Source organism: Tauraco erythrolophus, chromosome 28 (genome assembly GCF_009769465.1).
Source record: "Tauraco erythrolophus isolate bTauEry1 chromosome 28, bTauEry1.pri, whole genome shotgun sequence".
Lineage (NCBI taxonomy): Eukaryota > Metazoa > Chordata > Aves > Musophagiformes > Musophagidae > Tauraco > Tauraco erythrolophus.
In genome coordinates this window covers 4,450,100-4,565,511 of record NC_141492.1, presented here as the reverse complement: position 1 = coordinate 4,565,511, position 115,412 = coordinate 4,450,100, and the positions used below count along the sequence as shown (strand labels likewise).

Here is a 115,412-nt window from a genome sequence, read left to right as displayed (position 1 = left end):
CAACAGAAGCACGAAATCCTAAATTCGTTTGCAAATTCGATTTGACTCTGAACTACTTTTCAGGACCAAGATCTGAGTCCTTCTGGGAAGAAAACATGCACAAGGGCCAGTACTCAAGATGGGTTTTATGTTTTCAGACGTATCCCACTATTTGGGCTCTGCATTTTAAGAAATATTTTATGCAAGCGTGACATAAAAAATCCCAAGTAGATCATACCGAATCTGGAAAGCTGCACTACTTGCTCCCAAGCCCACAGTGGGAGAGTGCACTTAGTACTGTGCTTAAAGGGTGGTATTATTACTATTTCGGTGGAATAAACCAACAAAGCCAGAAAAATAGTAGAGAGACGAGGTCCCAGTGTACTAGGGGCTGTGTAATCCCATCGTGTGCTAACAACCGTCCCTAAACGTTCACTGCCTAAACAACAACAAAAGCCACACACAATGGACCAAACAAGTAGGCGAGGTCAGAGAAGAGTCAGGGAGATGGGATAACCAAAAAGGGGACGTAAACAATCCTCAAACAATGAGGAACAATGAACAGGACTTGCTACTTGCCTAACTTATCGGATTGCAATTTCCTGCAAGCTTTACAGAGAGGCGAGTTAGGGGAAATCTGTGATGTTCATCAGCGCACTGAGGAGGCAGCCGCTTCGTGCGAGGAGCTCTAGAGCTCTTCGGGATGCTGCAGGATGCAGATAGCAAATCTTTGCAGGCTTGGGAACGCACCTCAGCTTTCATACGACTTCCTACCGGGATGATTGATACCGGTCAGTTGTGCTTCTTGTAGCACAGATCTGAAATTCCTACCTTAAAGTCAAAGCACACTAAAAAGTCTTAGTTTGGAGAGTGGAGTCCAGCTACGACATCCTTCCTACAATAAAAAGGATTAGCAAAAAGTCAGTTGCTGACAAGACCTTTATCCTTTACTCCGCGAGCCAAGAGCCATCTATCCACTCCAGCTCTTGCGGTGGCGAAAGAGGAGGAGACTGGAGGGAGCGAGTGCATGAATATTCATCACATCAAACTCATTTTACTCTCCTCTCTGGAACAACAGCTTTGATTTGCTGGAATCCAAAGGAGCAATCATGGAGCATGAGCAAGGAAACGATCTTGCCTCTGAACACAGTATCGTTCACCGAACAAACCCATTTTGCTTCACGCTGGACCAGTAAAATATGCACAGACAGCTCCAGCAGCTCATCTGGGAGACGGTGACTCCGGAGTTTACCGTAACTTCGTTAGACTCCATCTCCTGCAGGATCCTTTTCATGGGAATTTTCCTCAGCGTTTTTTTCAGACCAATTTTAAATATTCCTTTTCCCAGCCCAAGGACTTACCTATATACGTTTGCTTTCGCTACATCCACCCAGCACAGGTGCCTCTTCAAACAACAACCTTTACCTGAACAAACATTCCTTTTTTTTTCCCTTTTTCTCAGTTAACTTCTACAGGCACTGTTAATAACCAGGGTGTAAGTTCAAAGTAGATGGAGGACTAAATCTGAGCGGGTGGATATTTCTGTGCTGGAATAAACGTGTTTGCGTGTGCGCTTCATTTCAACAGGTAATTGTGAACAGCCACCCCTGAAAAACTCCCTGTACTAGTTCCTTTGTCTGTTTACAGGTATAGAGTAAAAGGATCCAGTGATTACACAATATTCCAGGGGAGAAAAAATCATAGAATCATAGAATCGTTAGGGCTGGAAGGGACCTTCAAAGGCCATCTAGTCCAACCCCCCAAAAAAAAGACAAAACAGAACAAAACTTAACAGTAACAGAAGCATTGATAATGTCCAAGTTTTTCTTAGTGTGGAAAGAAAAGGATTTTTAGAAGAAACACACAAGCTGGAAGCAAAATAAAATCCACACAAAGCATGAGGAATCAAGCAGGAGACTTTACAAAAAACAAAGCGGGGGGAGGAGAGGTGAGAACGCAGCAACAAACCCCGTTCGCGTTGCGGTTCGTAAAAAGGGATTTGTGAAAAAAGCAGGTTTGGCCCAAGCTGGGCTGCCACACCGCGGGGCACACCGTGGGGCACACCACGGGGCACACCACGGGGCACACCGTGGCAGCCACGCATTGTGCTGGATGGCCTTGCTTCCCGCTCCTCGCGCCGCCTTAGGAACAGAGGAAGAGGAGAGGCAGCAGTTGGATGTCAGAGACTGGAAAAAAAAATAAAAAAAGCACAAAAGGAAGCCTTGAACATCTGAAAGTGCCTTTGTGAGGCTGTCCCTATCTTATTTGAGATCTGGATTTGCCGTGTACTTGTTGCTTAACAATTTGTTACAGAAGGAACAGCCTTGCAGACAAACTTGGGAAGAGCTGCATCTACTCCTCGGCGGTTCAGAACATGCCTTCAAGACAAAAGCCTTTCATCACTCAATAGTGAGAAAGTGTTTACTCTGCTCCTTCCCCCTTCCGGTTCTGATGGAGGCAGGGCTGGAGGGCTTCTGGAATTTTCCTCGTTTTTTTGAGTGAAGTCCTTGCCCAGCCGCAGAGCTTTGCGGAGGTTTCGGTGGCCGGAGCGTCCTTCGGCAGGGGCCGATCACTCCAGCTCGGAGCGGGGTCGAGTTAAATTTATCCTCTGCAAAAACGTAAAACGAAAACGACGTTCCCATCACGCAGCATTTCCACTGCACGTCCCACGGGCTGCAGTGATCTGCAAGTCAGCTGCAAGGGGGTCTGAAAACGTTTACGTGATCGGGGCCTCTAACATGAATATATTGGTGGAAAGGTGACTTTACCGGAACAGAAATCCCATTTCCATATGGAAACAGCTGTAGCAGTGAAAGGCATCTTTATATTCATGTAACCGCATCCCTCGCACGAATGGTGGGGGCAGCTGGAATTCGACAGACGTGTTGATCCAGAAGGGCGATCCATTTTGGGCAGCACCCTCAAAGGCTGCGGTAACATCACTGGTACCTGATTTTCACAAAGGGACTGCCAGGGAACACATAATGGGATTGAGGATTTGCCTCCAAGCCGCTGCTCTCAAGCCAGATTGCTTTCAATCCTCTCCGGTCACTGCAGGATGGAGTTCAGCGCGGCATATGTGACCGTAGCTCGGGGAAAATCACCCCAAAACCGTACGGACGTAGCAGGCTTGAGGAAACGTTAAAGCAAGGGTTGAGGGAGCGGTTCCAGCCAGAGAGCAGGCAGGGAAGGCAAACAAGCCCAGAACTTCTCCTTCTGCTGCTGCACCTATCGCAGGACCCCGGTCCTGTGCTCATCCTTGCCCCGAGCACGCTGACCACATCCTCAGCCGGCCGTTTCTCAGCAAGGACTGCTCGATTTTTTAACCAGTAAACCGATGCAGCGAGGAGACATCCGAACACAGGGCTGGATACTCCAGAGGCCTCCAAAGCTGAGGGGCTGAGAGGTATTTAAGGGCGATACTTCAAGAATCGGTTCAGATGAGGCACAAAGAACATCCCAAAGAACAATCGTCCCCTGTCTCTGCCTCCTGGATTCTCCACAACATCACGTGTAATCCGAGATGCGTTTCAAGCTAATGAATCATTTTTACCAAATCTGTACTGATGATTAAAAACATCAAAGCTGGAATTAAAGGCTTACCAAGCACGAGTCCATATTTCAGCATGTTTGCAACTACTGCTCAAGTACAAACGGGGAGAATTACACCAGGCCAGATTATAACATTTCAGTGATTGAATTAAATAAGAAAAAACCTTTTTCTACGCAACCGCCTGCCGTCTTCCTCCTCTGCTTTTACAACATGGAAGGGGGGATAGCTCGGTGCTAGCGAGGCTCGCTCTCCATCCCAGTTCAGCATCCTTCCTAACATCCACCCACGCTTTCCCACTCTCTGGGCAGGTGGTGCTTGGTAATTTTTTCATACAGGAGAAACTCAAGGGGGTTGGCAGGAATTTCTAAGCGGGGCAAACTTCCAGCAGCCTGGAACTACAGCAAACACAAGCTCGAAAGGTAGGACCCCGCGGGGCATGGCTGGGGTACAAAAGAGGAGGGAGGAAAAGCAGCAGCGTGCGTGTGTGCTCGCATGCATCGAGTGCGGAGTGCCACAGCTTTTCCATGGATAAACAAAGGTCCTGGGATTGCAAAAGAGCCAGCCAGGCACCTTCTGAGCACTCGAGCCTGCAAGAAATTTTTCATGGCGAGAGCAGCAGAACTAACAGAAAGCTGAAGAGTAACTTTATTTAGAACATAGGGTATGAATATTAAGGACTTTCTTTAAGAAGCTTTGAAAGGCAGCATTATAGATATTTCAATAATGCAAATCATTTAATGCCTTTAGTTTCATGCCTAAGTAAAAAACACATTCAGATTCTGATTTTTAAACTACAATTAAGACACTTAAAATCAAAACAAAAGTCAAACTCCCTCAGATAAGTCACTGGTAGCCATGGTTACTGTAATATTTCAGATCCTGAAGCTTTATATCACATGCCCAAACGATGAAAATGAGTTTTCAGCACCTCACGCTAACAAATGTTACGTTAGGGCAAAAAGGCTGAACCCTTTCCCGTGGATTTGCTGTTTCACAGACTCTTGCTTGGACTTTCCAACAACGCTCCGTGGCCTTTGCACCCCCCGACGAAAAGGCACCGAGAGGTTTCCTTGAAGTTTGGGTGCCAGAAAAGATTAGATGCAGCCAGGCAATGAGACTTAAAAATACCTGCCCTGTTAACCTACTTACATTCCCAGCAGCAAAACTGTCACCAGCACCCCATCAGGAACAACATTCACCATCCTCTCCAGATTAGCAACGACAATAAGCACTTAATGATCAGCAACTAATTAAATATTAACACACTGAACGAAAGGGATGTTTTCCAGAGAAACATAATCATCCTTAGGAAAGGTATGCGAGCAAAATAATTCCATCAATTTCTTTGTTCCCTTTTCCACCTCCTTCCCTTAATTCTTCCTGTTTCTCTCCTCTGCCTCCACTCATTTTCCACTCCTGCCACCCTCTCTTTCATCAAAGGCAATAAATACATGGAGAAAGCCTGAGACTAGTACCTCTGTATGGAAGCAAATGGCAATTTGGAGCGCTCAAATAGATTATAAATCAGTCTGAGTTTTAGAAGGAGTAATACTTTGTGGGAAAAAAAATGGTCTTCTGTAAAATGCCTGAGGTTGAATAGTGAAGTTTGAAAAGTCTCACCTTTTGTCTTTGACGCTTTGAGTCTCAAAATTTAAGGAAAGTTAATGTTTAGCCAAGGGAGAACAAGTAACATTCACTATTTAAAAAAAAAAAAGAACAAAGCCCAACGAACCAAGCTTTTCTTATTTGTATTACAGGGCCCCAAAAGGCTTATCCCACTCACAAAGAGGGGACTGAGGTCTCAAGAGACAGAGTGCCCGACGCTGGGACGGGCCTGGGCACCACTGGGCTCCCATGCTCTCCTCTGCGGACAACCCACGCCTGATTCAGCCTTGAATTTAGTGAAAACAGCAATTAAAGATACATCTTTAATGCCAGCAGGTACCTTAATGCTTCATTTTTAAGTGCTTTCTGAATCAGGTCCTACCAATCCCCTTATTTGCTTATCTGCCTCCTGCTTCTCCCAGCCTGGAACCAGGGAAACCCTGTAACGCAAAGGTAAGGCAGCAAGTTGAAGCAAGAGGCTTTTCAATTATTATTTTTTTTTTAATATTATTTTTTTTCTCCCTGAGAAGTCCCAGACACATTTCCAAATCTATGTTTTTCTTTTTTTCTGAGCTGGACTCACACGAGGCCCAGCAGACACACACATGAGTCTATTCTGCTCCCAGGCTTCAACCAGTAGGTTGTTTGCCAGCCAGGGGAGGTGGGATTTTGGTTTCTGCTAAAAGCACTAATAAAACTGGATGCCTGTCAAAAGCTGGCTGGCCTGGTAAAACGGAGCACTGGAGCACGGAACAAAAAAGTGGAGGGCGAAATACCTGAACACATCAAACCCTGTGCCACCTCATGGAGTTTCAACACGAGGGACTGGTCAGTATGTGCTGTACTCGGGACAAATTGGAGGGGGGAAGAACAAGGTTCTTAAAACCATCTCTGTCACAGAGCCAGAGTCATCTTTATGCTGGTGCAGGGACAAACGGGAAAAGCAGTTTGGTCCTCTTTGTTCTGCAACCAAAACAGCCAACACAACTCCCAGGTAAGGGCTCCGTGAGCCCAAATTTGCACACCAGTAGCACTGGGATCTTGGAGAGGCACAAAATGTCAGGCTGAGAAGATCGTTTATCAGGATCTACCATTTCTGTGCTCTCTACCCATGTCCAGAGCTACCACAAAGGATCTTGTCCTGGGATTTTCCAGGGGCACCCTCAGTCCTGCCCCAAACCTCCTCCGGCAACAGAGCACGAGGAGCTGGCACAGGCGACACACATCATCCACCACTAACAACACCTTGCCCTTCCACAAACTCAGGGTGTATTTTTACTATGACTGAGAACGGGAAGATAACTACCCGACCCCCCAAACTTTACCGCGATCATATTCTTGTCAGCCCCAAACCTAATCCTGCTGAGCCAGGAACGAACTGAGCAAATATAAAAATCACTCTGAGCACATCAATTACTCTGGCAGCCTCAGGCAGAGTCACGGCAGAGAAAAACTCGGTTGGTCCCGAGCTCAGCCAGCCACACGGGGACCCCCAGAAGGACGGTGGATTTTACACCACGTAAAATTTGCCGGTGTATCCGTAGTACACGGCTAAGTACAGGCTCCTTATACACTCGATACTCCTGCTGACAGCACTGCCTTAAACAGTCCCACGTTTCCCCCACCACACGCCTCTGCCAACCCTGGCTCTAGAAGAAGGAAAGCTACAGCGCTGCTGGATCAAAAAAAAAAAAAAAAAAAAAAAAAATTAAAAAAAAATGGCAAAAAAGCAGAACCATCCTTTGAGGACGCACCACGGCGGTCCTTTCAGCAGCCAGCAGCCGCGGCGGGTGTTTTCTACGCCCGCCATCCCCTGCACACCTCTCCCAGCAGCACCCGTGGCAGAGCTGCTGTGCAAAGGCCGAGAGGCACCTAGTGGTGTCGGGAAGCACGGCAGAGCCACCAAAGCCACCCCAAAAGTGACACCCAGCCCAGCCCCAAGCACTGCTTCCTCGCTGGCCTTCTGGATACCACCCCACTCTTCCTTCCACCCGTGCTCTTCCATCCGACCTGCTCCAGCATCACGTTTTCACTTTTGGAAACGGAGCAAAGCGGAGCCCGAAGATCCATCGGGACCTGTCTCAGCTTCCTGGCTCGGCACAGGTCAGCGACGGCTGGGTCACGTTCTCGCTGGGGGACGGCCCGTTTCAGCTCTGCTGGCAGCTCCTAGCAGAGCAGAAAGTTCCCCCCTCCACTAAGGGAACCCACCCACCACTCTGCGACCTTCTCCCACACAACCATACCGGGCTCTTCGCTCCTCACCTTGGGAAAACTTAGAAAAACTTCAAAAATCAGACTACGACGTACTTGGAGCAGAGCTCGCCTCAGCCTGTCTCTGCGGCATCCGATTGCGTCCTCTGGGCAGTGTTGCAATAAAAACGACAGGACTAGTTACACGCAGAGTAGGTACTACAGCGTGCAGTGACCTGCAGCACGCCTCTCCTCCTCTCCCTGTACCTCCACCCTCTGGATTATTGCCTCTGAGCAGCTAGGGACCTCATGAAAAAGCCACATAAAATGATGAAACAGCAGACAACAGAAGAAAAACCCACCATCCCTTTAATGCAAACTGAAGAAATCACGTTTTCCAGCAGATGCGAGCAGCTGCCCTGGCACTTGGCATCGTAACACCAATTCCAATTCGGTTCCAGGACCAAATCCTCTTGCCCCCACGGCTGCTTGTAGCTCGTTTCCCTCGTTACCTAAATCCTCTGCACTTACCTTCTGGCAGGCTTGTGCCCATCCTAAACATCATCATGTTTCCCAGCTCCTTGGGCAGCTCAGCTCCTGCGTCACCTGGACGGAAGAACCCAAGACCACCAGAAGTGCAGCAACAGCTTTTCTTAAAGGTCACTGATTTCTGTGCAAGTTCAGCATTTCTCTTCCATATTAACGAGAAACTGGAAAAGACGCCTTAGCCATTGTCCCGTGATGGAAGGCTCTTCCTTACAAAGCAGTTAATGCTAAGCCAGACTTGGAGGTAAATCAGGAACCTTCAAAGAACCACTGAAGTTTACTTTTGGTCTAAATAAAACCTCCAGCTCAGAAGTCTCCCAATGTTGAAAAAGAAAGCAGCAGTTATTTTTACAGTGATTCAATTAGAGTGTAAACATTTACACCACGTCTACCAGATCTAACAACTAAATCTGTTTTAAAGTTGCCATGTGGCAGAGTATAGAACATAGAAACCACACAAAACTAAACTTCCAACGGTTTCAAAAGGAAAAAAAACCCAACAAAGTCTAATGGAAGACTGAAGCTACGTAAGCTACAGGATCACGGAAGCGAGACAGACTCACAGGCCTTATCGTTATCTTGCCCCGATGCGGTTTTACTCCATCCTCGTGTACATTTGCTCTCTCTCTCCCACCACTTTCTTAAGAAGGAATGAGGTTAGGGGAGTTCAGGTGGACCTTCTCTTGATGTGAACCCAGACGTGTGTACTTTTAGATAAGGCCGACCTGCAGGGCTCCCTTGCCCATTCATTCGGGCTGTGATAGCGGGACCGCTCGCAGCAAACACGCCAGCGCGTAACAATGTTAGGGAGGTTTTTGGGAAGTTTATACAACCTGGCTGCCCTCCTTTCTTCAAGGGATTATTCCCAATTTGAGAGACCCACAGGTCTCCTCAACAGCTTGTCTGGACACCCCGATTAATTCCTGCTTAAAGGCTGCACGGTAACATCCTCTCCAGCATCTGAACAGATGTTTTTCCTGGATCTTTGTCCCCCTGCTTTGCACAACCCAACCTCACCAACACTGCAGCAGAGTTCACGCGTCTCATTGCCTAAAGCACAGAGACCTTCTCCTACCGGGGGCACCGGTGGATTTCATCGTTCCCTCTGTACTTAACTGCTCACCAAGCTCAAAGCACATCTTCAGGGGCACCACGGTACACACAGTGAATTATGTGGCCTGAAAACGTTCCTCCACAGGATACGGAGGCTGGGAGTAAAACACGAAACCCATTTGTAACTCATGAAATCCTATCCGTAGAGGAAGGGAGGGAGAAAAAAAAAAAAAAAGCAAGTTTATTCCAAAATAGATTTGGGCCGTTTGCTGTTCAACACACAGCGATGGCCTTATCTCATGCCATCAGTGTGCCCAAAGCTTTTGCCCACACCACCTGGCACAGCACGTCCCTTATGGAAGGAAAGCGCAGGATCCCCAGCAGACGAGTTGTTTTCCTTGCTTTGGGGAAGCCAGCATACTTACAGGGAACAAGCATCGGCCACGCGGTAGCAATTCCAAAGATGGAAATTCTGTCCGTGCTGTTTGAGTAACAGCGCACCACCGAAATGGCATGTGTGTAACAGCCAGAGAGGACTTTGTCCTTTTGCCTTAGGGAGTAAACACTCAGTAAGTGCAAAAAAGTCACAAGTGGAAGCACCTAACAAGGAATCACTGCTGATAGGGAATGCCCTTGAAATTCCCCTCTCGCTCCATAGGGACAATGTGGCATGTCCAACGTCCCCCATCAGGTTCCTCCCCTGTATTCTCCAACAAACCCATCCTTTAAAACAGAAGACTAAAGACCAACAAGAAGCATTATCCAAATTTAACCGGGCTTTACTTTAAAATTAACAAAGAAAACAAACACACAGCCATAGGGAACGCAACAGAGCTACAGCTCGGGGAACAGAACTGCTGCAGCTCCAGTCTGGGTGATTTATCACAGCCCTGAAACAAATTACTTCCACATCTCACTGCTCCGCACCCAGCGCCGAGAAACTCCGGAGCCAGCGGCCCTACGGACCGACGCTCGTGTGAAAGAAGTGCTGCTGTTCCTGTTTTGGGCAGGAAGAAAAAGGAGGTGCAGAGAGATAAAATGAAACGCCCCGGGCCATGCAGCACGTAGTTTACACAGGCGGTCATTAGTAAAAAAATGAAATCTCTATACAAGGTGAGAATTCAGACAGGCTTCTCCAGCGCCGAACAATGATGGGAAGAGCTTCCCTCTCCGCGGCGCGACAGCAGGGTAGTTATTTCAGGAGTGAAGCTGAGGATAAACGATGCTTTGAAGCGAGGTGACAGGTTGACAGTAAAACATCCGAGAGACAGACAGCACAACTTTCCCAACACTGCCCAACACGGCGACTTTTGGACGATGACGGACGGAAAAACCCCGGGAACAGAAACTCCAGGTACCACCTACAACAATCCCCCCTCCAGAACACCCCCCAGGTACCCCCTTCGAAGGCCAAGTGACCCCGCAGGGACCAAAACCAGCGACCAGCGAGGGGTTTGCAGCCTGAAGGGCCAGCAGAAAGGACGGCGGGGCGACAGAATGGGCCTGAAAACACCAAAACCGTGGTGTTTCTGTAAAACTACGGACCTGGTGTAACCACGGACCCCCAGAGCCGATGCTCAACCCGAGCAGGGTCCATGTCTGAGTCACGACATCCTGGTTTAGAGCCCCCCTCCCACCTCAGCCTTCCTCCCCACCAACTCCGCCACGGAAAGTATTATTATTAATTATTAGTTCTATTTCAGAGCACCCCCAGCTGCCGGGCCCTGCTCGCAACACCCCCCCGAGGCACCGGGCCGAGCTCTCCGCCCTGCCCGCACCCCCGGGGAGCGCCATAACGAAAATAAAGGAAAATTAAATGGATGCAGGGGCTCCCGGCAGCGCCGGCGGAAGGCGGCGAAGCGCCGCGGCCGCCCGCGGGCCCCCCCCGGCCCCCGCCCCGCCGCCGCGGCCCGGCCGGGCCCCCCGCGCCGCGCCCCGCCCCGCTCCGCCCGCCCGCCGCCCCCGGCCCGGGCCGCCCCCGCGCCCCGCTCACCCGCTCGGCCGCTCCGCGCCGAACTCGGCCCCGCCGGACTCCGCCATCTTCGCTGCGCCGCCGGGCCCCGGGCTGGGAGGCGGCGGGAGCCGCCGCGTTAAAGGCGCAGGAGCCCGGCGGGGCCCCGCGGCGGGGACCGGGGAGCCGCTCCGCTCCCGCCGGGCCTGGCGCCGCCCCGCAGCCGCCACCGGCGCCGGTCACCGCCCCGCGGGTGAGGGGGCGCGGGGGGGTCCGGCAGTCCCGGGGGGTCCGTCGCCTCTCCGCAGCTGAGGGGGGGGTCTGTCCCCGACACGTGGGTGATGGGTCCCGGGGGTCCATCGCCACCCCCCAGGCCACCGTGGGTCCCCTCGTGCCCGCACCCTCCGGCCAACATCATCCCGTGGCCGCTGCCCACGCGCTGAACGCTTTCCCGTGGGATTTCACGGGTGACATTCAATATCTCCTGCAGGGACCACCATGTGGGTGACCGGCCCTGCCGCCCATCACCGTGGCACGTGGTCTCCCGGGTGGTCACGGACCTAATGCTCCGTGCCAGAGCAGCGGTACCCTCCAGCGGGTGCGGTGTCATCGTCGGGCATCGCACTGCTCCAGCTGCGCCTTCTCGGTGCCAAAGATGCCTTCGTGTCCCACCACACATGGTCGGCATCAGAGTCGCTCCCGGCTCTCCCGAAAGCGACCGGCGGAGCCAAGGCCGAGCACCGTGGGGGCCGTGTGATTTTTTAAAGCCGGCACGCATCTGGAGAGAGCGGACGGTCCAGAGGGCATTCCAGTCATCAGTGGAAATCAGGGAATTATTCATAGCGGTGGCTCTGCCAACGACCGGGGGTAAACTTCTTTGATTTCCCATGCCTCGGTGTCCACATCTGTACAAGGGAGAGGGGGAATTCGTACATGAGGATAAACACACTTGGAAAACCGTGAAAATACTCTTTCAAGTCAGCCTGATGAAAACTTCATGTTCTGGAGCCCTCCACTTCAAGGGGAGCAGTCTGTTTCGGAGGAGAAGCTGTGTATTTTTCTTATTTAAACCTTCTAGATCTGCTGGAGCATTAAAAATATTTGGCATTTCCACAGCACATTTCATTCCCAGCTCCAAATGCGTTTTACAGACTTTTCATTAATTAAGCCTCGTAAAACCTTTGGGAGAAAGGGAAGCAGTGCTTATTAATTTGCTATTTGTGTTGCTGCAGCGCGCCGAGACCCCAGCCAGGACCTCGGGGCCCTGTTATTTTAGACCCGACCTACACAGAAGAGGAGATGTCAGCACGCCGAGGCACGGGAGCCGTGGGAGAGGCAGCGGATGGAAGTGAATGCTGTAAGTCATCGGCAGAGCCGGCGACGCTCCGTTCCCGGCGTTTCACCACCGTGCCCTTTCTGCCGGGCAGTGCCCGCAAGACGGAGCGGCGCGGGCGAGCGTGGCTCCCACCCCAGCTTTCCCTCTGCCTCTCTCTTTTGCATTTTGCTGGTGTTTGGGGGCTCCTGCCCCTCCTTACCAGCCCCTCGTGCTTTTCCTGCTTCCTCAGACTCCGGCTCTGCTTCGTTTGATACCTTCCATCTTCTCCTGGGGCCACTTTCTGTGCCTTTAGCTTCGCAGCACACCCCGCTCTTTAAAAGGTTTAAAATAAACGCTTTCCCTTTATTATTTTTAGGTCCATATAGATATTTTAAGTGCATCTATTTCGGTTCAATAAATGCACAGCAATAAAGCAGCCCTGCTGACAGCCACCCCGGCCGGGCTGCCCGCTCGCTGCGGACCTCTCGCTCCCAGGTGGGTCAGCAGATGGGGGCTGTGAACGTTACACCTCTGCTTCCCCTGCAGGAAAAACCAGGCTGCGCCGCATGCTGTAAATGCCTTTCACGTGTTCCCCAGATCCCAGTTAAATTGAACCCCAGAAGGTCTCTCAAAGCATGAAAAATGCATTTATGAGACGCTGGAAGGAAGATGTATTCCATAACTACTCTGGTGACCAGGCGCGCTGACTTGTGTCATGTGGAGAAGGAACCAAAAGGGGGTATTTCTTGTTATTTCATACCGCTGATGGGATTTTATCTCTCACAGCAAATCCAGGAACTTTTTAGTTACCATTATTGTTTGATTTTATGGGCCATTTGATATTTATTTTTATTTCTATTCATTATTTGTTGAGTGCACTTAGCCCCTTCCCCAAGGAGCCTGCCTTATATCTTAGGTGATTTTTACGACCAGCATCTGAGCGACTCGCACAACTTTAATATATTTATCCGGCACACACAGTCTGTCGCGGCAGTCCTGGTATTCCTACTGTGGAGAGCGGCGGTCCGCCCGGAAAAACACAAGTCTAACTTACTGGGTTAAAAAAAAAAGAGAATAAACTCCAAACTATTTACATTCTTCTTTCTTATCTTCATTTGAAGCCATCAGGATGTATTTGAGTCATATTTTCACTTTTTTTTTTTTTTCTCCTCACTACAAAACTTGAGGTCCAGCAATGTACCTTTCACTGCAAGCCAAGCTCTCGCTTATCCCACGACTCCCACAGCTGGGGCTTTAAAATCTGCGTCCAGCACTGGGAGACTAATGACAAAATCATGAGCTGGCAGCGCTGCCTTTTCCTCCGACCTTTCCGTTTCATCCTGCGAGCGCTCAGGAACAGGAATTCCTCGCGGCTCGCAGCGCCATCGGTCCACGCGGTTTGTGTTGGGTGGAGGAGGCGGACAGCTGGCCGCAATGAGCTTTTTTTTTTTTCTTTTCCCCAATTCTTGCTGGTTTTTCCCCAGCACAACAAAGCCTCTCCGTTCTTTTATTTGCTGTTGTTATGGAGGAGTCTGCGAGTGAGCTCCCTCTTGCTCCCTGCCTGCCCGCAGCGTCGGTGACGAACGCTGCTCCGTCTCCTGCTTGTCGTTGAGGGTGCTGTGGGCTTTTTTGGTGCCTGTGCTTCCAGCTGGTTTGATTCCCTCTCAATTCCTGCTCTCTGCTAATCCCTGTGTAATCCCAGCAAGCGTGTGAGCCCGGGGAGGGGTCCAGCGTGCGGGCTGGAGCGTGTCCGCGTGCGCTGGCAGAGCCGGGGCTCTCCGTGTAAAAATGGGCCGTGGCATCACTTGAGCTGATCCTTCTTCCCTGTTACTCTGTCCCATCAGGATGCCCTGCCTGCATCTCCCCACCGTCGTGTTCAGGCTTAGAGATGTTTTAGCTCCTTGAGACGTTATCGGTCTCTTCTGGGAGGCCGGGAAAGGTGAGACGCTCCGTCCTTCCCCCCGTGAGCTCTGCCCGTTGCCACCGCAGATCACTCCGTGGCTGAGACCAGCCCCGGGGGACGTGGGGCTCGCAGCGATGCGGTGGCACCCGAGCTACCGGGCAGGATGAGGCCCGTAGGTTCCCACCCATCCCTGCAGGTCCCCGATCTGCTCCCGCAGAGCCAAGCCGACACAACAGCCGCTGCCGAGGCTCTGGCACGACACACCAGCCGAGCAGCGTCCCGTCCCTGCCGGGATGGAGACAGGCTGGCTCTTTGGGTTTGGCAGCGTTACCCACGCTGTGGAGCAGCGATGCCACCTCGTCCCACCCAGATAACACACGCGTGTGCGTACGCCTGTGCTGGTAGGCGTTGCCGTGCCCTGCGCCGCAGAGCGAGCGGGAGGAGCAGGCGTGAGCGGGAAGCAGATAGTGGAGCCGTGTGGGGTCTGGCTTGGGGGAAGGCTGGACACCTTCTTTTACAAGTCTTGGGCTCCTTCCACTCCCACGCGCGGTGAGGCAAGCTGACGCATGCGGCACCCGCGGGAGCCGGCTCCGACGCCGGCTGGAGGCGTTGGCCATTCCCAGCACTGTCCGGCACCGGTGCGAGGCCACGATCCAGCAAATCCCCTCTGCACGTGCTGCAGTGGTAAACACACGTGTCGTCCCCGTGAAATCAGGGAGATGGCTCCAGCGCCTGAAGGTGAGCAGGTGCTGCGCCGTGCCGCCGCGCCGGCACTTAAGGGAGCCCGATTCCCATCCGCCCGGCCAAACCGCAACCATACATCCCTGCTTTCCCTGACCAGCTTGGCTGCGCTCCTCACCTGGCAAAAGAACACACGGCAGCGAAAATAAACACGGAGGGAAGCGAAGCCCCTCGCGGCCCGGCGAGCGAGGTCTGCGTTCCAAGAAGTAATGAAGCCCAGGGAATGGAAAATGCATGTCACTTGGCGGCGGGCTGGATGCGCGCAGGCGCTCCGCGCTGGCTGCCGAGAGGGCGCTTCGCCTCCAAACGGCATCGCCACGGCACAGCAGCTGCGCCAGGTCCAGCCAGCGGCACCGCGCTGAACTCTGACATTTGAAGAGGGAGAATAATTTGGCTTCGTTAGCCTCCCCTTCCCCCCCCTGCCCCGAGCGGTCCCTCGAGCCAGGCTGGAATGTGCGTGGTAGGGACAGAACCAATCCCATTAGCACGAGGAGATTGTTTTTCGTTTGGTTTTGTTGTTGTTGAATCACCCGTGGCTCCGCTTCTTTGGGGTAGGTCATAGGAAGGAAGACGGGGAGAGAAAACCCATGGATGTGTTTTCCCAGGTGACCGTCCACGGCACAGCGCTCCCCTGCCAGCCCGCCTGCCCGATTTCGGCAGCGCCATGAGGTTTCCATCTTTGAAGGCCACGTGAGCTTTGCTGCCCGCTCCAGGACAGTGCCCAGCACGGTTTGAAGGAGCATTTGTAAGGGCAAGGGCTCAGCTCCCACTTGTGGGGCCAGGATGGTGGTGGGACCAGCAGTGCTGCCGGAGCTCGCTTTGAACCCCTGTCCAACTCCCCTCCCTGCATCCTCATCCTCGCTCCATCTCAGGATGGAGACTCTGTTGGGGTTAAGGCTGAATTTGCAGCTCTGTGTTGGTCAGGACAGCACCGGATTGCAGCCATGTGCTGGCAAGAGCCAGGCCAGGGGCAGCGAGCGGCGGCTGGAGCAGCCAGAGGATATCCTTCCCCCAGCTGAGATAGGAGCCCGGGCTCTTGTTCCATCATCTTCAAAAGCCCAGCTCTGGCATGGCCCAAACCCACTGTTTCACCCTCATTGTGCTTCCTCATGGAAGACCCTCGTTCCTCCAACACGAGAGAAGAAGAAGGAACATCCCTCCAGCTGCTTTGCATCCAGCAGCATCTCCCCGGGATGTGAGTGGGAAGGAGCAGAGGGCAGCGACGGGCGCAGACCCGGGTGAACCGACACCGTGTCCACTCCGGCTCGGTCACAAACCATGAAAATGGGGGTTGGTGAGGCAGGCACCTCTCGGGGTCCTTCCCACCCTGCTGTCCCCATCCTGGGCTTTGCCCTGGGTGCATCCCTGAAGTGTGGATCCCAACGCTCTTCCCGAGCAGTGACCTCCTGGCGGGACATGGCACAGGACGGCGGGACGAGGAGCCGCGAGTGCTCCTCGAGTCATCCCCGAGCACGGGAGAACGGCGCTGTCGGGAGCAGACGGGAAGAGGGGAGGGAAATCCGTGCACAAATGCATTCGCCGCGTGGCCCGGCTCTCAGCTGGAGCGTGCGAGCGGCGGTGGAGCCGGGCCAGCTCCCAGCAGCTGAGATTTGCAGGGAGGGGGAGCGAGGAGGGGGCATTTTCCAGAGGTGAGAACAGCAGCCCAGCACAGCCGTGGAGAGAGCAGCCGGACGGGGCCGCGAACCCAACCGCCGCCAGCGAGACCCCCGCAACCCTCGGCACCCACCGCTGGCACGGAGACCAAGCAAGGAGACGGCGCGGGGGTGTGCGGTGGAGGCGTGGGGGGCAGCTCGCTGGCCTCCCCCTGCTTTTTGAGGCCACTTCTCGCCGCAGCGTGGCTAACAGTCCCCACCTACCGGTCTGCGGTTTCTTGCCGACCCGTGGCTGGACGCGCGGGAGGCGACCGTGGGCACGCGGATGCAACCCGCCGCGGGCTCGCGGTCCCCCAGGGCCTCCCCGCCAGCCGTGGGATGGAGGGTGCCATTCTGCCGCGGGCTGACTTGCCCGTTGCTCTTCTCGTCGCCGGTGGGGCCACACACCGTGAATTTCGTTTCTCCCGTGAAAAAAAAATAAAAGAGGGAGCGAGAAGGAAAAGGCGTCGGATGGAAAACACCCCGGCTGCCTGCTGGGGGGAGTGGAACCAGCTAATTTCATGCGTCTCCTTTTCGTTAGAGTGGGGTCCCTCCTCACCTGCTCCTGGGCACGGTTTCCTGCACCCCGAGCCAGCAACAAGGAATCTGACTCCAGTTTAAAGGCGAGGAGCTTGTCCACGCTTCGTAGCCCGGCTCCCATCCCAGGAGGGGACCAGCTCGGAGCCGCTGCCCGCGGTGGGCAGGGTGTACCAGCTGTCTGCAACGATCTTGTGCCCCGCCACCTCCCTCTGCACCAGCCCGTGGCAGGGGGATGCAGAGGACCCGCTGTGGGGGTCTCACCCCTGGGCAGCACCATCCTGGTGTTTCCCTCTTTGCACCCAACCACTGCTCCGTCACCACAGGGTGTCCAGGGGCGAGCGACTGCCAGCACCCTCGCTCAGCGCCAAGGCCCTGGGCTCCGTATGGAAAAAGCTGGAGAAAGACACTCCAACACACCATCCGGGGGCACTCGGCTTCGCCCTGGCCAGGGGGCTCTTGCCTCTGGGTCGTCTGCTTGTACCTACCCCAAAGGCTGCTCAACACTGGAGTCCCATCTCTCAGCCCTTCTCTCTCATCCTGCCCACCCTGAGACCCCTCTGCCCACCCCAAGACCCCTCTGCTCACCCCGAGACCCCTCTGCCCACCCCAAGACCCCTTTGCCCACCCCAGGATCCCTCTGCCCACCCCGGGACCCCTCTGCCCACCCCGGGACCCCGAGACATCCAGCTGTGGGCTGAGGACATGGTGCAAGCCCCCAAATCCCATTGCACCCCTAATTTAGGGACAGGCAGGGGCCATGCTCCAGCAGCGGACTGGGCTCCACATCCCCTTTGGAGATCCTTCTTTGGCTGCGACTCGCATCGAGCACCCCAGCACCCACCCACAGCCCTCTCTGGGGTCGGGCAGCACCTCCTCGTCCCGGGCTCCGCATCCCGGAGAAAACAAGCAGCCGAGGCCAGCACCAGCCCCAGCTCCTCGGGGGCCCCGTGCCGCTGCTGGCTCCGAGGACGGGACCCCGCTGAGCCTCTGAAGTGCTAAAAAACGAGCCTGCAGGCCTCCGCGTGAGCTTTTGTGTCGTGCTTGGCATGGGGAGAGCTCCACTGTGGCGTGGACGTGGGCGCCGCGCCAGGAAAAACACACGCCGCGGGGGAAAGGTGGGCGCGCGCACGTGCGAGCGTGTCCCGGCCCTCGAGCCCGGGCGGCCGCGGCGCGTCCCGCTGACGTGTTGCTTGTGTGCACCACCCGATTCCTGCTTTCCCTCCTCGGAACGGGCACCCGGGCGCTGGCGGGTGATTTTCGGTGGGAAAAGCCCTCGTTTCCCCAGCCCTTCCTTTCCCCAATCCTCCCCACCGCCGTGTCTCAGCCTCCTCCTCCTCCTCCTCCTTGGTGCCCATGTTGGGGTGCACAGCCCCTCGCCCACCCTGCACCCTCCCAGCACCCATCGAGCCCACCCACCCCGCGGGTGACGGGCACCCCATGAAGCCACGGACTCATCCGGATCTGGTACAAACCTTTTATTTCCCCTCCGCCCGCGCTGCCCAGCCAGCCTGGCGCTGGGTTTGCCCTTCGGAGGCGAAGCTGGGGGGGCTCCACGGCCGCCCTCTCCCCGAGCACGTGGCCTGGCATGGTCACACCCCGGGGACCGGGAGAGTCGCCGTGACCGGAGATGATCCGACACCGCAGACTCCACCGAGCTTTACACCGCGCCGAGCGGCCAAAAAGCGACAACAAAAAGTGTACCCCAAAACGGACACGGGACCCCCCCCCCAGCACCCTCCCACCCCAAACCCAGCTCCCCAACCCCAGATATGTTGCGCAGGTGAAAGTAATACGGAGCAGCACAAAACCGGCGGGGATGGGGTCGAGACCCCCTGCCCACCACGGCATGGCCCCCCAAGACCGCTCGGCGCTGGGGAGCGGCCGGCACACGGGGGGAGCCTAAAAACCCACGGGTGGGGAGCGGAGGGAAATAAGTTAATCTGTACAGACGTGTTAGGTGGATGTGGGGATGGCAGGGACCGCCGCCGCGGAGCCGTCCCTCCCGAACGCACGGGGGTCCCCACGGGGCGCCGGGGGCCGGGGAACCACATGCCGGTGCAAATCAAACCACGAAACGACGCACGAAGTCAAGTGATGGAGAACGGTGGGGAGATGGGGAGCGGCCCCGGCTCGCACCGAGCCCGGCTGCGGGAGCAGAGCCCTGCGGGGCGAGGCGGGGGACGGGACCCCTCCACGCCGAGGGGCTGTGCCAGGGTGAGCCGAAGGGATCCCTGCTTGGCCGGGAGACCCCAGGGCTGGCCCCGTGCTTCCAGGGCAGCGCTGCGAGCGTGGGGACCTGGAGACCGGCTGCTGCTGGGTCCTGCCATCAGCTACAGCCCCGCAGCCCGAGCCGCTCCCGGTGTCGGGCAGGGATGCCAAGCCCAGGACAGAGGCGTCCCGGCAGCTCCCACCTCCTGCCCAAGCTCGGACACGAGCCGGGAATCGCTGCCTCGTCCCCTGCTCGGTCCCATGGGCAACCCGTTGGCACCGGGGCCAGGTCGCCCCAAAGGCATCACGGAGCAGGGAGGGGAAGGAGCCATCCCGGGGCCCCTCCGCAGCTCCGGGAAGGGGCCGGCTGGGTCCTCGCGTGGGCACGGAGGCGGCGAGATCCGCTTCTCTCTCCGGCTGCCAACGCCAAATCCATTCGCCACGTTTCGGCTCCCCAAGGCAATCGGCTCCGGCCGGCGGAAGGGAGTTCCCAGGGCCGGAGACGGCGCCTTGGAGGCTCAGCCCAAGGTGGGAGGCCAGGGATGTGCCGAGCCAAAGCCCCGAACGCTGCAGACACTCTCCATCCCCCACCGCAGCCGGCTCCCTCCTGCCCAGCGCTGGACCCATGCCCGGAGGGCCGCGGGGCCCCGGGGGCTCCGGTCGGGAGACGAACCGCCCCGCTACGAGGACGGGCTCCCCCCGGCCTCCCGGCTCTGGCAGCTCCTCTCTTGGCTCTCGAGCGCTGGAAACCAGGATCCCAACAAACAGCACGTCTACGGAGGAGGCAAAGCCGCTGCCCGGCCGTACCCTCAGCCCCCACCGTGCCAGAGCCAGAGGTGCCCCTCCGGGAGTTGGGGACACGGAGCAGCCAGAAGGGCAGCGGAGCAGGGTCGGGGATGATGCCGCAGGGCTGGCAGGGGGAAGGCGACAGGGAGGTGGCGTGGAGGTGACGGGAAGGGGTGGGAACGCTACAGGATGGTCTTGTCCAGGTCGACTTTGAGGGGCAGCGGCCCCGCGTCCTCGCCGCCATGCGCAGGGCACAGGGTGACGGCGATGACGGGCGGCAGCGGGAAGGCGCCAGGGCCATCCAGGTCCTCCAGGTACTCCTTGTCCCCATTGATGCTCAGAGGCTGGAAGAGAGGCAGAGGGGACTGTGCAGCCCCGGAGCAGGGGATGGGACCCCCTTGTCCCCAGTTTGGGAACACTGCGGGGCTGGTGGGGACGTACCGCTCCGCACGGACATGCTGGCGAGCCCGGCACAGTTACCGGGGACCACAAACACCGTACGGCCACATCTCAGCTCCACAAGGCTCACCCAGCTGTGATGGGCAGAGCCAGGGACCCCCCGCAGGACCCCCCCCGGGCTGTGCCAAGCCCCGTACCTGGGTCTTGACATGCTGCTCCGGGGCAGTCACCAAACTGGCACAGCTCAGCCACAGCATCACCATGATGGAGAGGAAGAGGCAGGCAGCCAGGATCCAGCGAGGAAGGCCCGAGCGCCTGTAACACCCCACCACCCCCCGCCAAAGAAAAAGGACGAGTTTATAGCAGGGCACGGGGTGGGAATTGGGGTGGGGGGAGCACCTGCTCCAGCACGACCAGTGGGTCCCAGCACCCCACACAGCCCTGCTGCACCTACTTGGACATGCAGCCGAGGAAGTCGTGCTCCGGCTGCGGGGGGTCCGGGTGCTGCGCCTTGGCTTTGCCCCGTGGCTCCTTCATGGGGGGCTTCCCCCCCTTCGCCCGGGGGCCTGGGGGGGGCAGAGGCGACGCTGAGCCCAGGCACCCAGTGTGGGCACACCTGCCCCCGCTCTCCATCCCCTTGCCAGCACGACTGGGTGTGGGGGTGCCAGCTGGTCCCCTCTCCCCCCAGGGACCCTCTGCCCGTTGCGGGGGTGCAGGGGGTCCCGGTAGCTTCTTGGAGCGGCTCCCAAATCCAGACTCACCCCCTGCTGCGTGGGTGCGGGAAGCTAATCAGACCCGAGAAGCGGGTAATTTGTTCAGCTCTGGAGAAATCGGATGAGAGCCAGGAGGGCTCAGAGGCTCCCAGTCCCCCCCCCCGCCAGCAGCACAGACCCCCCCAAACCTCGCACCTGTGTGGGACGGGGGGACACGGGCGCTGGACCCCGGTCCCGGCTGCGCCGGCTGCGTCTCCGGCACCTCAGGTACTGGATACTCCATCTCGGGCTGGGACTGGTGGGTCGGCAGGGAAAGGGGGAGAAAGAGGTGAGTGGGGGGGTCCCCACCCCTCTCGGCACCCACCAGAGAGGGGACATGGGACACCCCCACCTGAAACACCACGACTTTGCCATCATCTGCCTGCAGGTAGAAGGTCCAGGTGGAGGAGATGAAGCTCTGGGCAGAGCTGACGATGTCGTTGCAGAAGGTGGAGACCAAATCGAACATGGAGAACGACGACGGCTCCTTCAGCTCCGGGATCTGCAAAGGAGCGGGGACATCATGTCACCGCCGGCCCCTCGTCACAACGTCCCGACTCTGACAATGTGGCCAGATTGAGCTGGGTGCTCAGGTCTGGGGCTCAGCCTACATCCCCCACAAAAGGAGATATGTGGGACCTGTGGTCTGGCACCGGGAGGGTCACCGAGCCCAGGGCTGCGGTCCCCAGGACCACCACCCAGGGCCACCACCCAGCCCCAGGACCATCACCCATCTCCAGGACCATCTCCCAGCTCTGGGAACACCACCCAGCCCCGGGACCACCATCCAGCTCCAGGACCATCACCCAGCCCCAGGATCATGACCCCACTCCAGGACCATCACCCAGCTTCAGGACCACCACCCAGCTCCAAGACCATCACCCAGTCCTGGGACCACCACCCAGCCCCGGGGCCACCACCCGGCCCCTCGGCCGCCCCACGCTCCCACCAGCTCTTTAAACAATAGGAGCAGAGCGGCCGAGATGCCGAGGGCGTTTCTCTCCTGGCAGCCTCTCCGTGCCCTGGATTCTTGGCCGTCGCGGCAGTTTGTTATTTTTAAAGCATCCCTGCTGGAATCCGCTTGGCTGCTCCCTGCCACTGGCTTCGAACATTTTCCGACAGCCCCTTGCACGGTCAAACCAGCAAACAGGAAATAAATAGGTCAGATTCTGTATCTAATTATTATGCTAAATCTGCTTTGCCTGCTTGTCTGGGAACCCGAAGGAAAAATGCTTTGGGTGGGTGAAGGGGGTGATGGGCGTCCCCGTCAGCCGGTCACCCCCCGATGCTCATCCCTGACCTCGGAGCGGGGCTGGGAAATGGGATCAGACACTGGGAAGGTCTTAAAAACAAGCTGCAAAGTGGATTTTTCGAAGGAGACGCAGCTTTCTCCAGCACAAATCCATCTTTGTCCGCACGCGTGCGAAGCCAAAAGCCTCTACCCCGGGCCAAAGTCTAATTTAATTAATTGGGCAAAAGCTGAATTAATTAAATGTGGGATGAAAAAGCGTTGCTAATTGCTGGGAAGGATAACAGATCAAAACCGGGGGAATCTGCGACAGCCACCGCTCACAACCTCTCGCCCCGGGAATTCGGCGTAATCGCCCTGCCTGGCCCGAACCCCCGGCAGCCCGGGTCGAGCCCGGGTAATCCGCTTTTTATTCCTCGGGCAAAGCAGGGCCACGGGCCGGCGGTGGGCTCGGACCCCCCCAGCACGCCCAGAGCGCCCGTCCGCAGCGGCACGTGTCATGGGACATGAAATAAAGGCAGCCGCATCCTGGTTTTGCCAGAACACCGGGAGCACGCCTGGTCCCAGGCCACCCCGGGAAAGCACCGAGGGAAGCTGGGTGCCGGTGCCAGGGCTCACCCAGCTGCGAGGCTGCTGGTGGGGGCGGCTGGGAGGTGGCAGGGGGAGGGATGGGTCTGGGTGCCTGTGCTGGGGAGGGAGGGAAGGAGGGCTGGAGGGATGGATGGGAGAGATGGAGGGGTGGATCATGGCAGGATGGATGATGGATGGATGATGGAGGGATGAGTGATGGAGGGATGGACAGGTGGATGATGGAGGGATGGATGATAGAGAGATGGAGGGATGATGGAGGAATGGATGATGGCGGGATGGATGATGGAGGAATGATGGAGGAATGGATGATGGCGGGATGGGTGATGGAAGGATGGGTGTGCTGCACGTGTGGGGTGTTACAGCCTCCATCCCCCGGCAGAGGAGGGACTGGGCTGAGCTCCCGCAGGTGGATGGGATCCTTCCTAAAGCGAGCCCCAGGGCCAAGCCACCATGTCCCCGCGTCCCCCCATGGGGTCCCGGGCAGGGGACGGCCGGTGGGCTCGGCAGGGTGGCAGTGGTGTCCATCACAGCAGCGTTGTTGGCTCTGCCCGGCGGCAGCATGCTCTGGTCCCTGCCATGCCTGGGGTGGCCGGGACACCCAATGTCCCCATGCCGGGGGTCAGGCGAGAGCCCAGGTGGCCGGAGAAGCCACCCCAAGAGCAGCCCCGTGGGGTGACAGCACAGGGACGGAGCAGCCAGGATACCCCGGGGGGCACATCCAGCCCCTGCCACCTCCTGCCCACAGACCCTTTGGGGAAGGAGCCAGATGCAGGGACGGGACAGAGCTGTGGTGGGTGGCACCAGGGACAGGTTGGGCAGGTTAAGTGGGGGAATGGGGGGGTCCCCACCTCCTGGCCCCTCACCTTCTCCATCCTGCTCTCCACCTCGGGCAGCTGCTTGCGGCACCCCGTCACGCAGCCAAACTGCTCCTCCGCGTTGCTGTAGGCTTCGGCGCATGCTGCGAGGCAGGAGGGGGTCAGGGTTAGGGGGTGCTCAATCCCCCTGCGCCCCCAAGACCCCCACGACCCCTCCTGATTTACACCCGGAGGCTGTAAATCTGCACCCCGCTTGGTTTGCAGCAGGGTCCGGATGCGGCCGCGGGGCACCACATGGGGCTGAGCGGAGGCAGGATGCTCAGGAGGGCACAAGGCGTCACGGTGGTGTCAGTGGAACGTCGGGGACCCCAGCCCCAGTGTTTGGGGCGCGGGGGCTGCGCAGGCACCAGCAACTCACCTGCTTCACACTCGGCTCTGGTTGTGTTCAGCTCGGCGCTCGCATCCACGAAGTGACAGATGGAGAACAGCCGGCAGCCCCGGTAACAGGCGTTGAGAACAGCATCCTGCGGGGAGGAGGAGGAGAGCGTGGAGCTGGCACCAAGCTCAGCCTGGTGCCTGCACCGGACCCCCACCGCCACCCCCCCGCACCCGCCTGCTGGGGCACTGGGCACCCACCGCCACCCCCCACAGCCAGGGCTGGCACCCTGAACCCAGGGCAACGGCATCCCCGGAGGAGGGAATGTTGCCTGCACCCCCCAGTTGGCACCCGAAGGTCAGGTTTGCATGTGGCCACGTGCCCATGGAGGCCGTGGCAGGGTCCCCCATCTCTGTCGGGGCGCTTGGCACCAGCTGGGCCATGACACAGGCTGGCAGGAGGTGGGGACTGCTGGGGTGGGTGTGTGTATGGGAGGTGCCTGCACTGGGGGAGCTGGGAACACACCGGGGGGGACGCATGCGGGGGTCGCTGCGTGCATCTGCACCCACAGGCTCGGGGAAGCGGGTGCCCCCACCCATGGGGGTCTGTGCTCCAGGGGGGAGCGCGGGCAGGGCTGGGTGCTGGTGGGGAGGCGGCTCGAGCCCAGATGGGAAAACAATTCCATCCCTCCCGGGCAGCAAGGGCCACGCGGGCTCCTGCCAAGGCGCTGGCCTAGATACGGCCCTGCGGCTGCGGGGGCTCGGGGACGGTACTGGGTGCCACCGTGCTGCTCCCCTCCATGGTTGCCAGCATGGCCATGGCAGCTCCGATCCGGGGCTTTCCATGATGCTCTGGGTCCAGTAACCAGCACTCGGCTCCATCTCAGTCCCCGTGGCAGTGGCTCGGCACTGGCCCACCCTGCCACCGCGGCGTCACCCACTCGCCCCGTCCATCCCTTGCCCCGCTGGCCCTGTGCCACCGGGAACGGCTCTGCCACGCTGCCAGGGATGGGATGTGGGTGGGCAACTGTGGGGGCAGGGCCTCACCAACGGCACCCCCAAACCGCGGCGGCTGCCACCACCGAGGGCACCCCGAACCCTGTGCGGGTGGGACCCGGGGGACACCCCAAAGCTGGGATGGGCAAAACTGCTGCGGGCACCCCAAAGCGGGGTGGACGCCTTCACTGGGGGCACCCCAAAGCCGCGGGGAACGAGACCACCAAGGCCTACCCGTGGTGCCCCCTATGGTGCTCCCAGTGGCCCCCCCAGTGCTCCCTGCTGGGGTGGCTGGTGCACTGCTGCTTCCGGTGCCACCGATGCTACCGATGCTCCCAGTGCCTCCAATGCCCCCGGTGTCCCTGGTCCCCCCGGTGCCCTCCCCACCCCCGATACTCCTGGTCCTCCCGATGCTACTGATGCTCCCCGCGCTCCCGGTACTCCTGGTCCCCCGCGGTGCCCGCCGGTGCCCCCCGGTGCCCGGACTCACGGCGGCGGCCCGGCGCGGCAGACTGCGGCCGCACTGCCCGCGGCAACCGGCGGTGCCTCCCAGTTGCGGCGAGAAGGGGTCGGTGGCGGCGGCGACGGCGGCGGCGGAGGCGGCGGCCAGGGCCAGGCCGAGGGCGAGCAGGGCCCGGGGGCGGCGGGCCGCCATGGCGGGCGCGGGGCGCGGAGCGGCGCGGAGCGGAGCGCACCCACCGCCGCCGCCGCCGCCGCTGCCGGCCCCGCCGTGACGCGCCGTGCGGCGGGCGGGGGCGGCGGGGGGAGACGGGGGCGGGGGGAGTCGCCGCAGCCTGCCGCAGCTCCGCCGGCACCGGCACCGGCACCGGCACCGGCACCGGCACCGGCGGGCAGCGCGGATCGGGGATGCTGCGAGTGGGGAGTGCGGGAGGATGGGGGGTGCATGGGCACCGGGGGATGCAGGAGTACCACGGGATGCGGGAGGAGAAGGGGGTGCCCAGGCACTGGGGGATGCGAGGGGGACCAGGAGATGCACAGGGACAGGAGGTGTAGGGGGACACTGGGGGATGCAGGGGGATCGGGGGAGGTAGGGGGGCTGGGGGGCACAGGGGGATGGAGGGCACAGGGGATGCAGGGGGACTGGGGAGCACAGAGGGACCGGGGGGCACAGGGGGCTGGGGGGCACAGGGGTCTGGGGGGCACAAGGGATGCAGGGGGACTGGGGAGCACAGAGGGACCGGGGGGCACAGGGGGCTGGGGGGCACAGGGGATAGAATCATAGAATCATAGAATGGTTAGGGCTGGAAGGGACCTTCAAAGGTCATCTAGTCCAACCCCCCTGCAAGGAACAGGGATATCTCCAACTAGATCAGGTTGCTCAGGGCCTTGTCCAACCTGGCCTTGAACGTCTCCAGGGATGGAGCATCCACCACCTCTCTGGGCAACCTGTTCCAGTGTTCTACCACTCTCATAGTAAAAAATTTTTTCCTAATATCCAACCTGAACCTACCTCCCTCTATTTTAAAACCATTACCCCTTGTCCTATCATAACTGGCCCTCCTGAACAGCCTCTCCCCATCTTTCCTGTAGGCCCCCTTGAGGTACTGGAAGACCGCTATAAGGTCACCCCGGAGCCTCCTCTTCTCCAGGCTGAACAGCCCCAACTCTTTCAGCCTGTCCTCATAGGAAAGGTGCTCCAGCCCTCTTATCATCTTCGTGGCCCTCCTCTGGACCCTCTCCAACTGGTCCATGTCCTTCTTATGTTGGGGGCTCCAGAACTGGACGCAGTACTCCAAGTGAGGTCTCACAAGGGCAGAGTAGAGGGGGAGAATCACCTCCCTCGACCTGCTGGCCACACTCCTCTTGATGCAGCCCAGGACGCGGTTGGCCTTCTGGGCCGCAAGAGCACATTGCCGGCTCATATTGAGCTTCTCGTCCACCAGTACTCCCAAGTCCTTCTCCTCAGGGCTGCTCTCGATCCAATCACCACCCAGTCTGTATTTATGCCTGGGATTGCCATGACCCAGATGTAGGACCTTGCATTTGGCCTGGTTAAACTTCATGAGGTTGGTACGGGCCCACCTCTCCAGCCTGTCAAGGTCCCTCTGGATGGCATCCCTCCCTTCCAGCGTGTCAACGGCACCACACAGCTTGGTGTCATCGGCGAGCTTGCTGAGGGTGCACTCCATGCCACTGTCCACGTCACCGACAAAGATGTTGAAGAGGGTCGGGCCCAACACGGACCCCTGAGGGACGCCACTCGTGACCGGTCTCCACTTGGACATTGAGCCGTTGACCACTACTCTCTGAGTGCGGCCATTGAGCCAATTCCTTATCCACCGAGTGGTCCATCCATCAAACCCATGACTCTCTAATTTAGAGAGAAGAATGTCGTGCGGGACAGTGTCAAAAGCTTTGCACAAGTCCAGGTAGATGACATCCATTGGTCGACCCTTGTCCACCGATGCTGTCACCCCATCGTAAAAGGCCACCAAGTTGGTCAGGCACGATCTGCCTTTGGTGAAGCCATGTTGGCTGTCACCCACCACCTCCTTGCTTTCCAGGTGCCTTAGCATGGTTCCCAGGATGCGGGGGACCACGGGATGCTCAGGGATTGAAGGGGCGCAGCAGGCCTGGGGGATGCAGAGGGATGGAGGGAGCCACGGGAGCGGGGGCCACACTGACACCAGGAGCACAGAGGGACTGGGGAGAGCAGGGGGACAGGGGACACATGGGGACTGGGGTGGGGGACACGCTGGCACCAGTGGCACACAGAGACGGGGAGCAGAGGGATGGGCCTGCCCTGGTGCTGGGAGCACCAGCGAGCGCCGAAGCTGCGCTGCCCACCCCGCAGGGACTGTCCCCCCAGGAGGGGACGAGCCCTTTGTCCCCAGCCAGTGCTAGATCCAGAGGTGCCACCCTCTCTGTGTCCCTTGGGGCCTCCTTTCATGGATCTCACCCGCACCCTCGCTCCGCACCACGAGGCTCCTTCCCAGCTGGGGCGCTGGGCTCTCCCTGACACCCCAGATTTACAGCTTTGATTTCCCAGGGTTTAAAAGACATAAAAGGCTCAGGTTTGGCCCCGCACTCACTGCCCTGCCCATTAGCCTTATTTATGGCAGCACCCCAAAGCAGGCCCGGGGGAAAGAGAAGGAGAAGGAGAAGGAGGAGGAGGAGGAGGAGGAGGAGGAGGAGGAGGAGGAGGAGGGCTGGGGGCTTCGCTAACCTCCAGCCCTAATGGGGAACACATGGCAGAACCCCAGCATAGGGAAGCAGGAGGGGGTCTCCTGGTCCCAGCTCAGGGTTGAGGGGTGCTCCACACCCTGGGGCAGGGGGAGAGGAGTGGGGGTGGCCGGATCCCCTCAGGGCTGGCCGTGGGAGCACAGCCCAGTGCCCCCCCGGGAGCAGGGAGTGGGGCCTCTGCTCGCCCCGCTGCGCTCCGCCAGCTTATTCATCTTGTTAATCAAACCAGGGCCGGGAGAAAATGCGCTCCGGCCGGGCTGGTGGGGCTGCCAGGTCGGCTCCGCTCCCCCCCTTCCCCCTCCTGGAGCCCATCCAGCCCCTCAGCCTCGTGTCCGGCACCAGTGACTGATGGCCAAGTAAATGGGATAGATTGGGGGCCACCACCATAAATCACGGCGCCGCGCCGCAGGTGAGGTTTCCATCGGTTGGGAGGGACAGAGCCGGAGCCCCCATCCCTAGAAGAACCAAAACCCACCAGATCGAGTGCCGGGAGCGCCGTGCTGAGCGGCCGGTGGGCAACGCTCCCACCGCACCTGCCCACGCTCCGCCTGGGGCCAGCCCGTGCTCCATCGCTCACCTTTTCATAGAAAAAAACCCTTTCCCAGGCAATAATATGCGAGTTGGCAAATATTTACTGCCCTCCCTCCGCTTCCCACCCCTCTCCAGAAACACTCGACGCCTTTTGTGTTTATCCCCACTGACCTACTGGAGCCTTTTGTGAAGCCGCAGGATCCCCACGGCACCCCCATGGGCAGGGGACCCACCACCCCACACCCCAGCCCCACAGAGCCCGTCCCTCCTGCTCAAGGACCCTCTCGACATCAACGGCATTTCCCCCCCCCGACTTCTAGAGATCGGCAAACTCCGTCGCGGGACTTTTTGTGCTTCCCAAAGCAAACAGAGGCGGGAAGGTGCGGCTGCCCGCAGCGAGGATGCTCTTGAGCGAAGGGCTTGTGCTGGGGGGGGTGGCAGGGAAGGGGTTAAGCGGGTTATAAATTACCCATGGATGTGGAAATGTGATGGAGAGGAATAGAAAGAAAACTCTGACTGCTGGATTCTTTGCATTTCTAGCCTCTTTATTTTTCCCCCAGGTCACTTTAAAAGGATGCAGGCAGTGAGAGGCAGCCCCGCTGCGCCTCTCCTCCCGCTTTTTCTGGGGTTTGGGTTTTTTTTTTGGTTGTTTTTTACACCCCGGCCCTTGAGCCAGATGCTGTCTCTGTCCAAGGACTTTATGGCGCGAGCTCTGGCTGGGAAATCAAGTAATTAGCTTAATTCAGGGTAGATGTGCCGGGCCCTCCCCGGTGACACAGGGAGGGCTGGGAGGAAGGTGATGGCTGGTGGGAAGCCGGACCAAGGATGCTCAGCCTGGATTTGGGACATCATCAGGGCCATCCTGGGATCCTGGACCCGTCCGGTGGGATCACGTCCTGCCTGGGCAGAGCGGGGAGCTGGCAGCTGTACGTTTGGGAGCTGGGCCCCATGGCCAGATCCTGCACCACAACAGGGCACAGAGGCCCTGGGAACGGAGCCACGCTGGGGGGGCAGCTGGACCGCGCCAGCCCCGGGGGACCCCCACGCTGACGCCGACAGCCCGGTGCGGGGTCAGAGGGGGCTGCTGGGCCGAATCCTGCCTTCTGGCTGCCCGCGGGAGCCCGGCCGGTGCCCGTGAGCGCAGCAGCTCGTGGGCAGGAGGGAGCAGCCCTTTAAAGGTCACTGTCAAAGGGCAGCGCTGACCACGTCCGCGTCCCGACCGACGCTGACTCAGAAAGCGGGAGAGCAGCTCTGTCATCTCCGGCTGCTCCCGGACCCTGCCACCGCCTCGGTGCTGCACGGGTTTGGGGACCGCGGACACGGCGGGGCTTGGGCAGGGCTGGCTCTGTCTCCCCACCTTGTCCCCATCCCACAGCGTCGGGTCTGGATGCTGCTGTGAGTCGGGGAGGGCCAATGTCCCCGAGCCACCTGGGGTGACACCCCGGGGATGTCCCAGGTGACACCGGTGGGGACCAACGCTCCCCTCTCCTCCTGACGCCACCGTCCCCCCACCTTCCCCTGACCCCCCAGCAGAGCCTCGAGCCACCACAGCCGGCCACGTCCCCTCTGCCAGCGCCAGGACAGGTGTCACCTGCCCCTGGGAGCCCACCCATCCCTGCTTCCCAAAACAGCCGCACCAAATCCTGCTTCATCGCTGGCTCTGGGTGGAAGACAAGTGGTTTGGCGGGGGGAAGGAGGCAGATGGGGCGGGCAGCCGTGGGGATGGTGCAGGTGGGCAGCTGGGGTGGCTGCTGGTCCCAGCTCTGGATCCAGGGGGGAGATTTCTCCTTCACCCCTCCCTCCCAGCATCCACAGCTGGCTCCCACCCCAGGGGGGCTTGCCGGGGCTGGGGGGGGGGGGAGATGCAGGCGGTGGGTTGGGGCGCGGGTGGCCGCCAGCCCCCAGGGCGGCTGTGATTCACTCAGCCAGACCGCGGACGCTGGGGCTGAAATTTCTCAGGCTGGGTGGCTCCCGGAGCCTGACATTTTTGGGAAATTTCAACAAAAACAGTTCAGAAGCTTCCAAAAAACAGGACTATGGGAAAAGGCATTGCTTTGTCTCCCTCCTGCTCTCGGTTTTTATTATTTTCTTTAATCTGTGCTGTCCTTTCAGCTGGCGCCCAACGCCTCTGAGCCCTGTGCTGGCTCCCACACAGTGTGTTTCCCCCCATCCTCACACAGCTCTGGGGTCTCACCCCCCCTGCTATGGGGCAGGGGCTGAGGCTGTCCCTCACACCAATCCACAGTGTCATCCCTTTGGGATGGGGCACCCTGGGCCACCCAGGTGTCCCCTGCCACCCCAGCTCTGTCCACTCACACTCCATCCCCTGCAGGGAGCCATGTCCCTGTCCTCGCAGCCGAGTGACACAGGGCACAGAGCTGGGACAGGGAGCAGAGGGACAGGGAAGGTCCACGGAACATGGGGGCTGGAAACGGGCCCCCCCAGCTCTGAGCCCCCAGAGTCACCCACAAACCCCAGCCATGGCAGCGGTCCCACAGCCTCGGGGCTCCCAGCCCCGTCCCAACCTCAGGGTCAGGGTCATCGGGTCCCTCTGTGTCCCCTGTGCTCGGGGGGAACATGACCCAGGCACCCTCTGGCATGGGGTGCTCTCGGGGCACCCCACTGCGCCCCACCCCATGCCCCAGGGCTCTGGCACACCTAAAGGACGCGCCGGTGGTGACAGCCCACGCTCGGGGACGGTGGCCTTGCCGTGACCAGGACCTGTTGTCCTAGGGCTCTGCCACCCACCCGGGGGTCTGCAAAGCTCTTGGTGCCCCCGAGTCCTGGGTGGGGGGACAGGAGGAGGCACCGGGACGGGGACGTGACGCCCAAGCTCATGGCTTTGCGACGGTGCCGGTGGCACAACCGGACACGCCACCACCACCAGGCTGGCTGGGACCCCCCAGGGACAGACAGAGTCCCAACCTGAGTGGGGGCTTGAAGCCACTTGGGGCATTTTTCTCACCTTTTGGTTTTTTTTTTGCGGAAAAAAACAGCGATGACGGCTTCGATAGAAATCATCAGGATTTTCAGGAAGATATTCCCGTTTTCACCCCCAAAAAAATGTAATAACGGGATTTGGGTCTCCTACGGACACTTTTGATGGGGAGAGGGGGAGCCCTTGTCGGGGGGGGTGCGGCCCGGCTGCCCGTGGAGCACCGGGAGCGGCCCCGGGGGCACGGGAGGGTCCGTGGAGGCCGCGCATGAGTCACCCGTGGGAAGGCGGCCCCGGGGCGGCTCTTACTCACCTACCGCGGGGCTCGGGGGGAGCGGGACACCGGCCCCGGGGCCGACGGGCGGGAGGGCAGCATCCCGCGGCAGCACCGGGCACCGCCGGGCGGGCACCGCGTGTCGGGGGTCGGGACCGGGACCGGGAGCGGAGCGAGGCGGCGGGGCCCCGGGGCCGGTGTCTTTCTGCCCCCCCGGGGGCGGGCCCGGGCCGGGCGGGGCGGGGCCAGGGCGGCATTTAGGGCTTTGGTTACCGGGGGTTGCTCAGACTTGCTCGGGACTTCCCCGGACGTGCCGGTGCGCTCCGCCGCCCCGGGCACCGACGGGCACCGGAGCCGGCCATGCCGCCGTTGCCGCTGCTCCCTCCCGTGCTCCTGCTCTGCCTGCGCCTCCTCCGTGCCGAGCCCCTCGCCTGTGAGTACCGGGAGCACCGGGCGGCTCCCGCAAGGTGGGCGCGGGGGGCGATGCGGGGGGTCCCGTCGGGGCCGGGGCGGACGCTGCGCGGAGCCCCCCGGGGCTCCCCCCGTTCGGTGCGGGCCGGGCGGTGCCGGTCCGTGTGGTGAGTGTCCCGTTCCGCCCCCCCCCCCCCCGCCCCCCCGCCTCCAGCCCGAGATGCGGAACGGCCCCGGGAGCGGCGGGGGCATCGCCGGGCGCACCTCGGGGCTGCGCGTCGCAGGGTAGCAGGGACCCCCCCGCCGAGGGCAACCGGGACCCCCCGTCGTCCCCCCCGGCAGGCAGCTGGGGCCCCCCCTCCCTCCCCAGCCCCGCAGCCCGGCCGGGACCCCCCCCTCCCTGTAGAGAACAATAGAGGAAACTTTTTTTGTTCCCCCCATCCCGGGGAGCGGCAGGGACCCCCCTCCACCCTGGGAGCAGCGAGTGTCCCCTCTCCCCATGGAGAAGAGGGACCCCCCTCCTCGAGAAGGGTCGGTCCTCCCCCTTGCCGCCCCCCATCCCCGCCGTGCGGACCCCCCTCCCGCAGAACAATGCGGCTCCATTCCCCACCCAGGACAATGGAAACCCCCGTCCTCCGTCCGGAGAACAATAGCGAACCCCTTCCCCACTCGACCCCCTCCCACCCCCGGGAGTCATGACCCCCTTTCCCCCCCCCTAGAGCTTCTGAGACCCCTCTCCTCCTGCTGAGAACAACGGGGGGACCCCCCCTTCCCCCTGGAGAGATGTGCTCCCCCCCCCCCCCATCCCAGAGAACAATGAATCCCCTTTTCCCCACCCAGAACAAAAGGGAGCTCCCTTCCCCATGGAGAACCATGAATCCCCCCCAAAAAAAAACCACAATACCCCTGGGGGGCTCCGCAGTGATGCCCATTTGGGGGTCCCACCCGGTGGTGGCAGGTCTGGGAGGTGCCACCTGTGGGCTGAGCTGTGGGCGGCCTCAGCCCCACGGGGATTGGGTCCCCCCTCGCCGTGGTGATGAGGGGGGGGGACACGAGAGGGCTCCCCCCTCTCCATAGATCCCTAAACCCAAATTATGGTCTGTCCCACCCGTTGCCTCGTTGCTTCCCCTCGAGCCTGAGCGAAGGGGAGGCGAGATCCCGTTCCCCGCAGCAGGAAGTTTGGCTTCCTCCCTATGATGGGAATTTCTCAAGGCGATGGATGTTCGCTCCGACGCGCAAACGGGTCCCGCCAAGAAAAAACCACTGCTCCCACGTCCCCGGCACCGGCGATGCCATGGGGTCCTGGCCACCCCAGGTCTCGTAACCGCCGGATCCATACGTGTCGTTAATGGGGAAGTCTCAAACAGTGATAATTAGGGCAGGAATTGCAGAAGCAATGGAGAAGGGAGGGGAAAAATGTTCCAAAAATCCCTTTAGGAGCCGTTAACGAGAACCTCTGAACCAAGGCAGGTTTTGGCGGGGTGCGCTGCCCACCCCGGTGCCCTTCCTGGGGGGCAGAGGGGTTAATCCCACTGGGAACAATGTGGGGCCGCGGACGGACCCCGGTTGGGGCTGACCCCGCACCTTCCACCTCCCCCCGGTACAGGGACACCCGGTGCTGTTCGCAGCCGGTTTCACACCCCCGGGACCCCCACTCTCCCCCCACTCCATCGGGGTCTGACACAGGCGACCGGGGCGAGCGTTCGCCCCGCGGCCCCTCGACGTGCGGCGCTGGGGAACGGCGAAGCCAAATCTCCTTTTAGAGCGAATGTTTCCCCTCGGTTCAGCTCGGTCGCGCTCGCTGGAATGCCGGGGCTTTTTATAAATCCCTCCTCGAGCCGAGGGATGGGCACGAGAAATGCCAGTTGGGGAAGAGAAAGGGAAAAAGATAGCGGAAAGGAGGGATAAAGTGTTTTTCGGGAGCCGTGTCTGCCTGCAAACCTCGTTGCTTGAGCTTTAGAAGAGCTCTAAATAAATGAATTTATAAAAAAATATATATATTTCTTGCAGGATTCAGGGCTGCCCAAATTTCCTTTTGTTCTTCAGGGCGATTATTTCTATTTCTCTTTAAACCCACCCCACACACCCTCCCCCTGCACATCTTAATAAATCTTTTTTTAACTGCGTCAACTCCGACACTTATCGGAGGTTGGTTTTTTTTTTTTTCCTTTTCTTTCTCAACCCCTTAAAACACCGATATAAAACTAAAATGAAATCTGGCCCTTCGGAAGAAAAGCATAAACGTTCCCGACACCTTGGAAATGTGGTTTTACTTTATAGCATTACTTAGCACCTGATCAGCATTTTTTTTTATTTTTTTTAATAGGAAAGTCATAAAAAACCCCCCGAGCAGGTATTTTCGTTGTGACTCGCACATTCCACAGGCTGCCTGCGGCTCTCCGGCCCTTTCCTCTCTCCGATCTGAAAACTTCACACTTTTCCCTTTTAAAACACATGTTCGGTGCCGTGTCTGTGTGGAAGGGGAGGGGGGGGGGGAATTTGCAGGGAAAATAAATAAATAATATTAAAAATTGGCCCCTCCAAAGGGTCCTGCTTGGAGGACGGGAAACGTGTCTGTTTTACGGCGCTCGTGTGCATTTCTGGGGCTGTTTAGATTAAGATTTAGGAGAATTAGGGCCCGGAGCGCCGGGTCGGTTATCGGTGGCGCTGGAGCAGCCCCGGCTCCGTGCTCGGCTGGTGGAGGAGCTGGGTGGGCTCCTTGGCAGAACCCCCCTTGGAGGACGGGGTGAATTGGGGGCTGAACCTCCCCCACCTCCCCGGGGAAGGGTTGGATTTGGGGTGGGTGGGATGGATCCGTCATCCCCTCCGGATGCTCGGGGTACCCTGGGGTACCTGGCACCACTGTGTCCCGGATGCTTTGACACCCGGATGTTTTTACACCCACCTCAACAGCATCCCTTGAGTGATGGCGGGATCTGCCAATTAAGGTATCGCCAGGGTAACGAGGATTTTGGAGGATTAATTGTGCCGGGCGCTGAAAGCCGATAGGAGCTGGGGAGGTCGGAGGGGAGAGGAGGTCGCGGTGCTTTCCGGGAGGTAATTTGGGATATTAGCCTGGCGCGTGCGGATGGAGCCGATAAGGCTGACGGACACGGAAAACCCCGGAGCGGGGCTGGGGGAGCCTTTTCTTTGAAGCCTCGTGGCAGATGGGGGTCTTGAAATAAAGCAGGGTGGGGGGCTGCCCCATCACAGAGGGTCTCCCTGGCACAGGGGGGCCTTGGGGCGTCCCGGCGCAGGGACCACGTGCCCAGGTGCGAGCGGTGGGTTTTGGCAGAGCCGGGGGCACGTGGTTGGGATTAGGCGGGTGGTCAGTGCCGGTCTCAGCCGGAAGCACTGCCCGGCCCTCGGTGTTTGGGGGGGGTACGTCTGGCCAGCGTCGTTGAAAAAAGGAGGGGGGGGGGGGAATACCCCAAAAATACCCCAAAAACTTTCCATAGTTGCTTTGAAAATCCTTTTGTTGTGAAAAACTTACAAAGCCACAACCCACCCCCCACCCAATCCTGGAAAAACCCCCAGTGTCGCCGCGATCCCCCTGGCCTTGTGCCCCAGAGTTCCCCAAAGGCTGCCGGCGCTTCCCGCCCCGAACCCCCCCGGTTCCGCCCAGGAGCCCCCGAGATCGTGGGGAGAACCCGGCCGAGCCCGGAGCCTCCTGCGCTCCTGCCTCTGCTTTGGAGGAGGGCGAGCGCTGCTGCGCTGGGATAAACACGTACTTACATATATATAGTGTGTGTGTATACATTATATACAGTACGTTGGGTATATATGTTATATATAGTTATATACAAATACATACTAGATAGATAAAATAGATGGAAAATATATTTCAATAGAGAAAATTAGATATAAATTATATAAAATATATTGAAATAGATAGAAAATGTATTGAAATAGATATAAAATGTATTGAAATAGATACAAATTAGATAGAAAATCAATTTTAATTGATAGAAAATCAATTTTAATTGATAGAAAATCAATTTAAATAGCTATCAAATATATCTAAATCGATTTAAATAGCTATCAAATATATCTAAATAGATATAAATTAGATAGAAAACCTATTTAAATAGATATATATTAAAAAATTACATATAATTCTTTTTTTTTTACCCCCCCCTTCTGTTTCTCCGGCTGCAGACCCCGCAGTGATTTCCCCCCAAGACCCCACCCTGCTGATCGGCTCCTCGCTGGTCGCCACGTGCACGGTCAGCCCCGACTTTCACCTGAAAGCCGAGGACCTGTACTGGACCCTGAACGGCCGGCGCCTGCCCGCCGCCTCCTACGCCGCCCTCGGCCCCACCACGCTCAGCGTGGCCCTCGCCCACCTCAACGGCTCCAAGCAGCAGTCGGGGACAACTTGGTGTGTCACAGCAGAGACGGCGGCATCTTGGCCGGCTCCTGCCTTTACGTTGGACGTACGTCGGCGGCGCGGTCGCACGTGCCGGGTCTCATCCTGCCCCGGCGCTTGCTTCACCATTCCGGGGTGGGGAGGAAAGAGCCGCGGCTCCCGCGGGAGCCGTGGGAGGGTTTGGGGATCCCCGCGGGGATTAACGCCCCGCTTCTTGCCAAAACACGCCGCGGGCTCGCGACGGTTGCGCGCGGTCGCTCGTTTTTAACCTCCTCTCCGCGGTTCGTGCCGTGACCCGCCGGCTCGGGCTCGGAGGAGCGCGCAGCGGAGAGGCTGTTTTGGCAAAGCCTCGGTAAAAATTACACTTGTCCGAATCAATAATCGTTAAGATTTTTATCTCGGGCTATTTTAAGGACGATGCTACATCCCAGGAATACAGAGGCTTAACTGGGAACACAGCTTGGGTTTGGTTTTTTGGGTCGCTGTTGCTGAAAGAAAACAGCTCTGGGGCCGGGAGCGGGCAGGAGCCGGGAGCGGGCAGGAGCCTAAACCCCTCCAACAAACACACCTGCTGGAACCCAGTGACCACGGTGGCATTGCCCACCGGGACCGTGTGCTGCATTTTGCTGCTGTGCTGTTTCATCCTCCTCCACCCATTTTTATTTTTTTTTTTTTTCCCTCTCCCAGTACCCCCAGAAAAACCAGTCAACATCACTTGCTGGTCCAAAAACATGAAGGATCTCACCTGCAAATGGGCGCCGGGGACGGAAGGGGAGACGTTCCTGCACACCAACTACACCCTCAAGTACAAGCTCAGGTGGGGTCACCCCCCCTTAATTCCTATTATTCTTAAAAAAACCCCAAAAAAACCCACCAACCCCCCCTTAATTCCTATTATTCTTAAAAAAACCCCGCCGATGCGGGATTTAAAGGCTTGCGGGGTGGCGGGGAACATCCCAGCTGGCCCCTGTCTGGGGATGGTCCCTGGTGTGATGAGTTCCGTCGGGTCTCAGCCACCGGCTGTACCCGGTGGGAGGAGGAGGGCGAGGAGAAGCCGCGCGGCCCCGGTTGAGCCGGGAGCTGCCGGATGAGCTGCGAGCAGCCGGTAACCCAACACCCCGGCGGCACGATGCCGGCGGCGTTGAGCGGCGGATGAACGAGCTGTGGTCCCCGCCGCGAGCGGCTGTTTTCTCCCGGGATGTGCGAGCGTCCCCGGCTCGACCGCGGCACCCGGTGGTGCCGGTACCGGCACTCAGCGCCCGTCCGCAGGTGGTACGGCCGAGACAACACGTGCCAGGAGTACCACACGGCCGGGCCCTACTCCTGCCACATCCCCAAGGACTTGGCCCTCTTCACGCCCTACGAGATCTGGGTGGAGGCGTCCAACCGGCTCGGGGTGGCCGTCTCCGACGTCGTCATGTTGGACATCCTCGACGTGGGTGAGCGACGGCGGCGTGATGTCACCACCATGCCGGTGACCTCACGGGGTGGGGGAGGAGCAGGTTCACGCAGTGGGATGTTGAGGGGGGAGCAGCAGGAAATGGGCGATATGTGAGCAGAATTGCTCCTAATCGAATTAGGCTGTTTTCTCCGAGGTTTTTTGTGGGATTTTTGGTGGGATTTTTTTTTTTTTTTTTTTGCATCTGCGGCTCCTTAACCCCCGCAGTGCTGCCTGTGCCAGCCCTGCCAGCCCCTGCCCTGTCCCCGCAGTCACCACCGACCCGCCGCCGGACGTGCACGTCAGCCGGGTGGGGGACCTGGAGGACCAGCTGAGCGTGCGCTGGAGCTCCCCCCCAGCCCTCAAGGATTTCCTCTTCCAAGCCAAGTACCAGATCCAGTACCGGGTGGAGGACAGCTCGGAGTGGAAGGTGGGTCGGCATCACCCAGCGGCGGCAGGGGACAGCGTCGGATGCCCAACTAGGATGCCCAACCGCGCCGGCGCTGCCATCTCCTCCCTCCCCAGGTAGTGGACGACGTGGGCAACCAGACGTCCTGCCGCCTGGCCGGCCTTCGTCCTGGCACCGTCTACTTCGTCCAGGTGCGCTGTAATCCCTTCGGCATCTACGGCTCCAAAAAAGCCGGCATCTGGAGCGACTGGAGCAACCCCACTGCCGCCTCCACCCCGCGCAGCGGTGAGCACCGCGGGCGCCAAGCCGGCATCGCGTGGCGGGCAGGGAGGGGACGCCAGCGGCGCTGCGCTCCCCCTCCCCTGCGCACAGGGGACGTGCAAAGGGGGGGCCGTTCCCTGCTCCGTGCCCAGCACCTGGATTTCTTGCAAAGGAGCCAATTTGGAGCTCGGCTTTCCCAGCAGGAAGCCAAAAAGCCGCTCGTTTCCCCCCCTCGCCCACCGTTATTTACGGTGCGATGGGGGGTTTGGGCCACGTCGACGCTGACCCCCCCCCACCTTGTCCCCGCAGAGCGAGCGGCGGGGGGCTGCGACCCCAAAGGGGGGGAGCAAAACACGACGCTGCGGCGGGAGCTGAAGCAGTTTTTCGGGTGGGTGAAGAAACACGCCTACGGCTGCTCCAACCTCGGCATCAAGCTCTACGACCAGTGGCGCGTGTGGCTGCAGAAATCGCACAAAACACGCAACCAGGTAGGTAAGGAGCCTTTCACACTTCTTTTCCCCGGCCGGGTGGGGATGGGGGGTGATGCCCCCCCACCCCCAGGACGCTGAGGTTTGGGGGGGGGACACATGTGGGGCGACGCTGACCCTGGGGCACGTGGCCGGCGGCGACGCGGGGCTCTGCTCATCTCCGCAGGTTCTTCCCGGCGATAAGTTGTAGCCCCCGGGGAAGCGAGCGCCGGCAGGATGACACGGGGCGCCCGGCGCCCACCCGGGACCACCCGCGCCCACCCCGGCCCCGCCGAGGGGGAGCAGGAAGGCGGTGGGGGCGAAGCGTGGCCCCGCAACCCCGGGGGACGGGACGGGGTGAGGCAGGGGGGGCAGGTTGGGCCAGCCCCAGGAGCCCCTCGCGTGCCGCCGGCCCCATGGGACCGCAGCCCCCCGCCACGCCGCTCGCACCCCACAGCAGCGAGGGGACCCCCCAGCCTCGCCCGGCTGGGGGGGCTGTGGAGGTTTTGCTCCTTACCCATCAGCCAGAGCAGCCGCTGGGATGAAAGGGGCGGCGGGGGCTTCCCGGGTGTCCCCCCGCCCTCGGCGCAGCCCCCCGCGGGAAGCGGTTTGGGCTAAGACCTGGGGGACACACGTGCGAGCGCACGGGGGGGGGGTCCATCCCCGGGGAGCCATGCGGGCTGGTTTGAGGCTGCTGGGGTTTGCCCAGTGCCTGCTCCAATTTTGATTCAAACCAGCCTTATTTTGGTTCCATTTCAGTCAATTAGGAACAGATTTAAGCTTAATGCCAATAAATCTCTGAAACCCCACCGGGGTCTGCGTCAGCGGAGCGGCAGCAGCGTGCGGGGATGGGGATGCAGCGGGCAGCCAAACGGGACCCGTGTCCCTCGTCACCCCGTCCCAGGGGGACGGAGCCGTCGCAGAGGGGGTGGCACTGGGCGGCGGGCACGAGTCGTCTAGACCACACAACTGTGACCAGCTCCATGGGGACAGGTTTATTTGGGATGACCATAAAAAGGGCACTTGTTGGGGGCTGGAGCCGTCGCGTGGTTGGGGGCACGGCTGATCTCCCAAAGATTTGGGTTTTGGGGGGGCTGCTGCCCGCAGGGCTCCAGCTGGCAGCAAAGGCAGTGCCCATCCCAATGTGGGGGCCAAAGCAAGGCAGCCCCTTGGCACCATGGGTTGAGGTTTTCTTTGGGCAAAGCCCCGGCGCGGCCGGCAGAGCTGGGGAGGGGAACCAGCCCTGAGCCAGATGCCTCTGCTGAGGGATGCTCAGGATTTGGGGGGACCCCACTGCTCCCAGGGGGGGTTCTTCACCCCTTCTATCCCACACCCAAGAAAAGGGAAGGTGCCCACCTTGCTGACGCGGTGTGAGTGCCCAGGGGGCCGCACTGGGAGTGAGTTGGGGCCGGGGGGGGGACGAACAGGGCCCCCGCTCCACCGGCCGGCCCCTCCAGCCGTTCCCACGGGGACACTCATCACTCGACTTCTTCCGAATCGTACTTGAGGTCCTGGAGAATTTCGCTGATTGCCTCAATGGTTTTAATTAGCCTACGAGAGCGGATGGAAACTATAAATAAAGCCCATATGGAGCGTATTATCTGGGCCGCCTCGCCTTCCCCGTGCTGTTTATGAAACACTCAGCCCGGGGAGGCCGAGGGGACCGCGGCCGTGCGGCATCGCCAAACCCTCCCCGGGGCTGCGGCCGAAAGCGCGTTTGAAGGCACCATCTGGGCCCCCCTGGGCTGGAGGGAGGGGAAACGGGGCGGGGGGGGGGATGCTGCCATCCCAAAACAGGGGGAGAATGGAGACGGCAGTGGGGCCACCACCTACTTGTGCTTGAGCTCCCGCACCTCCTGCTGATGGGCGTCCACGGTGGGCTGGTCCTGTGCCTGCTGCCGCGCCAGCTGGAGCTGCGCTGTCTGCGGTGGGGACACGGCAGGAGCTGGGACCCCCCCTCAAAAAGCAGCCCTAGCCTCGCTCCGGGCAGCGGCAGGACCCCTCCCCACCAGCCCAGCACTCACCAGCTGCAACTTCTCCTGCTCCCGCTCCTGGAGGCGGGTGAGGTGCTGGGCCAGGTCGGGGCGGGCGAGCTCGTCCCGCAGGCGCCCGGCGATGCGCAGCACCTCCCGGGAGATGCCGCTGAAGGCCACCGTGATCTCGTGCACCAGCTGCCGGTAACGCGGGAAGTCATAGTGGGGTGCGCTGCTCAGGTACGCCCGGTGGCCCCTGGGGACAGGTTGGGGGGGGGAGAAGCCACCGTCACCGCACCGGAGGGCACTGGGATGGCAACACCCCGTGGTCTCCATCCCGGCGCTGAGCTCCCTTTGCCGTCCCACTGCAGGCAGCACTGGGAGGGTTTTCCTGCCCAGGTCTGGCAGCTCAGTCCTCATGATCAGGCAGTTCCACCCCCGGCAAGGGACAGGCTTGGCAGATGGGGAGGTTTTGGGTTATTTTTTTCCATTTCACTCACAAGCCTGCATCCCGGGAAGTCCCTCAACTCCTGTTGGATGCTAAAATAGGATACAGGTGTCCGGCGTGGGCGTGCCCTGCCAGCTGGAGCTCACCGGCTGCCCTGACAGCCGCTGCTCTGCCCGGGCAGCCTCTTCCCATCAGGATGCAAAAAAAAGCAGGATGGGGGATTTGATTCCTGCCGGGGATCCCTCGCCCTAAGAGGTGCCACATGCCTGTCCCCATGGGTACTTGTCCTCATGGGTGCCCGTCCCCATAGGTGCCCGTCCCCATGAGTGCCCGTCCCCACGGGTGCCCGTCCCCGCGGTGCCGTGGCGGTGCCGGTACTCACTCCTCGAACAGCCGGTACGCCTCGGCCCGCTCGCCCTGCAGCTCCTGGAGCCGCCGCAGCAGCGCCTTCACGGCCTCGCCCGTCTGCCCGAGAGAAGGGGACGGTGGCTGTGGGACCACGATGCCACCGACGGTGCCACCGGCATGGTGCCCACTGCCTCGCGGCGCGGCTCTGCTCCCGCTACCGGGCTCGGGGCACCCCTCGGGGGGTCTCACCCCGGTGCCAGGGCCTGGGGGAACTCAGGCTGAGTCCGGCCAGGGCGCTCGGGCTCAGTCGGGCACCGGGACCGCCCCAGGCACGTGCGCACGGACCGGCAACCGGGACCCCTCACACCCGACCCCCCCCCCCCCCGCGCCATGTGGGCACAAAGCAGACGGGCACCAGGACCGCCTCCCCCCCCCCCCCCCCCCCCCGCCCCGGTCCCGCGTGCACCGACCGCACCGGCCCCGGGAACCCCCCGGTCACACGCGCACAAAACGGACGGGCCCCGGTCCGGCGTGCACGAACCGGCCCCGGGACCCCCCCAACCCGCGCCCCGGGGTTCCCTCCCCGCGCCCGGTACCCGGTGCCACTCACCATGGCCCGGCCCCGGCCGCTCGGCGCAGGCCCGGCGGGCCGCGGGGGCGGAGCGCGGCGGCCGAGCGCGGATCCGCCGCCACCTTCAGGCACCGCCCGGTACCGCCGCCGCCTCCGCTCGCCCCCCCTCGCCCCCCCCTGCCCCCGGTTCCCGGTCACCCACCAGCAGCCCCACGCTGCTGCAGAGCACACCCCCTTCCCCACGGGTCTTTTATTGAAAAGCACGGCGATTTTTGGGGAAAAAAAAAAACAGGAAACAGGACCAGCTTGAGCGCTGCGATGCTTTATTGGGAGGGGGCAGGCGGGGGGGCAGGCCGGGGGGCTGCTGCCCACTCTACTTGACCTTCTTCTTGGGGCGCAGGTTGTTGGTGTGCCCGCACTTCTTCTTGCGGCAGTTGACAGCGCGGGGGTGCAGGCGGGCATAGCACCTGGGGAGGGGGAAAATTCCGTCAGCAAAGCGCCGTTTTCCTGGGGAAGGGGGCTGGGAGGAGGGTGTCCCCCCCCACCCTCACGGGGGCCATACTTGCGGCAGATCATCTTGTCGCAGTTGTACTTCTGGGCGAGCTGGCGGAGGGAGGGCTCGATGATGCCCCCCCGCAGGCGCAGCACCAGGTGCAGGGTGGACTCTGGAACGAGAGACGAGCGTGATGGAGGGGCCGGGGGCTGCGGGGAGCCGCCGGTTCCCCCCCCCAACCCAAGCCGCCAAGCCCGGGGTCCAGCCAGCCGCCGCGGCACCTTTCTGGATGTTGTAGTCTGCGAGGGTGCGGCCGTCCTCCAGCTGCTTGCCCGCGAAAATCAGCCGCTGCTGGTCGGGAGGGATCCCTGCGAGAGACAACAATCGCGATGGAGGGCAGCGATCGCGACAGGGGGGTCCCCCCGCGGCGCCGGGGCAGGCCCCGTCCCGCCGGTACCTTCCTTGTCCTGGATCTTGGCCTTGACATTCTCGATCGTGTCGTTGGGCTCGACCTCGAGGGTGATGGTTTTGCCCGTCAGCGTCTTCACGAAGATCTGCATCTCGGCACCGTCCGCGCCTGCGGGGAGCGGCGGCCGCGTCACCCCCGCCCGGGCCCTCGGGCCGCCATGTCCCCGTCCCCACCGTCCCCCCCGCCGCCCGCCCCGAGCCGGGACGCGGCCCCGTAACCCCCCGCTCCCGGGCCCGACCCCCCCGCCCCGGGATCGGGATCCGGCCCCGCTCCCGTTCCCGCTCCCGGCCGCACCGCGCGCACCCGCCGCCTCGCTGCTGAGAAAGGGGGTGGCCGGAACCGGAACCCGCCCGCGGCCGCGTCACAACCGGCGCGTGATCGCCCCGCCCCTTTCTCCGCCGGGACCCGGTGCGCGCGCGCCGGCGGCAGCCGCCCGCTCCGCCACGGCGGGACGGGCCCCGGGAACGGCCCCCGCGGCCCCGGGAACGGCCCCGCACCGGCCCCGCGGCCCCGGGAACGGCCCCGCACCGGCTCCGCGGCCCCGGGAACGGCCCCGCACCCGCCCCGCGGCCCCGGGAACGGCCCCGCACCCGCCCCGCGGCCCCGGGAACGGCCCCGCACGCTGCCCCCCGCCCCTCGCAGGCAGCAGCGGGCTCTGCAGAGCCCAGGCCGATCCCGCGAGCACCGGGAGGAGCCGAGGAGGGAACGGGCAGCCCCGCGGGACGGGCTGAGGCGGTGGGAACCGAAGGGAATCCCACCCCAGGCCGTTCCCGCAGGAGGGAACGCAGCCGCTGCGGGGAGGCGGCCGCCACGGGCCCGTTCCCGGCACGGACAGCCCCGCGAGAAGCCGGAGCGCCGGCGGGCACTCGCAGCCTCAAAACCAACGTTTCCTATGAAAAAAAAAACCCCGTGTCCAAACGAGCAATTCCGCACCAAGGCCGGCGCCGAAGGGGGTTCCGCTGCTCCTCCGCCTGCGCAAAGGAGACGGGACACGAGGCGTTTCAGAGCCGTGTTTTACTGATTTACCCCGCGGCAAGTCGGGGGGTTTACACCACAGGGGCAGCTTCTAGGTAGAAGGGCCCCCTTCTTCTCGCAGCCTTCGCTTCCCTCTTCCCAAAAAAAAAACAAAAGAAACACACGAAGATAAATACAAGGCGGAAAGTTCTCCAGGGACCCGCGCGCCTAGTCCAGGTCGTTGGCCATGTCTTCATCTGTGAGACTCTGTCCGTTCACGGCCGGGGAATCGCACTGGCCTTGGGATAAATCCTCGAAATCGTGGCTGGTGGTGGGAGAGATGACGTCAGGGCTGGTGTCGCAGGACTCCGTGCTCTGCTCAGAGGTAGCGATGGTGGTTGTGGTGCTTTTCGGGACAGGGTCGAAGTCGTCGTCGTCTTCCAGGATGGGAGACTCGTGGATGTCTGGAAGGGGAGACGCAAATTTTAGTTTTGCTGCTGTGGGCACACGAGGTGAGGCGCTGCTGGGGCGACAGCGGGTGTGAGAGGGACCCCAGTAGGACAATTTGCTCCTCTCTAATTATAAATTTCGCCTGCTTCTACCAATAATCAACAGAAATCCGATGCCACTTCAGTTAGCAGCCACTTGTATTTTCTTGGAATCGTATTTGATATAACCCAGAAGCTCTCCAGGCTCTCAGCACTGCGGCCATGTGCTGACACGTGCCTGGGCATTTCTCAGCTCCTCCTGACTCCCGAGATCATAGAATCACGGAATGGTTTGGGTTGGAAGGGACCTCAGAGATCATCCAGTTCCAACTCCCCTGCCATGGGCAGGGACACCTTCCACTACACCAGGTTGCCCAAAGCCTCATCCAACCTGGCCTTGAACACTTCCAGGGATGGGGCAGCCGCAATATGCGAGATCCACCTCACACATTCTTGGGAAAAGGGCCTTTTTGCATGGGAAGAAAAGCGACGGAAAATCCATGCATCGGAAGGAATCACTCACTGCTGAAAGCCTCCGGGTACTGCTTCGCCAGCTTCCCTTTCAGCGTCCTGGGGGAGGAGAGAGCCAGCTGAGTTCACGGGGAAGCTGACGGATCCGGAGCGGAGCGGTCCAGCCAGCCCCTTCCACTCTCCGGCGTGTTACAGACAACACAAACGAATCCCGGGGGGTCCCTCAGGCCGAGGGGCTCCCTCCCAGCCCCCCCAGCGCTCCTGTCACCCCCTCTCGGCACATCAGATCTTTCTCCCAGTGCCGTGTTCCATAACCCAGGGAGCACAGACATCCTGGCTGGAGCAGAATCAAGGAATCCCAAAGCTCTGGCCTCTGCAGCTGCCCCCACGTGTCACGTAGCAGCACATTTTCTCCTCTCCAACTATTTTTACTTCCGAGACCATCCCAAACCCTACCTGTGTCCCACTTTACCACCCCCACAGCCCACCCAGACCCTGACGAGCCACCCTGCGCTCTCCGCGCTGTCCCACTCCCCACCAGCAGCGACGTTCCCATCCCCGTTGCCCACCGGATCCTCCGGAAGATGCTGTCCAGATCCTTCTTCATTTCCACCAGCGTCTTGGTGTGGTGGAGGAACCGCTCGTTCATCTGCTGCATGCGGACGCTGGAGAGGTTGTTGAAGTTGAGGAGCATCTCGTTGGTCTTCTCAAATCGATCCAGCCTGCTCAGGAGAAGCAGACGGAGCTCAGCAAACATCCCGGGAGGCTCCCGGTGCCGGTACCGGGGTCCCCACGGGCTGCTTCCCTCGGGACTCACATGTTTTTCTGGGCCAGGATGATGGCGTTGACGTCCTCGGCGTTGACCATGCCCAGCACCCTCCCGCAAAACACCTGCGAGGCCGTGGGCTCCATGGCGGCCTGCGGGACCGCGGGGGGCGGCTCAGCCGGGGGGCGGGAGCCTCCCGGGCCCCCCGGACCGGTAACGGAGACACCCCGCCCCGCCACGTCCCCTCCACCCTGCCGGTACCGGAGCCACCCCCACTCCCCGCCGCCGTTCCCGGCCCCGGAGCGGCCCGACAGGTACCCGGCGCCGGGAAGGAGACCCCTCTGCCGCCTCCCGGCCCCGGTACCGGGCTCCCTCCGGCCCCTCCCGGTGGCCCCCGCCGCACCTGAAGGAGCCCGTCCCGCCGCTTCACATGACGGGAGCGGGAGCGGCACCGACGGCCGCACCTCGCTTCCGGGTACGGGGTCACGCCCAGCGCGACCCCGCGGCGTCAGCGCGTCCGTGCGTCACGGCACCGAGTCGGAAGTAGCGGTGGCCGGCGGAGGGTTCCCCCCCTCGCCAGGCATCACGGAGCCACCCCAGTGCCAGCACCGAGGCCCCCACACCGTACCCCGGGCACACGCGCCGTGGCCCAGCGGCGGGCACCACCCGGCCCGGCCCCGCGGAGCGGGTGCTGCGCAGCGGCCCCTTTAAGGCAGCGCCGAGCCGCGTCCGGCGCCTCGCTGATGAGCGTCCTCACCACCCAATGGCGTCAGCGCGGTGGGCGGTACCGGCCCAATAGGAGCGGCGGGGCGGGGCCGACGGCCACGGGCTCGCGGGCCAGGTGGGAGCGGCGGGGGGCGCGCGCGGCGGCGGCCGTTGCTGGGGGCGGGCGGGGAGTCCCGGCGCGTGACGGTGACGTGGGGCCCCGCGGGCGGGGGGAGGGCGTGCGTGGGGGGGGGGAGGGGGCGGGACACGGACGTACCTCCCGGTACCGGGCCGGGGCCGCGTCTCCGCTCCGTGGGGCCCGTTCCCTCCCCGGCGCTGCCGGGATCTCCTGTGCCCGCGCCGCGCATCCCCCGAGGGCTCCCGCCGCTCGCCCGGGGGGGCGGCCGCGCCCCCGCCCGGTAAGCGCGGGCCCGATCCCCCTCCTCGCCCCCCCCCCGCTCCAGGTTGCTCCGCCGCGATGGCCTCCAGCGGGGAGGAACGGAGGAGCGGCTCCCCGGGCCGGGCAGGCACCGGCACGGAGCCCTCTCCGACGGCCGACGCCGCTCAGCTGGACACAGCGGAGGATTTCGAGGTCCTGGAAGAAGAGGAGGAGGAGGAGGAAGACTTGAGCGAGATGCCCCCGCTGGAGGACGTGGGCAGGCCGCCTGCCCCGCCACCGGACGACGCGCAGCGCTCGGAGCAGGGCGGGGGGGAAGGGTCTGAAGCCCCCCAGGAGTGGCTCGATGTTTTGGGTAAGAGCCCGGGCAGGAGGGCACGGGGCTTGGGGGGGTCTCGTGGGCTTCTCCACCGCTCCCCACGCCATGGAGGCTGTCCGGGAGTCAGAACGGAGCGGTGGGAGTGAGTACTTTCCCGCCTGGAGGTGGGCTGATGGACCTTTGGCTTCTCCGTGCCCAGGGAACGGCTTGCTGAAGAAGAAGACGCTGGTGCCAGGCCAGGGGGTGGACACCCGTCCTCGCAAGGGCCAGGATGTGACCGTCCGCCTGAAGGCCACGCTGGAGGACGGCAGCGTGGTGGAGGAGAACCCTGCTCTCACCTTCACGCTGGGGGACTGCGATGTCTTGCAGGTCAGGGCTGGGAGGAAGCTTGCCCGGATTTGTCACTGCCTTGTTTTAGCACTGGGGAGCAGGACCTCACCTCGGGGCGGGGGGCAAGGGCGGTTTGGGGTCAGTGACACCCTCATTTGTGGGTCAGAAGCGGCCACTCTGCCCTTGTGCTTCTTCACCACGACGTTGTTCCCTGCAGGCTCTGGACCTGTGCGTGCAGCTCCTGGAGATGGGAGAGACGGCTCTGATTGTGTCAGACGCAAAGTACTGCTACGGCGCTCAGGGCAGGTGAGCGGGGAGGGCGTGGGATGGGGCAGAGTTGCCTCAAACAGGGCTGTGAAACTGTCCCCTGTGCTCCCAGTGAGAGCCCAACCCACAGCACTGGTGTCCCTGCCACGCGCAGGGGATGGCAGCATGTCCTGCCTGCATGGGGAATGATCTGCATCGCGCCCTGTCCTGCGGAGCCTCCGTGGCTCTGATTTTTGGGCTGCAGCGCTAAATCTACGTGGCCAAGTGGTTGGTAGGACTGGCAGAGGTGGTAACCGTGTCGTGGCTTTGTGCCCCTCTTTACGCAGGAGCCCTGACATCCCACCCAACGCGGCCCTCACCCTGGAGGTGGAGCTGCTGGCGGCTCAGGATGCACCGGACCTGGAGCTGCTCAGCGGGAAGCAGAAGATAGAGCTGGCCAACCGCAAGCGGGAGCGTGGCAACTTCTTCTACCAGCAGGCAGATTATGTGCTGGCCATCAATTCCTACGACATCGCCCTCAAGGTCATCAGCTCCAGCTCGAAAGGTACCTGCCCCTGCCCTGAGGGAGGGCTGCCTGGGCTCCCTTCCCCCTGTAACCCGGCTCTGGGGTCTTTGCAGTTGACTTCAGCCCAGACGAGGAGGCCGAGCTGCTGGATGTGAAGGTGAAATGTCTCAACAACCTGGCAGCCTCTCAGCTTAAATTGGACCATTACGAGGCGGCCCTTAAGTCCTGTAACCTCGTCCTGGAGCACCAGCCAGGGAACATCAAAGCTCTCTTCCGAAAGGGCAAGGTGAGGCCAGGCACGCGGCAGGCGCTGCCGTCCCTTCTCCACAGTGCAGACGGGTCCAGCCATGGCAGATGGAGGGCAGGGATGAGGGGCAGACCTCAGGCGTCCTGCTCAGTCCGTATCTCGCCTTCCAGGTCCTGGCTCAGCAGGGCGAATACAGAGAGGCCATCCCCATCCTAAAGGCAGCGTTGAAGCTGGAGCCCTCAAACAAGGTAGGCTGCTGTTGCATGCCACCGGCGATCCTGCTGAACTGGGTGTCTGCAGGACGCTCTCCTTTGAGCCGTGTCCCTGCAAACCTCGGTGTCCCTCCATGGAAGGCTGAAGCTCCCCGTAGCTGTTCCTAGCTCCCTCCATGAAGAGAGGCTGGAAAGAGCCTCCAGGACCTGAGCAGCCATGGGGTGATGTGCCCCGTGGTCCAATGTCTGAGCTTGTCTGGGCTGGCGAGTCCCTTATCTCTGTGTTGCGAGACTCCCTCTTTGCCCTTTGGTCCTTGCGGGGGCAGGACTCTCTGCCAACCCATCCCTGCTTCAGTGATCCTGCGGGTATGGTCCTGGCTTCCCCGGGTGGCTCCAGTGGCTCGTGCCACGGCTGTGGGAAGTGGAGCAGAGCGGAGTCCCTGCAGACTCGCTCAGCAGCCTCGAGCGTGATTCACTGGGTGGCGGGAGCAGCCCAGACCTTGGTCCAGCACCCAGGCCAGGGCGAGCTCTGGGTCAGGAATTTCCTGTCGGTTAATGATCAGCTGCAGGACTGGAGCCTCGGGAGAAATGAAAAGCCAGCACCAGGAAATGGTCCCAGCAAGATTGAGCCTGGGCGAGCTGGGGGAGAAGCAGGGAGGTGCTGCCTGTGCGAGGCCGAGGCGGGGGGCTTAGTTCTGCAGGTGGGCTTTAGTCCTCAACTGGATCTGTTGTTTTACCTGCCTCTTTTCTGGGAATTTCACCAGACTGTCATGACTAGTGTCGTGATCCGGTGCCTGAAGGTCATGGGTAGGATGGAGCTCAGTGGCCCCACAGCACCCGCAGAGCTCGTGGTCTGAGAGCTCCCGTGGGAAGGGATGAGCAGGATCTCTAACCCTTCGCTTTCCAGCAAGGTTAGGGTGGGCAGCTGCGATGAGTGAGCAGCACAGGTGATGCAGGCAGCACCGGGAGCAGCTCCCCCTGCGCGTCTCCGGCACGTCGCTGTTGGCAGGGCGGCTGCTCGCCAGCCCGTTCGGATGAGGCTTTTAATGGGAGAGGGGTGAGAAATCAAAACGCCCGGCAGTGACGTTACCAGTTAAACCACAAGTACAGCAAATTATTGACCTCTCCGGCTGGACTCCTGGGGAAGTGGCAGTGCTGCTGCAGACGGCAGCGTTAAACACGCATCGGTGAGTCACGGGCTACGGCTACCGGTGGTGAAAACAGACTCAAGAAATGCTCGGCTCCACCTGCCTCGGATGAGGAAACCTGGTTCTCTGGAGCTGTCAGCACCTTTCAGCTGTTACAGACCATCAGCCGCTGGGTTCTCTTCTCCTGATCCCTTGGAAACTCACGTTCTGGGAGCAGGAGGAGATGCCAATGTTTGTCCTACACCGCAGTGGCAGCCCCGGTGAGCTCGGGGGGTGCCCGGAGGCGCTTTGCTGCTTCGCACCCTCCAGAGGTCCGAAGTCTCACGTTCGAGGCAGCATCGCTGAGCGTGGCGTGGTCTGATGAAAGCCTGGCTGGCCTCCAGGCAAGCTGACACGGGCTGGAGCCGGTGTGGGTCGCCGGTGGCGGTACTGGTGTTCCGGGGAGGCGTTGGAGCCGCCTGGAGCATGGCGTCCCCAGCAGAGGGCACAGTGCAGCCGTGGCACCGGGACGGCTGCGCCACGGCGGCCACCGCGACGGCCTTCCTGCCACTGCGGGCTCCAGGAATGGCTGGTGGTGCCATGCTCGGCTCGACAGTGCTTCTCACTGCTTTTTGGGAGCCCATGAGCTCCGTGGAGGACACGGAGCGTTCTCCTGCAGCGCTCCCTCCAGCCCCAGCCGTCGCCGCCGCTTGGCACAGCCAGGCAGGCACCAACATGCTCCTGGTCTTGCTGCAATCCCACTTCAGACCAGGCTGAGTTTAAGCTCGCTTTCCCAGCCTGCTTCCAGACAGAAAAGTGGGAGAGGTCAGGCACGTCTGTCCCCGAGGCAGGAACTTTTCCACCTCGATTAAAGAATAAAATAATTTTCCTGATGTCTGGCATCAACCCTGGGCTCTGCTCCCCGCTGCCAGGCTCGGGTGGTCAAAAAGGACAGAGGAGCACTCAGACCCGTGAGGCACCGAGCCGGGGTGTCCGATGCCAGCCTGGTGCAGCCCCTCGGTGCAGGGGAGTGGGGGTCAGGCCATCAGCCCCCACCGGGCTGCTGGTAGGCTGTTCCACAAAACACTTGGACGGCCCTGGGGTGATCAGATGTGGTGGTGGTGGCACCGCGGTCCCCGTCCCCTCCCCTGCACTGCAGGGACGGTGCGGAGCTGATAACTGCAGCGCCTCGCTCTCCTCCCCAGACCATCCACGCTGAGCTCTCCAAGCTGGTGAAGAAGCACGCGGACCAGAAGAACGTGGAGACAGAGATGTACAGGAAGATGCTCGGGAATCCCAGCGCCGCCAGCGCCCCGGGGAAGTGCAAAGACAAGCTGCCCTGGGTAAGGGCTGATGCTGACCTAGCAGGGTGGGGGTGGCAGAGCGGGTGGGGGTCACCCCTGGGGTGGGGACCACTGGGCTGGGCACAGGGCTTGCGTTAGTGTCCCCCAAGTCCCTGGGGGTTGACACTGTCCTGTGTCAGGGCAGCAAGCCCCCCGGGAGCTGGGGGCCTGTGCTCCGGCGGCCTTGCCAGGAACGCGCCGAGAGCTGCGGCTGCGCTCCTGGCTCTGTCTGCCAGGGCCCAGCGATGCCAGCTGGAGGGTCCGGACTTTGCTCCCAGCTGCCACGCACAGGAGGCTGCTGGCTGCACTGGTGGAAAGCGCTGTCAGCTGGGCTGCCGGCGGCACACGCTGTCCCCGTGGACGTGCCGGCCACGCGCTGGGCAGAGCCGACGCAGCACTTGCCTTTTTGGGCTGCGTTATCTCGGATGCGCGTCGGGAGCTCGGTGCTGCCCCGCGGCCCCGTGCCAGCACAGGCAGGGCTGCACGTCCCCGCTGCCAGCGGGGTGCTCGCGGCACGCCATGCATATCCCGTCACCTTCTCCTCCTTAGTCCATCCCCTGGAAGTGGCTCTTCGGTGCAACAGCCATCGCGCTCGGCGGCGTGGCCTTGTCCGTGGTCATCGCAGCAAGGAACTAAGGATGGCAGCGGGGTTGCCCTGCGGCACAGGACGTGTGCCGGGATGTGCGTCTCTCCTGCCAAGGGGCTTCTCCGGGGCTCTGCTGACCCCTCCCCATGGACTCGCAGTTGCAGAAACATGGATGCTTCCTCTGCTAGAGGTGCCAGATCTCCCTCCTGCTGTCCCTCCCTGTATCCCTCCTGGCGTAGGTGGGGCTCAGCCCCTAGCCCCAAACATGTCGGGGAGAGCGGTAGCTCTTGCACACCAGTATGCCACGGCTGTCCCAGCCCGGTGAGCCCCAGCGGGCACCGTGGTCCTGCCAACATGGCAGGGGGGAGGCGCGCTGAAGGAAGCCATGTGGGTATGAACGGGCACGGACGTTTCTGCAGCTGGGCCCAGCTGTGGGAAGTGGTTTGGATGCATCCAGAAGCATGTGCAGCGAGATTCCCCGCATCCTGGGGGGCTGCTGGCGGCTCAGCCCTCCTGCAGGCACCCTCTTCCCTCCTCGGCACTTCTCCAGAGCGTGCAGTGTCCAAAGGAAGCCAAAGAAACCTGCGGCAGGGGGGGAGCGCTGGAGACCTCCCCTCTGGCCTCTCTCTCTTGTAGGTCCAAGCTCTCGGGGGTCCCTCTTTGCCCTGCAGCTCTCTCCAGCCTGGGGCCATCCCCAGGGCCCGCTGCTGCCCCAGTCTCAGCTCTGCTCGCTGGGGGGTCGTAGCACTGACCTCCCACCCCAAACTGACTGTGAACTTCCCAAATAAAGGACAATTCTGTCACGCCTGGGCCTCTTCACTGCCAGTGGGGCACAAGGGGCGGGGGGGACACGCTCCTCTCTGCTGTCCCCCATCTCTTGCCACTCGTGTGGCTGCACCAGGAGGTGGGAGCGGCTGTTTCATTTGGGGAAAAAGCATGTGAGGGGAATTTTTCTGGATGCTCTACAGCCCTGAGCCATAGGAGGAGGGGAGCAACCTCTGTGGTGTGGGGATGCTCCATGGCCAGGTTTGTGGGGCTGCTTGGCTCAGCAGAGGCCTGACGAGGACGGAGCCATGCCATGGGGTGGCCCCCAGGCCCTGCTGGGGGGCCGGGGGGGGAAACTGGGCACCTACTGGCCCTGCCTCGGTGAGGGGGGGTCCCCAGGAGGAGGCCCGCAGGCCCTGCCCGGGGCGGGGACACCCAGGCCCCCCGGCCGTGCCCGGGGGGTTATACCCGGAGGACGGGGACACCCGCCCGCCGCCCACCTGCCCCTCAGTTCGGAAGGCTGCACCAAACCACCCTCCCCACCATGCCCCGCGGCCGTCGTTTGCATATCCCCGCCTCCTCTCCCCATCTCCCAATCCGATTTTGCGGCCGGCGGGGCCTGGCCAATGAGAACGCGCGCTGCCCACCTCCTCGCCCCAGCAACAGGCGCTCCGGGTGGGCGGGGCTGGCGGCTCATGAATTATGCATAAGGGGGCGTGGCCCCGGCGGGAGGCCCCGGCGGCTCAGGCGCGGAGGAGGAGACGGTCCCAAGATGGCGGCGCTGCAGGCGGAGCGCGGGTACGGGCTGTCCTGCGGCCGCCTCGGCCGCGGCACCCGCGTCTCCGTCTTCCACGTCAAGCTCACGGAGAGCGCCCTGCGCGCCTTCGAGAGCTACCAGGCCTGTAAGGTAGGGGCGGCGGGCACGGGGCGGCGGGCACGGCCCCGCGGCGGGCGGGCGGCCGCCACGAGGCCCTGGCCGGAGCCCCGCGGGCGGCACTGGCGGGGTTGGCACCGGCGTCGGTGCCGGGGGGATGGCTCCCTCACAGGATGGGGCGGGGGGTGCTGGGCCTGCCGCTGCCGGGTGCGGTGGGAGAGGGCGGACCCCGGCGGATGACCGGGGAAAGGCGAGGGGGGGTGTCGCTCGGTATGAGGCCCTCCCCGGTGAGAGACTGAGGAGACGCGGGGGGGTCCCGGCCCCTCCCATGTGAGTGACTGAAGGAGGCGGTGGGGTCTCACCGTGCCCTTTCGGTAACGCCCCGGGGGGTACCCCGGTCCTCCCTCCCCGCTGCTGTTCGAGGGGCCTCGGTGGGCCCCCTCGGTGGGTGACCGCTGATCCTCCGGTAAGTGCCGGAGGGGGACCGGGGGGTGTCGGTGTGCCCCCCCGATAACTGTTGGGAGGGCCCTAATGTGCCCCTCCCCGCCCCGGTGGGTGCCTCGAGGATCCGGGAGCCGAGGTCTGGGTGCCGCTGCCCGGTAGATACCGGCGAGGGGGGGTGGGCTCTCGGTGCCCCTCCGGGTGGATGGCTGGAAGCCGCCCCCAGTCCCCGGTAGGTGGCTGGGGGCGGGGGGGAAGGTGTGCGAGGGACGTCGGTGCCCGCCTCCCGGTGTGCGTGACGTGGGTTTCCAGAGCCCGGGGCGGGGGGGAGTCGGTCTCACCTCGGGGACGTGTCCGGGGCGGGGGGAGGCGGGGTGGGTCCACCCCCGGTGCTGCCATCCCGGAGTGGGGAGGGTCCCTTCCTTGCTGCCACCCTCCCTGGGGCGCCCGGTGCGTCGTCCCCCCCCACCCCTCCCCTGCCCGGTGCTCCGCTCCCTGGGGGGAGGCGGGTTCAGGCTGGGGCTGTATTTTGAAATTTCCAGATTGTCTTTTCCGAGATATTTCCTTGAAACGCATCCAGAGAGCTTATTAGTCACGTAAATAAAGAATAATGACAATACTCGGCATCTGTCGTTAGGATGGACCGGGGAGGGATAAAAGGCTGTCCTTTTTATTGTAATTTTATTTTTTTCTCTTTCCGCCTCTGATCCCGCGAAGAGCGTATCTGTCTCCTCACCTTGCCGGGGAGCTGGGGGAAGCTGGGAACCTAACCCGTTTGTCATTAGGAGCGTCCTGCCTGCCAGCTTCTGTAGGATAAACCATATGTTGTCACAACACTATTTTTAATTTAGGGTGTTGGTTACATCACATCACTGAATTGGGCAATCTCTGTGTGAGGACGAAGGTAATTACTGTACCAGGGTTTATCAACTTATATTTTAATGAGTGTTTATCAGCATTATGAGAAGTCAGTAGCAATAAGTGCCTTGGATAGTCTGAGTTATTAGCTTTTCTCTGAAAAAAGAAAAGAAAAATACTTTCCTATATATTAGGAAAGCCTTTTCTTTTGGGGGAGGGAGAGTAGGAAGACTACAGGCAGCTGTGTTAAATATTTTGGGCAGCTATTCCGAGTCCGTGTCACACATGAATAGTGGTGTTTATTTTCTAAATGAAGTCTGGTCTCTAGATTGTTTGGTGGCCAACGGCCACTAATGAACTTTGCTTCCTTCACCGCCACCCAAAAGAGAAATAGTCAAAGGCTACTGGTGATTAAATGGGCAGGAAAGGATAAGGGGCAGAAGAGCTCGCTTGTTTGTACAGTGAATAACGCAACAATTAGTGGGCTATTAAACACATATGCTCATTCTGCGTTTGTTCTATAAACAGTTTCTCCAGCTTGTTGAACGTCTCTGCTTCCTCTGAAACGCTCGGCTGTGGTGATGCCAAGAAGTGACTTTATAACACACCTTCGGAGCGTGTGTTTGTCCAGTCTGGGCTCTGATTTAATTTTGGTCGGCAGTAGGTAAATGGAAAAAAAAAAAAAAAAAAAAAAAAAAAAAAAAAAATTGGCGAAGGCTTCTTCTGCTCGGTTTGGTTTTACATGTGGTGGAACTGACGACAGCGTTGTGTAACGTGTATCATGGCCTGGAATCCAACACTGCTGTTTGTGTTACCTGCAGTCCAACATGCGTGCGGTCTGACCTGTTTTATGCACCGGGATAGCACGTCGGCGCGATTTCTGCGACAAGTCTCTGTCTCTTTGCCAGAACAGGCAGGGTAATGTCTTCGGTTGCTTGCTTGAGTTTGTTCTTGGTCTAATAATAATGTATTGGGATTACATAATCCAAAAATGATCACCCAGCCGGGCGAGCTGCCATTTGTTTTTAGTGTCCCTTGTGCCAGAGCAGTTGCGTTCTTGGTGTGGAGCTGTACCATGTGTGGATCAGGCAGCAGGACTATGGAGGAGCCATGCTTGTCTTCTTGAGTCTCTCCTGCTCGAAGAAAACAGCCGTGGGTCCACACATTGGTGCTCTGTGTTTCTGTGTCATGCTCAGAGGATGCGGAGCTGCTGCTGAAGAGGCCCAGATCGCAGGGCTGCTGGCTCCCTGTGGTCCTGAAAAGGATTTGTTTCTCCAGTAGCAGGGGGGTACGCTCACCTGAAAGAAATAAGAGTCTTAAAAATAACATCGGCTTCACGGGGGACACGCTGAGATGTCGCCCGTCTGCTCCTTGTGAAACTTGCTGCCCCTGAAACTGCTTCCACACAGTTGTGAAACCGTCAGCGCTGCCTGCCCAGCTCCGCAGCTGAAGGCTGAGCGGCGGAAAATGTGTCCTGAGTCAATTTATCTGCTGATGAAATGGAGCTGGTCTGGTGTGTTAGCCTAAAACAGCTCTCGGCTCTCCAAGGAGTCTCACTCTATATGAGCTTGCAGTTTTCTGCGTTCCCTTTGGGGGTGTGTACAGGCTCTGCTCAGGCCCTCCCAACCCCAGAAAAAAGCGGGACATCGCTTTCCTCATCTCTTCTGGTCTGCCTCCAGCTTTCTTGCTGCCCGTGTTGAGGTACAAGGGAACTCCTCATGCCCCTGCCTTGTTTTCCTCTCTCATTCTTTATCCTGGACCGTGTCCTCCACGCTCAATGACGGGATGTTGTATCTATCCTTGCCTAGTGTGTCTCCATCCATGGCGTGCATCCTTTGCTTTTCACACCCTTTTTTTTAACAGCATCGTGAGGGTTTCTAGGTAAGTAGAAATCTCCAGTGCACGATTTTAAGTGCTCCACGGCAGACCTGGACGTCACTTGGCTGTAGGCACATCTCCTCGCGCTATTGTGGTGTAGGTGCTGGTGGCATGTAAACAGAATTAGGGCTGTTCCTGGAACCCGGACCTGGGAATTGCCCAACTTTCACAGTTTTATTTGAAAACTCTCTTTGTGGCTTGAGGAGCAGTACTAGTGAGCTTGAACGATGGATTGTCTTTCGATAACAGATGACGTGACTGTGCTTGCACACCTTTCTCTGTTACTCGTGGCTTTTGTGTTGACTGAGCCATAGGTGATGGAGGCTCAGCTCGGCTACCGGCCCTAGTCCTGGCTCACATGGTAGCCTTGTGATTTTAGGAGGATGTAAAGAGGGTCTTGGCATCCCCGTTTCGGTCAGTGCGTGATGCAGCAGTTGAACAGTGCCTCCTGCTCACCTTCTACCCCTCTGCCCCTGCTACGCGGAGTATTTTGAACCGAAGCCACTGGTGAACTTTGGCAGGTGCACAAATATTTATTGGGGACTAAGCTCAGATAACCAAAGCACGTTGCCCCTGTGCTCTCTTAGCCGAACTGAATTTCGGAACTGTGGTCTGACAGATGTGGCTTCCCAAGGCATCTTCCCTGTGCCTTCTGTGCTCTTCTTAAACCGACCGTGACAGAAGTTATTTCTCAAAGGTTGGGGTTAACCCGACCCCGTGGAGTCACCGCTTATTGAAAGGACATTTTCAGACAGGTTGTTACAGATGCCTTCATCTTGCTGTGTTTAAAGCACGAAATACAAAATGAAGGCTCCTGCTGTCATTACCGGGTCTTTAGGGTAATGCGTATTCATGCTGACTCGGGAATTGAAAGCTGCTTGCAGGTGTCAGGAGGAGAAGAACAATCCGGCTTTCGAATCAAAATTCATTGAATTATCTTGAAGCTTTTTGCATCATTCCTCCTTTCCCGTAACCTGTTTTTTCCTGTCCTATTAATTCCCTGATGCTGTCGTCCGTCAAAATTGAAGCTATTACGACATCGGGACCATGAGTCGGTGACATGACTGAATGAATCAGAGGAGGCTGGCTGGAAAGGAAACGCGTTGTACATCTCGCAATCAGCAGAAATGGGACAGGATATGCAGAACACACTGAACTGCTAAACTCCTGCTGGATGTTCTTAATGCTGACCTGAGCGTGGCACCTCCCATTCGAGGGAAGGGGACAAAGAGATGTTTAATGTCCTGCGCGAGGAATGTTTTGGCCTGTGGCAGTTTCCTTTCAATTATTTAGGGTAGCTTTTTCTCTCAACCATATACCATTTGGATCTGCTCAAATTATAGATTCATCTCTATAGTTTTCAAATTGCACGGGAAAGAATCGTCTGTAATTTACATCTGAAGTGACGTACAGTTGCTATGGGATTCGGTGGCAAATTATAAAGCTATTATGCCTTTTTTTTTTATACTGGTGGTAGCAGACTGCAGAAGTAGGTCTAATTGATGACGTGCCAAGGGAAAATAGAAAGTTTGTGACAGAATCCTTGTGACCGATGGTGCCTTTTCTGAACGTGATCTGCTTTTTTATCAGCAGATCATACGACACCATCGATCAGAGAAGTTGGATTTGGGCATTAATAACTTTCTGCTCTCTAGCAATACTGGGGGAAGCCAGCTTGACAATTAACCCCTTAGATTACTTTGATGAGGTTAGATTATTTTTTTAAGGTAGGCAAGCAAGCTGTTTTGGCACTTGTATCGATGGCTCCAGCAGCTGGATCCTGGTGATTGTATTCATTACCCAGCAAGACCAAACCCTCGCTCCTTTTCAGCATCTTCTCTACTTGGTTTCTTATGCCACTTAAACAGCAGCAAAGGGAGAAAGGAAAGCTGTTATAACTGCTATTTTTTTCACTTCTATCTGAAGCATATCTGATCAAACACAGTGAGCAGATGAGCCTCTTTGGAGCGGTCTATCTCCCAGTGACTTCTTACCTGGCCAGTGTGTGCTGCAGCAAGCCCTGCCTCGAGTGGCTTCTGCGCTCGCCGCGAGCCAGTCGACTCGCAGAGCGTGGAGTCTACGGGTGATCCTCCAACATCGGTTTTGTTGTGTGTGTTTGTGTTTTTTTTTTTTTCTGAAGTGCTCTGTCCTGTTTAGTTAGTTTTTGTCATAGCGCTGCTTGGCAGAGCGCTGGTGACTGTTGAAATAGTTCACTTGCATAGTGCCGACTCTGTTGGGATAGCAGAAGAGCCTTTATTACTGGTGAGGGAGGGGAAGTTTTGTTTGAAAAAGCATTTGAGGTCTCGTTAGTAAATGAACATGTTATCTCCCAAACAATTTGCACGTTTCAAACTGTATAAACTCGGTTCTGCCTGTAAGTTCTGAGCATGAACTTGTGAAGCATCTCCAAATCCCTGGTGTTTGTGCGTGTTGAAAAATGGGAAGGGACAGACTGCATGCGTCACTCTTGTAGTAATTTGTGCCAGCTAATCCATGGGAGAAGAATACATTTTGGCTGACTTAGTGGTTTTGCTGCTAATGCACAAGAGAATGCGTTTGAATGGATGGAGTGGCTGCACGGGTTTAGGTAGACTTTGAAGAGATACCATATGTCTGGAATCCTGTACCGAATACTCTAATTTGGGAACACATTCGTGTAATATACTGACTTTATTTGGATTTGGGGGGATGACAGGAGAAGTCGAGAAGGGGGAAAAAGTGGTTGTAGCTCAGTGTCATAATGTCAGGAAGGTTGAGATCAAGTTACCTCTGAATAATAAAGGTTAATGCTCTCTCTGGAGGAGCCATTGTCTGGAGTGAATTTAATGCTAATGAAAGGAAAAAAAAAAAAGCCAGATAACTTGAACTATGCTAATATTTTATACAGGGTGGATACAGCGGAGACATTACCAAAACTAGGCTTCTACATTCAACGTGCCTTAGCTTGACCTAGATGCATTATCCAGGAAAGGAGCTTGGATTTGCTGATAAGAAGAGTTTTCTTCAGTAGCTCATATGTTGCTTAGAAACATCCCGTGTACATAAGGCAACTTTTGCACACCATGGTAACCTAGTATTACCTTCTGACTGTTTGGGTTTCTTTTTCCCCCAAGAATTTTTAAAATTAAGAGCATGATAAACCCCTCAGCAGTTGGTCTCCAGAGCAGTGGTGCATATCGCTGCTGCACTGAGAGAGCAGACTTCCAAAATCCAATCCTTTTTTCATTGCTCCAGCGAAAAAGCAGTCTAGGAAAAACACTGCTCCGTGCACTTGGTCTCTCCTTTCTTTACATTGGACTAGTGCCTTTTTTAATTTAAAGAAACCAGCATTTGTTTAACTCAAAAAGAGGTCACCGCTAGTGAGCATGGCTTTACTTAGCTGCCCACCTCCACCCACCTTGAGTCTTCCCTGATCTGGTGCAGCCTGATGGCTGTTAACCCTCTGCTCTCCCTCTGTGCACCAGGACTTTTTTTGGCTTTTGTTGCACAGGGGAGAATACTTTAGCCCATGGCGTTCATGGAAAACCAAGATGATGTACTTTCCTTCAGTCTCTTCGGGCCAGCCACCACCACCAGTTACTCTTTCTTTGTATATGCAGAACCTGCAACCATCCAGGGGGGCTCTGGGCATGGTCCTGGGGAATATTGCTCTGCAGGAAAGAGGGTCATCGTGGGGAGAAGGCTGGAGCCAGCGTCTCGGAGAACAATCTGTGCATAGCGCTGCAAGCAGAGGCTTGAGTTGTGCTGCTGGCTTCTGCCCCCGTTCCAGAGCACGCCGGTGGGTTTAATGGTAGATACAAACTTTTTGCTTTAAGTTTGTGTCTGCCTGTGATGGGCTTTAGCAAGTAAGGTGAAATTTCCTAAACGTGAAACTTCCTAAGTGCAGCTAGTTGCCTGAACCTTTGTAGTATTTAGATTTCATCAGTGCAAACATCCTCTTGGCTACTTGGCTCAAATATTTCGAGACCCTGCGTAGTTCAGCTGATAGGCTGTGCTTGGATAAGAGCAGCCACCTGACACCTGTGGCAGTTTTGTCCATACAGGACCAGTGCTGCAAGGATAGTTTAAGCTAATTGTCGTTCTTTCGCAAGAGCAGACGTGTTACTTGAAAGCCTAGCAAAAAGCCCAGCAGGATGGAAGAAGTGCTAGCTCGATCCGTATCGCCGTGCACAAAGGATCCATATTTTCTAAAACTGAGGTGGAAGACACTAATTTAATTTTTCTTCTGTGTTCTTACCCACTGAAGGCCTGTTCTGCGATGGGCTGCAATCAATACGTTATGTGCCAGTTGTGGTTATTTGAATCATATTTCCACATTTCAGTGTCTAGACTTTATGTTTGTGTGAGTTTTGTTGTACCTTTCCAGCGCCGGTGCTGATTTCAGTTGTTTTTGGCTCCCAGTTTCTATGAGAAAATCAAATGGGCTGTGTTTCTGTCTTTCCCAGTCCCCAAAACGAAGAGAACAAGGGAATTGGCAGAAGGTAGTTTTTTAAGCTCCTTTGCCCCCATTTTTCTCTCATTTGAGAGAATCTGTGTGTGGATGAGCCAGGTTCTGCCGTTGGGTGACTAGAAGATTAAAGCAAAGACAAACCACTGATGGCTGGAGATAAATCTCTCCCTGGTTCTTGCACTGAGAAAAACGTGCTGTAAAAAAAGGTATGATCTTGATACGGGCAGTGAAGGCTAGAAAAAGTGAATATACACACGTTTTCAGCAATAAAAAAGCTTTGGTAATCCTGAAAGTAAGAGCATTTGTTGAGCGTGGAGCAGCCTGACTGCATCTAATGTGCTTTGTTTTTTAGCCAGCAGCTTTTTTGCACTTGGAGCTACTCAGGACTATGGACGTGGCTGTATTTACATGCAGTGAACAGGAGGGTTGGTCTGTGTTTGCAAAGTCTGAGAATTTCTCTGTGATGCTCAGAAGTTAATAATGACACGCACCTCGATGACATTAACCTTACTGTGACCAGAAGGTAGGACAGGCGTCAGGAACGTTGATGGTAACTGCCAGAGGATGTCCTGAGTTGTGCAGAAAATAGTGTGTGAACCTGAGCTGAGTCTGTATTCGTTTGATTCTGAAAACAAAGCTCCTGGTATATAGTAAGGCATATTATGGATAAATTGGTGAAAGGAAGTTATGTTCCCAGCTCGTAATTAACTTGTAAAGCTTGCTGCCGTGAAATTTAAAAGGCTAAAATGCATCTGAATAGCAAGAAAAAGTGGTCAGATGGTATGCAAAGAATAAAGGCTGTGGTTACAACTTCTCCAAGCATCTCTGCGGATCGGCTCTTCGGCTCCCTTCTGTCTCCTGGTGTTTGAGGTGATCCAGCTTGTTGCCAAAGCCGTGGCTTTACCTCTTCCAGGGAGCTGAGCTCCACGCAAACGTCGGTGTAAATTCTTCCATTCCTTTCAGATCCAGGATTCAGTGGATGCTTTTCAGAGCCGGGGATGGGCGGAGTAGCAAGGAAGCAAATTTTTTCCACCCTGCCTGAGCTTGGGCAAGCGGAAATTGTGCCTTGGAAGCCATATAAGGCAAGTCAGTCAGCTCTTGCTGGGCTCACCTTTCTACCAGGAGGCTGGAAAAGGGAGCAGCCCTTGCTCATAGGGAGACCGTAAGGTCTGCTGGTCCTTTGAAGTTGTTCCCTGTGCGTCTGACACTCGCTGGAGGTGTGGTGTGGCAGGCCTGATTAGGTGGCAGCAGCTCATTAACTCCCTGACTTGTGGGGCTTTAGCACGCTGTCCCAAAACGAAGGCGTAAACTCGTGATTCAGCATGAAACTGCTGTACAATGACTGGAGCCGGGAAGAAGTTGATACAGGTTGGAGCGGAGCCGACTTCCATCACAGGGTTTCTTCCCTTCCTTCAGCAGCGGGACAGACTGGGCTGAGCAGGACTTTGCTCTGAAACAATAGTTCTTATGTCATTAAAATAGATTTTTGAAAATACTAACGGCACCTGTTCATGCTGCCAGGGGTGTTCAGCCATCAGAGCTGGTAAACCCCGAATCGTGACCTCTGCTGCTGCTTCTCGCGGAGTTAAGAACAACTTCTGCTCCCATAAATAGTCTCTTAAGAAGTGCGTAGGAGCTCTGCTAGCCAATTTCTTTTGAAAAGTGCTTTCGGTGACACCTGCGACAGCGACCTTGCTCGCTGTTTCCCCTCTGTGTGCTTGCCGGGGCAGCCGTGTTTTGATGGGAGCATGATGGTCCTGACCACAACCTCTGCTCCCTTCTCTCCCACAGATATTCAACAATAAAAAGAACCTTTAGTTATCTGTGTGTTTACATGCTCTTCATGGTCAGGATTTTTTGTTAGGGAAGTTGCTGGTACTTGTCCTGTTTGCTTTTCCTGCTGTGAGATCTGAAAAGCTTCCTGACTTAGTGGGGTCCACGTTCCCTAACGCCGTTGAAGAGGTGAGGATGGCTACCGTGCAGTTTCTGAAAGCTCCTGGGTGCTGTGCACCTCAGAGATGGTCTGACATGTGTAATGGATGGCTACTAATCCTCCTCTTTATTCCAGAAATAAAGCGTGGTTTTTCTAAAGGAGAGCAATGCAGCCGAGCAAGTGTATTGTAATAAACCAGTTCTCCCAGCCTGGAGTCTAGAGCTGTGCTGATGGAGAGTCCCAACACATGCAGCTTTGCTAAAGAAGTGTCTTTTTGTTTCGTCTTTAGAGATGTGGAAGTGGGAAGAGGGAGGTAGTAATGGATAAAGTAAAACAGGCTTAATCTTTATGAACGCTAATGGGATATCTTGGATCCGTTTGAAATACGCGCTTTAGATGACATGGGACGTAGTGGTGATTAAAACCAACTGCAGACCTTTTTCTAGAGGTGCAATTCTGAAGTCGTTTGAGTTTAAGGACTGTTCTTAATGCATTTAAGTGGTACAGTAGTGATCACTGCATTAAAATCTAGAACACTTTTTGGCTTTCTTAACATGAAGGGGGGGAAAAAAGTTGGTTTATTACCTAGGTTTGATATTATAGTGTCAGGGATGTTTCCGTGACCTTCCTACTGAATCTCTGGAGTCATCTGCACTGGAGATGTATCTAATGTGGGTGCTGCCTGTGTCTCGCTGCAAGTTTCAGTGCTCTCGTACAACTGAGGCCAGTTAACTCGACATAAAGGCCTTTTACTGGTCATTAAGGCTCAACTTACAGATGTAGACAGCAGGAAGAAATACGCTTTTATTCTAACCTCAGATGGGCTCGGTTAAGAAAGCAAAAGGTTTCAGCTAACTAGAGCTTGCACGGATTGTTATATTTAGACCAAAAATCCTGGTCAGACAATGAAGTGCCGGCTCAGCGGCCATACCACTTCTTTTGCATGTATGAATGAGCTTGCCTGCCGCGACGCACTCGGTCAGGCAAGAGAGGTTCTCAGTCTTCATGTATGAAATCTCTTGGGGCTTTTGGGCTCGGACCCAGGGAGTCTTTTTGCAGCTCTGTGGTCAATCTCTATTTAGTCAGTAGAGGTGGTATGTTTTTACTCTTCTTATCTGAAAATTTTTCATGTTCATTTTTGGAATTTGTTGTAACCTGAACTTTCACAGGTGTCCTTGCGGGGAGCAAACATACATCTGACTTTTTTTTTTTGAGGTAGATTTTTGCCAGTTTAGAAGAGTATGTTCTTTCTTTTACTGTTTGTCACTTTATTTTTGGAGCAGGTTTGTTACCAACCAGCCTGGCAGTGCAAATAAAGACGTAGCAGAAACACTACGGGGTCTGTGCTTCTTGCTGAAGGAAAGGGAGGACCTCGTTTAACTCGGTAGTGGCTTCTTCAGGCAACTGCCCTCGCTTTTCCATCGGAGAAAGCAAGCACCCCTGGAAGATGATGTTTGTGAGGAAGCTGTTGGCAGTGATGTGTTAGCGGAGGGTGTGTAACACGCTGAGGTTATAACATGATAGAAAATCTAGTGGGGTTGTCTTGCGCAGTACTTCCAGTTGGATTTTTTTGTGGGCAGCTTCCCTCAGTGGTGGAATAGACTGGCATTTGCTGTTACTTTCTCACTAACCCCCCCGTGACATTGGTGAGATGGTAGGAAATTGCAATGACATCCCTGGCGAATACTGACTTTCTGTTGGGTTGTGTTCCTGGGGTCCTGGTTGGCGTTGGAGCACCTCTGTTTGCCTGAAAGCCAGAAGAAGCTGTGTCTGAGCATCTTGCTTTAACTTTTGAGGCTGATCTGGCTTGTGGAGTGTTGGTGGTTGGATTTCTCTGGGATTCCTGTAAAGTCCTGGCTCTGCTGACTTTGGTTTATCATAGCCTCTTCCAGCAGGGCTGGCTCCGACTCCGTGAGGAACGTCTGAAGATTGTCTTAAGTAGAACTTTGGCAGACTAGTAATTACACTTCCCTTTAAGTGTCAATAGGATAGAGTTGGGCACAAGGAGAAAACTGGTCCAGGCTTGTTTTCCTGGGCTCAGCAGTGTGTGTGTTAGGTGAGATTTGTTCTGGGATGGTTGAACGAGTTAGTCAATCTGATCTCTAAATTGCCTTTATATTTCTCTCTTGCAAGAAAAGTAGTAAAGCTGTGTGGAAGATAAGGATCACACTGATGTTTCAGCAGCTCGTTTGAGCCATCTTATGAGCACACAGGCAAGTGAATCAGCCTCGGTGTCTTCATATGCCCTAAAATAAATCAGACTCAAGCAAACTCAGTGAGTTGGAATTGCTGTATTTTCATTAAAAGATTGCAGTGGTGAAAAGCACTCTTTAAAATTCAGCCTTAGGGTTGTGTTGTTCATTAACTGATAGTCGCTCCTGTTTACCTTGCGTGATAAGTACAACGTTAAGAATGGCCAACAGTGCTGATGCCGTCACAGCTGCCCTTCAGAAAGAGCTGCCTGCTTTTTCTATGGCTTGGTTTACTGACAGGTGGGGTTTTTTGAACTAAAAGAAGTGCAAACAGCCAGAACGAACCTCTCCTAATCATGGAAACCAACTTTTTTTTTTTTTCCCCCCACCTTGTTCTTAGCAGCTTGGTAACGCTGTTCTCGGTACAAAGGTCATTTAAAAATGTGACATGTCAGGCCAGCAACATACTGCTTCTTAATGAGGCTTAAAGCCAGCGTGTTGTAGCTGCCTGGTGGAAATATATTTGACTCTGGAGCAGCAGAATAAAGGAGCAAGAGGGAGACACGTGAGCTGGGATGGGATCCCTCCTCTCTCCTGCACCACAGCCCCTGTATCTCTGGGGAGCCCTTGGTACCCAAGTCCTTGCAGCTCACTTATGTGATGAGGTTTTAATTCCTCTCTGCTTATGCAAACGAGCACAGGTGTTTGACAGCACATTCGCCTTCTCAGAAGAAAAGCAACTGAAATATCTTCAAAAATACCCACACGTGCTGGTTTGAAATGATTTCCTCCTGTGTTTCAGAGCTTGAGATGATCTCTTCCTACCTTTGGCTTCTGGCTGCCCCGTAGCCACCATTCAGCAAGACGGCGAGGAGGTCCTGCAGCGCCTCTTACTTCATCGCCGTCTTGCTGAAAGCCTCCCGTGCTTCCTCCCCAGGGTGTCACTTGACATTGAACTTGAGCTCTTGAACCTTAAGTTCCTCGTTCTCTGTGAAGCTTCGTCGGTAGTTTGAATGTCTGAGGGCTTTTGCTCTAATCCTGTTCCCCAGCACTTCCAGCTCCAGTACTGGAATTTCAGCACCTTCAGCCTCGCCTCAGCCTTTTCAGCTCTTTGACTGTTCTCCAGTTAAAACTAGGTCAGAAACAACCGTCAGCTTCTGATATTTCACTATTCCTGTTTTATAAGTTGTAACCCAGTGTTGCTGCGTTTAATCGCTTGCTTTCATTTTAACGTATTAAATGTCTCATCTTGCTCTGCATGAGCAGCCTGACATAGCAGAGCTGGTAAAACTACTCAAAATAACATCTTGGCCATAAAAGCAACGTTACCTTGATTGAGTCTGAAATGGTGAATTATCTGATTGTTACGTATAATGCCTGCGATGCCAAACTGACAGATTTTTTTCCACAAGCACTCTCTAACTGTGCATTTGCTGGCAGTTTGTGTACAGCCAAACAGTTTTCTAGCTGTAATTAACCAGCTTATCTTTCTGTCCGAGTGGCTTTTTAACCTGATGGGTGAAAGAAAAATCACTTAAAAATAAAAAATGAAATCAAGTAATTGGAAACCCGCAGATTGACGAGGGACACAGTAAAGAGGGTACGTTGGAAGTAATTTGAAATATTTATTTTTAACTGAGAGTTCTAGCTGACTGTACCCATTCAGCGTTTTTATAAGACTATTATTGGAATGGTACTTGGAGTCTGAGCCGGAGTGCCTCAGTATTTAGAGAAATCCACCTGGTGTAATTTAAGAGTATCCTTACTCCTTTCTTTTAGGCAGACTTTTAGCTAGCTAGCGATATTGGAATACTTAGGCATTCTTGCTTAAATGGTATTTAAATAGGTTCTTACTTTTCAGTATAGCTTAAAGGTTGTGGTTTTTAAATTCAGCCTGAGCTGTCGTTCTAAAAAGTTTTCCAGAATGGTGAGTTGTTTTATTAAGCTGTTCTTAATACACTCAGTTTTCTTCTTTCATGTATCTCCTGCTGCTCTGTGAAGCTCTTCTAGGGTCTAAGGATCCCTGGGTTGGAAACCCTCGGTGCGGAGGTACCAGTGCGATCCGGCTCCTGCTTACAGACCTGGATGGTCTCCGCTAAATACCGCGTGAAGTGGCAGTGTCTCCGTTTATCACCTGGGAAATAGTAGCTCTGTTTCACAGATGGAGGAGGTTCAACCCAGAGGTGAAATGCTTTATATCAGGTTACAGAAGGAAAGCTTCTGACAGAGGGCAAATGGAACAAGTCTTGACTCTAAATCTGGTTCCGTAGTCCCTTTACATCACTTCCACTGCATGGCCTTCAGCCTCGGATGGAAGAGCCTGGGTGTTTTCAGCAGTTATGGAAACTTTACTTATGGTGAGGATGAGGGGGAGTCGTTTCAGATGTGCTATCGTGACATGCTTTTCTATATTAATTTGGGAAACATTTTCTTTTGATAGTTGAGGAGTTTGTACAGTGCAGAAGCTAAAACCAAAATATTTGGAGTACCAGTCAATTACGGAAAAGCTTCTTTTTAACTGTTTAACTTCTCTCAGTTCAGAGTCTGAGGGTGACCTTTTCATCCATGTCTCAGGTCTGGCCAACGCAGTGGGAATGGGTGTGCTTTGTAGTCATTAGAGTCATCATTAAAGGCTGGCCAGATAAAGAACTGTCCCTAAGCAGCTTTTGTAGAGTGGCAGTTCAGGAAAAAAAAAAACGACATTAACTCTTGGGCTAAGAATGATGATTTTATGTCTGTCTTGGAAGAGGCTTGGCTGGAAAACCTTTGTATTATATTTATGTATCACTATGAGAATGAAAGATGAGTTGCTTCAGTTACCTCTGCAGTAGTACAAGCCCTCTCCAACTTCAGTTGCTGACCCTCGTAGTAGTTTGGGAGGAGGAATTTGGCAGAATAACGTGAAGTTTGAAAGAAGAGGAGCGTTTAAACAGAATGTAACTGGTCAGAAGAGCAGAAGTTTGAAGCAAGAGTAACGTTTAAACAGAATATAACTGGTCAGAAGAGCAGATAAGTATTCGTGGTGGATGGTGTGCTCTGAGCAGCAGAAATAGGGAGATCTTGTCCCATGGAACTGGGTCTCTTGCTGACCCTCTCTTCGTTATGTGGGTGTCTGGATGCATCCGTGCTGAATGGTGGGCACGTATGGCCAACTTCTGCTTCCCATTCCCCAGCGAGGAGAAACAAATCTTGGTCTTCCCTATATTTAATAGCTAATTCTAAATCTTTTCAGTGAAGCTGCATGAAATCATCATTTTTCAGTTGTATCCACGTTTCAGATTTCAACCCATCAAGGGAGAGAAGGGTCAGGAGTAGAAATGCTGGGTAGTCACCGTGATCCCTTTTGGGCCATCGGACTGAAAATGCCCCCATCTTCACATTTCACAGACCTGATGTTGTCACAACAGACCGAAAGCAGCATTGCTGGTGTTGCTTCAGAAAGGCTAATCGGTGAAAAGTGCTGTTTCTAAGATAGATGGTGGCAAGCCAAGTGATTTCCATGAGTGAAATTGTTTTCCTCAGCACTTTCACAAACTTTTTGGTTTCCTTTGAGAGGTGGCCATGTCTCCAGCATGTAGTAAACTGTTAGCAAACTCCCTCTTCTTTCAGAGGAAGCACAGAAGCCTTCATCCAAGGTGTCTTGTACTAGAGGAATGGCTTTTAAAATATTAATCTGAGAAAATCTAAAACCCCTTAATGATTCTTGGCTCATAAAACTGTTTAAGTAAAGCCTTCAGGGAAAACCAGAACTGCTGTTCACCTTTAGCAGAGTTGGGAATTTTGGATGATTCAGTTTCCTTCTGCCAGTTGTTTTTTGTTTTGTGTTTGTTTTTTTTCAGTCCTTTCCCAATTTAACAAGATCATCCGATAGCTACAATAAAATGCTGCTGCGAAAACAAGCAGTGTTGCATGCAAGAGGTGGTTACCCAGGGAATATTGAGCATGAATGTCTTGCTAGACTAAGGTCTCTGAATTGTCTTGTAATGCAAATGGGTACAGATGCTGAAGCCATACTGCTGGACTTTTCTGAAGAGAATATTTAATGATTATTATTCTTATTAGTATTTACAATGTGTGGAGGCAGAACAGGAAATTTCTTTATGCAATAATGTTTCTTGTTGAAAACAGTATTTCAAAGCAAATCCACGTGTTCTCAAAAACAAATCTGAGAGGGTTTGTTTTCCTTTGCCTGCACTTTAGAAATACCAATATTTACCTTCCTTTTTTCTACCCTATCTTTAGTTTACAGTGTCTGCCAAAAAATTTAGCCGTGCTAAGAGATGCAGTGCTACCGTGTAAAAGGGGAGTAGATTTCAGGCCATATGAGCAGACAAATTCTGACTTAATTCTTTGATTTAAAACATTTTTTTTTTTCCTCCTATAGGGGCAAGTGACTGTAGAGTTGCTATTTTTAAAAAGAGCTGGGCTTTGGGATGTGTTAATTTAACTTTTCACTAAACTCCATCCAATTGCTTGCAAGTAACAAAGCAATGAAACTTATTTCTAGGTTTCTGCTGATTTTTTTTGCGATTAATTTGCCAGCACAGCATTATCTTTGTACAGTGCTTTGGGAAGTGTTGTTTCAACTTGTTTTATGCTTTCCTGGTTTTAACTTCTATTGCTTCTAGTCTGAGTTAGAGGAGAAGAATCCCTTCAGGAAAAATGGTAATAAAAATAACAGTTTGGGCAGGATTTTGTTGATTTGTAGTGTGCTGGCAGGAAAGGAGAAGGGGTTGTTGAACCTCAGCTTTGGGAATTTGGTTGGGGAGAACAGGACGAGAAAGGTAAGGGCATTTAAATGGGCAGTTTTGATTCAAGAATGGACTGACTAATAAAGTAGCTTTGAGTTCTCGGTGAGGTTCTGGAACACCCTTTTGTAATGAGTAATGGATGCAGAAAATCCAGCAACAAAAATGAAACCTGCTTTTCAGGGAGATACAGTAATTGTATCAAAAATACCAGGGTTTTCACTCAGAGTGAGGGAGATATCCTGTGTCACTGCACTAAAAAATGGGCATAATGTTTTGGTAGTTCTTTCATTATAAACATATTTTTAATTGATTACCAGACTACTTTGAACAGTTGTAGCTGGACAGGACTGCAAAGGTTTTTTCCCCCAAAACCCTTTCCTTAGCAAGCTTTCGGAAACTGTGGGAGTTGGCCGTTGGTCTTCAGACAGTAAAACCTCACTAAGTAGCCCAGTCTCATTAATAGTGAAATTGGTGGGAGTTTGTAATGATTAAACTACAGATAATCATCCTTTAAGCTCTCGTGTCAGGCATAAAGAGTTGAGACTTTATGATTATCACTTCTCTTGCTAGACTTAATGAGTAGGTGTCCCTTAACTCCCTGGAAAAGCAAAGATTAAAAAACATAAAAAAAAGAGTTCTGTACCATTGGGAAATGTGCCTGTGGTCTCCAAATGTGGATTCTCAGCTGAGGCTGACTTCTCCAGCGATGCTGAAGATAAGTAACTGTGTCCGAGTTAATGGGGAGCTCAGGACCCTTGACACCACAAACCCGCCTTTGATCTTTTCCTGTTTCTTACAATACGTGTTCCCTTCGACCTCAGGCTACGAATCACCCCCTGTTTTGGGGTGGAATTGCCCAGGTGGAGAGCTGCAGCTGCTTGCTGCCGATCCCATCGAGCACTGAAGTTGGGTGACCTGGAAGCAGCAGCGATGGGATCCAGTGACCGACTGGCCATCTGGAAAGAAAGTGGTATTTAGAACAGAAGTGTTGTGGCTCTTAAAACAAAGTAGACTGTGCCCGTGTCTGTCCCTAGTGCTTATTCTGCTCTGGCAGTGTCTCACCTGTCCCCTAACAGGTGATCCCTTCTCTGGAGACAGGTAGTTTTAACTCTTGGGTGTCCTCTGAAAGTCCCAGGGCCGCAGTTTGCGAAAACAAAGCTTGCATTTTCTTTGGAGACACTGTTGTGTCCTTGCAGTATCTCTTGCAGCCATTTCAGATGCTGCATTTGTTTGTGTTTATTACAGAACAGTTCTCTGTCCGTCTTGGTGCTCTTGAAGAAGAATTACTCAGTTACGGAATTTGCATTGCTGTAGAAATTTAGGAATAGGGATAAGAAGTCATTTGGTGGTTCTTCTCTTGGGAAGGAGTCGGTGTGATAGATACGTTGGTCTGTTTGCTGTAACCAGGTTCTCCTCTGGCTGAAGAAGGTCACCTGCTCTACAGTGATCAGAGCAAAGTCGACACCAAGTGACAATACTTTAATTATTTCTCTAAGGAATTGAACCTCCTTTTAATTTTCTTCCTGAAAGGCCTTGCCTAAATCGCATATATGCTTAGCTTCTCTTTCTAATGGAAAACTACTGTGCCTTGTGCTCGCCAAGCATCTTGGCTTCATGATGGCGAGTGCTGTGTGGTTTGTCCCAGGATTTTTCAGTGTGTGCAGCGAGTTGGAGTTTCCTTACCAAAGCTACCTTTCACAAGATGTGCGGTGTGGTGCTAAAGATGAGCAGAGTATCAGGTTTCCTGTCAGAGGCATCTGTTCTTTTGGAGTTTAAAGGTTTATTTTTGCAAATGCAGGATCAGGAAGAACACAGTTGGGTTCCGCACTGGGAAGCAAAGGTTCTTTTGAAGCACGTCTGGAAAGATTTACTGGAAGTTACCAAACTGAAACACAAAAATTTCACTGGGCTCGAGCACAAAACTTCAACTACCTTGTGTGTAAAATGGCACTGGAGTGAGCATTGAGTTGTTTGCTTGTGCTGTGGAGGGTTTTGGAGATGAGACTCATCAAGGAGCTTTATATTCTGAAAAAAAATGAAGAAAGACGGATTCGAAAAGCTGGGTGACCGCTCTCACACTGGCATAGTGAAACACAGTGGCAAAGCCTTCGCTGTGCCAACCTCCACCTGCTGCCCCGAGTCTTGAGGGTGCAGGATGGGCGTTCAGGCAGCCCGCTCGGCTCCGTGTGGTCTCTTTCTCGCTCCATCTCTCCTTTTCCCTAGTTCCTCTCCAAAGAAAGCTTTCTGGTGCCCGCTCCGAAGCCGCCGTGCCGCAGGGAGGTGCACCCAGGGGTTTTGCCGTGCCCGTGCCACGCTGCATGGGGAAGCGGCGTTCCGTGGTTTCGGTTGAAGTTCCCAAATGAGTTCTGCAAAGAATCCTATCGACAAATACATTGCGTTTTATTCAGGAAGATCTTTTTAACCTGGATTAGACGAGATCAGAAGATCCAGGCATGCGTGAGAGAACCGGCTCCGCGGCCAGCTCAGCTCTCGTGCCTGTGGGGTGACATCTTGATGACAGTGGAGTTTAATTGCTTTCTGCTTTGCTGATACCAGCTATTGGCCATTTAGGGACTGAGCTTCTGCTTTACGTTGCAGGCACAAAGCATTTCAATTTGGCTACGCTTTTTTTTTTTTTCTAAACTTAATCCTGTGTCTTACTCTCTAAACTTGCTCAAAAGTAGTGGTTTTCTGTGTTTTGAGTGGGCTGGTTATCTTTGCTGGGATTGTGGAGTGATGTAAAATTTTATATGCTTACGACACGTCCTTAATAAGGAGCTGGGAATGTTGAAATTCTGTAACTCAGCCACAGTTTCACTGATGTCAAGGGTTTTTTTTTTTTTAAGCTGATATTTGTAATAAAACTTGTTTCCTATCTTATAGGAGCACTCTTGGTTTTTGACCCTGGCAAGTTAAACTACTGAGGAAATGACATTTGTGCTGTAATGGCCCCCTTAGTAATTGCATAATTTTAACAAGGAAACCAGTATGTGTTTTGCACTTGAGCAATTAAAAACTTTAAAATGTACAGCTTAGCTGACATAAAAGCTCTTTATCATTTTATTGCTGCTTGCAGCATGTCATGGCTAGGATTTGTAGGTGCTTTAGTATTACAGTGATAATATGCATCCATTAATGCATATTAGAAAAATGATAGATTATAATCAATACAAACAGTTCACAGAGTAATTGGGAAGTCTCCAGCTCCCAAACCTTCATCAAAAACACCTTTTTAAAAATTATTTGTATTAAAAGCTCAGGTACTTGCTTCTACCCCAAACAAGTATTTCTTTTAAACATTGGGGAGAGGAAAATGGGGCAGAAGAGTGGCAAAGTGGGCCCAGCAGACAGATAGGGCTTCGTTATTTAACAACATTTTGCTCATCGAAGTCATAAACAAGGTAATTTAAGAGAGGAGGCGTGAGCAGACGTGTACATAGGCTAATTCCAGAAGCATCCCCACGGCTGCGTTTCCCACCCCGGCAGCGGACCGTTGTCGCTGTGGCTGCTGGCATCTCTCTTGAGTCGAAAGCTGAACTTTTTGGCTTCAATACTTGTGGATTTACATGGGATTTCCAAGACTCTTTCCCTGAGAACATCGGATTTGAATAGCAAAACCAGTAGCTTGTCTCCGAGGCGTGTGTAGTATAAAAAGATCTGGAAGGCTTTGTAGTTTAGGTCAACAAAAATTATATAGGATGTGTAATTTTCAAGTCTCAGCAGACTCGCTCCCATCCGCAGTCTGTTACTGTCCTCGACTTCAAATGAGATTGTTGGGAGGCCTTAAATTGCAGATGGAAATTGTGCTGCAGGGAGACGGTGTTTTAATTCCGTAAGAAATAGACGTGACATAAAAAAGAATATTCAGGAGGCTTTTTACTGCCGTGTTTCTGGTAGGAGGTAAACACAAGCCTTGAAAAAGCAAATTGTCTTGGGAGAAGAGTTTTGTCTCTGCCTGATGTGCGGCGGGTCTCTCGTGGGCCAGCTCTGACTGCCAGTGAACTTCACCCAGAGTCACTGGGAGTTGTCGTGGGTATATTCAGAGGAATTTATTTCCCCTGGGATTTACGTATCCTGCTACTAATGAACTTTGGGACTCCGAGGTGTCTCCGGTGAGTCTGTCACAACCAGACACTGGCTATATTTGCTTTCGTTTTGGTCTCTGTTTTACTTTGCAAAGTCTGCGTGGCGTGTTCAAAACGAAAATGTAAGTGGAAATCTAAATCTGTTCTGTTCAGATCTGCGGGACACCTTTTTGCAAGCACCCAGGTCTGCTCGAACCCAGGATCCTTCTGGATTGGGATCTGACCCCTTTTTTTTTTTTTTTTTTTTTATGTGCTGAGAAGCCGGAGGAAGCAGGGGAGGGAGTGTACCTAAATTTGGACCATGTTGCGTGGGCAGAAGAAACACAAACTAGTCATAACCAACGAAGTAAAGGGGAACTTGGATGAGTTTGGGATATTAACATGTCTGAAATTTGTGAATTTTAAGCGATACCCATTTCTTCTCGTTTTTGTAACTGGTTTCTGAGGTGCAGTGGCTTTACCTGGCTGGAATTGCACGTGACAGTTCAAAATGCCCCGTTCGTGCCAGCCGTGGGCTTCGCGTGGTTTTATAGTTTCTCTGTATATTCATTGACATTCTTGCTGCTAATTTTAAATGTTTGCAAGAGGCTTTAAATTCTGAAAATAATTCCCTTGTTCCAACATAAATAAGGGAAAGCTTTCATTTGCTCTGTTTGCTCGGCGTTTGTGACTCCTAACAGTCAAGAAAACAGACAAATACACCGATGCTAAGTATAGGCAAATATTTTCCATATAACACTGCCTCCAGTATAAATTCCAGTAAATGCATAACAGAACTTCTCGAAACAACATATTCTTTAATTATCTGTATTTCCTTGAAGAAATGGGGAAGTTTCCAACTGGTTACTTGACGTGAGGATTTCAAATGTCCTTTCTGGTCCTGTGTAGGAATATCCCATCCAGCTGTTCCACTGAACGTTTTTAACCTTATGCCAGCTTTGATCATACCTGATAAAGTATTTTATTAGTTTCGCATTCAGTTTTTGCCTGTTTTAGTGACACTTTCTTCTTCTTCCTACTCTTTACTCAAGCTTCCACGTGCCAGATCCGGAGTATTTAAGTGCGAGGAACTGTTTAGACATTGCCACTACCTCTGTGAGCTTTCACAGTATGTATTAAGGGTTACTCGCTCTCCTCTAGCCTGGAGAAGCTAGAGGATGAAGATGAGCATAATACCATGATAATAAAAGACAAATGTTTTGTGGGAGCTTTGGGGATGAGTTCTTGGTTTTTTGGTTTGATCTCATGACTTCTGAAATAATCTTACGGTATCTGGAGGACTGTCTGACAAAAAGCACTTGGGTCTGGGGTTTGATTCACGTTGGCATCCTTTAGCAGAACTTTAGTGTTCGAAAGCTTGCTGCTTTAGTTATCCACTGAGCCCAAAGAATACAGCAGGAGCCATGGAAAGCAGTGAACTGGGCACAGAAGCGTGAAAATCCTCTTTCCAGATAGGAAATAAGTGAAGTTTTATGGAGTAAAACGCTGGGTTGTCAGCAGACATAGCTGGGGTCTGTTCAGGCTCCTTGTCAGGGTCTGTTTGCAAGGCAGGTGGATACGGTGAAGCTGGCGATTTCAGTTTGGGTCGATGCTGGAGAAGTACAGCCATGCATTTGTGGTTTGGATGTTCCTTTGGAAGTTACTCCTATAAGCTTTGGGGCATTGGTGAGTTCGACTGCAGGAAGGACTCTCTGGTTTATTAAAACAGTTCATTTTCTCTTACGGGAAGATGGGAGGAAACTTGACGCCTTTTTCTTAAAGATCCTTTGTAGGAGCTAGCAAACAGAGAGGCCGTGGTGATCATTTGCCAACCTTTCAGCCCTGCGTCAGGAAGCCTTTTGTTGAAACAATAGTGAGCACGGAGCAGACGTGTAATTCCTGCGTCTTAGGTGTGTCTGAAGGGGCTTTGCTGGCTCTTAGTGTATGCAGAGTTTAGAAATTCATTATTCTTGCGTGGCACTCGCTTGTTCTCTGGTCCCACGCGTCCCAGCGGTCGCGCTCGTTTGCACTTGGACCCTCTTCATCGGGGCTGTCACCGTTACGGATGAGTGTCGTCACTGCGGAGGTGAACATCTTGTACCTGGCAGTGGAACAACCTGCTGAACTGACAGGGGCTGGTTTGAACTACTTGAACTGTTGTTTTCTAGCTTAGACTTTTGTCTTTATCCTAATCGGCTTCCAGTAGCTATTCCTAAATATATTGAGTCTCATGGAGGAATAAAGTTAGAATTTGTTAGCTGGAAGATGCTCAGGCTGTAAGTTGGTGTACCCTGGAGAAGGCAGACTTGTACCTGCAGCAGTACCATGGTCGTGTCCTGGGGCCAAGGGGATGACTTTTTTTTTTTTTAATTAGAGGAAAAGACCTTGTTCCCAGTAAAGGTGGATGGAATGGCATTTCTAGGAAACTGTAACGAAGGAAGTTCACTGTCGTGGCGTCACCAAGGAAGAGGAATTAGATGACTCTTTAGAAGATTGTCATGGTTAAACCTGGCCAGGAACTAAACACCATGCAGCTGCTCGCTCACCCTCCCCTATCCCGGGGGAATGGGGAAGAGAAGCAAAGGAGACTCGTGGGTTGAGAGAAGAACAATTTAATAATTGAAATAAAATAAAAGTAATAATGATAATAAGAATAAAAAGATAATTATGTTATACTATATAAAATGACAGCAGATACAAACAAGTGTTGTGCAGTGTAATTGCTCACCATCTGCTGACCAGTGCCCATCGCGTCTCAGCAAATGATCCCGAAACATTGAAGTCCTGAATCTGGAATTCTGGCAAAGTGAGAGCCCCCAAAAAAGATCTGAAGAGAGAGAGAGAGAGAAGGAACCCAAACTTCCTGGCCAACCCTCATCTATGTACTGGGCATGACGTTGCGTGATACTGAATATTCCATGGGCCAGTTTCAGCCTCAATCCTAAATCCAAGCTCAAATCCCAAGGTAGGCTGCGGGTCCTTTGCTTGGGCTGTGCTCCCCCCAGCCTGTTGTGCACCTGCATGCTGGCAAAACACGGGAAGCTGAGGAGTCCTCGATGCCTCAGCACCAACTATAAACATCAGCGTGTTATCAACATTTTTCTCATAACAGATCCCATACTAAATCCAAAACTCAGCCGTGTTCTCGCTGCTAAAGAGAAAACTAACTCTGTCCCAGCTAAAACCAGGACGAGGATGACAGAGGGATTTTTGGAAATGGTAGCAAGAACTCTTCAAAGCTGGGCTTTGTCCGTACAAGAACATTCAGGAAAGTTAATCCAAACAAACCAAAGATATAAATTGAAATATGATTTTAATTTAGTTTAGCTTCATTCTTGTTTACATTTATTCTGAACGAAGGTATCCATGCAGGAATTCAGTTTCATCTAATAGAAGTACTTAATTTCATATCCTTAATTAGGTTAGGGCTTGCATGTGTGGTGTTCTTTCGTGAGCATTCCTAAATGACCTGTGGCCAAGGAGATGGGCGTCAGCCGAGGAGAAGCGGTGCCTGGGTAGGTGCAGGGGATGGTGGTGCTGAAGCCAAGAGCCTTCCTCTTCTCTCCCGGAAAGTTGGACCCTCTGACATCCAGCTCTTCCCTGCCATCCCTTCCATGGAGCGTGGCAGGGAGTTACAACACTGATACTCCTCGGTGGCAGGTCACAGCCCCGCAGCCCTTAACGTACGCACGGCTCGGGAGCCTGGGATTGCTGCATTTCGGGGCTTCGAGGAAGAAAGGCTGAAGTTTGCCACTTAGAAATGAGCATTCATGAAAGTTAAGTTTGAGATTATGCATTTAATTTCAAAGCATTTCGTATGCAGATTAGGGAATTTATAAGTTCTGTAATTACAGCTTGTCCTGATTTGTGTAACAGTGCTTCTGTATTGTTACTGCCTCGTTATTCTACTTATGTGCTTCATATTACCTTTTTATTCCACTTAAATAACTTTCCAGAATTAATTGCAGAACTTCACAAATCCGTAATTAGCTGTACAAGATCCGCATTCAGATTTATTTTTTTAATCCAAATTTTTTTTTTTATGTTTCAAATACTTCTTTGCTCAAGTATGTTCATATGAATTTCTGGACACATTGCACAGTACATGCTGACACCGTGAACAAAAAACTGGCCCGTCTGTCTATGAACAGCGTGCTGTGGTATGCAGTGTCGTGGCACTCCAGGAATTCAGTGATCTCTGTACGAAGAGCAAGATGTTGTTTATTGTTTCTCTATAAAGGTTGTTTCGGGTCTATAAAACTCCCTGTATAACACAGAGTGAATGCTGTCAGCTTCAAGCGTATTCTTGCTTTACTCACTGTTGTAAATATCTTGTTACAATTTAGGGTGTGATGCAGATCTGTTAAATCCCATCAGATGGGTTCTTTAAAGGCTCTGAAGAGTGTGTCTTGGTATGAACTTATTCATCTGTGCTAGAAGGATATTTTCTTGCTAGGGAAGTTGTTTTTTTTCTGTTAATGTCAGCGTATTGCGGCTTAGATTCTTCACTCCTGGGCTGAAAGCATTTGGAAAGGTTTTATGAGAGATGATAAACTTAATGGGCTTTCAAGCTGTTAACTCCTTTGCTGCTAAATGTAAATGTCTGTTTCTGTAATCCTGGGGAAGTCGAGGTGATTCTTTATAGTGCCGGGAGACGCGGGCACCGTGGTGCAGAAAGGACAATACAAATACACTGTTTGGACTCAGTCTCCGAAACTCTTCTTGGCGTTTTTCCCCTGGAAAACGTGTCTCCTGTATGCGTGGCAAAGTGCAAAATGACATTTCAGCTGATTTTTAAACTCTTCTGTCCCTTTGGAAGGCGTCGCGACGGGACCCCCCGCGCGACATGTTTTTCCACCGCGTGGAGCACAGCACCCTGTCAGAGGGTGTCTTTCAGTGTGTCTTGGAATGTTTTATGTGACTTAAGAATCAAAACCAATACAGCCACAACTCTCTTGAAACTTAAAACCCAAAAAAACTTAGTTTATCTTAGCGTGGCTTGGATTGCATATGTTCTTTCTTTCCCTATAGCTTAAACCTCAGGTAAGAGTTTGAATTCCAAAGCCTTCGTGATGGAAAAGCTCAAATCAGGGTGCAAAAAGGCTGGAATTCAGTGGGGTTTCTGTCTTGGACAGATTGAAGGGGTTTTCAAGCTTGCAGGAGCGCGACTTCTTGAAATGTAAGCAAATTAGTACGGAGGAAGAGGCCGATTGTTGAAATAGGCAACGTAACAACAGTATTTTGCAATGAAGTTGCAGTTTGCTTTTCCAACAATTTGCCAGCTTTCAATTGGAAAAAATGCGCTTAGCGCGATCGCAGACCTAGAACTGCAATAAATTTTCCCTTCAAATATCCACTGTTTAACTCAAAACTTACATAAGCACCAAAGAGACACAGCCGAGCTGTTCCATGCCTGAAATGTGGTTTAGGGGTCAGGAGGGAGCTAAGTGCAGCCCGTCTGGGTGCCCTCTCGGAGATTTTCTGAAGTAAGGGGGGATGGCTTTCAAGAGTGAAGTTGATTAGCCACTGGCCACGTTACAGTTTTATCCCTTTTCTAGGTACAAATCACTGTTTCAGGAGGTTTTATGTTTTCTCGCTTGGAATTCTGTATATTTCCCTGAGCCTTTTTCCTTTGGGGGGGGGGGGGGGGAGGGGGGGGGAAGTATAGGTGAAAAATCAAGCTGAGTATTTTTTGGCAGTGAATGTTGGAGCTTTAAATTTCTCTAAGGTAATCTTTTTTTTTTTTTCCCACTTGTTTTTGTAGGATGCTGTGACATCAAAACCAGTAATCCAGTTTCAAGGAAGCCAAGGGGTAAGTTTGTGTGTGGGTTGCCTTGGAAAGTTCTTTACTGGCTTACACAATTAATCCAAGTAAGGTATTTGTTCTGTATGTCTGTCCTATTCCAGTTCAAAGAATGATGCTCTGATTTCTGAAAGTGAGAGATGTGAAGTTCAGATGTGGTCCAGGAAAGAGAGTTTGCTCATGGATCACATGGATTATCTCTCTATAAAAACTTTCCCCCCCTCTTTATTTTCTAACCTTGCTAAATCCATAGTGATGTGAAAGTGCTGGTGAGGAAATTTCGTTTTATAAGGCCACGCTGTCGGGTAGGACAAGGAAATGGAAAGTTCACTGATGGCAGTACTGTGGTGGGTGCAGCAATCCATGGAAACCTCGCCTGTGTCCCGAGGAAACGCCGTGCCAAGCCTGGTAAACTTGGTGCAAGACTTTACGGGTGCAAATTGTTCACAGTAGCAGTGTTTGGAGGCTGCTAGGGATCTGCTGAAGCTTTATTTGATACACACATCTAAACTGTGCAGTTTCTGTGAGTATCAAAAGTTTTTTATATTTAGGAGTTTTATTTCTTCTGTTCTGATGACTGAACTCCTGTAAGATATTTATAGATGCTTGAAACCATCTCATGCCAGTTACTGGCAACCTTGAGGTTTGATTGGTAGTGTTTCTGGTAAAGTAATGCAACTCTTTGCTGACTGTTAAAATGTTATTTATATACCTTTTAGATGCAAAAAGGTATGTGTTTAACTTAAGCACTCTGTAAGGAAGGGGAGTTTTTCAAGAACCTGAACTCTGCTGTAAATAACTTCTTAATTTTTGTGGTGGCACAATGAAACTTTCAAAAAGGATTGAATTAAGTTGGGCATTAAAGCCTAGCACGCTTCTCCTTGCCCATATTTTACCTTGTGACACCAGTCTCACTAGGTCCGGAGTACTCTGACAAAATGTAGCAGGAAAGACATGATGGTCATCATAAGTTAAGAAGAAAAATACAAACTTTTTTGTGCTGGGAAATAAAGAAAGGAGCAATTTCCAGTTTGTTTTTTCCTTTATTTACAATTAAACTTCCCAGAAAGCTCAGCATGAAAGCTTAGATAAAAATCTGCAGCTGAATTTTGGCAAAATTAGCAGCGAGCTACAAGGAAAACTTTGAAGGCTGTACGACGTGTTATTAGAGGAGCAAACAGCTTTGCACGTCATGAAGCAGCTGAAAAGACTGCAAACACTTTCCTTTCCCTTTGGAGAGCACCTTGAGAGGATCTGCACCTAACTTTTCCTGTAAAGCTGCTTAAGTTCTAGAAATGCCTCTTCTCTCACTTAATCTTCCTCCTGGAAGGAAATGTAGCAAAATTAATCAGAACAGCTTAAAACATTCTGCCACCCTCAGCCGCTGTGGCTTTCACGTGGGTCTGAGATGGACCCATGTATTTTCAGGTTAACCAAAAGAAAATCTATTTAAAAATTATGCAGTTCCTTGTAATTTTAAAAAATAGCTCTTCTAAAACGATGCAGTTCCTTATAATAATTATAAATATTTTAAAATGATGCAGTTCCTTATTAAAAAATTGAAATATTTTAGGATTATGCACTTCATTATAATAATGAAAAATAATTATTTAATGCACTTATTTGAGCCCCTACCTCCCAGAGAAGAGTTTTTGGTGACAGAGCTGCCAGGTACCTGTAATTACAGCCAGGGTTGAACGGAAAAGCAGCGAAGCAGCGCTGAGCCCCGCACGCGGTGCACAGCACCGGGGCGTTGCGGGTGGAAGGAGGACGTCGCTGACCTCTGCCTGCCTCGTTTTCAGCTGTTTAATTAATTGCACTGTCGAGTAAAGGCCAAAGGTAGAGCTTTGAAGAAGGCGAGATCCGGTTCAATTGGGGCAGATAGAAAGGGCTCTTTGTCCTTTTATTATTATTTTTACTGGGTATGACAAGAAGCTGGCAGCTGCGTAACCATCTGGTTTTAAGTGTAGTACTGGTATATGTCACGATTGTGCCCTGCTTTGGCAGAGCTTTAAATGCTTTTTAGTGAGCCTCCTCTCAATTGGACCAAAAAGATAATTTCAGTGATTTAACAAGTTCTCAAATTCAGGTGATGACGTTAAAGCATATTTGTTTAGCTATTTAGTTTTTTTGGAATAAAAAAATTTTTTTTCTTCCACTGTGCCTTAGCTCCCCGATTTGTTGCCTTCCTCTTTTGCTGCCTAATGAGTGTTGCTATGGAGAAGATTTGCCATTAACTTTTGAGGGCGGTAGGATTTGTGCGCAGCGCAAATGTCACGGTGGGGTTGAAAGCAGTGTCAGTGATGGGAGACTTTCCAACTGGGACTTTCCTGTGTAAATCTCTCTCTTGCAAGAAGGAAAAAAATCTTAAAAGTACTTGATGACTGGGGGAAGCAGGACATAAAATAAGAGTTTAAAACAGACTACTGCTTCCTTAATTTAATTCTCTAGAGGCCTCCTGACCTGTTGAATCTCATTATTTGTGAGGCTTTTAAATTACTGTGTCTTTTTTTTTACCTATTCCCAGTGTTAGACTAATGAACGCTGTCAAGGATACTCTCAGCTTCTAATACACAGCAAACAACTTTCATGTTTAATACCCTAATTAACCAGGGAAGGGAATCAGCCAGGAATATAACAGAGGGTTGGCAAAGTGGCAGCTCTGTCAGCCAGGTGCCGAAAGGAGGATGCTGCTGGTTCTAGCCCAAAATAAAACAGCTATTTCAGTGACAGGGGACAAAACCTCCTGCATGGATCCTGGTCTGATTGAATCTCACTAGAGTTTTTAAAAAACAGTGGACTATAAATGATGTTTGCCTTAGGATGCGTACTAGCAATGCTAGTCTTGTTCATTATTTTTTTTTAGTGCAATAATCTGTGTAATAATCAGAATTTTGATAGTGGTAACTAGGTTGTAATTAGCAGAGTGTTAATCTGCTTTGAGATGCTGAAGTGGGACTCTCTGAATATTCCTTAAGAGCAGCACATGTTTCTTAGTTTTTCATCATGAACTGAATTTTCTTGGATAGTTTTGTAAGTTTATATGTAGTCTTGAGTGTTTTCCTTGTTTCAACATGCATGTAAATTAGAATTTAACAGCTTGAGTACCAGAGGGTTACAAACAGTGGCAGTTGATGGTGTGTATAACTACAAGAAAGGCTGAAGATGCTTCTATTTCGGTCAAAGCATGTGCAGAATTAGAGATTGGGTTGGGTCAAATTTGCAGGTGCTTACTGCGGGGGGAGCTGAGATGGGGAGAGTAGGGAAGGAACTGAACTGGGGAGGGGGAAGCCGTTCAGGTGCCAAATACATGTAGGTTCCTGCAGCTTTCTTAAATATGACTGTTAGGAACAAAACGTCTTAACTTTACGTGATGGGAAAATATGACGTTTTCCCCTGTTTCTTGGGATGTGCTTGTGCTAGTACTAATAGAGGAAGGTGAAATTACTGTTCAGAATGAGCTGTACACAGATGAATATTGCTTGAAAGAAAAAAAACCAGAAGTCACATCTGTACTGAGCTATTTTTAAGTGTCTATGGTTACTGGTGTAATACGGCACCAAAATTAGGGCTCCCTCAAAGCAGTTACCATGCTGATCTGGTGGCTTGAGAAACCTTCTGTTTCAGCTAAAAATAATTCCTAGATAACGGCCAGTTTGCACAGGCTACACTTTTCAGTACTGGAACGAGCAACGCTCAACGCTAAAGTGACTCTCTGGCTCCTGTCTCGTTTTACGTCCTTTGAAGAAGCTGCAGAAACTCTACAAAACCGCCCAAGTTTTTACAACAGTAAATGAGGAGCTAGAAGCAAATTATGTTTTAGTATGTGGATATAGGATTTGGTTACATCCTCCAGGTTTTATTTTACAAACCCGTCGCGTGCAGCACGACCCGCTCCCTTGCCGCGCGGCACCAGGAGCTGAACGGACCCGTCATGTTCACCTTCTTGCCCCGTTCCCACCGAAATAACTAGTGGGAGAACGGCACCAACTGCAAAATACTCCCAGTCTGCTGTTGACAGGACTTTGTGCATTTTCTCAACTCAAAGCAGAAGAGAATTGTATTCGTCCTGGCTGGGTGGGGGCAGAGGGTGCCGGGACAGATTACGGGCTCGAGGCTGCCGGCGCGCGTTTGGCGGGGGAGATAACGGGGCTCAGCTGCTGCCGGAGGGTCAGCGCTGCCTGTTGGCGCCCGGATCGTCACCAAATCTGCTCCGGGTATTTTTAGATCCGGATCCTGGGACTGCGTGGGGGATAACTTGTCCTTCTGTATCGCTGGGGTCTGGGCTTCTTGGCTCGCTGCTTTGCAATAAAGGGTGGCTGTTCCGAGGGCCGGCCGGTCCGTACGGAGAGCGAATGGAAAATGCTGCACGGGCTCAGCTCGGTGCAGGTCACACAAACGGTTCTTGCTGCTTCTGAGAACATCCCTGTGGTTTAGCAGAGTGGCACAGATGCACTGGGTTTCCAGGCGGCTGTAGATGTCTGAGGTCAAAGGGAAACCACCTAGAACCCTTCCTGTGCCAGCAGTCATCTTTTATGGAGCACAGTCATCTGTGGATGCCACGAGTTGGTTTGCTAGGCATGTATATTTTGTGCATATATGTGGCAATCTGGGTAAATATAAATCTGTGTGGTAGAGCGTAGCCTAAAATAGGTTGAAGCTGATGTTTCTTCTGTCTCGTGTTCTGGAAGCCATCTTAATTATCAAATATTGATGTGATAGTAGAGCTCAGATGCTAAGATTTATGTTGGATCTTGTACGCAGAGGGGAAACAGTTTCCCTTTTGAAAAATGAATGGCTGGGGGGAGAAAAACAATGCAGATCGCTGTAGAGTCGTCTGCAGAGCACACTTAATGCTTGATTAAATATTTAATTTAGCAGCAGCATCACACTCTGCTGTGAGCCATGAAATCTCGTTATGGAATTATAATCTCTTAAAAAAGAATAAGCGTGGTACCTAGTGACCTGGCTTGTACTATGTTTAGTGCTGGATCACTAATTCTAAAGAACCAAGTCTCAAGTGCTTTAAATTGAATATAAACAGTGGTAGCAAGTCTGGTTTGAGCCTGAATCAAAAGAATTGGGTCAGATTCCTAGGACAAGATTATTGTGGGCTCTGCTTGGAAAGGTGCTGAGCCGCCAGCTCAGCCCTCTCTTCTGTTGTAGACATAGCTGTCTTTTTGCTGTTCTTTATGTCTGTCTGCCTATGGTACCTTATCTTTTCGTACAGTTTTGCTAACTTAAATCTTTCTTGTAGCTTCTCACTCTAGTCTCCTGTGCAATAGTCTGTATGCTTTACTTGTGGTGGGTTGCAAAATGTAAAAAAAGTCACTAAAAGCCTAGTGACTGCGGAAAAACTGAGTTTTGTGTTAGTGTGGGCTACTCAAGTGACCAATATTTTTCTTCTTCAAACAGCACATTGCAATTCCAAGGCCTGATCGACCTACGGAAGTGCGGACTTTCACATTTTATCTTTCAAATATTGGCAAGGACAGCCCCCAAGGGAGTTTTGACTGTATCCAGCAGTATGTATCTAGGTGAGTGGTACAGCAAAAGATCAAACTGTATTTTTTTTTTATCTTCTGTAGAATCTTATCCTTAACAAACCTGAACAAAACTTAATACGTGTTCACATGTTCTTTCTTTTTAGTGTCTTTCTAATCTGTTTGCGTGTGCGTGTTTAGGTAAGGAGGCACTCACAGAAGAATCTGTTTACCTCTCAGCATCTTTCTGTCCTCTCCTGTTATTTAGATAATGCAGCCTCAGTCACTCACCAGTGACAGAGATGTGCCTGTTTGCAGTGTGGGGAGTATCTTTTCCATTGCGTTTCTTTTGCAGCAATGGCAATATCCATTTGGATTGCCTTGGAAGCATACAGGATAAAATCACCGTGTGTGCTACTGACGATTCCTACCAGAAGGCAAGGCAAAGCATGGCACAGGCCGAGGAGGAGACTCGCAGCCGGAGCGCTATAGTCATTAAACCTGGGGGGAGATACGTCGGTAAGCAGCAACTCGATTTGGGGGCGTCTCCACTAGCTTCTGAGGTCAAACGCTGACGTTTGTTTGCTTGACCGTGGAAGTCTTTAATGAGTACCTGATGGTTCCTTATGGGTGTCTGACTTATTAGGGTGCTACTCTCCTTGTATTGTGACTTCTTCACAGCTCCTGTCTTCACCCTAGAAGGTGTGTGGTGGTGGTTGCGTGGCCTCTGAGGATCGTCTGTGTGCAGTCACATCACTCTGGTATTAGTTATTCTGTATTTGTCATGAAGTGATGCTGAGCACCTACTGCCGATCCCTCAGAAGTGCCTGTGCTCCCAACAAAGTCAGCAAGAGCACACCACCGCTGCCGTCACGCAGCTGGTGTGTGCCTGCACTCAGGACCATAACACGCAACATCTAGGACACAGATAGTAGAGCACTTGTGTTAATAAGTGAAGAGACTAAAGCAGTGCTGCTGCCACCAGCCTAGAGCCATCTTATTGTGACAACGAAAGGAGAATCTTAGGGGAGGAAATAAAACCGTGGCAGATATCAGAGGGCTTCAGAAGGAGCCTGCAGAGCTTTGGGCTCAGGTCCCTGCTTACCCTCAGTCTGGTCACCAACTCAGGGCACAAATATTAACCAGAAAGCAGAGTCTGGTTGTGAGTTGGGTTTTGGTTTGTTTTTTTTTTTTGAGCCAGCTGTTTTTTCTGCAGCCCATGTGATCTGTAGCCAGTGTCTTCTCAGAGGATGTCTGTGATGAGAAGGGTGAGTTGCAAAATGTAGAGCTGACCCTGACTCATTGTTTTATCAGCCAAGTGCTCAAAGCTGAGAAATAAGATAGTAATCAGGAAGGAAATGCATTGATTTCCTGTAGACTAGAAGATTATTTTGTTTAGCCTATATTCGAGAACATTGCAGTAAGTGGATGAAGTTGTTAGGCTTGTGAGGGAGATTCTCAAAGCAAATTGCTTCCCGGAAAGATACAGCAAAACTTGTGATTTAAAAATAGTCTTGCTAAAACACAAGGAGGTACAACCATGTTAAAAGCAGCGGAGTGGCGTGCATGCTGCACATAGAAGATGTCAGTGTTTAAGACAGGAGGAAAGCACTGGCCCGAGAAGAAGGAGCCTGGGCAAGGACAGTCCTCTCGTGGGGTACGCACGTATTCGGTGTGCCAGCACCGTCAGCTGATTCACTTGCAGGATAGTCTGGAGGGAGAAGGCTGGCTCTCACATTTCCATGAGAACACACAGCTCAGCACTTAAACGTCAGTGGAGTCGTTCCAGGCAGCTCAGATGTGGAAGAATTTATGTGAAATGTTGAAATTGGAGATCAACAGAACAGTATAGATGTGCACTAACACTTGGAAGAATACATATGTAAATAGATAGCTGATGTGTCTGTAGGGGGATGTGTGTGCTTATGTATACACTAAATGTGTGTGTATACATCTATATATATGCACATGTATAAATATTTTAAAAGGCTTCGTGTTTTGGCTCAACTTGGTTTTTTCTTTTCCTATCATTGCGCGTTTTGGCTCCAGCCTTAAGTGGAAACATCCCAATGTGTTTTTGCTGTTCATGACCTGGCAAGAGTTAAGGGAGTTCTAGAAAGCTGACGAATCTTCTCTCGTCCCGTTTCTGGAAATGAAGTCCAGTTGATCTCTGAATTTTGGGATGTTTTAACATGTGAATTGTTGTTTTTCTCCCTCTCATCTTAACTCAGCCCTGCCGATGATGGGTTGTACTTACTTGCATCAGTGTGGTGCGTAATAGAAAGCCAGGAAATGGGGACTCAGTGATGCAATCTGCGTTTCAGTAAAATAAACACTGCAGACAATCACCAGTATCTTCAGATGACTCAGTTGAACACATTGCTTCCTAGCAGTGGGGAAGTGCCATGCCGAAATAAACCTCCGAAATTCTTTCAGTAAATGCTGGGCATTTGTCCTAGTAAAGGTCAATTCCTTGAACCGAAGTGATATTGGTAGTATCTCCATGTTTTAAACCTTGGAACTTACAAATTTTCTTTTTCCATTTGCTGGTTTCACCTTTGGTAGCAGGAACCTGCCTTTGTGACCTGTCTGTATTCAAAATAGTAAAAGTCTTTGATTTATGCTTTCGTAAGTGATGCAGGACTTGTTTGAGGGTTCCAGTTAAAGCTGTTTTTCGGTAGGAATGGGAAAAATGACTTCTTATGTAATGCTGTCAGACTCCAAGAGCCACATTGGGGATGGAGTCGAGGAAACTGCCTCTGAGGGCTCGAGATGAACTTTTGAGGCAGCTTTATGTTCTCACGTATACGTAAATGTAATTGGAGGGTGGAGCAGTTACTACTACAATGCAGAAGGGGTTATTCTGTCAGAATAGGCAGCACACTAATGAATAGGCTAATGTAGCGGTGTTAGACCCCATTCATGTGGCTGTGTTTGGCGGGGGGAAGGGAGGTGGACCCAGCCCCATAAAGTTCCTATTGTTCTAAAAGCAGAAACATCTGCTGGAGTAGCGTTTTTGCTGAGATCAGCAGCAGGGAGCCGCTCGTTGACCAGTTCTGGTCTTTCCACTCCGTATTTCGACTCTTCTACATAATAATGCAGAATTTTCTTCTCATAGGGAGGGGAAAAAGTGGTTAGATTAACCATGGGGATACATGCACTTGGGATAAATGAAAAGCCAGCAAACAAAGAGAGCTTTATGTAAGCTTGTGGCCAATAACATTCAGGTTTCCAGAGCCTGGTGTTGCTGTTTACTTGTTACAAGCTTGTCATGAATCATAAAACTCATGGGATACTCGTTCCGGCAGCGTGTCGGAATGGATGGGGTGTTCTGGTTGTGTTTGTCCTTCATTGTCATCTTCTGGCACTTCAGGTGGTGTAATGAACTCCATATACGTGTTGACAGACCACTGGCCTTTGCAAGGTGACTGCTGCAGTTCACTATTCTCATCTCATTTTAGGCAAAAAGGTTCAGGTGCGTAAACCTGCACCAGGAGCTTCCGATGCTGTTCCCTCCAGGAAGCGCCCAACGCCAGTCAACCTTGCCAGTGCAATAAAGAGAGGCAATAGTGCGATTTCTCAGAGACCCTTCAAAGATAGGGTTGTGCACTTACTGGCACTAAAGCCTTATAAGAAACCTGAACTTATTCTCAGATTGCAGAAGGATGGACTTTCTCAGCAGGACAAGGATTTGCTGGACAACCTTCTGCAACAGGTTTGTACTCTGATGAAGGCAACTATTTAGGTAAAGGGAACTGTCTTCTCAGAAGGGTAGTAACTTCTGTGTTAGTCTGAACGTAACCTGTGTATCTGGAGGCTGCAGCTGAACGTCTCTTTAAAGGCTGCGTCCGACAGGAGTTCGCAACTCACGTCGCTGTTTGGCTAGAGATAGCAGAAGCCTCTCGTGCCTACGCCTCGGCGTAGGGGTGTGCAACTAAGCTGTATGATTTCGGTTCACCAGATCAGTCACTTAAGAGGAACACGTTTGGTTGGCCTTGAGAATTATCTAACAGAGGACTTACGAGCTGTTTGATTTGTTACAGCCTATAAATCGATATATTTTTATTAACGTGGACATAAAGAAACACGTTCTGTGTTGATACCTGCTTTACATCTTTGTATTGTTCAGACCCATGCCTTTCCTGCTTAGAAGTGCAACTGGTTAGGTGTGAAGATCATGCAGCTTCTTGCAAAGCATATTATTTGTATGTCAAGTGTGAAAGCTGTCTCTGAGCTGAATCAGTTCTTAACACTTTGAGTCATGCTGAAGGTGCCATTTTAGGAATTGCAGTAAATACCTTTATTGCTTTCGCAGTGCAAAACACATCACGGATATTTATTTAAATGCTGCAGCTGCCCTCTTCTGTATATTTATTTTTTTAAACTTCTTTCCATAGCTGAAAAGAAAGACAGTGAGGAGTTAGTTTGCCCAAGGGCACAGGGCAGGTCGTATTGAAAATGGAGTTATTGCTGGCACAACTTGCTCCTTCCCTAGATTTTAATCCTGTAGCCCTTAATTTTCCAGCAGTGCTCGAATTCTTTCGAGAACACCATAAATAGATTTAGTACTAGAAATACTGTTTCTGATCATCACCTTTTACTGATGCTCTCCCAAACCCCTGGCAGGCAGGCGGTGTGTTCGGCAGCGTCAGTCCGGTGGGGCCAAACGCTGATCTGGGTGTAAACCCGTTGCTCGTAAACTTAATCTCCTTCTCGGTGCTACCAGGGCTGCCGTCCACAGGCACACACAGATAAGCTAAAAATTACAGGCTGCGTTAAAGCTGCGTGTCTAAATACGTCTAGGTGTGGGCTTCATTGTGCTCTTGCATCTCTCATAGGACTCGGTGTTCCTGCTGGCCTTTTTGCCTCGTTTTGCAAGGTTTCTATTTTTGGGAAGCCTGGGGTGGAGCTTGCGGAGTCCCACACCAGCAAAACACGGAGGTAGCAGCTCTCAGCCTCTGTGCAGACAAAAATCGGAGTCGTTCTTCTGCCTGGGCTACAAGCCTTGCCGAGCAGCCTGCCTCCCGCTGTAGAACGAGGCAGTAACTGGAGAGATTCTCAGAGTGGGGTGGTTTGGGGTTTTTTTTCTGAAAAATAATCTGGCTTTGCTTTTGTCTCTGGGGCATGTTTACTGGGATATCTAAATGTAAAACACAGCTCAAATTCTTCTTGTATTTTGGCTCAGGGTTTTGGAAAGCTGACAAAACTGAAAGGAAAAACAAAGTGTTTGTCATGTAAACTGATAACTGCTTTCTGTTTTTCACTTATCAGGAGAGCTTTGCTGTATTAGTTCTGCAGCTTTTTGCATTTAAATTCATAGATGTTTTTTTTTTAATATTAGGTCATAGTCTGCCTAAAGCAAAAGCAGAGGAATTAACAGCATCTTCAGTTAATTCAGGACTTTCTGCTCCTTCACTTCCTTTTCTGAGGCTACCATACTGCTGCGTGGGTGATAGAAATCCATAAGCACAAGGGTCTCCTGCACGGAGCGGGCAGTGGAGAACACTAATCCTTAAACGGATGCACAAGGTCTCCACTGACTGAATAAAAGCATCTTCCCTTTTCAAGGGGAACACAGTTGTCAAACTGAGCGGCTAAAGCGGCGGAGCTGGGACGCGGCTGCAGCCTTTGCTGGTAGATCAGCCTGGCTGCGGGCACAGCGTTTGGCACCTCTGCCTCCGTAGCCCTGTTACAAAAACAAATTCAAGGCTTTGTTTTCTTTCTAAACTTGCAGTGCTCCACAGTCACCTGAGACAGGTTCGCTAAGGCGTTATCCGTGAAAGCTTAATTTGGAGCTTTTTGGTTGGTGCTAACGTTGTGTTTTTCAGATGTGTAACCAGCAGCAAGAAGTTAAATTTTGAGTCAAGCTGTGGAAAGACTGATTAAAGTGGGATAACTCTGAACAAGTTGTTTCCATTCTAATACAATTCTGCTGGTTCCAGCAGTGTTTCCTGTCCGTGTAGGCACCATGCAGAGTTTTAGAGGGGGGAAAACTACACGATAGAATTGGATAAAATGTCAGAAAGCCTCTCATGCAAGTGTACCAAGCTAACTGCAGCCCGTGATTTAGGTGCAATGCTTTATTGTAAAACCCTGGGTTGTAAGCTGGTAATCACAGGTTTTGTTCTTGCCCTGAAGTAGTCCTTGGAAAAGTTCTCCTCCATGAAATCCAGCAGATGATCCTCATGCACTGAGCTGCACAGTGTAATCTGCAAGCTCCCTAATGCATTATGTCTGCAAGGCATTCTCTTCCCTGCTTCTCGAGAAGGTGGCTTTCTGTCACCTGTTTTACTGGCTTGGTAGTGAGAAATTATCTTCTGGTAATAACTAAGTTATCGCCTCAAGAGTTCCTCCATCAGCTAGTGAAGCGCACCATTTTAGCTGTTGGACAGGTGTGATAAGTGAACTGCCTGTTCCCATGAGGGTTTATTTCCAGGTATTTCCATAAACTGGTGTTGTACTGTTCCAGATGATCCAAACTGAATAATCTGTTTAGATAGGACTTGTTTCCCAGTAAACTGGATATGCTTTGGAAACTCATAATAAACTATTGCAATGACAAGGCAAAAGGAAAGGCACGACATGATTAAATAATCTAAATAATTAGGAAATGAAGTATAAAGTCTCTCCTTGGTCTCTGACACTGCTAACTGCTGCTAAGTCTGCTGAGATTTCGCCTACATCTTAGATCTCTTCTGTTAGAACAAGTGAGAAAATTAAACCCTGACAGGTTTTTTTTGCAAATTACTTTTGTTTCAGGTGGCAAATTTGAGTGCCAAGGACAGCACTTTCACACTGAAAGATTGTGTATACAAAGAAGTGCAGAAGGACTGGCCTGGCTACTCTGAAGGAGATCAGCAGTTGCTGAAGAGGATACTCGTGCGGTAATTATTCCATCTTCTCTGTAATACTGTCTGGAGCTTGAAAATACTGGGCCAGGTCAGTTGCTGTAAATCAGGGTAACCAAAGTCAGTAGAACTGTGGTAAGTTGAGTGTTTGACTTATTTTCACACAAAGTAAATCTTTTTGTTATCCAGGCAGCTGTAGAAGTTGACTAAACTTGAATATCAAAGTGGATGCGCTCTTCAGATGGTTCTAGGTTGCCTTTAAATCATTACACTAGAAGCTAGGGGAAGAACCTGGATGGGGAACAAAAGCTGTCACAATTAAAAGTGGGGGGAAAAAAAGTGGTTTAAAATCCTGGGAGAGAACGGATTATGGCAAATGTGTCCAGCTCAACTCTCCATTGAAACTCTCCTTTCCTTTTTCCATATCTTCTTGTACGTGGCTTCCTGTGCCGAGTGCCGTTGTGTGTTGGAGGCAAGGAGAGAGATGTTGCCATCTCCGAGCCATCTTGCTCAGCTGCTTCTGTGCTCTGCTCCTGTGGATGTCCGTGTTCTTGAGCTCTTTGCTTTGGAGACTTTGCTGCTTCACTTCTGTGGTGTTATTTGGATGTTTGTTTACTCTCTTTTTCTTGTGTTGTAAATTCTGTTAGTGTCAGGGTCGCCCCGCAAGGTGAAGATTTGATTGAAGTAAGGGATGCGTGAAAAAGCACGAGGCAGTTCTGTAGAGATAAATCCCCTAAAACACGTGCTGGTTGTCCTGCTGCCTGAGCAGTGTAATCCTCACTGTCCAAGGGATACCTATTCTCACGTTCCTTCCTGAAAATAGCCCTTAACAGAGGTAGTTGAGATGATAGCTTTGTCTTGTTGGTTGCTCAACACCTTTTTGTTTTTTTTTTTTGTCCCCTTCAGATATTTTTCCTTAGGTGAAGCTTCACTCCAAGCTTGGAAGCTTTTGGCTGGCAGGCAGCAGGGAAAGAGAATGTATCTCCCAGGTTTCTAAAGGAGAAGTCTGCTCTGAGTGTTTATATTTCCCTTTCTGGGTTTTCAGTGTGTTTGTGCTGACTTGGTACAGATTTTTGTAATGCAGATAGAGATTTCACTTGACTCGTTTTTGAGATTTATGTTATGGCACTTTTTTGGTTAAGATTAAGTAGAGCATGCTCTGTTTGAACAGTTTCCATGATTTGAAAGCACAATTGGCTTGGAGATGAGACTTTGTTAAACCAACAGAAACTTGTGCTTAAAGTGCTTTGGCGTGCTGAAGAGAAATCAAACTCGTTTAAACGGCCTTGATGTTGAATTATAATTAAATGGAAAAATACAAGTGCCATGCAATCTTTACGGCTTTCAGAAAAGTTAATTTCTCCCTGTAGAAAGCCATGTTTACTGCTTTTTGTAGAATTGTGGCATTCAGTTATGCGAAGGTCTAAAAATAGACCTTGGAAAGGATGTATTCAACTGTACAAACAAAGACCCGCTCGGCCAACGCAGGTAATGAGGCTACAAAATGGAAAAAACATGTAGGGCTGAAGACAGTAGAAAAACATTCACAAAAAGGGCGCAGGCACCAGACGTAGGACTTGACGTAGCTGGCCGAGGCAGTCTGCGTGGTTGCCTAGATCCAGCCAATTGTTAAACATCCTCTTGGTTTTCAGGTCCAGTTGCCACTTGATGGTTCAACGGCTGCAATAATCAGCACATCTGCAAATATTAAAACTCTATCTAACAGTGCCCATGTTGGAGTAACTCGTTTTTCCTCCTGGTGTTTGTTTTCCATCCTTCTTCCACCATCGTAGTGAAATGTTTTTCCACCGTTACAAGAGCTGCTGAATCGAAAGTAGTCGTCTTTCATTCACTTCTTTTAAATCCATAATTAACGTGTTAGGAGACACGACAAGGTTGCTCGGTCTAGTCAAACGGCATCCGAAAAGCCACTTTCACTGCGGTGTTTATGGAATATCACTGTTCCCCTTCCTGTTTTCACAGTCTCCCAGTAGTTTCCTTGAGTTGATCCATGGCTGTTGGGATTGTTCTAAATAAAATTAAACAACTAAACACTGCTGCAGAACGGCTGAAGGTTCAAGCTCAGGTTAAAAGAAAATCTCGTCAAGTCAGGGGCTCTATCTCCGAAATAATCTTCCCGATGTTTGAAAAATATGTGTGTGTTTTAAAGCTGATTATAGTCTCTCGTGGAAGAATTGAGACGTCGGTTATTTCGGCTGTACAGCTGGTGACAAAATGACTGCAGAGCCAGTTTATTAAAACCTTTAACCCTGAATTTGTTTTTTTTCAGCTCGACAGCTGCAACTTGATGCAACAGTAGTTTTTCCTGGGTGATTAACACAGGGGCGGTCTGGCTGGTGCCAGAAGAGCAGGGCAAAGCTGGGGTGCTGCGAAACTTTTCTCTGAGATCTAGAAGAGCCCCCTTGGGCGGTGGGGGGCGGAGATACCCAGCGTGAACGTGCTTTAACGCGCTTAGTGATCAGAATGACTCGCGTTGCACTGAAATTTTTGCTACCAGAGGTTTCTGCTCTTTGTGGGATACTGCAAATACAGACCAGAGTAGTGCTGTTTTACATGATGCAACTTAAAAGTGTTATTCTGAAGCCCTAAATGTAAATCTTAGTGGACCAATAATACCGTGACAGTTCCTGTTATAATCCTGCTTTTCCTGCACACAGAGGGGCTTGCTTCTGAAAGCACTGCTGTTCCTGTAGTGTGTTGTTTTAATGGTGCTAATGAGTGGGAGAACTTATTCCTCAACATCTGAGCTTGACTTTCGGCCCCTTTTCAGTGTTCTTGCTTTCTGAATTTTCTCGTGAAATCAGTTTTAACTGGGTGAGACAAACTCGGAAGAAACTAGTTTAAATAGTTGCTATCGCTCTATATTTCAATCATCAGCAAGTGTGTGTGTGTATATACATATATATCTCCGATACACTTCAGTAAAAACTGGCACTGAACTTTAATCTGTATACAGATTATTTTTCAAAGGTTGTAATTCATTTGTTGTAATGCTTATGTCACCAGTTCAAGAGAAAAGAATTAAAACTGTTGGAAACTAAGTTGCATCCTTGGTAGAGAGTCCTCCCGTGTGTCTGATAGCTCAGCCTGCCTCCTCCCTCCCTGCTGTAACACCAGCAGTGTCAGTCCAAGGTGTTACCTCTGTTCCCAGAGAATTACAGAAATCATGGGAAGGCCAGAAAGAGATGAGCAATTATCATATGGTGTTGATTGATATTTTCTTGTAGTAGTCTCTTCTTCCTAGATCTTGGTAGAGATCAATAAGCACCTGAACAAGCTACTTCATGGCATCTTCAAGCAGTCAGAATTTGAGCCCACAAAAAGGCTCTTTGCTCCGCAGGAGGATTTGAAATACCATCTGTTGCTTTGTCAAGCACGGGATTTGAACAGCCCTTGAATTCTGTTTTTTCAGGAAACTCTGTCAGCCACAGAACAGTAGCGGTTTTCAAGGAGAAGCGCCTTCCCTGAGTCCACCAAAAGACAACGTGAACTCCAGCTCTCCTCCTCAGGTGGGTGATCCCTCTCTAAGGGTGCTGGGTCTGGTTAGGGCAGAGCCAGCAGTTGGCTCCATCTGCTCTCGATGGAGTCAGCTGCTCGACATGGGTCCAGGCTGAGCTGTTCAGCCTGTCTGCACACTGTAATCACCTGCTGCTGGAGGCCTGGTAGGTCAATAGCTTGTTGGGGTTTTTTTCCATTTTATTAAGTTAGAGTCTAATTCTGGGTTTCCTCAGCATCTGTTTCTCCTCTGGATGTGGTTCAGTGACAGCCGATGGGGAGGATCTCTGACAGTGTGTCTGAAGTTTGGTTTTAAGGGCTAAGTTTTGTTCCCAGTGCCTGCCATCCCTCTTGGACTTCCTGGGAGAGCGTGAGCTTGTGTTTTACTCATTACTAATAATTGACTGGAATGAAGCAGTAATAAGTAGCTCCCAAACACGGTTAAGTTATTAAAAACCTTGACCTTTGCAACCTAATTGCTGTGACAGACCAGGGGCAGGTTGGTCTGCTCTTTGATTTGTTTAGATGCTGGTGCATGGAGCTGTGAAAAGTATGTTTTAGCTGTTTTTCCATGATAATGAACTACAAAGAAGCTGCGTTTGCTGGTGTGTCGGTCAGAGTCTGTCCCCACTCTTCTCGGTATCTCCTAGCGCGGGCATTTCTCACTAGCATTGTGAAATACCAGCTTCCCTTCTCTGCTGTGGGTCAGCCCAGACAAGTTGAGTATTTATTCTCCTCCTGCCAATGGAATGCGTAATGCCTACTTGTCTGGACAGACGCACTGAGGATTAGTGGCAAAGAATATTAGCAGGTAAAGAAATTATGTGCTTTCTGGCAGTGAGAGGGAGGCAGTTCTCTATGGAGAACAAGAACCGTGCAACTCGTTTGCCAGGTAGCTAATTCCAAATCCTCTCCTGCACTGCTGTTGGCATGTTCCTGGTGAATAAAGAATGATCCCCTTCGTTTGAGTTAGGTTAGAAAGAGACAATGCTGTTAAGAGACTGACCTTGTGTTTTTCTTAACCTGATTCTGAAAAAGTGTAGGTTGAAAAATCATCTTGCTTCTGGCTGTACATATTTTGAAAGGCACAAAGATCTGTAGGGGATGTTTCCGGTCTCTTGAGATGACCCAATCAAAACTTTGGGTGGTTGATTTGTTTGAATCTAGAAAAGACTGGTGAAAGAGGGGCAACCAAACATGGAATATAAATGTTTCCGGCAGCGCTTCTAACGTGGGTTGTGTCAGACAGAAAACCACAGGCTTTTTATTGTAAGCCATCATTTTTTTTATACTCTATAGCTGTAGTTTCTGTATAGAGAAGGGATGCTTGCTAATGGTTACAGTCTCAGCAGAGGACTGGGGTTTGGTAGTCTGGAACACAGACTTTTGGGAGAGTTTGGCTGTGGAAGGAAAGCAAAGAAAAAAGCTGGTCTGGTGATTGTAAAGAAGCTTGGTAGAGCAGATATTGCATGTATGTACCACCTCGTAACCAAAGAGGTAAAATTGGTGAAGATGGTATCTGTTGGCTTTAGAGAAAGGTGAGTACAAGGTGGGAGTGCTTAGATCTGTCGCTTGTTCTGAGACCTGTAGTCAAAGTGGATGGCCCCTCCTTTCGGGAGATGGACACTGCTTGTCTTCCGCTGCGGGAAGGCAATCAGTGATGTTGCAAAGCTGGTTCGACGTGCTGTCCTCGCCCCTTGAGCTCTGTGGCAGTGTGAGCAGCTCCTCGGTAATTACCTTGACAGGTGGAAGGGATTCCTGCCGCTGAGCACTGTCCTCGAGACCTCTGGGGTTAGCAAAGAGAAATAATAACTGGAAGGGGGAAGGAGTGAGGTGGTGGCTCCCTGACAAAGCAGCCGTGCATCCAGCTGCACTTCTGTGATGGAACAAAATTTCCGTTTGCAAACACCTCGCAGTCCTGCCTGAGACGTAAAGAAAACAATAAAATATCCAAAAGAAATAACCAGAACTATTGCTTGTTTTCCTCTGGGCGCTAAATAATCTTTCCTCAGTTTCTGCAGCCCTGTGCTGCCAGGCAGGCGCTCACCACTTCCCTGATGGCTGTCCAAGGTCATTCTGGGTGCCCCGGGCTGGACTGAGCCCGACAGCCGTCCTTCTGCCTCTGCGTTGAGCTCTTCTTTCTGCTTGACTGCTGGATGGGTTCTTCCATGGTGTGGCTTCTCTGGTAGCCTGTAGGCAACTGCTTACTGGGAGGTATGGGCACACAGAGGGTGCTTCTCCAAGCCCTGCCTGTGACTGTCCAGGGAGGGCTGGTGGGGACAGCTGGGAACCTCTACGCTTATTTAAAGAAGGGGTATTCAGGTCATGTGTGTGACGTGGCTTTTGAAACTGCTGCATATGTCCTTTTTTGCCTTAAATTCTCAGAACTTAACAGTTAATAACAGTTAACACTTTCTCACTTCTGCGAAATGCCTCTTCCTCAAGAAGAGGAAGGAGGGGTATTGCAAGGGTAAAGCTGTTGACCACAGAGTTGGTAAAATCAGTTTGGAATAAAATGCAGAACTTGTGAATCCCTCTCTGCTCCAGAGCTCTGAGCACATCTTTCCTTTGCAGGGACTTTGAGGTGCTCTACATGTCATGCCATGACCAAAAGCGAGGACAGATGTATTTTGGATTGTTTCTGTTCTCTGCGAAGTGGCTGGGGCAGGAGGAGGGTGAAGGACGGGGTTTTACTTCCGAAGGGTCAGATTTGAAAGAAGACACGAGAGCGGGCTGGGTTGTGTGGCCTGAGTGTGAACAGTGCAGGAGGTCAATGATTGTTGATGTGATGATGGGTTTCTCCACGCTCTGCCACCGAGCCGTGGGCTCCAGAGCGGCTGTCGGCATTGTCAGGAAGCAGCTTGGGATTGGATCAGCATCTGTAGGACCTGACGGTCCTGGAGCCTGTGTGCAGGACCAGCCTCTGAGCTGGGACGCTTGCTGGCAGCTCTGATTGATGGCCGAGCTCTTTTTCTGGGGATATTCTCTTGTTCGCTGGTATTGCACCACCACCTAGTGGTAACAGCAGCCAAAATTCTGGCTTCAGAACTTCGAGATTTATTTTTTTTTTTTTTTCCTCCCCAGAAACGATCCCAACCTCTGGAGTTTATCGATCCCCTGGCCAACAAAAAGCCCAGGATCTCACATTTGGCTCACAGAACTCAGCCCACTTTCAACGGGAAACTGAATTCCTCCAACGGGAAGGACGCCCCTACCCCTGCCCCTACCCCTGCCCCTGCCGTGCCGCCGGCTCTCCCGGAGTCGGTGAGCTCCAGCTCCAGCCTCCCGGTGCTGGAGCTGCCGAGGCCTCACGATCCCCTTTCGGATGTCAGCAATGACCTGACTCACAACGGCAGAGACTGTGAGAACCCGGAGACGGCTGACAGATTGACTCATCCTTTGTCAACAGACTGTCCCCAAACGAGCAAGCACAATTGCAGCTCGTATGTAAAAACCAAGAAAAAATCCAAAAAGCACAAAGACAAGGAAAAGGAGAGAAAGGAGAAGAAAAATGAAGAGAAGTGCAAAGAGGAGAAGCAGGACTGTGAAGTAATAAAAAATGCTGACTTAGTTAGTGTTCCCCAGGAACAGGTCACAGGTACGTACGGTCTGAGACATCCTCCTGTACAGCTTCTGCTAATGGGATATTGGTGTCGGCTGTGTGTGATTTCTGCTCTAAATCCACTTGAGGAAAGAGGTTTCCACTGGCACAGACTGTGTGGTTAACGAAATAATATCGCTGTCCCTACCTCCAAATCAACAAACGCGCTTCCTCTCCAAAGAGGATATCAGGTTTTTCCAGTTTAACCTTTCGTGCTGTTTGGAACTGCCTCAGACTGTGTCATGTTTCTCCTTGTTAAATTAAAAGCTGTATTAATATATGGGGATGAAAGGCAGGCATCAGGATCTGTTGGAAAAAGCAGTGCTGCTTGATTACTTACAGCTCTCCTGCTTGTGTTTGGTATTGCGATGGCTGTTGTATTGATTTTTAACTCGGTAATGAAAACTTAGTCACAAAAGCTTTTAATATTGGATGCAAAAGAAATGATAGATAAGTCCTGTGATAAATGCCCTTGGAGCAGTACACAACCAGCTTGTCCAGGCTGAAGGAGCTTCCTTGTTGTATCCCACTATCACTCTGAATTTCTTTCTTCAAGGACAAACACAACAGTGAATCTGTTACCCATGAGATGCCATGAAAATGTTTTCCATCAAAACCAGTATATTTCTAAGCCGGTTCTGCATACATTTAGAAGTTAGAGCAGAGAATATACATTGGCTGATCCGATCTGTTCCCTCACCTGTTGCTTTCATGTTTTCTGCTGTTTCCTTAGGCTTTGTTACAACTCCCTGGAGCAGTGGGACTTCCCCTGAAGTCTCTAGGAATATTGCAGTCCTGATCTGTTGTTAATTTAGTTTTCATGGAATCACAGAATGGTTTGGGTTGGAAGGGACCTCAAAGATCATCCAGTTCCAACCCCCCTGCCATGGGCAGGGACACCCTCCCCTACACCGGGTTGCTCAAAGCCTCATCCAACCTGGCCTTGAACACTGCCAGGGATGGGGCAGCCACAACTTCTCTGGGCAACCTGTGCCAGTGCCTCACCACCCTCAGAGGGAAGAATTTCTTCCTTAGATCTAATCGAAATCTCCCCTCTTTCAGTTTAAATCCATTGCCCCGTGTCTTACCACTGCACGCATCCATCTTGGGTTTTTTTGCATCCGTATTGTTTTCTTTTGCCTTGTTGCTACTTTCTAAGTTCCTCTTCATGTTTAGTGTGTGAAATCATCCAATTTTGGCTTGAAAAGGATAGTAACTTGAAAGGGAAACTAATTTGTCGAATTCTTGGAAACAAAGAGCTTCATGAGGCATTTGGGTTAATATGATATTAGCTCTCACCTTCCCCACAGTCTTTGTAGCACCTAAAAACGCATTTTGGTTGCTCACCAGTGATTTTTAATGCCAGTCCATAGTTCTTATCATTGTGTGGCACTGCAGAACCACACTCTTCAGATACTCCTTCTACTTTGATCTTACTTTTGTGCCACTCCTAGTTTTCTCTGTGAACGTTTTTCTTCCCCATGTTCCTTGTCTTGAATGGTAGTGGAATGATACCCACACGTTCTCTCTAGATGTATATTTTTGTCAGTGTTTCTTATACATACCAAAATACCCTGAATTCTTTCTTTGCGAAGTTGCTGACCCTTTACCACCTCTTCTGCTTTGCTTTATAAACAGTTTAATGACTGGCTTGTTGTTAATTAGTAGGAGTCAGGTTTTGTTCCTGCTGCACTGCTGATGTGTGAGAGGTAACGATTCCACGCTGGACTTGGGAGTAATCATAAACAGGATGTGGTCAGTGGCTGCCTGGATCTCGTACAGCCAGCTCACATCTGAATTGGGATCTTCTCCTTCTGTGCCTGACTTCATGTGGATAGCATGGGCCTGATCCAGCTCCTTTTGGCTGCAGCAAGTGGCTGGCAGCCTTCCCAAAGTCCTCCTCGGGCCAGGGGCTGCAGGGAAGCAGAGTTTCTCCTGGGAAGTTTGTTCAAGAGGTGGTGGAGGGACCTTTTGGGGTCCTTTCAGCAGTCAGTAGGTGGCACTCATAGGCAAAATAAACTTTATTTTCTCCCTTTCTTCTCCACGATCTTCCTTACCCACGTTCCACATCTTTTACGCTGGTGGTCAGGTAGGGTAGAAACAGAATTTGTCTGCATGCAGACATCTGCAGCAGGAATTGAGGCTGGGGTGTTCATAATGACACAGGATTTCTGCCATTCTTCTGTTCTGTGGAAATTCAGAGTAAAATTTCTTTTAAAGGTGTAGTTATGTTGTTGCTTTTACATGCCTCTATTTATTACTTGGCATTTCATGCTCCCTCCAGTTTGTCTGGGGTAATGAAGTTGCGTAGGTGAGCATAGGGACAGGTGAGCCTCGAGGCTCACACGTACCTTCCCTGTGCGTCGGGAAGCTGGGCAGTCGAGGTACTGCCTGCTGTGAGTAACAGGCTTGGAAAGAGGAGGAAAAAAGAAATATATTTTTGAAGTGAACAAAAATCCTTTGCAGCCTTCTCCACTTGCCTCCTAGTTTGCTGCCTTCTCATGGGTGCAGTTGGCTCTCTGATTAGGGCTTTCAGTGTAACCCACAGTTTGAGAAATACCCGTTTTCAAACCTGTATCCAGCTGCTTTCTTCATCCAAACTAACCATGCAGTGTTCGGTTTCGGTTGAGGATGGGATCTGTTGCAGGCTCACGTTCAGAATCCCGTTCCTCCTGAGGTCTTTGGTCGCTCCACTTAAACTCCTAAATGTTCTTAATTGAGCCTTGCTTGGTTCATGTTTCTTCGGATTCATAGAGCAGAGAGCACTTGAGTTATTCCACGGGGCAGTAGGGCTAGGTGAGGAAAAAGCTGCATGCTATAAAAACCTCTCCATTAATACTCTGGATTCCTATAGGGTACAACAGTAGGAATCCATATAGTCTAGAATCAAGAGGGGAAAAAAAAAATGTACACCTTGCTCAGCTCTCTCTTCAGCTCATCTGGACTCATAAATTTGTTTTGCAGTTTAGCAGCGGTGATATCAGTGCTGCCCTCCCTGCAGGCAGTGTTTTTAAATCAGTTAAATGAAGATCTTTTGCTGCTCAGGCCACTGGCTAGTGTTGATATTGTTTTGCTGACAGACAAATATTAGAGAGGCCTTGAAGTTTCAACCACCTTGTTATGGATCTTCTGTCTTTGTCAGTTCAAAGCAAAACAAATCCTTTAGAATTGGATAAACTGTATATTGCAAATAAGTTTAAGAATTTGAACTTTAATTGCATAGAGCTTTAAAGTTTAAGGATGTCTATAAACAAGTTTTTGTTTTTTCAGGTTTAAATGGAACATGCAATAATTCTAGTGTACCAACATCAACTTCAGAAATGCCAGATTATTTATTGTAAGTATATTTATCAGTTGCTTCATCACTTTGGGATCATATTTCAAGCTAAAAATCACAACGTACTGGGGATTTTTGTTGGACTGTAGTGTTACTCAATATAACCTTGTCAGGTGGGTTTAAAAAAAAGAGTAAACCCAACTTTGCAAATAGTTTCTGAGACTAAACTAAGATCTGTTCCTTACCTCCTTGTGGAGTTCAAGGTTTTCTTCCTGTAAACCAATTCTTAAAGAACTTCAAGAAACATAGCATACCTTGAAGGGGTTTGAAAGGATGAAACATCTCCAGGTTACAGTTGGAAACTTTGAGAGGGAAGGATCTGCTTTAATGTTACGGAAGACAGGGCAAGAAAGGATTTTGAGAGGTTAGCTAATTCTTCCCCTGTTCAGAGCCAAGATTATCTCCATAAACCAGTGAAATATTCTTTGTAGGGAGGTTATAACCCATGGGTTAGGATGTGAGTTGTTTCACCTCTTGACTTTTTAATCAGATCCCCTTGAGGTTAATTAACCAATATACTTGTCTGCTGAAGCACAAAAACCCCTGTGCATGAAGCCAAAAATCTGCACCAAGCCAAACCTGTTACAAGCAAAGCTCTATGACAGCAAAGAAGTGTAGCTGTGGGTGATATTCCCTGTGCACGTCTCAGCCTGGGTTTTTAATGCCATCGGATCTGGCTTGGCTGTGCTGCGATCACTCGGAGCGAAGAGATGGAGGAGGAGGAGGAGGCGGCATCTACTCTTGGCTCTGCAGGAGCAGTCACTGGAGGTGACTGGAGGATATGGAGGGCTCTGGTGTGGTTACAAAGCTGTGGTTTGCTGGGCTGTATGAGCCGTACAAACCACTGCTTCGAGTCGGCATTTCTAGTACCGTTCAGGAGAACATGGATGGCTGGGGGGGTTTCTTGCAATAAATGTGCTGATCCGCCCCCCCCCCCCCCCTCCCCCATAAAGGGATATTGCAGATCCTCAGTCCATCTCCGAAGAAATCCTGTAAGGTTTATGAACTCCTGTAAGGTCTGTTGTCTCACTTTTGGTAGGATCTGACTGTTTTGATGGTCAGCTCCTTAAACTAGAAGAGTTGTCTCTGCTGTTTTGATTGTAGATACATGCTTCATACTATTGAGGACAACTTCCTAATCTCATAGTAGTGTGTCCTCTCTAGATGCTTATTTATACCGATCCCTAGCAGACTCAATTCTTGAAGGCTAGAGCACATTTAGGTTAAGAGTGGAAGTTTTCCCTTGATTTCATACCTAAGTTATCTTATACACGTTCATGTGCTGAGCTGGCACTGTTGCAGACGGAGTAAGGGGGCAAGTTAGAGTCGCCACCTACAAAAAGATGAATTTTGCCATCAGAGAACACTGGCAGCTGGGCTTTCTGCAAAATGTGAGGTTTGATGGCTTTCTGTGGAGCTAAATAGCTTCCAAAGGCCTCAAAGGTGCATCTGTTAAACACGAGCTGTCATGTTCGGTACCCGTTGGGTATCTTCAGAAGGTAGTGGAGGTATATTCAGTCCATTCAACATGGTTTCTTGTGTGCTTGCCACGTAATTGTACTGCGAGCATTTTGCAACGATAGCTGAATGCTTTTTGTGTTCTTTTAAAGACTCTTAACACTGGAAGCATCGTATTCCTGCTGTTCCAAGGTCTGGCACAGATGCAGAACTCCATGTTCTGTGGGACAGCAGGAGTTAGAAAAGCTGTAGCAGTGCTATCTGAATGTCCTCCTACACCCTCAGCTGCTCACAGGCTTTGCTGTACCTGCATGTTCCACCCTATCTGGCATAGATAGGAAATTCCGGGAGCAAGCATTGTCTTTATCTTACGCAGAGGTCAAGGCAATAATCCTGACAGTTACAATGCAAATTGTAAGAGACTGTGTTTGTTCTCGAACGCAGTCACCTAATAGCCTTACCGTCCTGGTTTTGGCGTTGCAGTATTCCTGCTGTCTGGAGAGAAACTAAACCGATTAACTAAATTATTCTCCCTCCAGAAAATACGCAGCCATTTCCTCTTCGGAGCAGCGTCAGAGTTACAAAAATGACTTCAATGCAGAATACAACGAGTACAGAGACTTGCACGCCCGGATAGAGAGGATAACTCGACGGTTTACGCAGTTAGACGCCAAGCTGAAGCAACTTTGCAGGGCTCTGACGAATATAAGGTAGAAACAGAAAATATATCTTTTGAAAAGCTCGTTCTGCAAGCAGCAACGCTACTCCTCGTTACTTCAGTCGTTCTGTTTGGGGTGGGTTGGTGTCTAAAACCTACTGCCCAGAGCCCAGAACTGGTGGATGCAGAACGTGCACACAGCTGACAGCTTTGTAGACTGTTCTTAAAACAGCTCTGCGTTCTTTCATTTTCAAGCTGGAGCACACATCATGGTACTTGTTGACAAGGAAAGGCCTCAGTGAGACAATTGGTGTCGTTAGCCAAAAGCTGCTGGAAGCTATTAGTGTATCCCAGCCAGAAAACTCATATTCGCACATATGGTCGCGTATCGGGGCTGGAAGGGGAGTTAGCACGGGGTCATCTGTTCCTCTGGAATCTTTGATCTTAATAATGTAGCATTATTCGACTTGTCAGACTGATTTTAAAAGGGCTTTAACTATGCTTTATCTTGAGAAAGTAAGTCTCATTGAGTATAATAAACAGATTTTTACAGAGCACCTATTGTACTAAGCACCGTTGCGCCCCTCAAACATTGTTCCCCTCTCTTTGAGAAATTCGGTGATTCCTCACTGAATTATTTTTATATCCTGGGGAGAATTTAGTCTGAGCTGTGGAGGAAATGTCAATTATCCTGCCAACCCAAGTGCCTGTTACAGATAGTTGTCATGGCTGGGGAATGGGACCTGATCCTTCCAGTGGTGTCGGCACCAGAATAGTCACGGAGACAGTGAGGCTGGTTGTAGCCATCAGATCTCACGGAGGGGGTAGATTTTGGTCGGTGTTTGGAGGAAGCCTGTATGTCGAGCCATCAGTAAACACTTGCCTGCTGCAGTAGATTGCAGGACTGCTGGTTCTCTGGAAAGTAATAAGCTATCTTTTCCTTTTTAGACCATCCATGATCAAATTTTACAGGAATATCGGAAAATTAAAAAGGTAAGTAAAAAAAAAAAAAGCTGGCCACAAAAAAAGGCTTTTGGGTGGTGCCCCTAGTGACTGAAAGAGATGGGTACTTGCCAAGTGAAAAACCCAGTGCCTGAAGCTTCCTAGCAGATCTTTGTTCAGCTCGAGCTTGTCCAAAAAGTGATCCCTTCCTGGATCAGAAATGGTTTGTGGGGAATTGAGGCTGCCCCTTGGATCCTGGGGAGCGTTCAGCTGCGTTAGCGCCGTGGTAGCACAAGAAAGAAACGTGTTAAATGAGTCCCTTAGGGAAGGAACAGTTTGTATTTCAGAGGCACAGGCTGAGTGGTAACAGGATCCTCCAGGTCTTGGGGTCTGCTGGTACACGGGGTGCGACCTGAGCGCAGTCTCGGGTACGTCGTCCCCTGCGGGGCTCAGCGTGGCGTTCCGGTGTGTGGGACACGCAGAACGCTTTACATCTCTGTGTGTGCATAAAGCAGCAGTTGTTGACTGGAGGGGTTTATGGTTTAGCTGGATGAGGTAGGAATGCTGAGGCAGGCTGGGGTGTCCATACACCAGGGATGGGGTTTGGTGGACCAAAGATTAAAGATTTTTTTTAAATCTACAAATATGACCCTGAGGTCTGCTGACTGAGGGATTTAGGAGCTTTTTGAAGAGACTCCCCATGTGTTGCAAGTTCATCTTTGTTTTAAAGCTCCAAGCCTGGCACAGTTCAGAGCTAACACGGGGCAAAGGGCAGGTGATGCCTGCTGGAAGCCCAGGTGTGTGGCCCAGCTGCTCTGAGTTAGGCTCGAGGTGCACACATTTCCCTGTGATGAGGCTCCTGGAACTGGGTATTGATGAAAAAAAATTTTGTTCTTTGCCTCGTTTGACCAGAGTGGGTCTGTTTTAAATGAATATCTACTCCTCCAGCTAGAAAAGCTTCATTCCTTACTCATATATTGATGCTCTGAGGTCTGATAGCCTCATCTGAGTTCAGTGTAGGTGTCACCGAGTTCTGAAGAATTGCCTTCCGTCACTGCCTTTTCATTTTTCTTTACAGACTAACCCCAATTACAGCCAAGAGAAGAACCGCTGCGAATACCTCCACAACAAACTGGCTCATATTAAAAAACTGATAGCAGAGTATGACCAACAGCAGTTTTAGCTGGCACTAATCTGGACTGGGTAGGGCAAAAAAAAAAAAAAAGTCACCTGGACGTTACGTTCCCTTTTATACAACTAGATTCCTTTCAGAGACGAGCGTTAATTCCTCATGGTTGAAGAACTTGGGGATTCCTTACGATGCTGAATCTGTCATGTCCGTGTCTGAGCTGGGTTGCAAGCCCAGTGCCCGGCACGGTCCTCTCGAGTTTTAGCCTCTCTGAATGTTGGAATGTAACAAATGAGGGGGGGAAAAAAACAAAAAGGAAAAAAAAAAAGAAAAAAAGAGAAAAAAAAGAAAAAAAAAATCTGCTTATTTGAAGCCAGCGTTTGACACTTAAGGGAAAACTTGCCTAAAGTGAACGAAGCTCCCAAAGGTTAAGAATCAGTAGTTTTCATGGATTAAAGTTTGGCATGAAGTGTAATTACCCCTGGCCCGGGTCCACTGGGTTACAAATTGTCCTTCAAATGGTGAGGAACTGGAATGCTGCTAGGTTACCTCCTTCTCTGACCTGCGACTGTTCGTGTGCAAGCTGCCTGCTCTCCGTGGCACCGTGCTAAATACACCACGTTCCCCGAGCTCTCCTTGTTCGTTCCTGCTTTTCCATCTCCGCTGTGTGCTCTCTCCAGGTGGTTGTGGCAGTAGGAGGGGGTACAGCCCGGGGATCTGCACTGAGTGCCTTGCGCAGTGCAGAAGTGCATCCTTCATGGTAAAAAAAAAAAAAAAAGAAAAAAAAAAATTCCCAAATTTCCTTGTGTGTTTGGAAGCAGCGGGCGTAGCCGTTTTGCAGTGGCCTCTCCAGCGTGCGCGGTCCGGTCTGCCTGCGTTAACCTTCACCTGCCAGTGCTGGGAAGATTGAGACCTGTCTGTCTTTGACTTTTATAATTTTATACCAAGGCAGCCAATTTTATTAATTGCTAATGAGACGATGGTCTATTTTTGTATAAAGAAAAAAAAAAAAGCATCTTTTTTCTAAAACTGTGCCTCCCTTTTCCTTGTAGGCCAAGTGTTTCAGAACCTTTCCTGTCTTATAACTGCAGTATTACTAAAGCTTATCGGATAGTTACCCAGAGGAGTTATTTTATTACCTGGACTGACCCAGGAGAGAGGAGGGGGGGGCGGGGGGGGGGTGGCGATGCTTTCTTCTTCGTTTTTTTGTGTATTTCCAAAGAAGCAGCAGCAGAAAATCCTTCTCAGAGCAGGCGCCCGAGCGTGAGAGAAGCAAGGTAGCGTTTTCCCACGCGAGTCACTTCCACCGCTGCGCTTTATCTCGCCAGCTTCTCGGGGCCGTCTTTCTTCTGTGGTTGGTTTTTTTTGTTTGTTTGTTTGTTTTTGGTTTTTGGACTTGAAGGGAACATTTTAGAGTATGGCCAGGGTGTGAGAAACACGCCAAAAAGCACAAAGGTGTCCTTTAACTCTGCTATTTCTTTCTCTCCCCTCTCCCCTTTTCAATCCTGCCAGCCTGTGTGATTTGACTTCTTCCCGCTTCCGTTTATCTCAAAGTAAAGGATTACTTTCCTGTGGCGGCTCCTTCCCTTGGAGGTTGCACTGAAGAGTCTTTCACCCTTTGAAGGAGCAGAATGGCAGAGTTAAGGAGGGAAACAGTTCTTACCCAAGGAGTATTTTCATTTTTTTCCTCCCCCAAAAAGTGGGTCCATCTGCTGTATTTAAAAAAAAAAAAAAAAAAGAGAAAATAGTGATAATTCCGTTCTGGCTTGATTGGTTTTGCCGTGTTGTCTGGCCAGGGCCACCGCTTGCTTTGTCACTTGCAATGTTCTGAGTTTCTCTCCGTGCCGCGTTCCCCGCAGACGTCCAGTGCTCACCAGGACTTTGCCATCCCGTTCTTCAAACCAAGCCTACGGCTGAAGGCACATGGCCGAGCAGCACGTTACCGGCCCGGCGGTCCACGGACTGCCACTGGACAGCTTCGTTCTCCTGCTGGTCTGCAAAACCAAACCTGTTTGGAAGCAGAGCGGTGAAGGGAGAGGAGGGGAGGGGGAAGAGATGCGACGTCCGAGGAAGCGCGGTGGTCCGTAGGGTCAGCACCCCGGAGAGCCTCGCTAGGGAAGTCCCAGTGGGCATCTCGGAGCTTGGGGAACACGTTGGTCCCATCTCTTCCTCTCCAGATAAAGATAACTGGAGGTTAGGGAGGTGTTTCTCCTGCAGGCATGCCCCTTTGTGGGATGTTGCCTGCCTCCGGTGCTTCTGCTCGTCGGGGAAAGCTGGAAAATACGTGAGAGTTAAAGACAAGGAGCTTTTGTCCAGAAAACTCTGTCCTCCTGTTCGGTGGGGCCTTGCATCTGGTCAGTGCACAAGTTACTGGTGGTGATGGCCAAGCGGTGTCCAAGCTGGAGCCTCTCTTGGGCTCCGATTCCACAAACCTCCCGTAGCTGTGAATTCGTGCACCGAGGCGGATTTTACCGGAGCTGCAGGGATCTGGGAGGGAGCATTAGGCTGCGTGGAGGAACCGGGACGCCGCGCTTTCTCGGACCCGCTGTGAGATTTGTCACTGCAAAACCTGGTCGGTGCCAGAGCTGCACCAGTTGGGTACCAGTTCGGTGTTGTCGGTGTCGAGGCTGAATCTCCCAGCACCCACTTGTCACATCGAGCCGCGGGGCTCGGTGGGACTTCATCTCCGACGGCGGTGCGTGAGGAGCCCAAAACTCAGATGGCAGAAGAAGGCAGCAGCTATAAACCCAGGATGAGTAAATTCTTCCATGGAAACACTTCTCCTGATCCTTAATATTTTGAATGGGGTTTTTTTTTGTTGCTTTGGGAGGGGGGGAGGGGGATAGAGATGGATCTCAATCTTTATACATCTGCTATAAGATATTTTTGCAAACAGAGTTGTATACAAAGATGTATTGTGTACATTTACATGTATATTCTGGAACTTCTAAAATTTGAATATAAAACTGAAAATATTTAATGAATATCCAAACTGTGAGACCCAAATAGCATTCAACAACTTTCTGCTTCACTTTTCTTTGGACTGTGTTAAAGAATTGTAGTCAAATCTGCCTTTTTCTTTTTTTTCTTTTTTTTTTTTTTTCCTTTAGAGATTATGAAGCTAGGCAAATTTTGTGCTTTTTGGGTTAATAGAAACCAGTTCTAGGTGATTAAGTATGATCTTAACTTATTGATACTGTGTTTACTTTGTAATATTGTACTGTGGATAAAACTATATTGAGCCATGGAGTTGGAGTTTACAAAAGAGCTTTTCACTTTGCCAAAATGTTACAATTTAAAGGCAGCATAGTCTTCAGCTTTCCTAATCTTTTCTTAAGAGCTAGTGTCTTTTTTGTACACTAAAAAGCTGAATGCTGATTTTGCAACATATAATAAATTCACTGTATTGGAAAACGAGCAAACAGTTAAGGTTGTATATTCTTTTCAGTGCTTCTCACTGCAAGAGAACTGGAAAAGGGAAGGGGATAAATGGCTGATGTGGACTTTGGAAGCGGGAAAGTTGAAGGAACCGAGTCAGTTGAGTGAGTTAAAGTGTCAGAGCAGTAGGTAAGAACCACGAGAAGGGAGAGGTGCTCAGTGTGGGCCACCCGTTTTCTGCCAACGGGGAGAGCTCTCGCCCAGAAACGCCGCCCCGGAGCAGCCTGTGCTCTTTGGGGAAGCGTCTCTGGTGCTCCGGTGGGATCCACATCTCCATGCAGTGGTGGGAGCTGGGGGTTTTCCTGCTCCGATGGCATCAGCACCCAGAGTTTATTGTGGGGGGGAAAAGCTGTGTTTGAAGAGGCACCCCCCATCGCCAGTGTTGGTGTGGAGGTGGCTTTAGAGGGATGCCCTGCGAGCACGGCACACGGCAGCGGGCTCAGAGCTGGGCAGGAGCGAGGGCCTTGCTGCATCCCTCGGGACTGGCGATGCTGGAGATTCCTGGATTGTGGTGGCTCATTCTGACAGCGCGTAGCTCCTGGGGAGGGGTCCAGACGCAGTTCAGGTGCCTCCCGTGGGCTGCTCTGCATCTGCAGAAGGGGCAGCTGCATTTCGCTCACGCTGAGCTGAGCCGGGTTTGACGTCCGAGCTCGCTCGCGTGGGGAGTGAGTCACGTCCGTGGGCAGCTGGAGCAGGGACGTCGATGCTGCCAGAGCAGCGAGGTGGGGATGAGCCTGGCATAGACGCTGCCCATTCACGCTGCTGGAGCTCCCACCTCCACCCCTGGTCTGAATCATCCGGCTAAAGCTCAGGATACAAATAGCATCTGGATTGCAGTGAGACTTTGTCCCTTTTTTCTGCTGTCACGTTGGCTGCTTGCTCTGGTCCTGCCTTCTGCAGCATCCCTGGTCTGCTGCTGGCTGTGGCTGGAGCAGGCAGCATGAAATAGGGGATAAAAACGCTCCAGTAAGTGCTCGGACCGTAACATGCACTAAATAGCTTGTGTTTTCCGTCGGGAGTTGCTGTGCTGCTTTGGGATCCCCCGTTCCAACAGTGGGTGACAGTCACAGGTTCACTGGTTTCGAGACCAGAAGTGCTGGCAGGAGGTCGTGCTTCGTTAACGAGCCCATGTACGTAACGAGCCCCTGTTCTTCCACAGCTCGTTTTACTTCAGCGCAGGATTCTACCTCCAAAATAGCAAAATATGGAGAAAGGGAAAATAATCCAGCAAGCAAATGATGTCTTACATGTGTCTTGGATTTTTTTTTTATTATTTTTTTGAAGGTGGGGGCAGGGCTCTGCTCTGCCCTGTCTCGCCAGCCTTGACCTTGGAGCGGGCAGGCGCTGCTCCCGTGGCCGGTGAGGGTTTGCCCCACAGGGCACTGGGTTACGGAGCAAGAGCCAAGACCTGTCGTGGGAGCTGATGCTCCTGCAAATCCCCAAATCCTCAGGGGTTTAATCCCAAATACCACCTCTGAGCCAAGCTCTGCACCCCGGGCTCCGCTTTTAACCATCTTTAATTCCTCACTTAATAGGACAAACACCCCTGGGGTGTTCAGCTGATTAAGGACCGGGACGTACACGGGTCCCTGTCCCCTCCCGACCCAGCTTTCCTGGGGAATTCCTCTCAACTGCTGGCAGCTCCCGCTCCGGCCGGGGTCACGCACTGAGCTCATTAACTGGGAGCAGCCCCAGTGGAAATTTACTGGCTGCATCCGCTGTGCCAGAGCCAGCGCGGCTCCTGCCGCTGCCTCCTTATCTGCACCCAGCCTGGAGCCCGGCTGCCAGCCCTCCCCGGGCACCGCGGCGCGGGGACGAGGAGCGGCGTCTCCTTCGGGCCGCGTGTCCCCCACGCCGAGCCCACTGCGTGGGTCAATAAGTAGCCCCCTGGGCTCTGAGAATTCGGGTCATGCCTGGGGAAAAGTGTCACTTTGCACCGTTATCGGGCACGAGCTGCCCTCAAATTAGGGTCACGCGCGTGCCGGAAGGCAAAAACGACCCCGCGGCTGCCCCAGTGAGTTTGGGGGGATGCTTGAAATACGGTAAAAGCACCGTGGCTTTTTTCCTGGGTGCTTTTTGCTCGTTTCTAGGAGGAAGCTCATTAGAATAATTTGTCCTTGACATGGTCCGATGGAGCTGGTCCTTCTTGCACCTCCGCTGCCGGGCACGACCGCCCTGAATCACCCATTCCTCTGTCTCTTTCCCTGCGTGGGTCCGTCCTTGGGCACGCAGCACCCTCTGGGTGCCCAAGGACGGACCCACGCAGGGAAACAGGGAGGAAGAGGATGGGGATCCGTGAGCAGCCGGTGCAGGCAAAGATAACGAAGGCTCCAGAGCCTGGGGCTTGTTTTCCACCAGGGGAAAAAACCCAGAGGAAAACGTGGCCAGGGAGTGCTGGAGCTGTTTGTGTCTGGAACGTAAATCTGGGGGGGGGGGGGGGGAGCCCAGCACATGGGCTCCAGAATCGGGCCCTGAACCTGCTTATAATGAACCACCGCAGCTCCCGGAGGGGCTGTGTGGCCTGGATGGGATGGGGAATGGTTGGGGGGGGTCTGCTGGAACAGGGGAGGTGGGCACCATTGCTGGGGGAGCGGGTCGGTCGCTATGGTTCCGCGGCTCCGCTGGCCCCCCGCCAGCCCCCGGCAGCTGGGGAGCGAAGGCACTGGGCGACCAGCCCGGGCTCCCGGCCCATGGAAGCGTTGGGCAGAGCGGGAGGGAAACAAGGGAGCCCCGCTCATGCGGTGCCGAGCGTGGGAGGAGTGGGAAGGGAGTGGGGGAAGGAACAATGGTGGGAGTTACGGGAGGGGGGCAAAAAGAAGTTAAAAAAAAAAAAAAAAAAAAAAGAGGAAAAGCAGTGGAAAAATACCAGTTCTGGGCCCCTGGCAGCGCTGCCCGGACCCTCCCCGCCCCAGGATTATTGTACAAAGAAATGTTATTTTTGTTTCAATAATTTGCTGAGGCACTGGCATTCCAGCGCGGGGCTCGTTTTGTCCTCCAGCCCGGCACCAAGGGATCATTGTTCCTCCATGGCCAAGGGGCCGGACGCGGTGTCCCCCCCCCCGGCTCTGGCACCGCCGTACCCGCCACCGCCTCTCCCCATGGTCGCCCTGGTCCCGGCCAGCGGCAGGTGCCCCCCGGGCTCGACCCTGGTGGGTCCCATCCCGCTGGGTGCCAGGAGGATGGGTGGCAATGGTTTGATGCCAACGTCCCCCCCTACGGAGCCAAGGCCCCGGGCAGGCGGGTGGGTGGCGGGCAGCAGAGCTGTCCTCACCCCGGCTGCGGGGAGCGAGGGTGGGGAAGGGGCTGGGGCCCGCCCGGGCGTTGCTCCTGCTCGGGGGGTTCCTTTGAAGCGGGGCCTGCCCATTGAAAGGGTGGCTGGACCCCCGGGGGCTGCCGAGCGGGGTGCCAGCCTCGGCCCCTCGCTGCCACGCTGCCCTTCTCTGCGGCTGGGAGTGGCCCCCGGGCAACCCCCCCCCACTCCCATGGCCAATATGTGGGGTGAGGCCTCACACAGGGCCTGGCTGCCCCCTGGCATCGCCGCCGGCGGCTGCCCAGGGTGGGCGCTGTGCCAGGGGCTGCAGGGGGCCACTGCCATGGCCTTTGGGGTACCCGTAACAGGGGCTCCAGGGTGCTAGGATGCTGATGTCATGTCTTTTGGGCACCCGTGGGGGGGGCTGCAGGGTGTGAGTGCCAGGGGCTCTGGGGTGCCCATGTGGGGGGCTGCAGGGTGTGAGTGCCAGGGGCTCTGGGGTGCTCATGCAGGGAGCTGCAGGGTGCGGGTGCCAGGGGCTCTGGGGTGCCCATGTGGAGGGCTGCAGGGTGCGGGTGCCAGGGGCTCTGGGGTGCCCATGCGGGAGGCTGCAGGGTGCTGGGGCTGAGATGCCCGTGCTGGTGGCAGCTGGGTGCCAGGGCTGCGCGTTGCCCGTGCCGGGGGCTGCGGGACACCGGTGCCGGGGTGCCGGTGCCGGGCAGGGCTGGCAGCCCCGTGGGAGCGGCCCCGCGGGCCGGTGCCCGTGGGAAGGCGCAGGGTCCCGGCAGCGCAGGAAGCCGCCGGCCCGGGACAGTCAATGGCCGGAAGGCGACGGCGGGACCCCGGCCCCGGCCCGGGTCCCGGCCCCGGCGCCACTTCCCCTTCCCGGGTCAGCGCCGCTCCCCCCCGCCTTCGCCTCCCGGTCCCGCGGCCGCCCCCCGCTCCCCCCCCCGCTTCCCGGGAAGAGCCGCCGGCGGGGCCCGGGGCCGCCCCGCACCTGCCGCGGGGCCGGGACCGGGACCGGGGGGGGCCCGAGGGGGTCCGGGGGGGCCGGTGCCGGGGGCGGCGGGGCACGTGCGGGGGGGCGCGCGGGGGCCGGTTTGGGGGGGCGGGGCCGGCGGGGGGGGGCGGGTCCTGGGAGCCGATTAAGCGGCGGGAGCCGGGGCGGCCGCAGCCGCGATCGCATCATCCCCCGCGGGGCAGCACCGCCACCGCCACCGGCTCCG

The 115,412-nt window shown here is 53.3% G+C and overlaps 7 protein-coding genes across 9 annotated transcripts; 3 read left to right on the top strand and 4 right to left on the bottom strand.

The window, feature by feature from the left end:
• Nucleotides 1–20,204: 20,204 nt before the first annotated feature.
• On the bottom strand, nt 20,205–25,854 carry TMEM59L (transmembrane protein 59 like). 2 transcript variants are annotated; one of them, XM_086627879.1, is made up of 8 exons: nt 25,690–25,854; nt 24,247–24,352; nt 23,862–23,971; nt 21,526–21,675; nt 21,330–21,429; nt 20,876–20,987; nt 20,607–20,736; nt 20,205–20,366 (listed from the first exon to the last, which is right to left on the bottom strand). In XM_086627879.1, the coding sequence occupies exons 1-8, from the start codon at nt 25,852–25,854 to the stop codon at nt 20,205–20,207; spliced, it is 1,035 nt and encodes a 344-aa protein (XP_086484005.1). The 2 variants fall into 2 exon arrangements, with proteins under 2 accessions (XP_086484005.1, XP_086484006.1); XM_086627880.1 differs by having other exon boundaries at nt 20,619–20,736; nt 23,877–23,971.
• Nucleotides 25,855–32,503: 6,649 nt separating this feature from the next.
• Nucleotides 32,504–39,709, top strand: CRLF1 (cytokine receptor like factor 1). Its single transcript, XM_086627527.1, is given in 9 exon segments — nt 32,504–32,576; nt 36,713–36,919; nt 36,922–36,990; nt 37,611–37,740; nt 38,193–38,362; nt 38,634–38,791; nt 38,887–39,055; nt 39,341–39,519; nt 39,686–39,709. Coding segments are annotated over 9 exon segments (1,179 nt in total).
• A 1,225-nt stretch (nt 39,710–40,934) lies between these two features.
• On the bottom strand, nt 40,935–42,880 carry REX1BD (required for excision 1-B domain containing). The gene is made up of 5 exons (XM_086627526.1): nt 42,830–42,880; nt 42,302–42,384; nt 41,523–41,727; nt 41,332–41,420; nt 40,935–41,049 (listed from the first exon to the last, which is right to left on the bottom strand). Exons 1-5 carry the CDS (start codon nt 42,878–42,880, stop codon nt 40,977–40,979), a joined length of 501 nt encoding a protein of 166 aa, XP_086483652.1. The 3' UTR covers nt 40,935–40,976.
• A 277-nt stretch (nt 42,881–43,157) lies between these two features.
• On the bottom strand, nt 43,158–44,140 carry UBA52 (ubiquitin A-52 residue ribosomal protein fusion product 1). 2 transcript variants are annotated; one of them, XM_086627675.1, is made up of 5 exons: nt 44,095–44,140; nt 43,789–43,908; nt 43,613–43,699; nt 43,401–43,503; nt 43,158–43,305 (listed from the first exon to the last, which is right to left on the bottom strand). In XM_086627675.1, the coding sequence occupies exons 2-5, from the start codon at nt 43,889–43,891 to the stop codon at nt 43,212–43,214; spliced, it is 387 nt and encodes a 128-aa protein (XP_086483801.1). In that variant the 5' UTR covers nt 43,892–43,908; nt 44,095–44,140; the 3' UTR covers nt 43,158–43,211. The 2 variants fall into 2 exon arrangements, with proteins under 2 accessions (XP_086483801.1, XP_086483802.1); XM_086627676.1 differs by having other exon boundaries at nt 44,104–44,140.
• A 666-nt stretch (nt 44,141–44,806) lies between these two features.
• On the bottom strand, nt 44,807–46,955 carry KXD1 (KxDL motif containing 1). Its single transcript, XM_086627815.1, has 5 exons — nt 46,883–46,955; nt 46,531–46,631; nt 46,283–46,435; nt 45,766–45,812; nt 44,807–45,218 (listed from the first exon to the last, which is right to left on the bottom strand). The coding sequence occupies exons 2-5, from the start codon at nt 46,623–46,625 to the stop codon at nt 44,983–44,985; spliced, it is 531 nt and encodes a 176-aa protein (XP_086483941.1). The 5' UTR covers nt 46,626–46,631; nt 46,883–46,955; the 3' UTR covers nt 44,807–44,982.
• A 701-nt stretch (nt 46,956–47,656) lies between these two features.
• Nucleotides 47,657–53,304, top strand: FKBP8 (FKBP prolyl isomerase 8). Its single transcript, XM_086627714.1, has 8 exons — nt 47,657–47,936; nt 48,100–48,269; nt 48,448–48,536; nt 48,824–49,041; nt 49,116–49,288; nt 49,420–49,497; nt 51,794–51,931; nt 52,481–53,304. The coding sequence occupies exons 1-8, from the start codon at nt 47,663–47,665 to the stop codon at nt 52,565–52,567; spliced, it is 1,227 nt and encodes a 408-aa protein (XP_086483840.1). The 5' UTR covers nt 47,657–47,662; the 3' UTR covers nt 52,568–53,304.
• A 750-nt stretch (nt 53,305–54,054) lies between these two features.
• On the top strand, nt 54,055–108,680 carry ELL (elongation factor for RNA polymerase II). Its single transcript, XM_086627712.1, is given in 13 exon segments — nt 54,055–54,189; nt 80,488–80,535; nt 85,942–86,063; nt 86,365–86,528; nt 89,471–89,724; nt 92,769–92,893; nt 96,291–96,387; nt 99,458–99,971; nt 103,245–103,311; nt 105,309–105,451; nt 105,454–105,479; nt 106,376–106,420; nt 107,448–108,680. Coding segments are annotated over 13 exon segments (1,845 nt in total). The 3' UTR covers nt 107,553–108,680.
• The last annotated feature ends 6,732 nt before the right edge of the window (nt 108,681–115,412 follow it).

Bases quoted from the DNA above. Each gene is read 5' to 3' on its own strand.
- TMEM59L (XM_086627879.1), bottom strand. From the start codon at position 25,854: ATGGCGGCCCGCCGCCCCCGGGCCCTGCTCGCCCTCGGCCTGGCCCTG. The intron at 21,676-23,861 runs GTGGGGACCCCC...GCTCCTTTGCAG, and splicing joins AGAAGGTGAGGGGCCAGGAG to ATCCCGGAGCTGAAGGAGCC. The intron at 20,737-20,875 runs GTAGGTGCAGCA...GGGGTGTTACAG, and splicing joins TTCCTCGGCTGCATGTCCAA to GCGCTCGGGCCTTCCTCGCT.
- REX1BD (XM_086627526.1), bottom strand. From the start codon at position 42,880: ATGGTGAGTGGCACCGGGTACCGGGCGCGGGGAGGGAACCCCGGGGCG. The intron at 41,728-42,301 runs GTGAGTACCGGC...ACCTGTCCCCAG, and splicing joins GCGTACCGGCTGTTCGAGGA to GGGCCACCGGGCGTACCTGA. The intron at 41,050-41,331 runs GTAGGTGGTGGC...CCGCTCTCGTAG, and splicing joins GTGCGGGAGCTCAAGCACAA to GCTAATTAAAACCATTGAGG.
- UBA52 (XM_086627675.1), bottom strand. From the start codon at position 43,891: ATGCAGATCTTCGTGAAGACGCTGACGGGCAAAACCATCACCCTCGAG. The intron at 43,700-43,788 runs GTACCGGCGGGA...TGTCTCTCGCAG, and splicing joins CAAGATCCAGGACAAGGAAG to GGATCCCTCCCGACCAGCAG. The intron at 43,504-43,612 runs GTGCCGCGGCGG...CTCTCGTTCCAG, and splicing joins AGACTACAACATCCAGAAAG to AGTCCACCCTGCACCTGGTG.
- KXD1 (XM_086627815.1), bottom strand. From the start codon at position 46,625: ATGGAGCCCACGGCCTCGCAGGTGTTTTGCGGGAGGGTGCTGGGCATG. The intron at 46,436-46,530 runs GTGAGTCCCGAG...TCTCCTGAGCAG, and splicing joins ATCCTGGCCCAGAAAAACAT to GCTGGATCGATTTGAGAAGA. The intron at 45,813-46,282 runs GTGGGCAACGGG...CTCCTCCCCCAG, and splicing joins AGCATCTTCCGGAGGATCCG to GACGCTGAAAGGGAAGCTGG.
- FKBP8 (XM_086627714.1), top strand. From the start codon at position 47,663: ATGGCCTCCAGCGGGGAGGAACGGAGGAGCGGCTCCCCGGGCCGGGCA. The intron at 48,270-48,447 runs GTCAGGGCTGGG...TGTTCCCTGCAG, and splicing joins GGGACTGCGATGTCTTGCAG to GCTCTGGACCTGTGCGTGCA. The intron at 49,042-49,115 runs GTACCTGCCCCT...GGGTCTTTGCAG, and splicing joins CATCAGCTCCAGCTCGAAAG to TTGACTTCAGCCCAGACGAG.